Source organism: Typha latifolia, chromosome 9 (assembly GCF_019914945.1).
Source record: "Typha latifolia isolate L0001 chromosome 9, TyphaL0001v2, whole genome shotgun sequence".
Lineage (NCBI taxonomy): Eukaryota > Viridiplantae > Streptophyta > Magnoliopsida > Poales > Typhaceae > Typha > Typha latifolia.
Window position 1 is genome coordinate 8,839,624 of NC_133094.1, and position 144,179 is coordinate 8,983,802.

Below are 144,179 nucleotides of genomic sequence, written 5' to 3' on the forward strand. Positions count from 1 at the left end.
TGGATTTGTCTTAACTAGACTTGCCTCAAGGGCTGTCATGACTTATTTTTGACTTGCATTAATGGCTCATACGACTAAATTAGACTTGCCTAAAAGGCTTACATTATAAAATAATTAAAAGATAAATAGGCTCGACTCGACTTAACCCACACGGTCGGATCGTAACACAAGAATACTAAGGTCATTTCAGTTCATCTATAAGGTAACTTGCTGTTAAGAAAACTAATAGTCTAATAAAATATTCCATATGGTAAGACGTGAATGATAAATATAAACAAATTGCTAGGTATTTGTGATAAATTTACAAAAAATTGGCCACTAAAAGGAACATCTAGTTTTTGATATCATCCCAAAAATTGGTAGGTATTTATGATAAATTTACCTACCAAAAATTGCTAAGTATCTCCCCTTCAACCAAGGAGGTCGTAGGGTCGACTTGTGCCCCAAATAGTTATTTTGAAGAAAATATTTAGTGATTTGGTGAGTTGGCTCAATAGCTCAGCTTACCTCTATTGATAACTCGATAGTGCGGTAGCTTGGAGGAATAGTTCGACAGCGTAGCGGCTTATAGCGATGTCTCTACGGTGTTTAGTTTTAGGAATAGCGTGATGACTCATACAACTTGAAGCCTAAACTAGGCGATTTAGAATGTTGAGTAAAGCTTGGTGGAGCTAAGTGCCTTTGTATATAAGAAGAATTAACCCTTTGTTCAACCCATATTAGCCTTGTGGCTCTTGAATCCCAAAAGAAAAAAGAATATTGCATCTTAAACTAAAGAACAGAAGTCAAACTCTTACATGCAATCTCAAATTTTAATATGATAGAGTTGATCCAACCCGACATATCTTAATACTTATCATTATTGCTATTATTGTTGTTATTATTATTATCCCCCAACCATGAGAAACTCAAGAGGTAATGTCAAACGGCGCTGCCGTTGACGGAGGAACAAGTACACGTGGGAGCATAGGAAACGACGGCGGCGGGTGTATAGGCCCCGATGGTCTCGATGGCGGAGTACGTACCTTTGGGAGCGTAAGAAGCGGCGGCGACGGGTGTATAGGCCCCGACGGTCCCGACGGCGAAGCAGGTACCTTCGGGAGCATAGGAGGCGGCGGCGACGGATTTATAGACCCCGACGGCCCTGATGGAGGAACAGGTACTTTTGGGAGCATCGGAAACCGAAATCCTTGTTCTCCACGCATTACAAGCTCACCACTCGTTCTCTCGATCGGCCGCGCCGCCGAGCCTAAAGAGAAGCAAAGCATCAGAGTGATCACAAAAGCTAGCAGAGCTTCAGAAATCTTTCCCATACTAGAAAGTTCGTCGTCGTCTTCGTCTTCTTCTCCTTCTACTTCTACCTTCTACTACAACAAGGAGGAACGAGGGAGGACATTATTATGTTTTATAGTGGTGGTGGTGCATAGGATCTCGGTAAAAAGACTATCCTTTCCAAGTTCGTGCGATATCTAGCATGCGATTTTTAAGGTAAGACTAGATTTTGTTTTGGAAACACTAGATTTTGTTCCTCTAAAGTGGCTATTTGGGATGTACTGTAATGAAATTCTTTTGAGATATTTACATAATTGCCACTAAAAACTTTTAAACTATTATAATTACCATCCAAATTATTGCTGCTTTCAAAAATATTATTCCTTTAGTTAAATCTAACTAATCATAATTAAAACATAGTTTAGATTATAAGAAAATTATTTGTCCTTACATTATTTAAAATTACTTAAAAACTATCTAATAGTATATGCAATATCATATTACAACGAATATCATATACCAACTTTAATAACAATTTTTTAGGAATATTATGTTAAAATTAATCATAATGATAAACTAAAAGAGTAAAAATATTTTAGTGGTATTTCTGATATTTAAAGAAGGTAAATTTGCACCAGAAACCTAGTATAATTTTATTTTTGTCACTCATGCCCCTTTTTGGTTTTCTTTGCATATGAGCCATTTTTCCTTTTTTTCTTTCAAATTTGCCCTTATACTATTTAGTGCTCGTTAAATACTAATAAGATAATGTAAAAACAGAGAAAAGTGACTCATACTTTTTTTTCTCTTCTTCGTCTTCATCTTCTTCTCTTTTGGCCTAGTTATTCCACCGACGGATGGAATAGGAATTGAAGCTTTGCTAGGGAAACTTTTATTTATTTATAGACGTTCACATAACTACAATGTAGTTGGTATATTTAATTCAAATTGCATGATTTCCTCTAAAAATTTTTAATATGTGTTGCAAATAAAGTGCGATATCTAGTTATGAGCACTTTCATTTATCTAAAAAAATTTCTTAACTATATATTAGATTGTTCCCTAAATGAAAAGGCTAAAAGAATCATCTTTACTTATTTTTCTAGCTATATTTTGCAGGAGGAGGATAAAAAAGAGTAAAAGAGATATTACCCTGAAATGAACTTAATATGTGTTGCAAATAAAATGTGATAGCAAGCTATGAGTACTTTTATTTATCTAACAAAATTTCTTAACTATATATTAGATTGTTTTTCCAATTGAAAGAGCTAGAATAATTATCCTTACTTATGTTCCTCACTAGAAATAATTCTATAGAAGCCCTCATACAAGGGAAATAAGAGTGGTCGAGTAGTGAGATATAGAAGAATAAGTAAAGAAGAGTAGAGTAAAAAATTTTGTAAGTTTAACTACAAATTTTATAAATGAACTATGAACTATAATCATAAAAAGAAGGTGGATGGAAAGAAGTAAGAGTGACACTATCATATTTAAATTTTTGTTATATTAGTATCTTTCTAGTATACACTGAGCACTTTCATTTATCTAACACAATTTTTAAAGTCTACATGAGAATATTTTTTTCATTTGAAAGCTCTAAAAGAATCAAATATTATAATTAACCTTTCAAAAAAAGAGAACAATGGTACTATTAATAGCCAAAAAAGGGACAAATATTTATTTTATAGTTTATTTCATATTAGGTACATAATTAATTTATAAATTTCACAGTTAATTTATATATGTAATTATTCTATTTTCATCCCTAGAACTATCATCATTTTGTACCAATGACCCATGAACTTCTTTTTATACAAATGCCTTATAAACTTCTTTTTGGTATATAATAACCCTTAAATGGAAGGGTCAAGTGAAATATTTCTAATAGTTTAAGAGGTTATTATATACCAAAAAAAGTTTAAGGGGTTATTGTGAAAAAGAGTGATAGTTAAGGCGATAAAATGGGATTATCCCTTTATATATTTCACAGTTTTATTACAAATTTTACAGTTATATTACGAATTTTGCAGTTATATTTTCAAATATTTTTTGTCTATACAAGCCATAAAAAAATGGAGGATAAAGAGAAGCAAAAGAGATGCAACCATATATAAACTTTTGAAGACATTTAATAATCATTAATACCTGTCTAATTCTAGATAAGCCTCTCCTACAAACCTTGAATATAATTTTATTCACAATTGTCACAAGTATTTACATTTTATAAGCCAAACGAATTGTGTATGTCCCTTTGTTGGTTAACATTTAAGTTGCACATGTCAATGAATGTTAAGGAGAAAAGATGCATTTTCTTCAAGTTGTATATATATTTAGTCTTAGTAGATAATTTACTTCTATCTTCTCATCTATTCAAAGAAAGATATTTAATTACCGACATGTGGTGTAAGTATCTTCAAAATTGTTCTAGCCAAATTACAAGCATAGATTGGAGATCTTATACATCAAGGGTGTGGAAATAACCTTTCTTATCTAAATATATGCACTTTCTATATTAACTAATAATTTTTCTCTCATGTTCAAGTTCTACCAAAGCTTAGTATCTTTAACAAACTCCATGTTATTCTATATCTCATTCTTCCACCTCCTTATTTCTCTTATATGAGAGGCTTATATGAAAAAAAAGAAGGCAAAGAAGTTTAGTAAATATAACTATAAATTTGGTAAAATTAACTATGAAATTCAGAAATTAATTATAAAAATTCATAAATTAAATATGAAATTCTGACTGTAATTCACAATTTTTTATATAAATTTTCTAATTAATTTACAAAATTGGTAAATTAACTATGAAATATGTTTAGAAAAAGAAGGAGAATGAGAAGAGTGAGATAAATACTACCTTATTCAAATATTTAGAGACATTTACAAAATTGGTAGTATCTATAACCAGATATTGTAACTTATTTGCAACATAGATTATTATTTTTCAGAGGAAACTAAACAATATGAATTAACACTACAAGAAATTTAACCTATAGTGGCATTTACTATTTCGGCAATCAAACAAATGCCATTAATAATTAGTTTCACCAGCTTTTATTATTGACTACCAGCATAAGTATTATTTGAGTGACATTTTCTTAAATGCCACTAATTAGTCATAAAATGCCATAGTATCTAAGTTATACATGCATTTATAAATGCTGAACAACCCCCACCTTCTCCTTGTCTCCTTGCTAGAGAAGAAGAACATAGGAGAAAGGGTGTTGCTGCTGGTGATCCCCGTCATCGGCAGCCCCCAGCTCTAGCAACTCCTCCCCAAGTCAACTAGGTCGACTTGGTGCAAGAGTGATCAGAACCTCCGGTCAGTGCGGCCCGAGGGTGACAATTGAGGAACTCCATGGTCGGCGGCCATGGAGCTTCCCGATTCAGTGCTAAGTGGGCTCGAAGCCCTCATCTCAAGTACCTACCTCTTCCATGTGAAGAGTGGGTCAGTCGGGGCTGACGAGCGAGGCCACCACCGCCGGTGGTGGCCGCTTGTGCCAAAGAAACCCGGCGGTGGGAGGCGACATGGCATCACCTTCCTCGCGCCCCGTGGGTACCCAATTCGGGTACCCACAGCAAGGGGCTGAAGCAGGGAAACTTCCCGGATCGGTGGGTGGTCGACCTGAGGTCGCCAGCCGGCAAATTTCTCCGGTAAATAAATTCCTAATTACGCATGATTAACTAGGCTATTTTTAAATTAAACTAAAGAGGGGATGGAGGCTAACCTAAGGATCGAGGTGAGGGGTTTTGGTTGGCTGCCGGCGCTCCGGTAACTCGCTGCCCGCGATGAAAACTTCAGTGGCTCGGGAGAGAAAAGAGAGGAAGGAAGAATGAGAGAGAGAGAGGAAATTTGAAGAGAGAAACCAACCTAGAAGGTGAGGGGGAGGGGGTTTAAATAGAGATGAGGCGAAGAGGGCAGCGGAGTGGAGTTAGCTCCACTCCGGTGCACTTCTCTCCCACCTCTCATAACCAATTGCGAGAGGTGGAGGAGGAGGAAGAAAGAGTCAGCGCACGCGCTTGGCGCGTGCACTGCGGTTAGAGTGCATGCACATGGCGCGTGCGCTAAATTTTTTTTTTTTTTTAACACGGGTGTTACAAAAGTTTTTTATAAAAAAAAATCAAAATCAGAGTACTGCAACATTATCTACAAGTGAAAGCAAAATTGTAGTTTAAGTTTTGCATCATTTTTCATTAATGCCAAGGCTTCAAAGGTTACTTATGTCATCGAAAATATTATCCTTTATGTGCTGCATAAGGATGGGCGCATGATATCTTGCTGATTCACTAGCATGTAAAGATTTTAATTTCATCTAGAGTATTTTTATGAGCCACTCAATGTAAGACTTACTTTAGCAAGTGATGGATTTAATCCTTTTAGATCTATGAGTATAGCATATAGCACATGGTATGTTATTATGGTACCATACAACTTACCTCCATAGATGTATATAAAATAGTCTTATTTTATTATATCTTTACTAATTCCTGGTCTGCACCAAGAAATAATATTGGCATCTACTTGAGCTACTATTAAAAGAGTTGGAGGAGTTATGACAATATGGCTTGAAAACTTATGATACAACTTGCACCAAACTTTGTAAATACGAGTAAACTTTTATGGTTTATAAGTGATTTTCTTGGACATGCCAACTTATCAGGATGGAGTACTAAAACATGGTTATAAAGATACTTGTTTTCAACATTCAAAGTATGGTGATTTGGACCCTGGTGGCTTGTCCCTGCTTTGACAGCTAGTTCAATAGAAGAAGGGGAAAGAAAGAATCACATCACTGAATCCTTCCATATTCTTATCTTTCATGGAATTACGACTGCACTCGTTAATGAATTTCATAAAATAATGTGCCCACCAACCGAGGTGATAGGCGAGCACCATACATCCAAATGAATGTAGTCTAGCACAGTCTTGGTAGTGTGAGTCCTAGCCTTGAAGCTTCTTTTGACATGCTCCCCGTAGATGCCAATGCTCACAGAATTCCTCATCAAACTTTATCTTGGGAATCAATTCCTACTTCATAAGAATCTCCATGCCTTTTAAACTCGTGTCCGAGCCGATGATGCCATAGCTGAACTGAGATATAACTCCATCCTCTATCGCTACGCTCACATCATCCACGATAGCGTTCCGGAGCAACTTGTACAAGTTCCTGACTTGAACACCCTTCATCACCACTAGAGCACCCTTTGCCATTTTGATCACTCCACTTGCCCAGTCCACTTATAACCTTCCTCATCCAATTCTGACAAAAAAAATTACTCTTTTTTAAGTCTAAAATATGGCACACCTTGTTGAGCTCTCTAACTCCCCCATCAAGCATTCTAACTCGAATAGAGCCATATCCCACCAACTGACTAGTTATGTTATTCCCCTTTAATACTACACCGCCATTGGCCCTTCTATAGGTATAAAATCATGACTGATGCGGACATATGTGATGGGTTATTGCACTATTTAGAACCCAATTTTGATTTTAAAAAAACTAAGTTAGATCTCACTATATATGCCTCATCCTCTATGAAAATTGAGGTGGATTCTTCAGCATGATGTGCCTCCTTTCTTTCCTCTGTGTAATGCAGATCACTGGATCTTGATCCTTATTTTTGGACTAGAAACCTTCAATGTGGAACAATTTGGCCCAATGTGACCTTTCTCACCGCACTCTTAACATACACCCTTTGGTCCTCGCCTTGAATTGGATTGGCCTCTAGACTTGCGTCTGGAAGATCACTTTGATGACTTCCCGTGGTCACTCGATCTTCCCCAAGTCATGAGAACCTCATTCCTCGACCCACCTGATCCTCTAGTGGACGCATTCCTTCGGAGCTCATCAACAAGCAAAGCACCACTCACCACCTCCATGTCGAGCTTCTCCTCCGATTGTGGGCAACGCCTTTGCATCCATCTCCTCCCACGCATCCTTTTTCATATCTATCAGCTTCTCTTCCTCTCCCAAGAAAGCTCTTTGTGGTGCTCTTTTTGTGTCAGTAGATCCTCGATCTTGATCTTCCACAACTTAAAGTTCTTTCTTCCGCCAAACTTCTCCACCTTGAATCAATGACTCGACATTTGTGATTTTTGTTAGCAAAACCTTACTTTGGTACCACTTGTGGGGATATCATGTGCTACAAAACTTGTAGAAAATATAGAACGGCGAAGAACACAGATGTGAAGAATAGGGAAAAGATAAAAAATTGCAAACACAGTAAAAATAACGTGGTTCACCTAGGAGAGACTACATCCACGGGCACCAACGATGAAGGATTCTGCTATTTGGTAGAAGGATTACAAGATGGTGATGGGTTTCCAAGAAGAAAAACAAAGCACTCTCAACTCTCTCTCTCTCTATCTATCTATCTATCTATCTATCTATCTATTTACTGATACGACTTGGGTCAGATTGGATCCATTCACGACATTGGGTTCGTTGGGATGAGCTTATTTATCTAGTTTAATTTTTGCTTAAGAAAATAAAGATTTTTGGTCATGCGAATGCATGCAAGCGTTTACAAAAATAGAGAATATGATTTGCACGTTCGAACTGCCGCGAACCCGTTTGAACATGACTGTTTGAATGCTTGCACGCGTTCGCAATGATAGAGAATAGTATTTGTGATACGATCTCCCCTTTAGGCTAAGGTTCGATCTCTCCCGATTTCAGATCTTGACTAGATCTAACACAGAACTTTAAAAATAGATTCCGAAAGATGCTACCGTTGTATCATCATGAGATTTTAATATGTTGTAACTCTGGAAAAGATCTTTCCAACAAATTAAGTTTCAGGTGAATCAGATATTGGGATCTCGAGATATCGTCCGATTAGTGGACAAATATCTAGGTTCAATGTGGAACTAAAGTGTATCCATACTCGGGATGACATTAGTAAAGTCCGAATCGTATCAATTTGCATGTTCGAACGCGATCGAGAGCGTTCGAATGCACCGCGGTGAGAATTGTTGGTTTATCGAGGTTTTAATATGGTTGTTTGGGTCACAAGGGTCAGCCTCTATAAATATGTGGAGGAAACTCTAATTGGAGTTTATCTAATAATTGGATCAACATTGTTGCCCTCATCTCCCTCCTTTTTGCTTTAGCCATTAACGCCCTCTCTCACCTCCTTTCTTTCACTGCCCAAGTCTTTGGTCGGCTTCCTCTAACTTCTAATCCCCCTCTTCTATAGTAACTTCTCCCCCTTCACACCAAAAGAGCTCTCCTAGCACCTATCTAGCCATTGAAGGGTTAACAAGCTAGGGTTCATCCGATCTTCTATCACTGTTCGGTCGATATCTCAAGATCTAGCCATCCAAACCCTACGATCCTAGATTCTTTGGAAAGCTCTCTTTAAGGGTGACAACATTTCAGCAAGATCCAATAGCTAGATCCTTCGGAATTCCCTTTGAAAGGCATGTCCTCAAACTAGTCCAGAACCATTACTGATCAGATCAAGCCAGTTCGTAACTAGTATCAGAGCCAATGATCCTCGGACCATCATGGCTACCACAAGATCGAAGGTAGCTAAGAAAACAAGCAACCAAGGCATGGAGACAGACCACATGGCTCCGTCAAGATCACCATCCTCACAGAGTTCGTGAGGACGAATAGAAGACCCTCCAAATCTCTTGCAAACCCTAGCACTCATGGAACAAACGATGTTAGAGATCAAGGTAACCCTGGTGGACATGAACCAAAATCTTCTAAGATGTACACTTGAGCATATCAACCGTGGGGAAGATAATCAAGGCAGCATCTCGTCTAGAAACAAAGAGGAAGAACCAGCGAGGGCTCCGACTTTTGTGGCTCCACCACTGGTTGCTACCCAATCAAATTGTCGACCTCCACTGGTGAACATTATCGAAGACCAGAGGATCATCCCTTATCACAAGATTGGGTCCAGCAAGGACCGATCTTGGCTGCACCATGGCAGCAACGCGCCGAACTGCAAGGGGGCTGCACCGATTTGCCTACCTTGCATCAGAGGGCTCCCATGGCCCCTTACTTAGAGAAGGAACCTCGGGAGGAGTGGGAGGAGCCCCCATATCAATCAAGGGTCCAGCAACATGAGCCGCTTCACCAAGGACGCGAGAATGGACGCGATCAAATGCTACAATCCCTAACTATTCGAGTTGATTTTCCTAATTTCCTAAATTCAGCGGGGGTGACCAATTGGATTGGATCTATAGAGTGGAGTAATTCTTCACCTATCAAGGGACACCTATCAAGAGCCTCCTTCCACCTTGAAGACGTAGCGATGAGGTAGTTTCAAGCAGCACATCCCCCGCGCGCCTTCACTACTAGGAAGGAGTTCTCTGATACGCTTTGTGTGCATTTCAGACCCTCCAACTATGAAGACTTCCAAGCCACCTTGAGGAAGCTAACCGAAAAGACCTTTGTAAGAGCCTACCAAGAAGAGTTCAAAAGAATTAGCAATCGAGTCCACGGGTGGTCGGACTCTGCTCTTAAAAGCACCTTCATTTCCGGGCTTCATTGTGATATCCAAGCGGAAGTCAAAGTGACTTGTCCTACTACCTTATTGGAAGCCTTTTCAGTAGCTCAAATGATAGAAGAGAAGATACGGAAGTTAAAGGCAACACACCGTCCAACGTGGAACACTAGTGACCCACGCTCCAACCCTAGACCGCCGGTCTCAAGTGTGGCGCGTTCGGGGTGGGTTTAACTAAACCCCAATTGGCCAACCCCACCGCGGACAGCCCCTAACCCTAGGGGACAGCCACGGATGATGAGTCAATGCCTCACACTAGCGGAGATCGAAGATCGGAACTCGAAGGATCTATGCTTTTATTTTGACAAGCATTCCATACAGGGCCACAAATGTACCAAACAACCCGCTGCCATTATGCTCATGAAAGAGATGATCGAGGACGATCCCGTAGAAAATCACGAGGTGCAGCAAGAGGAGGAAGGTGGCCAAACTGAAGAGGACAGCCAGCTTGTACAAGCTCTCCCTTCATTCTTTCGTTGACGAGACGACTCCGAAAACTCTTCAGGTCGAAGGTATGATCAAGAAGAATAAAGTCCTAATTCTTATTAATTTAGGAAGTACCCACAATTTTGTGGATTCTCAGATGGTGAGGTGTTTGGGATTAGAGTCGGAGCCTTCCAACGGCTTCAATATGGCTATCAGGGATGGCACCATGTTGAGAACGGAGGATATATGCTGCAAGGTCCAACTGCAAATTCAGGGCCATGTCTTCCGAATTGATCTATATCCGTTAGCTCTACAAGGAGCTAACTTTATGCTTGAGGTGCAATGGCTACGGGATCTTAGACTGGTCACATTCGACTTTACTACCATGGCGATGGAGTTCAACCATGAAGGCCAACCGATCCAGCTACTAGCCGCGTCAAGCAAAGAAGCCAAGGGTGCACTACAGTAGTCCCTCGAAGGGTTGTCAAAACCCGGGTGCCGCGGGCACCTCATGCAACTCATCGAGGAGGCTAAAGACGTGGATGATCCAACGCATTTAATCGCTGACTTAAAGGCTATTTTGTAGAAATTTGAAAATGTATTCTAGCAGCCACATGGATTGCCTCCACCTAGAACACAAGATCATCATATCGAGATCATACTTGGGGTTGGTCCAACAAATGTTAGGATATACCGTTAATCGTTCATTCAAAAGGAGGCTATAACGTATTCTAAGCAATCTCTCTCTTATCTTCTCATGTCCCCCTTAGAGAGCTCATATACCTTAAAAATAGGCAAAAACAACTTAGTCCCAGTCGAAACCAAAAGCAAATAAAGAAAAGAACACTTCGTCAAGTTTATTTCCTTCTAGGAGTTTGAGTTATGATGCGATCTGGGTCAGATCAGATCACATTATGGGGACATTGGACTCAATGGATTGAGTCTAATTATCTTATTTGGTTATTTGGTTTAGTTAGAGCTTTAGTAAGTTAGGATTTTATTTAATTAGCTAAATTTAACTCTGTATAGTTTTGTAAAAATATTTGTAGAATATTCTACGGATATCCGAATAATACCAAATCAATTGGATAAGATCGCCAACCTCCACTTTGGTATTTATGACTTCTCTAGATTCGCAATCTATCTATGGAGAAATGAAGGGTTAATTCGAGAAGATAATGAAGACTAGTTTAGTTAAATTTGTTTTAAACCTTTTGATTTGATCTCTATAAATAGGGCCTTATGGATCTTAGATATGCTTGGAATGAAAGATTAATTGGCTTTTTTTCCCTGACATCTCTCTCAACTAGGTTGTCGGCCTCTACATCTCCCTCTTCCTCCTTTACCAACTAGCGCCACCTCTTCGGTTGGCACGGTCTCGTAGGGTAGGCCTACTTCTTCCCTTTTGTCTCTCTATCTTAACCATCTCTACCTCTCGTACAACTTTTTCCACAGTAATCGTAGGCCATTCATAGCCTTCAACCATCTATTGCATCCGCATCCGCAAACACCACCACCATCATCAATTGTTGAGCTACCTCCATCAACTACTCAGCCTCCAATCTATCACCACCTCCATCCTATACCTAGGAATCCGTGCCTCCACCAACAGATCTCAAATCTCGTGCAGATTTGAATCTCAACTACTACGAATCGGATCAAGCCGGTTCGTAACAAGTTACATCCTTACAGTCTAGTTTTTATCAGCATAGATTGGCTGTCATGAGCTCATCTTCTTTAAAAGGACATCATAGTTGAGTTATTTTTTTTACTTTTTAAGTCTATTAAACTTTTTTTAAGACGTTAATAATTCATCTTGAAAGTTAAATATAAGATTAAATGAGTCGCAATACCGTTAACTAGAACAATGACTTCCAAATAAAAGTATATACAATGATAAGCTCTAATACCGATTTGATGGGTTCTCGAACCAAAGATAGGCTACGCAACGATTCCTTCAAGATCTAGATGTATTATAAGAATCAGTTTGCGCAACCGTGGGAAAATATTTATCAAATATTCTTCGGTAGTCAGACAATTATGAAACTAAGTGGATTAGATCCATAACTTCCTGATCTACAAGTTTTGTATTCGCCCTTCACAGATTCGAACTAAAACTGGGATGAAAATACGGAATAACGTGGGTGATGGTGGTGGTGACGGGTGGAGTGGATGTTAGGGTTATGGATGGATATGGAGGTGAAGGTGGATGATGGATGTGATTAAGGGATATAGACGAAGGGAATGAAGTGGTCGAGATGCCAAATAAGAGGGATGACTCGACAGTCGAGGGAGATTAGAAGTTAAGAGAAACCTTGCCAACGGTAGAGGTGGAAGGATGGTGAAGAGGGAGGAGGGAGATTAGAGTAGATAGATGATAGAGATACAAGATATTAATATTCTAATAGCATAATGAATTTAGTTGCCATCCACATATATATATAGGCTAGCCAACAAATCCTAAAACAATATGTAACCCTAATTCTAGAAGATTCTCGTCGATCGCGTTCGAACGCACAAAAGACGTTCTCTGTATGTGCGAACGCGATGCAGACATTCGAACGCAAAAGACGTTCTCTGTATGTGCGAACGCGATGCAGACATTCGAACGCGGGCGTTCGAACTCACCCAACCGCCTTCGAATGCACAATATCCATTCTCTATATTTGCGAACTTGATACAAGCGTTCATAAGGGCGTTCGAACGCGACCCCACCTGCGTTCAAACGCAACTTATAGAAATTTTATTTTAATGAGAATAAATAACTAATGCAGTAAGAAAAAATCCTAACTAAATGTATCAACCCACCACGCTTCCCCCACCTTACCCTCAAGGTGAAAAGTCGGGAAAATGCTCCAAAATATCAGTCTCCAACTCCCATGTAGCCTCATCGAATGGCTTGCCAAGCCACTCAACTAGAATCTCCATCTCCAATCTGGTACCATGTCGTCATCAACATCTAGCAAGTACACGAACTGGCTCTACAATCTCTGTCTCCTCCAATGGCTCCGGTAGATCTGATCCAATGACCTCATTATCTCCAATCCGCTCCCTCAGTAATGAAATATGAAAGACAAAATGCACTCTCGACCCCTTCGGCAGCTCTAAACGATATGTAACTGGACCAATATGCTCTAACACCCAAAATAGACGAAAGTAACGATGAGCTAACTTTTGGTTATGCATCAGATGTAAGGTCACCTGTTAATATGGCTGTCACCGCATACAGAATTGCCAACATCTCTCATTCATAAGTCGATAATTGCTGAGATTTTGGTAATAAAGCCTTGCTAAGATAGGCAATGAGACGCCCTCCTTGCATTAGTACAGCTCCTATGCCAACACCCGACGTATCACATTCCATAATGAACTCTTTGGTGAAGTCCGGTAGAGTTAGAACGGGCACCATCGTCATTGCTATTTTTAGTTTTTCAAAGGCTGAAGTGGCTTTATCCGTCCATCTAAAAGAGTCATTCTTCAACAAAAAAGTGAGGGGAGCAGCGATCTTTCCATATCCGGCGATGAAACAACGATAGTATCCAGTCAGCCCCAAGAATCCTCTCAATCCGGTGGTAGTAATAAGAATAGGACAAGCGGTCATGCATGCAACCGTTTGAGGATTCTGTCGCTACACTATCCGCTGAAATGATGTGGCCTAAATACTCGACTTGTGGTACTCCCTATAGGCACTTGGACTTCTTAATCTTTAATTAGTTTTGCTTTAACAAATTCAGCACATCCTCTAAATACCTCCAATGCTCCAATTTAGTCCTACTATACATAAAAATGTCATCAAAAAATACCAAGACATACCTTCGCAAGAGAGGCTGAAATATATCATTCATGAGGCCTTGAAAGGTAGCTGGAGCATTGGTGCGACCAAAAAGCATCACCCGAAACTCGTAATGCCCGTCCGGAGTTCGAAACACATTTTTGTGCACATCTGTCGGGTGAACTCTAATTTGATTATACCTAGCCCTCAAGCTGCCCCTGCAAGCTCGTCTATTAGCTCCTCTATAACCGAAATAGGATACTGATCCTTGACGGTAATAGCTTTAGTGCCCGATAGTCAACACAAAAACACCATGTCCCATCCTTTTTTCGCACAAATAGCACGATGGATGAATATGAGCTATGACTTAATTGTATGAGGCCTTACTCAAACATCTCGGCGACCATCTTTGAGATAACTTCTTTTTGCACATGTGGATACCGATATGGTCTCACGTTCGCTGGTGCAACCCCAAGTACAATCTCTATGCGATGCTCCGCCGCTCTTCTTGGTGGCAACTCCTGTGGCTCCTCAAATAGTCCATAAAAGTTATCTAATAAATTAGTCAATTTAATGGTAGTACCTGAACTCATTTGAGGCTCATCTCCTACTGGTCCTAACTGAAGAAGATAGGCCAAATCATACGCATAAGGTAGCCCCACCATAGGCTGCATCGTAGAAATCGGCGAAGACCGAACATCTTTGTTTCCTTGTTTGAATTTCATTCACATGCTCTGAAAATCAAATGTGATGGGTCCCAAACTCTGTAACCACTAAGTACCAAGGACAATGTCCGCTCCTTGCAGCGCCAACGGATACAAGTCCACAATGATGTCGTGTCCTTGCACCCATATACCGACCCGACGACACAAGCTCTCAACCTTAAGCTTCGTGCTGTCTCTAATAGCAACATCAAACCTTGTGGTTGGTTTGGCATCCAAACCCAATCTTCTCACTAACCTCTCGTCTAGAAAGTTGTGTATTCTCTGAATTAATGAGGATGTGTACACAATGCTTTCTAACGAGTCCGTCCACTTGTAACATCCTCGACATAGAAGTACCCGAATATGCATACATCAAAATTTCAGCTTGGATATCTTCTTCCGCACCCACCTCAACGGTCTCCTCGTGGGCCTCCTCTGGACACTCTCCATCATCAGCAACCTCATCATCCTCCTCGAGATCATCGATGAGCATCACACTCCCAATCGGTTTGGAACACCGATGACCGAGGGTGAAACGCTCATCACATCGAAAGCAAAGGCCCTTCGCTCTTCGCTCCTCCACCTGGGCAGGTGTGAGAGTTCGAACGAGGGCTCTTGTGCCTCCTCTAACATCAGAAGAAGGTCTCAAAGGTGGTCGTGGTCTAGTACTCGCAGTCGTTGTTTTTGAACTCGCAGAATTTACTGGTGTTCTAGGTGCAAACCGCCCATATTGTTTGCCCCAATTGGTTTTCACTGCCATCTTTAGAGTCTTATGCTTTTGCTCCATCCTTACGGCCTTCTCAAAGGCCTCCTCAAGAGTAGTAGGACAAAGAGCACAAACATCTGCTTGAATCTCATCTCGAAACCCTAAAATAAATGTGCTCATTAATGTCGGTTCGGGCCAAGGTGGCTCACAACAACTACTAACTCTTTCAAATTCTTCTTGGTACTCCAATTCGGTCGTCCTATGAACCATCTTGCTTAATGTGGCAGCAAAATCTTTATATGCCGCTGTCCTAAATCTGCGTATAATCCTCCTACAAAAATTAGCCCATCCGGTAAATCCTCCACCTCGAATAACCGATCTATACCAATGCAATGCCACTCTTTGGACCTTTGCATCTTCCGCTGTACCTTAACAATCAAAATATTGTTCAACTTGAAACACCCAATCCGTTCGATCACCGCCTTAGAATTTTGAGAAATCCAAGTGTGCGGTTCTCCCCCGAATAGCATTGTCGGGTTCGCGAAAGATTCTTGGTTTAGGTCTAAACTTTTGTGCAAGTTGATTCCCTTTTCTAAATCTTTGAGCACGTCCATCACCATCTCCAAAGGGATCAACCTCATCCTCAAAGTGCCAATCCTCCTCATTGACGAAGCACACTAGTGCCGCACGCCTCTCGGGTTCCACCACCGCCAGTCTTAGGTTTTGCAATAGAGATGGAGAATGATGTGTAGGCATAGGTAAGAGGGGATCATTGACACTCACATGACGCACCTAGACCTATGGCGTATCAGTTTGATGAGGTCCCACCACTGGTCCCTCTTGAAACTTTGATCGTTGTCGAGGAGATGAATCAAATCGGTTCATGACATATTCCTTGACATCATTGTGATCTTTTTGAATTGAGTCAACTCTATGCATCAATGTATGGAACATAACCCTAAGTTCATCCATATTCGCACGCATAGACGTTGGTTAACTCGGTCCTGCCGTGGTCGCTCTAAAGGAATCCGTCTCACGGTTAGGGTCATCGTGGATTGAGTCTTCCCTTATCGGTGTGCTCTCCATAGGTTTCTTTGTTGATGTCATCTTCCTCGTTTCAACCATTAATGAAGGTATGAGGTTCGCCTGCTCTGATACCATTGATACTCTAATACCAATTTGATGAGTTCTTGAACCAAAGATAGACTACACAACGATTCCTTCAATATCTGAATGTATTATAGGAATCAGTCCGCGCAACCATGGAAAAATATTCGTCAAATATTCTCCGGTAGTCAAAAAATTATGAAACTAAGTGGATTAGAGGCTCGATAGTCGAGGGAGATTAGAAGTTAGGAGAAACCTTGCCAACGATAGAGGTGGAAGGATAGTGAAGAGGAAGGAGAGAGATTAGGGTAGATAGATGATAGAGAGGCAATTAATCAATATTCCAATAGCATAATGAATTTGGCTGCCATCCACATATATATATAGGCTAGCCAACAAGTCCTAAAATAATATATAACCCTAATTCTAGAAGATTCTCGCCGATTGCGTTCGAACGCACAAAAGACATTCTTTGTATGTGCGCACGCGATGCAAGCGTTCACAATATGTGTTCTCTGTATTTGTGAACTTAATGCAGGCATTCGCAAGGACATTCGAACACGACCCCACCTGCGTTCTAACGCGACTTATAAGAATTTTATTTTAATAAAAATAAACAACTAATGTAGTAAGAAAAGATCCTAACTAAATGTATCATACAAATTTAAAAAGTAATAAAAATGACTAAATCCTCATAGAGAAATACCCATATAAGTTGCTTTCCAAGACTGATCCGAACGGTATGACCCGGATTGAAAGCGGGCCCAAATTACAATCCAATAAAAAAGAAATATTCTAATGAGTTTCACTTTATATTTACCAAATAAAAAACTTATTGGAATTATTTGGCAAGTAACTCGTTCATTAGAAAGAGAAAAAAGAAAGAGAAGAAGAAGTTGGATGCAAGAAGGGTAGTAGGTGAGTAGCCCTAGTCCAGGCTGGTGGCCCTAAATGCTATAATAACAATAATTATTATTATGGGACCAGAATCTATCTCCCAACCGAACCTCCACAACTACCTCCTTCCAAACTCATCTCAACCGTCCAGCAAAGCATAATCCATTAACTTTTTTTTTTGTCCCCCCAATAAATATATAGCGCATAAAGCGCCAAAAACCCGAGTTAGGAGAAGGACAACTTTATTAGGGAGTTTTTTTTTTAACCAAACTACTATTTCCAATCATTTATTTATTTTAAATACGAAATTAAGTATATTTTTCCATGTCAGCAGAACTACTACTCCGTAAACAAGTTATATAAAAATATAAAAATTAGTAGGAAAATTGTTTAGTCTTAGAAAGAAATTTAACGATTTAGAAATTATTTTCCTAAGATTTAGACAATTTTTTAGAGGTTTTAAAAAATACACATAATTTTATTATGAGACAATGATTCGTGTAAAAAGGAATAGGTGGAGAGTTATAATAGTCAAAACCTCCAACTTTAGTAGGAGATCGGCCTATATCTCTCATTTTTATTCTCGTTGCAAGTCTCTCACCTCACCAAAGCCCGAGACGTTTCTCGTGTTGCACTCCAAATTTATTCTCCTCTTCTCTCTCGAGGGATCGTTTGATTCGTTTCATGGCGACCACCTCGGAGTCGGTCACAACCACATGCGGCCACTGGTGATTTCTCTTATTTGCCTCACAGGCTTCGATTTCTTCAAGAATCTATGTTTCTCGGATTACGATTAGGATTAGCTTCCGATTTTTGACTTTATGATGAAATACTGCGGCCTCCGGGATTTCTGTTGATCTTGAATTTTCTAGAAATTTCTATGATTTCGGGCTGATTAAGGGTTGCCGTCTATGGTTATTAGAAACAATGAGGTGTCGAGTTTGTTAAAGTTGATCATGAAAGAATTTCTAAAACTGGTAAGGAATTGTGATATATGATTCTGAATTGTAAATCCTAGTTAGTTTATTCTCTTGGCCCAGGTTATTATTTGGTTCAGGTCCAATTGTTTAAATTGATCATCATAACATGTAGACCTAATTCGGATGTTATCATTGTCAGCTAGATGCAGATACATAAGTAGCAATAAAATGTTTAGGAAGTTAACGGAATAATAAGAAAGTAAATGATCAATAGATAGGTGAACAAGGATTATCTCCTTTTGGTTTCATAAAGCTTGAAAGTGACTATGACCTTCTTTTAGATTTAAGAATTGAAGTTATATTTTCCCTTAGATTATGGTAAGACATTATACCATTGATTATTTCCAACGTCGTTTAGTCAGCATAGGTTTTAGAGTCCTATAATACAGGCTAGCTGTTTGTGAGGATCATCCTGTAGGATTTTTTTTCCCCAAATGCAAATACTATCTGATCATTGTAAAGTTTAATGTTCATTGACAGAACACATCTCCTTCAAGTTATCTTTGAGTTAAGTCATTGTGATCTAGCCATGGTTATGTCTGACGAGGGGTGTCATTTATCAGAGTTATTCTTTTATTTAACATGTGAGGAACTTAGGTTTCAATTCTTATGAACTTAAGGCTTATCCCATTTCTTTTCCTGTTCTGGTTTACCAGAACATTCAGATAGTGATGGGTCATACTTAAACCCCTTTTCTTCTAATCCTCTATTTAAGTATGGATGAGTCCATTCCCAACCACTACTATAAGGCATGGAAAACCAGCTTTGCATAAAAAACGACGAAGTGATGTGCTGAATAAGCATGAGATAATTCATACAGGGTAAATATAACTTGATATATGACCAAGTTGCTAGTGTCGCATTGGCATGGGTGTGCCTATCACCCTTGTTCATGCTGATTGAATGGAAATCAACTGAAAAATCAGTCATGCGGAGATGTTGCTTGCAAGCTAAATTTTTTAGATCAGTTGGAAAATCTGGATACCAACTCTTGTATGTGATCACATGTAGTTCAATCATAATGTAGATTGAGACAATAGGTGGTCGAATCTAATTTGGAGGGAAAGATACTTTTAAGCCCATTTGTGATATATTGAATGTAATTTCAATAATACACTCAGACTAAGGGATATCAAATGAAATCTGAATTGGTTTCTTTCATATGGTTGATATTTCATGATTTACTGAAATGTTTATTGACATTATTGACTTATAAACAAGTGAAATATATCTGGGACGAAAGGACCATGAGAAAGTAAGAGCAATGTGGTATCGTCTTAAATTTGGAAATATTGTCGGCTATGAAGCTTTCGTTTTAGATCCAAGAGAAACTAGTACTAATTCATCAAAATCATGTAAATAACCTCATCGGTTATTTAGAATAAGGTTTGTATATCTACCCCCATCTCCATCCCCATCCCCATCCTCACCTTATCCCAATAGCAGTGGGAATGATTTTTGATAGCTTTTAGTGTATAATGTTTACATAACGATATGAGCAATGGTGCATAATTGTACCCACCTGAGTCCTTAAAGTTTGGCGGTCACTGAAGCTAAAATCTAATGTAATCACCCTCTCAAGAGAAGTCCTGAAGAATATCATAAATGTCTCTAAATGTTTTGTATAATAAACATGGAATCTAGAATTTACCTTCATATTTTCTCTAACTGCAACTGGGCCGTATTATTTATTTTTTTATCAACCGGTTGATCTAGTTTATCAATGCCAGTAGTGAAAAGGACGAGATATATTTGTCTAGATTCTAGAGATGGGTAAGTAAGGTCTATTGTAGAACATTTTTTTGTTCTTCATATAATTGTGAACTATTTGTAATAGAATTCAACCTTCATCTAAGCTCATAATCTCTTACATTCGTTCTTCTTATTTTCCCTCTAGAGGTTCCTGTGCAATTCAATGATGATGTAATAGTATAATCTAATAAATATTTTGGTCTGAAGAAGCCATTTTTTAATATCTGATTCTTCTGATGCCATTAATGATTTTGTTATTCTCAGCGAGAGAGATATCCCTGCTTCAAACATTGATTTGCATTATGCGCATTGCTCCCGCAATCTTCAAAAATGTTCATTCTGTGGAGATATGGTTCCAAGAAAGCATATTGATGAACATTATGATGAAAGTCATACTCCGGTATAGTGCTGATCTATCCTGCATATTGTATTTTAAGTATCTACATCCTGTGCATGCTCTAGACAGTTCTCTTTTTTCAAAAATAAATCAGTTTTACAAATACTTTCATGTAATCCTATTTTAATAGTTTTATTGAAAATTCATTTATTTTTCATGTTCCATTAATAAGACTTCATTTTTTGTTCATGTGATCATGGCAAGGTTAATGCATGACTTTGGGTTATTGGGAAGTCAGATTGATTGCTTTTTTCTATCATATGTATTTCTCAGCAATAATATGTAAAATAGATGAGAGAAAGGCTTTACATAATGTGCAATTAATCTTACAGAATCATCTCAGAATGGTTTTTATGCTTGAGCAATTTATGGTCATGTAGTCTGTATTGCTGATTTAATTGCATACTCAGGTAAACATCCAAGGCTCACTGTTTTTGATAAAGGAACACTTTTAGTGAAGTTTAGTTTATGTATTAGCAAGGATGTGGAAAAGGAGTAGTTACTTGAGAATTCTGAACTGTAGTTTCCCCAACTTCATACAGAGAGGAGCTGTATTTCTAGCAATATTCTGTTGTTTATGTATATTATGAGGATGTGCGCAGAAAGCTGACATTAAAGAGAACATAGTAGCAAACTAGCAATAACCACTTTGATCTGTAACAGAGATGTTCAAATTAAGCATTTATAGATTGAATTCGCTTGTTTTTCTTTCTTACACCTTAGTAATAGAAATATATTAGACCTTTGTTATAAATGGTAGTTCTTTTAATGGATAAACTGGACGTTTATGTACATAAACTATCATATGCAACAATAATATATGATTCCTCAATTAAGAATATATAACTACACAAGTACACTTATATATATGTGTAGACTTAAATATATGAGGTATGTATTTCCATATCCAGGCTTCATAGAGCATAAGGTTGTTGCTTTAGTCAATAGACAACATGGTTTAGGGTCCTGATAATATAATTATGATTTAAGTCCTAGTCTCCTGGAGGAGGTTGTGTTGGAGATTATCCTGAACAAAGTGACTATTCACAATTATCAGTTCCTCGGCTACCTTGATCACCCTTTATTGGTGAAGCCTGGAGAATTATCTTTTAGGAATTTAGTTCCATTAAAGGGATGTACTGGACATATGCTTTTAGAATTGGAGGAAAGGCCCCCTTTTCTTCTTCCAAAATCCTTTGTGGAAAGTTAAAAAGGAGATTCTCAAAGTTGTTTCCACGTTTTTCTCACCTTCTATACTCTCTATTACAAATATAGAGATCATGCTAATATGAAATCAAGAATTTAAGAGCTAAGGAACTTCTCCAAATATGGTGCCTAACACAGTGCACTGTGCTGTAGTCAGCACAAAGAAATAGAGCCTCTCGCTACAAGAAAAATATTTCATATGGTTCCCAATTTAGTTTGCTTTGCAGAATGTTTCTTAGTTTTATTATGAAAATTTAGTGTTTCAGGTTGGATGTACAAAAGGAGGATAATGTTTACTGTTTTGGATGGATTAGCTGAAGCGTCAAGAGGTCTATGACCTAAAGTATTCCAATTATCTGAGTTCCTACATGGCAAGGAAAAGGAACAAAAAGGCCTCGTCTTGTTTGGGCAACAACATTGACCTTACTAGGAATACTCATATAGTTTTGTTACACAGTCCTGTTGGACAGTTTCTCTAAGTGATCTTTTATGACATTTCTGATGTTATGAAATACTTGGCGTGTGCTATGTCTGTAATCAAGAATCTACACTTTCTGGATCTGATTAAGCTTATTACAGGAAATTTGTGCCTTTACAATTTTAAAAATATTATTTTGCCATAACATTGGCTTATTTTGGATATTTGATTTCATGAATCATCGTCATGAAATTAATTTTCGATTCTTGTGGTCCTTGTATTTGTGAGCAAGCAGGTGAATTGTTCGCTTTGCAATGAGACGGTGGAACGTGAGAGCTGGCCTCTTCATAAAGGTGAAAAATGCCCACAGAGGATTGTTACTTGTCAATATTGCGAGTTTCCATTACCCTCAGTTGATCTCTTTAAGCATCAGGTATCATATAATTTACTCTGAACCAGATACTCTGTAGAATTACATGAAATGTGTCTGGCTGAAATCTCTGTGGTCACTAAATATTCAGGAAATATGCGGAAACCGAACAGAATATTGTCATGTATGTAACAAATATGTTAGGCTCCGCGAACAAATTGAACATGAAATCCAGTTTCATGGCAACTCAAATGATACTGCAGAGTCTTCAAGGTACTCTATTTGAGGTCCTTTATTTATTAGTTAATAAGATATCTTTATTTTGCTAAAATTTTGGTTTAGATGACATATCTAGACTCCTACTTTTTTGTTTAGACACATATATAATTGAGTTTACTTTCTTGTCGCACAAAGTTCTGATAATGCTTTAGGGGGTAATACAGCAGTATTTTCGACGCAGTGTTTTTTATCTCTCTATCAATTACAATTTTTTCTATTCCCTCATTTAAAGTTTTCTTCTCCTTTTTGAATCTCCCACCTTCTGACTAGCTTCAGATAATGAATGCATGCATATATGATTTGATTTGATTGATCATTGATTTCAACAGCTATAACTGAAGAAGATTATGGAGGTTGCAACTAATCTTAGCAATAATACTCAAACTATTCTTATTTGTAAATTATGGATCACCAATACAAGCTGTTATTTTTTTCACCAACTGATGGCACAATACCTGCTATCTCCGAAACCTTTCTGTGGACATGGATACAAGGATACCAACGAAGACTATGTGGAAGATATATATGGGTGTAATGAATCTTTATTGTCACTTTACTAGCTATGAAACATGTAACTAATTTTAGGAGGAGCATGCACTTTTCCATTATGGCAAATCTGGATTGGGAAGTTACAATGATAAATTACTTTGACTGGGCTTTCAGTGACAAATCCAAACTGACTAGCCAGAAAGAATGGCTTTGACAGGGATTGGAAAAGAGACTGGCTTTTAGAGGGTGGGGATTTCTTTTGCTAACTCTCATATTGTAGTGACAAAGTACTAACTTTTCCAGACTTTGAATCCATTTTAGACTTAAGATTGTTTGACTTAAAAAACTTCTTTGCTATTTAGTCAAACTTGGAGTTTCATCTGGACCATGATGGCATGACCCACTGTTGAAGGATGAAAACCAGCCATTTTGCCATTATTTTTTGCTGTGATTTACTGGTTTTAGACCAGTCCTGTCCCGACTCATTATACATTTTTTATTAAAACATATAAGAGAAAGGATTTGAACTTTTTAGCTATAACACTTTTGCATTAAATATGTGATCTGATTCTTCACCCTGTTAGGATTCCTTGTTATATGATTATTTCCATTCAGAATAATGGATATGCAATCCATGTATTGCAGTGTCATTTGAAACTTCTCTTGTTAAACACTATTTTTAAGAGATCCCCTTTTAAATATAATTGTTTTATGTTTTTGTCAATCCTTCTGATCGTTATCTGCGGTACTCATATATGATCGATTTGAAATAAAATAAAATAGTGATGCATTGCTGTAAAAACACCTCAAGCATTTGAACTTACCATTCACTTGCACTTATTTGAAGGGATAGGATAATATCCGAACAAGAAGAACGTGCACCAGGAAGACAAGATCGTGATCCATCACCGAAGCGGTTATTATTTACCATTGCAATAACAGGGATTGCCGTTTTAATTGGGTCATTTCTTTTCCAAAGAAGAGTTGACAATAATCAGCCGCATAGCTTCTGAATGTCTCCTCCTCTCAAGAGAGATTCTTGTAGTCTATGTTATTACATAAATCACAAGTTCACATACTTTTATTTCTATACAACAGTGAAAACATGTATAACTGGTCCTTGTAAGTCTCATAGAACACAAACCTTCAAGTTTATTTATCTTAAAACTTTTTTCTTTTCCATTTCTTCTTATCAGTTGCTGATGACTATGTTGTACTTTCTGCTAAGCAGTATATATGCCCTTGCTCATCCATTTAGCTTTGAATATTCTGTGATGGCTTTTTCATGGCATTCTCATTTATCAGTTTGAATGACATCATTAGACAATCGTCTCCTGTTTGTTGAGCTTGTCAAATTTTTGTTATACATCTATAAAAATTGAATAGCGAGACTTGTTCTGGTCAATGCATTCAAACTCTATAAAAGTTGCTGTCCTCCATTGTATCTATTGGTTTGCTTCCTTTATTATCTTAGTCAGGTTCTGGAGATCAATGAGAAGATTTTGATCAATTTGGTGAAATTGACCCACTAGCATTCTTATAGTGGTTTGTGCACAGATGAAAACTCTAGACAGAAGTCTTAAGTGTTAGGGTTTTGATTCTCCATTTGTCTGATGAAAGAGACCAACAGTTTCATCTCATCCTATCGTAATGGCTTCTAGCCTTGTATGCTTTACTGTATTTATTTAACTTTGCATAACGCTGAATAAGTCAATAATCCATCAGAGCCCAGCCTTTGGCAACTCTGGTGAAAATTTTAATTATGGTGGTGCATCAGCTTCATTCCAGAGGAGATAGTTTGTGAATTCGCAGTTACTAGCCGGTTTCTAGGGTTCTGAGTTTCAATAAAAGTTTGTCAGATTTCAGTCCTACTTAAAAATCTGCGCTACAGAAATTGTATGAAATTTATTAATGATCATCCGACTTCTGCAAACTGTTACATGTGTTATCTTTCTCTTCTATTTTCTCTTGATAGTTTTATCAAAATAGACACTGTCCTACTAATGTTAGTGCATAAAGAAAATTCTCTAGAGGAATTTTTCTAGGAAAGGGTAAAAAGAGAATAAAGACCTTAAATAAGGGAAGCCACTCTCATGCCCATTTTGGTGTTGGTAAAGTGTTGTTGTCTTAGGTCAATCTACTAGGTTTGTTGCATTTTCTTCATCATTCTATTTCACAGGGCATTATAATAGTTGGTATTTTCTTCATCATTTAATCTAACAGGGATCAGAGTAATTGTCAATGGGTCACTATAGGCTTGCACACAATGTCCATGCAAAATTTCTAGAGATAATTTTATTTTTCAACCACTGAACTTTTTGTGTGTATATAATGATCTTCTTAACTATTAGAAATCTTTTATTTGATCTCTTTCATTGGACGGTTATTATATATTAAAAAGAAAAAATTCTAAGTTATTATGTACTAAAAAAAATTTACGAGGTCATGTGTAAAATTTAGTAATAGTTCATAGGGTTAAAATAAAAATTATTCATAAATTAGCTCAGATGTTCGTGTGAGATTACTTCTATTATAGGTGTTCCCTGACTTAGACACGACAGGGAAGAAGTAGTGGACTATTAGAGCGGGTCTTTGTTATTTGGATTCGTGAGGCCTTCTGATCCTTCTTCTCGATCCCCAGACATGCAAGACCCCAACATTATCTGAAAGAGTGTGCTCCTCCTCTCTTGATGACCAGACGGACCACATTACTTGGCCCTTCGCCAATGGAACCTTTTACATTTAACTCTTGCTACAACCTTATTAAACCTTTTTAGGACGAAGAGCGAGAGAGACACAACATTATCCGAAACACTTCTGCCAAATGAAGGTCTAAGGTGTTCCTTTGGCTCGCTCATCACGACTGATAGGTTGCACACCAGAGCAAGGGTTTTGTAGGAGGGCGTTGAAATTGTGAACCCCTTAATTCATCTTTAAAACGATGGTCTCTTTCCTTCACGTCTCAGGATTGACTCTGAGCTCGCAGGTCTTTGGAGAATATGGGAACAAGATCTCGTTCTCAAAGGTGTGGGAGGGAAATCTATTATAGGTGGTAGGATCTTTAAACCGTGGTAATGATAAATGAATGTAGACGTCGTATCCATAGGATAAATTCCGTGATATGCTAGCACTCCATTATGAAAAGATTCATGTAATAATAGTACTGCATCTTTGATCATGATGACTGGAGTTCAATCAGACAAGTATTAAAACCGCTGACATTTGCACAATCATATTCATATTACTAGCATCTTCAACTATTAACCACTAACACCACCAACAAGCCATTTATGCAATTATACAACTCTTCACATCAACAAACCGTTCTTACATTCAGCAGGAGCTTGACGCCCTGAAAAAACGAAGCTATCTCTCATTAATTTAAAATCTCAGACGAAGCGAAGATTTTGGTCCAAGCAGACTTGACTGATCCAAGCACACTAAAAACTGGCTCAGACATGGTACACACCTGAGACATTCCTTATTGACTCTAAATTTATTACAAACGTATAATGAGAGCAGATGAGGGTTTCTGATCCAAGCCAATTCCAAGCAAGACCCATGATTAAAGCATTGATATGTACTGCTAATGCAAATAGGTATACAGACAAAAGGTTATCCAACCCATCACAAAGCCAACATAACCCAATTGGTACATTCGGTGTTGTAAGGTTGTATGATACAATAGAACTGTCAACTATAAAGATTTTGAAATAGCAAGATCAGAAACAGAAAAAATACCAGTCTTCCATTGTGTCATGTATAGCTGTGACCCAAGTTGTAGCACAGGATGGTGGCAAGTCTATAATCAAAGTGAAAACCCCATACTGGAAGATAATACAAAGAGGCCACCAATTAAATGTAGTGGCTCGTCTAATGAAAGGTAAAAACTGATCTTAGTAGCAGGAACTACAAAGATTAATCTTCTTTTTCAGTTAGAGGGTACAGTTTGATGCCAAAAAGTAATGATCCTATCAAAAGAGTGTCACAACTCATTACATCCAAGAACAGTTCACTATATATGTGGCCATTTTAACCAGAATACTTGACAAAAGATCACACAGTATAACGGTTCTTAGGAACTTTATCCTTCTTGGCATCCTCCTGCAAAAAATAGAAGAACATTAGGAGAACCAGTAATGAATGACCAATCTATATGTAATCCAGGATCAGTGAGCAGTGCTTACATGAACAATGAAACCAATCATGTCATTATAATCCAGAAGTTCCTTCCATTGCCTCCCAATGCTTACCTGATATAAAAAATATATAAAATAAGTTCTTGAAATATATACAGAAGATATAACAACACAAACTCCAAGTTCAATTAAATAACCATAGACTCCCAATGTTTTGTCTGGCGCTCTTATTATAACAATCACTCTCCACCCTACAGCTATACCTATCTCTGCAATCTTTCTCATCTTTTCACTCGTCCCTAAATTATAACTCTTAATAATAATTTGGCAAAAATATTTGGAATGTTTACATAATTGCCACCGAAAACTTTCAGAATATCATAATTATCATGACATTCTACAAAATAGTATTATTGCCAAATAAATTATTGAGCTCTTTCAAAAATGGCACTCCGTCATTTAATATATTTAATCAGGGTTAAAACTCGAATTAGATTAAGAAAAATGTCAAAAATTACTTTGTCCCTATATAAATTGTTTAAAATGATTCAAAAGTTATCTATTACCTAGTGTCATAATACAAGAAAAGAAAATTCTATTTTTTGCAAGAAAAAATTAGTGATAAATATTTAACACAAGGATGGTCGTTTCGATAGAGTATCGACACCCGGCACAAGTTCTACTGTGGTACAACCCCATGCCAGGAAGCGTACCGAATCAGCACAGCCTTATGCAAACCCATGTCAATCGGCACGATTTTATTTTCTTATTTCTTTTTACACTTTAAAAACTAATTTGGGGTGTACAAATGATAGATCTAGATCAATTTTGCTAGATTTATCTTTTGTAAGGATTTTTCTATATAGATCTACCATTTTGGTGCTAGATATATGAAAAAGTCTCTAAAATGTAGGAATCAAAAGAAAATTTTGATTTATGCAAAAAAATCTCCCTAAATTTTAAAAAATTCAAAATTAGTATGTCAAATTCATTCAAATTGAGTTAAAATTAATATAGAAACATATTAGATTACTCCATATGAGTTGATTTTAACCCAAATTTTATAATTTTTAGCTAAACTTTCAGCATGATTAGATTTCCCCCAAATTTTAAAAAAATATGAATTAAATACATCAAATCCATTCAAATTGGGTCAAAATTCATATAGGAACATGTTAGATTAACTACGTTCAACTAGGTATTAGTTTAATTATTGAACTATTGTTAATTAATAAATATATTTAATCATATTATGTGTTAAATAATATTTCTACTGTACTATATACATATATATATATATATATATATCTTTCATAAAATAGGTCATTTATAAAAATAATCTAAGTATAGAAGACTCTAATATTGGCTTTAATACATATATTCAAATAAAAATTTTAAAGATTGTCGTGCTGAAGACCCCAAAAACATCTGCAAATAAAAATTTATTAAAAGTGTGCCAAAAGAGTGCCAGTGGCAATCGACATGACCATCCTTGATTTTCTTTTACACTACTAAATATAAAAAAGGGTATTTTAGTCATTTACATATATGTATTAACTTTAAAAACCATCTATTAGGAATATTTCTATGAATATTCTGTCAAAAACTAACCATAATAGCAATTCTAGAAGTGTCAAAAGATTTCAATAGCAATTATGATATTTTAAAGAATAAAGTAACAAAGACTATATTTTAAAAAGCTTTTGGTGGAAAATATGTAAAAAAAATTAGTTTACATTTAAAACGGTACATATTGAGATTGTGCTTTACACAATGATCATCATGTAGCAAACCTTTGTATTGTAAAAATTAGTGGAACTCTTTGAAAGTAGATCAAAACATCATGCAATTGACAAAGTATTATTACTCAAATTAAATTTTGAGAAGGCCTGTGAGATAAGGTGAATTGGAGTAGTTGAAGGAGATTTTGGTCTGGGAGAACTCAGTTTAAAATGGGTAGCATGGGTTATGAAATATTGAGAACATGAAACTTTCCAATAAATGTGAATGGGGATTTAGGTAATTATTTTGTATGTAAAAAAAGGACTAATAAGGGAGATCCATTGATTGTCTCATTTGTTATTTGTCTTTGTTGAAGATGACTTAACTAGACTGCTAAATAATGTGAAGAAGAAAACTAGAAAAGGATGGAATATAGATATGGGAAAGGAGCAGATTAAAATTGGAGTGTTGAATTTATATGCAAATGATACTTTACTGTTGTTAAAGGTTCATGAAAAAGAGAGTCCAGTTTTGAGATGGCTTCTGCACTATTTTCAAGAAATCTCTATCTGAGATAAATTTTAGCATATAGTGTTACTGAATGTAGGGCTAAATGAAGAAGGGGGAAGAAAACTAGTAGATCCATTTAATTGTCAGAAGAGGTCCAACTAAATGCTTGAGCTTACCACTTCATGATGGTAAGTAAAGAAAGGAGTCCCTATCATTATGAAAATTGGAAAAAGGTAAGTGCGGAAAGGTAAATATTATTGGAGGGAAGAGTCTCTTTAATTAAATCCATGCTGACTGTTACACCATTGTACTATATTTCTCTCTTCATTGTTCCAAGCTGGGTAAAGAAAAAAATTTGATCAAATAAGAGGTATATTTCTGGTGGCATGTTACCAATATGGAGAACAAAAGATATGCCCTTACTAAGTCGGATCTGCTATAACAGGAAGAAATATAATTGTTTGAGGGTAGCGAATATGCAAGAAATGAATCTGGCCTTATTGGCTATGTGGTGGTGGAGTAACTGAACTTCAAACATCAGTTGTGGGCTGATATTACTGTCCAAATAAGGATAAACCGTTTAAGATAAAAATCTATGACAGTTTCTCTTTTGGAGGGAATTATGAAATCTCGAAATTTATTAAGGTTGGAATGTTTTTGAAAATTACAGCTCGATAGAATTTTCTTTGGGAAGGATATTTGGATAAAGAAATGTAGTCTAGATACTATGTTCCCTGCATTATTTATAATTTCTTGGGATTGAGAGGCTGAAGTTAAGGTGAGGTGGAGATTTAAATATAAAGGGATCTACACTCTATTCCTTCTACAAATTTCTAAAATATGGTGATAGGTTTCCTATGACCTTATCAAAGGTCTGAAAATTGGAAATTCAGCTTAGGGTGAGGGATTTCATTTGGTTGGACTGTATATAATAAAATTCTTACCATGGATAACATGATTAAAGGGAAATGATGTGGAGAATTAGGTATGTTTTATGTGGTTGTTACAAACCAGATTTGGACCAATCCAGATGTAAGAAAATTATAAAAATTTAGGAGGCGGTAGCCTCGTGAGTTAGGGCTCTTATGGTTCTAGTTTCACCTAAATCAAAGGTCTAGATAAAAATATATAAATAAAATAGTGGAGGAGGGATCGAAATAGGGCAGAACGATAAATATTCGACGTTACGATGGTAGTCGGAGAGTGGCGGACGGCCAAGGGTGGTGGTGGATGGTCATATAGTAGGGTGGTTACTGGAAGAATGTGATAAGTAGAGTTTAGGTGCTTGCAAGGGTTCTACGGTTATGATCTACTCCTATGAAAATAAAAACGATCTAACAACTATAATAAAGCCAGTAAATACGATACTAAGAAAGTAATTAAATTTAATTAACTCTCAATACTTGGATGATTAGATGAATAAACAAAGGAGCACAACCTCTTTATATATAGAAGTCGGGTACAATAAGTATTACTCGAACTTAATCCTAAAAGCTTATACGATTCGAACTGGGACTTACCTTAAAGACTTAATTGAACTTACTTTAGTGGCTTACATGACTTAATTAAAATAATCTTAGTAGCTTATATGACTTAACTAAATTTGCCTTAAGGGCTTACATAAGTATGAATCAATTAAAAAATAAATAGATTCGACTCGATTTGACTCAACTTAACTCACATGATCGGATCATAACAATGGCAAACCTGAAAGTGTTTATCATAATTTCAATCCTAGAAAGATGAAAAAAAGTCTATCCCGAAGTTCTCAAACTTGGGATCAGAATTGGCGGCCCGAAAAAACAATATGTATTAGCCGCCATATCAAATCAGACTATTTTTTAATTATGTAAAATTCTAAATATTACTTAAAAATATAAAAAATTTCTTATATTTAAAAAAATGACAGAAAAATAAGAAAATAAAAACTAATCAAATATAAAGCCTAAAAACTAAAAAAAGTACTAACTCAAAATCATAATGAATTTCGAGCTAGATCTAATAAATTATTATGCTCATAAATTACTATTGTAGAAGTAAAATGAAGAGAGAAATCTCTATCTCTCTTCACCGTTGTCTTGGCAATAGTGAAAAAATGGGAGTCAAAGTGTTACAGTAGCCTTGGTGAAGATGATTGTCTATCTGATTTGTTAATTTGGACAGACTCAGCACGGAACTCACAAAGACAATAGGGTTGGATCCAACCATTGGAACGATCTAAGAATTTAGATATGTTGTTCCTCTGAAAGTTAAAAATTCAACGCAACCGGAATCTCGTTGATTGAGTTAGTAGATCTAAAGTTATGAAGAAAACAATGACCAAAAGTCAGGAGGTGGTAGGATGGACGTAGTTTATGTGGTTAGGGTTATGAAAGATGATGATGGGTATGGTTGATGGGTTAGTGCTTGAATAAGAAGAGGTGGAAAAAGGGAACTTCCAGGTATGGCTGGTCACTAAGGGAGAAGGGAGAAGTGACGGAAGATTAGCATCAGCCGTAGACAAGAGCTCGAGTTGGATTCCGAGGGGTTGGAAGGAGGAGGGAGAAGTTGGCTCAAGCCTAGATGAAAAAAAAGTTTCAATAATCAATAATACAAAGAGGTCACTTTTTCACATATTTAGAGGCTAGTCAATCATCCAAAAATCCTAAACAAATCCTATTACGGCTCAACTTACCGATCATGCATTTGAATGCACCCCAACCGTGTTCGAACGCCTCACAACAAATCTCTGTATGTGCGAACGCAAAATCAAGCATTCAAATGGCCAAAATCTATTCTCTGTATGTACGAACATAACTCAGGCATTCGAACGCTGCGTTCAAATGCCATCCATTTGCGTTCGCATCCACCTACCAGAAACTATCTTATTTTTCTAAAACATAAACAAAAATTGATACAATTTGAAGTGGTTTAATCATGTTTGCTATACACCTAAATCAAGAACCACAACACAAAGCGAGCAAAAGAGAAATGAAAAAAAAAAATTACTTGCTTGAGTTCACTAGAGTAGCTAGAAGAGCTCGTTGGATCAACTGCTAAATGAGGTCAATAAAGTGGGATGAAAAGTGTGTGTGAGAGATATATAAATTAGCAATAGAATTCTATAATTCGTTAGATTTTCTATCTATTCGATATATTTCGAATTGAATATTATATTCAAGTGTATAATAAAAGTGTATAATAAATACATAGTGTAATATAAAGATAGTTGGGGACATCAATTATTGATGCTTCCAAGACAGATCTATTTAGATCCAATCTAAATCTTTTAAAAAAAAAATCTATTTTGACCAATTTCGGCCGAGTTTTCGTTAATACAGCTAATATAATTGAAACGAATCGGCTGATACAGCTAAATTTGGTTGATCTCAAACCAAAATTAGTCATTTGGCTAGTTTCGAGTTAGGATCCGTTTTGGCTGATCCATCTCAAGATTGACCGAAAATGGGATCCGTGGCAATTCTGATATCCTATACAAAGGAAGACTTTGGAAGGTCTATCCTATGGTATTAAGTCATTAACATTATCTTGGACAAGTTTGTAGGGTGATGATGTTGTCAAGATCGAGACACTGTGTGCATATGCATTATTTAACAACTAATCCAATGTTATGAGATGTTTGAGGCTTCTTACATATCAACGGTGAGTATCTACCTACTATTTTGCTGTATCCTCATGTGTAACTTATTGATTTAAATGCATTATTGCAAATTCATTGAGATAGCTTCTGCTATCTAGCCTCTTGATAAGTAGTTAAAAACTTAAAAGGTCAACAAAGCATGTAATTTTTTGCTTTTACATAATTCAAATATTTTAACTCAATCTATAAATAGATTCTCAACTTATTGTTTACTAAATCAGCGAACACTAGTGTTACTTGTACCTGAGCAGCTTCATTGGCAGCATTTTTCGTCCACAAACCTATTTTGTCTTGCTTCCCACGTACACTAACCACTGCTCCGCAAATTTCATCGCCATAGTCGAATTGCTCACCAATCATCGCAAGCAACTATTAGAAAATTATTTAGATAAGAAAAGAACAACAACATAAAACAAATACTCAATAGATTTCATTGGGAGCGGGAGCAATATACTTACAGTATGCAACCATAATGTATCTGCCCTTCCTCTCACACAACTAATTGTCCATTTACCTCCATTTGCACAAATTGGGTCTTCCCATTTTGGCTCGACCTTGTGCTTGAAGCAATGAAAGTCCGCGCCAACAACCAACTTGCTAGGTTGCTTAATATTATTGTAAAGACTGTAATTGTAGAACATAATATCTAATTAATGCAAGTTAACCAGATGGACAAGATGCCTGTAAGCTAGACAACACAAATGTAGGGAAACCATTAAAATATCACATACAAAGATTCTGTGAGAATGAATTAAAGCATATAAAATATAAAAATCATAAGGTGCATTCATACAGCCAAAATAATCATGAACTAACATTATCACATCCTCTGAAATCAACAAACCCAGTCTAAGACAGACAAGAAATTATAAGTGTTATGCATCTGTCTAGGAAATCCGATAAAATCACTAGTTGAAATAAACTTAAAACTTTAGTTTATTAGTTCATTTGGTTAGATTCAAATTGGGCTAGGCAACTAACTTGTCAATATTTATTTAATTACTAGGGATTTTTACTTACTTGTCATTGAAATATTTCAAATGTCACAATATCCACTACAGTCCTTAATCTATCCAATTTTCCTTTGAAATCAATGGGCATTGATCTCATCAACTAAATATAGCTAACTGCAGTTAAAATTTTATCAAGATGGTGAAAATGACCATTTGACGCTTGAATAAATCATTTGAGCAAGTTGTATACTATCTAATGCTAACAAATATCATAGTCCAAGAGGATCTGAATCAGGGTCCAAATAACAGGATATCAACTATATTCTTGAAAATGCATAAGTAAAATTATGAACTTCCATAAAGAGAGCAGAGCATTTTAGTCATAGCTATATATGTAAACTTTAGCACCCATCTATTAGGAATATTCCCTGAATATTTTAAAGAATGCAATGACAATTGTAATAATCAAAAAGGTTTTAGTTCAATTATGCAGTCTAATTCTCAATATATAATCAATTCTTTGAAAGAAAAATTCTCAAAAAGTAGAATTGCCACAATTGTTAACCTAATAGGCTAATATTAATACTAAAGGTCATATTCTAGTCTGGCAGAAAACAATTCCAGAGAGAGGATTAGAAGAGGAAAAGAAGATATTATTTTGTGGGCATGAATGAAAAGAAGCTTATACAGAATTCTTGTTGACTTTTCAGTTTTGACAGAGCCTTTACCAAAAGTCATAATTTGTGTCAAAGGACTATGAGTTAATATTGATGGATCCGAACCACCTAAAAACCAAATGACATAATGCAGTTGTTCACCGTGCATGAGATAAAATCCTTTTCATGGAGGAAACCAACTAACCATCTTACAACTCTGACCTACAAAAAGCTTACCTAGAAATGCAATCAAAGAAGTGAGAAAAACTAAGAGTTCAACAAGAGAGGAGTAAATTCATTGCCTTAAAATGTCCAAGATTTAGACCATCCTGTAGATCACTAGCAATCTTGGTACCTAATAATATGCACATGCCTCTAATTTTAGTATCACAGTCCCATGATTTAAGAACTAAACTTATGACAAACGAACTTCTGTACAAGGTACATAGATACTCCCGAACAGAATTATTGAACAAAGTAATCAAATAAAAACCAACAAATTAAAAGCTTTTTTCAAATCAATCAAGTAATCTAGTAGTACCCCATTACAGAAATAGAACAAAGGGCACCTATTTAGGGATTCATAGATACAATATTTAAAAGTAGTGCAAAATTAACATAACAATCATCACCATCTCTTCCTAGAATTCCCAAATTTCATATGTTTAAAATTAAATCATATAATCCAACAATAATCTCCTCAAGGGATTAAAAAAAACAAAATTTTCCACCACCTGCAGTTCTTACTACATCAATCTAATCCCACAACAATTGAATTAAATCAAAGGAGAGGGATAAAAGGAAATATCACCTCCAGAAATCCTCGATGGTGGAGAAGGTGTGGATGGGTCGGATCGAACTGCCCCACGCGGCCTGCCTATTTTTGGAAGTGGGATTGTCGAACCAGAACGTCCACGAGTATTCCAAGGGGTGCGGGTCCCCGCCTACCCTTCTGCTTGGCTCGTCGTCCTCGATCTCGCCCTCCTCCAATTCTTCCAAGTTCTCGGTTTCTTGTTCTCTTCCCTTTTCCTCCTCCGATGGCCTCACCGCCGTCACCGCCTCCTCCGCCATGTGAGTTCTCGATTTCTTTCTTCCTCCCGCCGCCGGATCAAGGAAGACGGAGAACCCCGGGCCGCCGAAACGTGAGAGGTAAATGAGGTATTAGAAAGCACCGCTATTTTGCACGAAGAAGAAAAGGCCGGAAATGAATAAAGGAGGGCAAATTGATATATACCTTTACAATATGTTTTCTTTTTTGCACCCCAACCATTTTATTTTACCCATTCCAATTTATATATTTTATATATAAGATGACTATAATACCCTCGTATCTTTTAAGCAAGGCATAAAACTATCCCCATCAAATTCTACTTTAATTGTTGATTTTATCTTTTGTGTCTGTCATTTACTGTGAAAAGATGGTATAAGTATAAATGGAAACTACTAAATAACATTTGGATTTCTTTATTCTTTTTACCTATAGCAATAAATAATAAATATAAGAAGAAAGAGATTCTCATAATATAAAATTATATCGCGCAACATAAGGTCTTGTAAAATACCTCCAAATAATATAAATAATCAAGTGTTTATTACACTATTAGCTCCCTAAATAATATTCTCATAATCTATGAATGTATTTATAAAATTAATAAATATTATCACAGAATCTAGAGATAATATTTTGGTAATATATATGCATAGTTTTAGAATCAATAAAATTTTATTCTAAGTAGTTTTTTCTTTGCCAAATTGCCTGAAGCTTATGCCATTTTCAATCCAATCTTAGATGTTATCTAAAAAAAAGTAGAATATTTGATGGAAGAACATAAGATCCTTTTGAACAGCCCGTTCTAATAGGAAAGTCCTATATCTTAAAATTAATTAATCAAATTGCTGATAAAATCCATAGCTGTTCTAGTGGACATTATGCACTTGTTACACAACAACCCCTTAGAGGAAGGGCTAAGCAAGAGGGACAAGGAGCTGGAGAAATAGAAGTTTGGGCTCTAGAGGGATTTGGTGTTGCTCATATTTTACAAGAGATGTTTACTTATAAATCTGATCATATTAGAGCTCGTCAAAAAGTAGACAGAGGGCGCATCTAGGTACCAGCAAATGATAGGTTGCGCACGCGACTCTTGGACCACTTCTACTCCACTCCCAAGGTCGAACATGAGGGCACACTGAGGATCTATAAATGACTTTCACAAATCTATATGAGCGGTGATAGCGCATATGAAAGCGTGCGAGGTGTGCTAGTAGGCGAAGACTGACTCACTTAGACCAATGGGATTATTATAACCCTTACCGATTCTAAAGAGGGTTTATGAGGACATCTCCATGGATTTCATCGAGGGGCTACAGTAGTGTAAGGGTACTCAATCGTATTTGTTATGGTAAATAGGCTGAGCACGTATGCCCACTTCTCAGCCCTAGCGCACCCATTCTCGACAAAGACTATAGCATAGGTGTTTGTACGCAACGTCGAGAAGCTCCATGGCATGTTGCGCTCTATAGTATCAAACAGAGATCAGGGCCCTCATTAGTGACTTTTGGACAAAGTACTTCGCATTTTAGGAGACCCGGTTAGACCTCGGTTTGGCTTACCACCCATAGATAGATGGCCAAACCGAGGTGCTAAACCGGGGCATCGAGCAGTATCTTAGCTACTTTGTAGGAGAGAGCCCTAGGAGATGGCTCGATTATCTACCTTGGGCGGAGTGGTCTTACAACACTGCTTTTCACATTAGCATTTAGATGACACCCTTTGAGGTAGTGTATGATAGGCTACTACCAACCTTGTGGACCTACGACCCCGTGGCCGCTGCAGCATGGACAGAGACAAACCTAGAGCTGACTGATAGAGATGCTATGCTGAGGAGGCTGAGGACCCACATGGCAAAGGCGCAGAACTGCATGAAGCAGGTCTATGATTGCAAGCATCGTGAGTAGGAGTTTGCGATCAGCGACCTAGTATTCGTGCGTGTTTAGCTGTATAGGCAGGTGACTCTAAGACTGGTGCGCAACCAAAAGCTAGCACACCGGTACTTTGGGTTGTTCCGAGTGCTCGAGCAACTTGGCCCGATAGCATATAGACTAGCATTGCCTGAGGGATCCCGCGTCCACCCGGTGTTCCATGTTTCACTCTTGAAGGATCGAGTTGGGACGAACCATATCGTGGATGGGAGACATACCCAACCCGATGGAGGAGACACACCCAGTGGAGTCAGTGAGGGTTCTGCCCAAGAGACAACAACGTAGAGAGGGAAGGCTATAGACGAGAGATTCTAGTGGCGTGGTTGTGTCGACACTCTGATGACGCCACGTAAGAGCTTGAGTATGAGATAGTTGAGCACTTCCTTGACTTCACACCTTAAGAACAAGGTGGTGGAAGCATGGTGAATTATTATGAACTAGCTCGGAGCTTGGGGTCAGGTTAGTCTAGTCAAGTCAGGTCGAGTCAGGGTTGGTTTAGTCATTTGAGTCTAGTCAAGGGTTGCTTGGAGAGCATGTAACCTAGTATGAAGTAGCCACTATAAATGAGGTGTGGTGTCCACCCCAATGGTCAAGAAGGATTTCCCTAGTTTTCTCCTCCCCCCCCCCTCTTTATCTCTTTCTCTACCTTAAGTTGGTGACATCCCCAAGGCCCACACCAGATCAGACCCGCGCACCCCCCTTCACCTACTCCCCACTACTCATTCTCTCAGCTCATGTGACCTACACCTCATCTCACTCCTCCACCATCTTCCCTAACCTCACTACATCCACAGCCATCATCTTCTCCAACCTGACTACCTCCCTGCCTCCATCTCTGTTGCCGACCTCTAGTAACCCATCCACCCTCACCCAAAACCAGAAGCCACTATCACCTTCCACCCACCGAGCCGACACTAGCTTCTCCACCAACCAGACAGAACATTCGTTACCTTCTCCGACCACATTAGTTTGTCAAGATAGTAATACTATGTAAAACCTATAAACACAAAAATAATATGTGGGCTAGTTTGATTGTACCACAAATGACAACAACCCTAAACCCTAAACTCTAAACAAGTTCTGGATGTAGCAGTTGCTGAGTAAAAATGTTATACAATATGAGAGGATGAACAACATTGGTAGTAGAAGTAAGATTAAAGAAAAATGAAGGCACAACAAAAACATCATGTAAAATAAGAGAGTTTGAGATGTGTATAATACTTATGTGGGTGATAGATGGCAAATTATTATTAGACAATTCTATATTGACTTAAAAAGTTTAAAGTAGTTGCTCTTAGAGAGAGCAATAAGCATTGCTCTTGACTAAGTAATATCCATGGAGTTTGTAATATTTATTAGAAATATGAGTAATAATATCGCAATGAGAGCATATGAGAATATTACTTGCTGTCTGGTCGAGTATTATGAATAATAATTTAACTTGGTAAAATAATAATTCATTGGGTTTTGGCTCTGAGTGAGAGAGCAAACTGTTCTTTTTCTTAATTGAGATTTGTGAGAGTCATTACTATTAAAGAAACAGTCTTTTAGGTCAAGCTACACATCGCGAGTATTATTAATGTAGATTAGGCTGACACTAAATTATTTAAAGATGGAATTGAGAATCCAAAAGAGGATCAATGCACCCATGACATGTAAAGAGGATAAGTCAAGTTTGGGTTGGGTAGAGAACAGGGGTAAAAACGGCCAGGTCGGATTAACTCAGACGTGACCTGCTATTCAATCCAATTTGGATCGGATTTGAATAAAATATGTTTATCCGTTTTGGATACATGTAGAATTTTTTTAAAAAAATCTCGAATACGAATATTGGATATCCGTTTACCCACATATTTTTTGAATAATTTACAATTTTTAGTTTGCTTATTTAAATAGTGAATATTAATATTGTTACTAATGATATGTTATATATTATATATATTTGATATACAAAAAATTTAATTTTTGTTGAAACTCTTAATATTTTCTGTTAATTATCTTTAAATAAAAAAGCATAATTTGATTAAAATTTGATCAGCATCCATTTAAGATTCGATCCTCTATCCAAAAATTATTTATATCCGTTTAGTTAAAATATGGTTTTAGATTTTGCAATCTGTCCAATATCCATATCCGAACTAAAAATATAGATTCGGATGTGGGTTGAGTATTATCCGGTCCGTATCTGATCTGCTTTCAGCCCTAGTAGAGAATCGTTGGTAAAGTCGGTGCTATGTTTGGCACTCAATGCTATGTACATTGATAAGCTCTAGGTAGAATAGTTATCACGATCCAAGATAGTCATACTATGATGGTGCCACGAGCTATCGCCATTATGAAGAAAATTAAAGGCTAGAGTTATAAACGACTGAGATTTAGTTGCTTGAGATCTTGATTGGTGGGATATGGTATATGAGAGATATTATATGAAGAAATAAAATATCTTATTGCGACCTTACCAGATAGATATACAAATATCTAACATATTTGATTGAGATCTTAATTAGTTGAATATAATAGTACGAGGAATATTCATATATGTAATGTATATTTTCAGTCGGATCTCCATAATTTATTCCAAAACTCTTTTGTTCTGTTATGATCTAATCACGTGGGTTAGGCTAGTTGAGTCGATTGAGTCGAATTGAGTCGACTTGAGTTAGTTAGTTAGTTTTATTTTCTTATTTTGAATTTCAAATAAATGAGATAATCACATGTGGATCTAATCTGCTAGAGATTTTTACTCCTATGAATAAGAGTGGACATGTGTTGATAATTACCAAATCTGAGCTGTAGAAACATTTCGATCTTCTAAACCCTAATCATCTTTCTCCACCAGCAGCTACTTTATCTTGTCCACCACGCTCTGACAACTACTGCAACGTCGAATAGTTACCGTTTTGCCCTATTTGACGTTGCTCCACTATTTTATTAATATCATTTCATCTAAAAATCAAATTCTCGTGAAACTAGATTCATTAGAACCCTAACTTCTGAGGCTATCTTTATACAAACTTTTATAATTGTTTTACATTCATATCGATCCAAATCTGATTCATAACATGTTCTATCTATCACTCTCCCATGCTTTCTTTTAAACGCTTTCTTTATTTCCTTTCTCTTATTTGCCCCAGCACCTGGGCCATTCCATAGACAACAACAAGAAATCCCAGTGAATTTTGCTATTGATGATACTCTTTTTCTTATCGTCGGTGATTCCATGAATTTTACTATATAAATAGTCATATTTGGAGACCTTCCAATGGAAACATAAATTCTCTTTTTATGGGAAGGAAGGAGGGAGTGAATTTGCCAGGTATTATGTTGATAACTCTCATCAATTATGTCACAGTTCGCAAAACATATTTGTTAATTTTATTCTAATTTATGTTTTTAATGAATTATATATTTTTTATAATTACATAATACACAACAACAAATGTAATAGTAAAGAATTCTTGAAAAGAGAAGGAATCCTTTTAATTTTTATATGCAGATTTTTTCAATAGAAAGATGCGTAAGGTAAATGAGGAGGAAAAGAAAGGAGAATGGAGAATGATAAAACTTACCAATAGAAAGAAGAAAGAGAAAAAAAAAGGAAGGAGAAGAATTCTTTTAATTATTATAGAATATATGCATGTCCAAAAAGAAAAGTTTAAAATATTTTTATGAGCAATTGTAATATGAGAGTTTGAGCAGTTTAGGTAAGGAAAAATGATCTCAGTGTACTTGTTTGCAACTCTCCCTCTCCTTCATATGAGTTGAGGGTTGTTTGGGAAGAAAAAAAAGTAAAAATGGTTTATTATGCAAACTAAACACTCCCCTCTAACACCGAAAATAATTGAAGTGAAGTTATCTTGCAAATCATTCATATTCGTTAAAGCAATTGAGCAATATTTAGGTTCACTTCTGATGCAAACCAGGTCAGATCGGATCATATCATGAGGACATTAGGCTCGACAAATTATGCTTGTTTATCTTTTAATTGATTCATACTTATATAAACCCTTATGACAAGTCTAGTTAAATCATATAAGCTACTAAGACAAGTTCAATTAAGTTATGTAAACCTCTAAGGCAAGTGCTAGTTCGAGCCGTATAAGTCTTTAGGACTAAATCTGAATAGAACTCATTGTATCCAACTATATATAGAGGGGTTGAGCTTCTTTGTTTATGAATCTAAGCATCTAAGCGAGTAAAAGTAAGATAATCTAAGAGTAGAAATAAGTTAATCATAGTCATTTATTTTTCTAGGAGTAGATCTAAGTTAGAAAACCTATTCTACCTCCAACCCATAGCCACCCTACCTTAGGTTGTCCACTACCACCCTTGCCCGTTCGCCACCCTCCAATGACCGTCGCAATGTCGGATATTTACCGTTCTATTCCGTTCTGACCTTGCTCTACTATTTTAATTATATCTTTTCATCTAGATATCCGATTGATGTAAAACTAGAGCCATTAGAATCCTATCTCGTGAGGCTATCACCACTTAAATTTTTATAATTTTTTTATATCTAGATCAATCCAGATCTGGTCTGTAATAACTTCATATAAAATTCCTAGTTCCATATAAATATTTTGATTAAACTCAAAATCAAGTCTAGATTAAAAAAAAAGCTGATTAAGCACAAATCATTTAAGGCCTTGTTCACATCTAGAATAGGGAGAAATAGGAATAGCAAAACCTAATTTGTTATTCCTAAAATGATGGTTGTATTCTAGGAATAGCTATTCCTATGTTTACCTGTATTATGGTGGAATAAGTGTGTAATAATTATTTTTGATGTGATATAAAGTTAATGAAATGATAAAAAAAATTACTATAATACCTTTCGATTTGATTTAAAATAGATTGATAGAATAGAGAGAGAGAAGCTTATAATATTATAAGTATGCAATGCATGCATGAAATATTGCATTATCGTGCTTTAAGCACCTACCAACGCGTATTACTATAGTGGGAGCGTACATATGCATTGTGTGCCGGTATATATGTAATGTATTATTTTTTAGCAAGCAATATTAATTATTATTATGTTTTACTTATCTACAAGCAACTATTATTATGTTAGAAGCATACCTATGCATTGTGTGCTGATACTTATATAATGTATTACTTTTTGGTAAGCAATATCAATTATTATCATGTTTTACTTATCTACCATCACCTATTACTATGGTGGGAGCATACATATACGTTGTGTGCTAGTACGTATATAATGCATAACTTTTTTATAAGCAATATCAATCATTATCATGTTTTACCTATTTACTAGCATTTATTACTATGGTGGGAGTGTATCTATGCATTGTGAGCTAGTACGGATATAATGCATTACATTTTAGCAAGCAATATCAATCCTTATCATGTTTTACCTATTTATTAGCACACATTACTTTGGTGGGAGCATATCTATGTACTATATGTTGGTATGTATGTAATGCTTTAAAATATTAGTTTATTTATATTAGTCTTTTCTAACATTTAATCCTACATATTTTCTAGTCAAAAATAATATGTTATATTTTAAATATTATTATATTTAATAGAAAAAATTTTAAAATTTTATTTTACATGGAACATATATTTTTTAATATGCAAAATGAGATTATTAATAATATTAAAATATTTGTACTTCATATGTTTTATTTTAGCTTAAAACATGAGATTATTAATAATATTATATTATTTTTTCCCAAATTTTCTATCTTATTATTTTTAAAAAAATATTTAATTAGATTAATACATAGTTTAAATAGTAAATATATTATTTTATCTATGAGTTAATATTTAATTTGATAAAATATTAGTTTATTAATATTATATTTTTGATGTTATAGTATATATAAAAATAATTTTAATAATAAGATAATTTATAAAATAATTATTATATCAATTAAATAGTACATTAGAATTTTATAATATTTATATTTACAAAAAATAATATTTAATAATAGTAATACTTTTTTTAATGTGTTTATTTTTAAAAAATATTAAATTATTGACATTTATGCTGTTTAAATTAAATTTTATTTATTTATTATAATAAAAAATATGATAAAGAGAAAAGAGAGAGTAGAACGGAGTAATAAATTATGATAGGATGTTGATAAGATGTTTAAAAGAGAAAAGATAAATGATAAATTATAATAATATTTATAAGAGAGGTTGTAGTATAAATTAGTAATTGGGTTAGTATGTGATATAAGATGTAATTTTAATAAATAATATTTATATTCCAGAATATGGCTATTATGATATTTAGCTATTATTCTGAAATAAGGGGTTGTATTATGAAATAAGAATATTTGTTATTCCTGAAGTGAAGTGAGAGGGGCTTAGGAATTTTAGTCTTGAATCGCATGAAACTACGAACTCTTAGGACAGTCTAGTTCATGTTTGACTACGTACAGAGTGGCTTGAACACACGATGGTAATAAAATATTTTACTATTTATAAATAGAGCTTCTTATTTGCAAAATAATAATAATAATAAATAAATAATGCCCTAATATTTGATAAATAGATATAATTTATCTTGACCATCAAGTTAACCTAACTATAAAACGAAGTAATAATACATATTTTGTGCTAATTCTAAAATAAGTATTCATCTTTATTATTCTCAAAATAAGGCAATTATTTCAAGAATAACTATTATTATGTTCACTTATATTCTAAAATATTACAAATCAGATTTGGACTGATCTGAAAGTAAGAAAATTGTGATATTTTATAGTGGTAGCCTAGTGAGTTAAGATTCTAATAACTCTAGTTTTACGTGAATTCGAGGTCGAGATGAAAAGTTATAAATAAAGCAATGGAAGAAAGTCAAAACGAGATAGATCGGTAAATATTCGACGTTGCGGTGGTCGTCGGAGGATGGTGGTGGTGATAAGCTCTAATACCACTTTGATAGGCTCTGATACCAATTAATAGGTTATCAACCCAAAGATAGGCTACGCATCCGTGCAACTGTGGAAAAATATTCGTCAAATATTCTCCGGTAGCAGAAAATTACGAAACCAATTGGGTTAGATTCGTACTTCTTGATCTACAACTTTTATATTTACGCCCTTCACAGATTCGAACTGTAGCAAGGATGACAATACAGAATAACGCGGGTGATGATGGTGGTGACGGGTGGAGTGGATATTAGGATTATGGATGGGTATGGAGATAAAGGTGGATGGTGGATGTAATTAAGGGAAGTACACGAAGGGAACAAAGTGGTTGAGATCCCAAAGAAGAGGGGTGGCTCGACAATCGAGAGAGATTAGAAGTTAAGAGAAACCTTGCCAACTATAGAGGTGGAAGGATAGTCAAGAGCGAGGAGGGAGATTACGGTAGATAGATGATAGAGATGCAAGAAATTAATATTCCAATAGCATAATGAATTTAGCTGTTATTCACATATATATAGAGGCTAGTCAACAAGTCCTAAAACAATGTAACTCTAATTCTAGAGGATTCTCGTCGATCACGTTCGAACACGCCCGATCGCGTTCGAACGCACCAAAAGATGTTCTCTATAAGTGCAAACGTGATATAGGCGTTCGAACTCGCTCGACCGCATTCGAACGCATAATATGCATTCTCTGTATTTGCGAACCTGATGCAAACGTTTGCAAGGGCGTTCGAACGCGACCCCACATGTGTTCGAATGCGACTTACAATAATTTTTTTTTAATGAAAATAAACAACTAATGCGAAAGAAAATAATCCTAACTAAACGTATCAGGTGGACAACCGTAAAGTAGGGTGCATCATGGCTGAGGATGATAGCTAGGGCCTGGGAGCTCGAAAGGGTTCTATAGTTAAGATTTACTTCTACGAAGATAAAGACGATCTAACGCCTACAATAAAAAATAAAGATGATAAGAATAAAATAACTTAACTCAATGATCAATTTCACGATAATAAACAATGACTACTCCTATTTACATGAGTAGAGTCATAGCGGATCGAATCTACATGTGGATTATCTACTTTATTTGAAATTCAAAGCAATAAGATAAATCTAATAAACTATACTTAATTTAACCTATTGTCAGATTATAACATAAAATAATTGTATAATAAAGAGATCCATGACATTTTTTTAAAATATCGATGTGCACATCGTTGAAAATTGCAGCGTATATTTTACATAAGTAATGCATATATATTACATAGATGATGTGTGATGTTTTTTTTTAAATTTGAGCGTACTTTTTGTATAAGCAATGCGTACAAATTAAATAAGTACTGCGTGGCTTTTTTTAAAATCTCGATACATATTTAAAAAAAAAATTAGAGCGTATATTTTAGATAGTCAATGCGTATAAATTATATAGGTGATGGGTAATAATTTTAGAATATTGCCGTCTTTTTGAGATTTGTTAGGATTAAATCAGTAAAAAAAGTCCGAAATTGTAATTTAATAATTGTTGCAAATTGCCCCAAGTTCAGTACTATACAATTGCAGCTTAATTCTACCAACAAAACCGACCTTGAATCAGACTACTGACTTCCCTGCGTTCTCCACGTGGCGATCACCGATCTCCGCGAAAAACTCACCCAAATTTAAATTAAGGATCCTAAACTAATAATAGAATCCTAAGAATCAAAAGCCGACAAATTAATCCAATCTCAGATCTGATACATCCAGCTCACCCCACGTGTAAAACAAACACCATGTGTCCTATCCGCACATCTCCTTGTTTTTTCTGTGGGTAATTCTTCCATTCCGCCCCCTTTATATATCTTTATTTTAATGTCGACCCTTGGTTTTCCCTAAACCATGGAAAGTACGGAATTAACAATTACGATTGTTCTAGTTTATCGAACATTTATAAGGATGAAACTAAAAATAGTTTAAAAAAAGTTGAAGGTGAATTCCAGAATACACCGATAAGTCGGGGTGTGGAATGAAACATTCCTTCACTATTTGTGCAACTAACGGACTCATATTATTATTCAAATAACCCCTTTGCTTGCTTTAATTCCCCTTTTACTCCCATCTCCTCCTTCTAAAAGTTTCATAGCTAATTTGCTCTCTTTTTTTATTCACATGGCGCCGTGCCGAGTAATCGATCGCTGGAGTTTCCGCTCTCTCGTCGGCGCCTACCTCGACCTCGCCATCGCCTATCTCTTCCTCTCCGCCGCCGCCCTCGCCTTCCTCGCCTCCAAGTTCCTGTCCCTCTTCGGCCTCGCCCTCCCCTGCCCCTCCTGCGACGGCCTCTTCGGCCACCCCGACCCTCACGCTAACCCCAACCCTAACCCTAACCCTACCTGCCTCCAGTCCCTCCTCGTCGATTACCCCACTGCCAAGATCTCCGGCGTCCACCATTCCGTCCGCACGCGACTGCCCTTCGATGGTTTCATCTGCCTGGAGGGCAACAACGAGGATGGCTCCACCTCCTCCTCCGGCTCCGTCTCCGCCGCTCCCAAGACGCTGGAGTCGGCGAGCTCTTCCAGGACCGCGCAGGGCAAGGGAGTCCTCTGTCGTCGCCGGCGCCGATCATCTCATCAGCTTGATAGCGGAGCCCCGACTATCCAGTTGAGTTGGGAAGGGGATCGGACTCCACCGTCGGAGCCATCGGATTCTGATAATGATACGGGATGTGATCGATTGGAAAAGTATGAGGGCGAAATGGAGGTAGATTTGGAAGTTAAGGTGAGGAATATGGAGCGGGCGCTTGAAGAGGAGCGGACGGCGCGCGTCGGCCTTTGTCGGGAATTGGAGAAAGAGCGGAGCGCTGCTGCGGGTGCTGCTGATGAGGCCATGGCGATGATCCTGCGACTCCAGGAGGAGAAGGGGGCGATAGAGATGGAAACGCGGCACTATCAGAGGCTGATCGAAGAGAAGTCTGCGTACGATCAGGAAGAGATGGCAATTCTCAAGGAGATAATTGTGAGACGGGAAAGAGAGAAGCATGTTTTGGAGAAGGAAGTCGACGCTTACCGGCAGATGTTGCATAAGACTGGTAAGGATGGGCAGCAACCAAGAAACATTGAGCGCGAAATGGAGATGACAATGGAACAGCAGCTAACCTCTTTCTTTGATTCGTCCGATGATCCTGGCGTAATCCTGAAGCAAATCAGTGACTCCATAGAAAAGAAAGGAAAGATGGTTAGCCAAATGTCATTTGTTGATGATTCTCGACAATTACCTGCAGGGAGACGAGATCGCAAAAGTTGTTATGACAGTGCATCACATCCCCTGTGCTTGGTTGACGATCCAGATTATCATGCTAAGGATGATCATAGTGTTGAAAGGCATCATCTAGAAGTGCCAGGCACTGGAGATGAACAATATATGGAATTTCAGGAGAAGGGCATGGTGACTATGGAAGTTGACCCATTTCCATCTCAGAGCCAGGAACCTAGTCCTTCTGTGGGACATCGAGTCTACGACGGAAACTCACATTTAATTGATGGAGATAATGTCACACCAGAGAAAGAAGATAGAATGAGACTTTGTTTAGATGGCTTCTTTCACAAAAATGGTCAAAATGTGGACAAAATATGTCATGATTTATCTTTGGAAACCGATTCACTTGTACATGATGTGCATGTCATTGATGACAAAATAAACCTGAGTGACAATGATAATGTGGAACATATGGGACAACATCCAATTTCTTGTGGTTCAGGCATATCAGCAAATGACCTTGTGGGACATGAAACATTTAGAGCTAACATTGTTGATTGTTCATCTAATATAACAAGGACAAGTTTGATAGCACTGGGGATCAACAACCGCAGAAGTTGTTCGGATATGGCAAATTGGATGAAGTTAGTTGGCGTATCCTGTGATAGAGCTCCACATGATTTAAGGAGGAGCTCGATGTCTGCTGTTGATGGTGAAAAACTCAGACTTCAAAATGAAGTTGAGCTCTTAAGAGAAAGGCTGAAGATCATCCAACAAGGAAGAGAGAAGTTGAGCTTCTCAGTGGATCAAAGGGAAAAGGCGACTTTCCAGCTGCAGCTCTTAGAGGAAATAGCATGTCAACTTAAAGAAATTAAGAAAGCAACAGCAGGAAAAAGTGCACGCCAGTCTTCTTTACCTCCTCTGTCTTCTAAGGTTAGCCATTATAAAATGACTGAAGTTTCTTTGGTGTTAGGGTTCTTAGAACTAATCAGGCATTAGCGTAAATTTCTTGATGAATCTTGCTCTCTTTTCTGTTGTGTTTGATTTTATAACAACAATCTAGATGCAACTTCTTTCTCTTGACTTTCTGCGAAAAGTTATATTTTCCAAGGTAATTTTCATGCTATTATATATGATATTTCCCCTTTATCCACATCGGATGTCCATGTGCATGGTGATATGCTTCCCTTTTCGTAGTTGAAGTTTAATCCTTTCTCTAACCCTTTTCTAATCCTGTCTGAAATGGAAATATAGAACAGGGTTGCGTCTTGCATAGCTACATAGGCTAAATGACTTCATTTTTGAACCATTTCGTCTTTTTATCCTATTCATTTAAATAATTCAGTTGGAAGGACTTCCCATATCAGCATCTCATTGTATTAGGTTAACTAATTCATTAGACTCTAATTGTCAATAAGGTGTTTAAATTAGATGTCCAGTTGAATTATATATATATATATATTTATTATTTTTTTTTTTCTGTTGATAAAGCAATTGAGCTTCGAGGGTCCTGTCTATCTCCTTGTCCTTGGCATCCATAGACTTCTACTTCTTCACATTTGAATTTAGATACGTAATGAAATTACTTACCTTCATAACTTATTCATGAACCCTGCAGCTCCTGAGTGTATTTGAAGATTTTGATGTCTTATTCTCATTTGATAGGTTGAAATTTTATTTCCTCAAATAACTGAAGGGACTGCAGATTTATTGAGCAACTATTCTTATAAATAAGTAAAAATAGATTGTGTCCTTGGTTTACAAATTGAGGGAGCCTTGTACTATCATTGTCCTTAGGTTTTCTTCCCCCTCACAGATACTTCTCAGATGTATCATGTGCTTGCAAACAACTAAGATGACTTGCATTATGTGATCTTTGTCCAAGTAGAAAGAGCTGAATATTTCAAAACTGTTTCCAAACTATATCTATCTTATGTTTTTTTGTTTACTGTTAGATTGGACTTGGTGGGTTTTGTTCTTCAGTGTCCAAACCAGAAACCTTTTGTTAATTCTTTGCCAACAGAACTATTTTAACTTTAATCATGACTTTTAATTATTGGGTTTGTGAGAAACCATCGCCAATAACATTGTTCAGATATTAAAAAAAAATAGAAACCATTATTCTCTAAGGGCTTTTAGAGTTTGTGGGTGAGTTAACATGGGAGTAGGAAGTCCTAAGCTCGAGTCCGTCCGAGCATATCTATCTCTTAAGAGATAAAGATCTATCCATTTGTTTTGCATTTATTTTTTGGGCCTAGCACAATGTCTTGAGCCCAAAAGTAAGGAGGGGTGATAGAACATAAAAATAAAAGATTAAAACTACTATTCTCTAACAATTTAAGCTTTTAAAAAAATTAAAAGTTTTTTCTTAGTTAGTATGGTATTAAAGCAGAAGTTCCTGAATTTGAATTTCACTAGGTCTATCTTGATAATTAAATAGGAAATACCTATGTCTATTTAAGTCAAGTCCACTTTTTAGACATCTCAAAAATGTCTCAAACCTAAAAGTTATGGAGAGTACTAGAATATAAAAGAAAGAAACAAATTCTCTAAAAGTTTTAAGTTTCTAGAATAGTTGGTGAGTATACGATTTCTCAATTTGAAGGTACTTTAAGTAAAACAAAGCTTATTAAAGCACTTTCACTCCCCTTTGTATGGAAAACTTATTCAAGCAGACTCCGGTAGAAACTAATCAAGTATCAACATTTCTTTTCTTTTTTCTGCGTAACTGATTAGAGGATTTTTCACTTTTCCAAAATTTGATAAGTCTAGGAGAGAGAACTTTGACTTGAAGGTGTTTACCTACTAGAATAAGTATGCCTGCTAGGATTATGCAATGTTGACATGCCAGAGGGTCGAGTTCAAATGTGTCAATGTAGTATGTTTGTTGACTTCACTGACTTATTTAGGCGTCAGCACCAAATCATATTTGATGTAGAAGCATAAAGGCTGACACAGAAATTGCAGATAAGAGAATTGTCAATTGGTCTTGATGTCAATATTTTATTCAAGCTTAGTATAGTTTAAAATACTTTAATTAAAGTTACTCGAGTTCTTTTTTTCTGTCATTAGTTATGGCAATTTTACGTGTTTCTTATAATTTTTCATTTGTTTATAATTAGGCTTGTTTTAATGTGTTTTTGTTACATTTTATGATACCGATATGGGTAAATTCTCTTTTGACCTATTCGAACTAGGAAACTAAATCTGCCAAGGAATTCTCACCATCCCTCATTAAAACAAAGGTCTCCTGCAACAACCATTATCATTTAGTTGCTGAGCAATTAATATAAACTAACATTATGAAAGACATGTAGCTTTGAATATGTTACAAAACATATTCACGTGTTATGATGAGAAATTATCAAGTATGCTATTGCTACGGGAGCATATGAAAGTATCAAGCTTTGGGCTGATTAGACCCTCTATCATTGATCATCTTATACCATAATTCACTAATGGCTTGCCTGAATGTTCACACTTTTATCATCTTCCCCTTGTGAAATTCATTGCTTCCATTTGAGAAAGCAATGGTAAGAGTTGATTTGCCTCATTGATTTGAACCCCTCGGATCATTCTCCTAAATTTAGTTTCCCCATATCCATTGATTGTTCCTGTTAACAAATATAAGATCTTCATCTAATTATAAGCAAGAACCTGAAAATGTACATAACAATTTCTTAACATATGGCCTTTAAAATTTGTGTACTAACAAATTTCTAAAATGAATTTCAGTAGAAGTGAAAGCAATATCCAAGTGTCCTTAGTTTCTCCAAAAATTTGAGCAATTCTTTTTATCTTTCAACTGGGATACCATGATGTGACCCCTGGAAAGTTTTTGAATAAAAGGAGGGGATTCACAGATTCTCCAGATGTAGAGCTTATATGGCTTTGGTACGAAGTATATTACATACAATGGAAGTAAACATCTTGGTAACAGAAGCTTCGACTTTTGTCTCAGTAGTCTTTTGGTGGCATGTCTCTGTCCTCTTCCCCATTACTTAGAGAAAGTGAGCCACAGGTTTAGGTACAATGTACTATAATTACCACCAGGATAATTAGACGTCCAACCCGTAGTTGCAAATGTAATGAACCAAATTGCTCCTTAAAAGAGAAGATATTTTCCTTTCTGTTCCGGAGAACATTATGAAATCCATTTAGCTAGAAGAGAATTTTTTAAATCTGTAATCGACAGATTACCCAACACTTGATTGTATTTTAGTACTTTTTATACCTTGCCTTAATTTATCAAGAGCAGATTCATTTGCTTTCTGTATTCTATATGAGAACCTGATTGTAGGTAGTATGTTTAGTATGTGTAGAGAAAAGCCTACAGGATAAGGTGAGGCCGTTAGTACAATGATATGCTTTTCAATTTTTACAAATGCTTTCTGAACTTAAGTAAGGATCAATTAATCTGCACAAACTTCAATGAGAAATAGTAGTGATTTAACAAGAAAATAATTTGATGTTGCTTATAACATGATGTTTTACTTAGAACCAGAGTTAATGTTGGGAAAGCATCTAAGATTTCTCTGGGTATGTTGTATGATTGTATCCTAGTCACCACCTAATATAACAGGTATCAATTGCTTTGCTGTAACAGTTACCTGGAAGACTTTTGCATTCTCTTTGCTATTCTCTGAAACATTGAATCCATTTCAGGTTGCAGCAATAGAAAGAGTTTTTACTTGTGAGACCTTTCGTCCTTGTTAAAAGAGGAATCTTTAAATTTACTCTTTTCATAACTGAAAGTCTCTGAATTAATTGTCTTTTGTTAGCCAATGACGTCTTTGCTATGCATCAGATAATGATACTAATATTTTTAAATTTACTCTTTTCATAATTGAAAGTCTCTGAACTAATTATCTTTTGTTAGCCAGTGACTTCTTTGCTATGCATCAGATAATGATACTAATCATTACCAATGCTGCTGCATGTTGCAGGCTAGATCAAAGAGAAGGCGCTGCCGCAGCGCCTCATTGGGATTAAATGAAAGCACGTAAATTGTAATAAGGTATTTTGCCATGCCAGTTGATGACGTGCTTCAGAAGGGTATGATTCCTTTATAGTTTATACCATGGCAAAGGTATATTTGTTAATATGGTGACAGGTAATTCTCCAAATATTACGGCTTCCCAAGTACTTTAATCCTTCTTAGTTGGGCTGGCTCTACCATGAACCATTGAGATACAGTTACCGGCATACTGATACATCTACTTACCACTGAAATAGTAATTTCCTATAGATACTTCGACGTGAAACCTAGCAGTGCACAAGGAAGCCATGAAGATAGCACCTAACTTGCAAGTAGTGCTCTCCCTGCTTTACTTTCTTGTAAATCCTCAGTATTCCATTTGTCTATCATATGACTAGCAATAAGATCTGCAAAGAAGTAATGCCTGAAGCATTGCTAATGTAATTCATTTCTGTTTCTAAAGAGTGCAATTTCTTGTGCTTTACTATGCGTGAATGATAATTGCAATAATTATGGAACATCGATCATACTATTTTGCTGGAATATGTAGAGCAAAAATTGCATTGGCCTGCCATGCAAAAAAAGTTTACAAAATTTGTGATCGCATCTCCATTAGATAATACTTGATAACACATTTTAATCAAAAAAAGTTTTGAAAAAGACTTGACATCACATCCAATGTGATTCATTGTTTGTGTAAGTGCAAAATTATATAACCACCGGTTCGTGGATTTAAAACGCTTTAAATATGATTTATAATTTAAATGTAATGTAAGGTCTAAGGCATATAACTTGTAGAAAAATGTTCACTAGTGAAATTGAGTTAAAATGCAAGTGTTCAGTTTACAGGTTAGTGCATTGCAAACAATGCAGTGCACACCTCGATACGAAATTAACATAAGCTTTCTCACCGAATAAGTTGGGTGCACACCTCTGCTAGTGAATTAGACACAGGAAGTCAAAAACTGGTTCAAACTTGGTGATTCTATTTGGGATTCCCCTGGGACGAATCAAGAATGTTCTAATATACTTATGAAAGGATGTTAGAGATTACATTAATAGAGAGTACTCAAGGGAGATTAAAGTTTAAGTGACTTAGAATTCTAGTTTTCTTAAGGAGCTTACTTTCTAACCTAAGTTGACGAGATTTAATATGTCTGTTGATTGGAGTTCGACTATAATGTTTGAAGCATCAGAAGAGTTTAAAGGACAACGAGCACATCTACCATCTACTAAGGTTGATCTACATTGCATTTAGTGCAATCAATCAATGAGGAGCAATTTATTTGACCATTCGAGCTAGAGAAGGACAATCTGTCTTTGACCTTGCAGAGTATGATGAGAGTGGTTATAAGTAAATTTTATATTTACATTTGATTGTGAAATAAATTTTTTCAGAACGTTGATTGGATATGTGGTTTTTTTTTCTCTCTATGCGAGAGATTTTTCTATGACATAAAAATCGTTAAAGTGTGTTTGTTGTGGTTTTTTTTTTCTCTCTATTCGAGAGTTTTTTCTATGACATAAAAATCGTTGAAGTGTGTTTGTTGTGCTTTTCCACTTCTTACTCTTAGTTTTTACATTTTGACTCAAATTGAAACTTCCATCTTCTACTTGATTTTAGTTTTAGAGCTTGATTCTAATTCAGTTTTCTAGACTAATTTAGATCTAGTCTTTGACCTTTTGACTTTTCTAATTTGACTTAGTTTCAATTTTCCATATCTCTCTCCTAGTAGTCTGGGTTTCTATATCCCCCTCCAAACTTCAATTTCACTATTCAGATATTATGGGCCTAAAATACGTATGTTATTGTAGACTAAAATTATGTAAAAAAAAAAAAACTTTAGAAACTTCTTAGAATCTTATATTTTGATAATTTTCGTTTGATTTCCTACCAAAAAAATGTAATTAGCTAATTAATCAACTAATTTATAATGAAAGGAGAAAATGTAGGCCTAATCCATGGATTTAAAAAAAAACTAAAGTCACAAGAGGCTAAAATATGGTTCCTTATTATCATTTATTTTAGAGCAAACTACTCTATCATATGGTTCCTCATTGCCCCTCTTACCTTATTGTAAATTATCATGTGCTATAGTAGAGTGGACACAAAGCTTCAAAATTAGATCATTACAAGCAACATATTTTGTTTGGCAGATCTAATGTACACAAACAAAATCCAATATGAGTTAAGAGACAAATCAAAGATTATTTTAGCAATGACATTATCAAGTGCATATAAGTGTAGGTCTAAATGAACGGTCATGAACTTATACACTACAAGTTAAAGCATGGGACATATCATAAGAGATCCCAAATTGGAAAAACCATGTCAAATCTTAATGAATGCTTTTCCACCTATTCCATTGCTTTAGTATACTAGTTAGGAAAAATCTAGCAAATGACGAAAGAAAGAAGTTACCGTTTTTGCATAGTGGAGCATAACTAGAGAACTTGACTAGTAAGGTGACGAGATTGGTGTTGGAAATCAACAATATAGTAGAACTCAACTAGTAGGGCTTCGAGATTGAAGGGTCAAAATCAATCGCAATATGAGATCGAAATCCAAATAGGCAGTATTCTTCCTCGACCAGTGGGTGATTTGAGAGGCTATTATGGTTTCATACAATTCAGAGTTCGTCGGTTAGGGTTTGGGCTTTCTTCCTAATGTTGCCACTACATGTGCAATGCGATAAACTTCTATGCCTAGTTTAATATTGAACTCACCTTGTAGTGTACAACTCTATGACTGCCAATTTAAACCTACATCTACATGCACTTTATAATGTTATTGCTAAAGTCATATGCTATTTTTCTCTTTATCCCTATGTTTTGTAATTAGTTTTACTTAGCCATGTGTTATAACTGGTAGGTTGTTAAGAGTTTGTTAGCTTAATTATTAGTGTATAGCCGGTAACTTGTTAGAGTTTGTTAAGATATCCTACTATTTAGCCTTTGACTTTCTCTTGTATTTGGATAAGATTAGTCAATAAAAAGCTTCACATAATTTCTCCTCTCTTGTCTCAATATGGTATTAGAGCACTAGTGTGTTTCCTTCTCACGATCAATCTCTTCGTCTTCTTGACTTCAATGTTAATGTTTATTTCACTAAATTGAAAACTATTTGGTGGGAGGAACTTAGTAATTACAGACTTATGTGTTTATGTGAAAAATGTGTTTCTGAAGGGACTAAGGCTTTTACTGATCATTATCACATGGAGACATGGAGTATATGATGTCTTTTTTGACGGGGTTTCATGACTCTTATGCTCAAGTCATTAAGAGATTTAGATCTAATAATGCTCTAGAGCTTCAATTCACAGATTTCTTCAACTCGAAAGGAGTTCTTCATCAGTTTTCTTTTGTATGGATAGACCTAAACATAATTTGGTAGTGGAAACAAAGCATCAACACCTCCTCAATGTGGCTTGTGCACTATTCTTTCAATCTCAAGTTTCTATCAAATTTTTTGGAGAGTGCATCCTCGCTGCTACTTAATCAACATAATTTTTTTCTTAAGTTTTGAGAATCAAACTTTTTTCAGTTTTTTTACAATACTTCTTTTGATTATCATTCTCTTAGGGTTTTTGACAACTTATGTTTTACTTCTACCTTACCTTCTCATAGGATAAAGTTCCATTCTAGAGTTGTTCCTTATGTGTTTGCTGGCTACCCACCAAGTATTAAAGACTATAGACTTTATGATATTCGATCTAAGTCTTTCTTTGTTTCTCGTGATGTGATTTTTCATGAGCATATCTTTCCTTTTCACAATATTTCTCATTCAGATGCTTTTATTGATCCATTTTCAAATTTGGTGTTGCCCAAACCAGTACTTGAAATCTCTAGTTCCTCTTCTTCTATTCCTGGTTTCAACACTAATGCTGTTACTTTAAATGATCATACTTCTCTTTTTAATAAATCTTATTATCAATTGTCTCAAAAACTAATCTCTGATTCGGTTCCTTTTCAAATAACTGCTAGACATATTAAACCTTTATTTTATTTGAAAGATTTTTGTTGTAACTTGTTAGTCAAAACTGTTCCACATGCTTCTTTTTCTTCTTTATACCCTATCCAATTACCTTTCTTACGATACTTTGTCTCCATCTGTAACACCCACTCCAAAAACACGTGCTCCTCACATGGTAGAACCCACATGGTTTCTACGTGACCTGATGGTCAATGTTTGTACATAATATATAGGATAAAACCTAATATTTTCACAAATAAAAATAAGTTAAATGAAGTTTAAATTACCACAAATTGCAACAAGCCCCAAAATACGTATCTATACACCTCATCAAAAAAAATGCCCGCGTAGAGGCTAGAATTCATATAACTTATTTTACAATACTAAAATAAATAAAGAAAAGTATAATTAGATATTCACCAGCTCCTCCACAGACTCGGGGTCATCTACTAATTTGAAAAAAAAAATGTTTCCACCAAAAGGTGGTAAGCATAAAGCCCAGCAAGTATACATCTTTAAAGTAAAAAAATATGATAATGAAGGATGTCACATGGAACATATTTATGCCAACATGATTATGGTAATGTGTCCATGCAATATATTCATATCAATAGCTTACATGTATTAAATAAAGAACACATGATATGTATCATTTAAACTATCAAATCCATAAATAATTTATACCAAGCTTGTTAGGTTTTTATTGTTGGCAATTGTGTACAAAATATTCTAAGTATATTTTTTCATGTATATGAGCTTTACACAAATCTAGAATATCTCTGGTTTGAAGAATTGCAAGATTATTGGAGAAAAGTCGTTGAGTTCACACCGCGTTTACAAACGCGATCGAACGCGGGTACTGCGTTCACACAGATCGAGAGCTGTGTTCACAAACACATTCAAACGCGGAATCTGCGTTCACACAGACAAAGAGCCGCGTTCACAAACGCGTTCGAATGTGGGTACTGCGTTCACACAGACAAAGAGCCGCATTCACAAACGCGTTCGAACGCGAGTATTGCGTTCACACAGACCAAGAGTTGCGTTCACAAACGCGTTCGAATGCGGGTACTGCGTTCACAACCCTACTTTGTGCTTTGGATTGATTTTTTTTTGGTTTAGTTTGCGTGTTTCTTTTTTATTATTTCTTTTCGTTTCTTTTTAGGTTTTCTTTACTATGAACTTTTCTTTTATTTTAGTTTCAGATTTGTCAAGAGTTTTTGTCATAAAAAAAATTTGATGCACTCCTAAATTCAATAATATACTCTTGATATATAAATATGATTTTTCTCTTAATTATGGGTTATGATAGTCAATTCTGTCATCTTGCAGTATATTATATCATTTCTGATTTGTTCACTCTCTCGACTTCTATGATAATTAAACTAAATTTAATGCACTCATAACGTGTGTATATTCTTGAGTGAGCATGACATCATGAAATTTTTTTTAAATAGCTCACTATTAACGTTGATTTGCACAGTTTGACATCATACTTAGTCATCACAAATGCGTTCATAAAATATCAATGAAAAAAGGCTACAATGAGTTTGTGTGAAAGCTATCTTGTTTAGAGTCCAATTTGACTCAGTACATTGCTTGCAAATTAAATAAAATTTTTGATGTTTGTGAATATCTTCTTGCACATTGTTTGATATGTACTACAAGAAAAAAGGCTACCTACTCGTGTGTGAAAGCCATAATTGCACCTATATGATTTATGTATAAAAAATATTACAGGAAAAATTCATGTTCGGTTATGGAGAATAAGTCGAAAAGTGCAATTAAATACTAAGTCGGTTTGACTACTGTGTTGTATCATTATTTAAATAGGAAAGTTTATTTAAGAAGAATGTTTCATGTTATCTATGCTCACCTTGCATATGTATATTGTTATGATCAATCAAGATTAATTTAATTTTGAGTGATGCATTATAATTGTTAATAATATGCTTTTGATGATTTGATTGATCTGTGTATGACTTATTTCATTCGATTGTCATATTCTATGTCTTGAATCTATTTTGAATGTTTAGAGGTGCATCTCCAAAAAGATTTTTTGATTTTTTTTCTTAGATTTTTTATTTAAAAAAAAGGGCGTTCGAACGCAAATTTTTGAGTTCGAACGCGGTGACCGGCGCGTTCGAACGCGCAGACTGGTGCGTTTGAACGCACTCGAGAATTCTTTATATATTGCGTCCGAACCCAAGAGTTTTCATCTTCCATCTTCCAAACCCTAGAAACCCTTCATTTCCATCAAATTTCTCACCACAAACCCTTTTAAAGGGTAGTTCTCCTCCGGATCTAGCATCTTTCAGCCGAATTTCTTAGTTTTTCTTCACTTTTGCGAGGTATGATCATCCATCAATTTTCCTATTTTTTATTAAATTAAGTCTCTTGATCTTGATTGATTTCGTGCGTTTTCGAGTTTTGATCACGTTAAAGTTACTATCTTGATGTTTCTTGTGTGATTGAACGTGATATCTTAGCATTTTCAAGTGGATGATGGATTTTATTTAGGGCCTTCATGATTTCTTGGATTTTTTTAATTTCTTGCTATCTTTTTGTTTGCTTTGGGCATGTATTGAATTTTGCATCTTGTTATTTTCTCAAGAATGCCTAAAAAAGCTGCAGTTTCCAAGAAACCTAGGCCGCCTTCCTCACCTACTTCGGCTCCCAAGTTTTCAACATCTACGACTGCGGGGCGTTACAAACATAATTTTGGCACCCGTCCTGTTATCTGTGAATGACCCATGGTCATTTCTGATTTTTCTTTTTAGGGGATAGAACATATATTTACTAAGCGAGGATGGTTATCGGTGTGTGGGATGAGCGGGACTGCTTATGTGGAAATTGTTCGGTGTGTGGGGTGTCTATATACTTGGACTCAGATGTTATTCGCGCTGAACTTCGTCTTCCTGATGGTGAGTTCCAGTATCCAACGTCTGCTCCACTTCCAGATGTCGATGAATATGCTGGCACTGTACTGATCAAAGGGGAACGTTGGAAGGGAAACATGATGCCGCATGCGAAGCTGACGTTCGTGGCTCGCATGCTTCACCTGTTTTGTCTATACAATGTCACCCCCAAGACTCGACATTCAGTATTAGTCTGGATCGTGCATTCCTTCTTCATGCAATGTTATCTGGAGTCTTGGTTGATTTGGCTGCGGTGATCTATGATTCAATACTCACAGCTACACAGAAAGAAGCACCTCGTGAGGGGTTACCGTTTGGCATCTTTATTACAAATTTGTGCACTTAGAGTGGGGTGCGTGTGGATGCTTCGGAACCTTCCCTTACTTCGCACAAACTGTTGGATCAGATTACTCTTAAGTGGAGTCAAGCTCACAACTAGTCGTCTCCTCTCAAACCGTCCTCTTCCGTCGCTGGTCGTTCATCGCACCTCGATAGTTCTGATGATAGCTCTGACGGTGACACATCTCACTCTAAGGGGGAGTTACCACAGTACTCTGATCGATTCGATCAGCTTAGTACTCAAGTGCAGGATCTCCATTCGGCAGTGAATGATTTACGAGCTGAGAAAGCTCGTCAGGGGACTGTACTTGACTCTGTGTCGACGATTCTTCAGCGTCAGTTTCCTTCGAGTTCCTAGTCTTTGGCTTTTGTGTCAAAAATGGGGAGAGTGTCTAGGTGTTTAGGTGTGTAGGGGGAGCATGGTAATAGGGGGAGTTTATTAGAGTCTTTAGAGTCTTTATAATCTTGCTTATAACTTTGCTTGGAGTAATTGTGAACTTTGTCTACTTAAGTACTTTTGAACTTATGCTCCATTGATAAATTGTGTTTGGATTGTTTATTCATTTCAAGTTATTTTTACTTGATCTTGGATTGATATATGTTTATTTGCAGGGATTGATTGGCAAAATATTCTAGATTTGTTGATTGCCCAGTTTGAAGTCTTTGTAATATCTTGTAACCTAGGTGTTTTGTCACAAATTGCCAAATGGGGAGATTGTTAGGTTTTTATTGTTGGCAATTGTGTACAAAATATTCTAAGTGTATTTTTTCTGTATATGAGCTTTACACAAGTCTAGAATATCTCTGATTTGAAGAATTGCAAGATTATTGGAGAAAAGCCGTTGAGTTCACACCGTGTTCACAAACGCGTTCGAACGCGGGTACTGCGTTCACACAGACCGAGAGCTGCGTTCACAAACGCATTCGAACGCGGAATCTGCGTTCACATAGACAGAGAGCCGCGTTCACAAACGCGTTCGAATGCGGGTACTGCGTTCACACAGACAAAGAGTCGCTTTCACAAACACGTTCGAACGCGGGTACTGCGTTCATACAAACAGAGAGCCACGTTCACAAACGCGTTCGAATGCGGGTACTGCGTTCACACAGACAGAAAGCCACGTTCACAAACGCGTCGAACGCGGGTACTGCGTTCACACAGACCGAGAGCTGCATTCATAAACGTGTTCGAACGCAACCTGAAGAATTCAAGTTGTCGCGTTCGAACGCACTCGGGCCCGTTCGAACGCACCTGAGATCAAGTCATGCCGTTCGAACGCACCCGGGCTGCGTTCGAATGCACCAACGAAGTTTGATAAAATTGGACTTTTGTGAGTACAAATAAGACTTGGATTTGGCTCTATCTTGGAGATCATATATAAGGATTGTGATGCCCTATCTCTAGGGTGGTTGAAGAAGCATTATTGAAGGAGACTTCTTGAGGCTATATCGGTTCTTCAACTAACAAGGTTCCACTCATCATTAAAAAGTTAATCTTTCGTCCTAAGGGTTATCTAGACGAAAGATCAATCTCGAGGGTTACTGAGGTTGGACTTCAATCACGAGAAGCAGTGAATCGTGGGGTTCTAGCGAGCAAGACTGAGAAGAACAAAGTCGTTTGGATCGACGGGTTGTTTTGTGAGTCAGTCTTGTAACTGCTACTATTCTAGTGATTGGTTTTGATCCGAGTTTGGATCCGTGGTTTTTTCCCATTTGGGTTTTTTCATGTTAAAATCTTGGCGTTCATCTCTGCTTTCGTTCTTAATATTTCTACGGACTTTTACTTAAGCGAACGAGTGCTATCATTGCCTAGTATTTAGATACATACTTGTGTCTAGGGGTTTTTCAAAGCTCACACTAAGTCATAGCCATAATTATCATAACATGCTCAAACAGCTATCCATCACATAATAAACATAGGCTCACATATTATCTCAAACATCGACGAGGAATAGACAACTAGCGGTAATATCACCCGTACATGTTTGGCGACGTTGCATATGATAGGTTGTCTGTGACCACCAGACTAAGGACCCCAGTCGTAGGTCCATCATTATCAACATTATCACCGCTTTAGTAAATCATCGCACAGAGCAGAATTATTACTTGTAGTTGAATCATCGCATAGAGCAAAATCATCACATACAACGGGAAAGAGCTCACAACTTAATAGACACCCTAACCCTACGTCATCGGGTACCACTAGGTCTACGACCCCTACCTTCTAATCATAATTTTAGATCACCTAGTGTCTAGTCTTAGTATTCAATAGTATTACGCTTGCTCAAACTGGCGCATGCAGTGCCAGATAGTCCCCTCATGACCTCACGACCTCAAGCATTGGCCAATATAAATATAGGTAATAAATATACACTCTGCCCCCTAACCCTAGTCTAAGTAGGTAAACGGGCACTAGCAAGACGAAACTTAACTACAGGGTGATACGTGCAAGTGGTGCAGTGATTAACATCATCAATCATAAGACATGCACATCAAATATCATAATAAAAAATGCTCCTATAATCCATGAATAGCTATAAAGTAGTAAATTAAATATAATTATGCTAAACAGTGAATAAACATCTACCTATGTATGATATGAATGCGATAAACTCATAGAGTAAAACATCACTTCAATATTACATTATTTCTAGACTATAGAGAATTCACTTGCCGGACATTGCTTCCAAGTTAACCAAACTGCACCATCGGATCCTCTTCGTATGGTAACAGATCTACCAATATGACGAATATAATTGTCGATGAGTAACAATAATCCTAATTTATACAATTAATTTAAATAATAACGATAGGTTGTCAATCGGATTTCCATGTTGGGTTACAAGCATAAGATCTTCTAGTCCCAAACTATAGTCCACAATTCCTAATGGAATATCACTAACCCATGACTTGAAAGTGATGCATGTAACAATCTAATACTTGGTATAAAAATTTATTAATATTATGATTTGAATTGCCAAACTAATATTTTATGTTTAATTAAATAATTAACCCTGAGTTAAGGCATAATATATTATTTAGTGAACTAAAGTAGTGATTAAAATGAGGTACTAATTAATCAGCTACCCTCAGTTAATGATGTTAATGATGATAAGCTAAATAATTATTTAATGCATATTTTACATTAATAACAAATATAACAATTATATAAACTTAAAGGGAGCTCATACACCTAATGTTATGATTATAATAGTGATGGTACAACAATAAAAAAAACAACATAACATCTAATAGTAATTTCCTTAATTAATAAAATTGTAAGATAATTTTTGTTATGAAAGTAGCTAGGACAATAGAAAAAAAATTGAAAAAAGAGTCTATGTGGGGCACGGCCTGCAACCCAATACCCAGGCAATTAAAGAGAAATGGGTAAAAAGGCCCACCCTCAAACATAGAAGAAATTTCTGCTTGCTCGAGCAGAGAAGGAGCAAAACATAATAATGAAGAGTGAAAACATGGGAAAAGGGAAACGAAAATTCTATCGACATTACTGTCGCCGGTGACTCCGCGACGACAAGCCCTACACCTAGATAAAAGAAGGAAGAATACTCTATCTGAGGTAGCTTGAGATCAACACTGATAAAAGTCGAAAAGAGCTCATAAGATCAATAATGAGCTCTCATAGTGAAATTTTACCAAGGAATCTAGGGAGCCAACAAGGGGTACCAATACGACGATGACAACAGGGAGAAGATATTCAGGTAGACATGCGGTTGAATGGGGGTGACAAGCCAACAAATTTCATTAGTGAAGATAAGGTACAAAAGAGAAGTTAAACACAAAATACTTAACAAAAATAAAATTATCTTATAGAGATGATAGATCACATACCAATGAGTTCGATGGTGGTCTCAAAATAGTGTAATGATGCTCCATCGACAAGTAATCATTATTGCAAATCTTGGTTGGGAAAGGAATGAGTTGGAGAAGAAGAAATGGAAAACAAGGAGAGTCCCCCTAAAAGAAATGGGAGAAGAATAATAAGAAAATAAATCTAAAGTTTTAAAGATGATAAATCTGAAATCTAATTGGGCATTTCGGATGTTTATCTCACCCACAAAAATAGAAAAACATAGAGAGTGGGGAAAGATGATACTGGCGCACACATTTTTTTTGCACGGGATGTTACACTATCTCGCAGTACTTTTATTATGACTGTTTTCTCTAATTATGAGCCACAAATTTTCCATCAAACTATTAAATTCTCACATTGAAAAGATGATATGAATTCTAAGCTTCAAACTATGGAAACAAAAAAAACTTAGCTTGCTATATCTCTTTCAAAGGGCAAACATTTCATAGGCTGCAAATGGATAGACAAGATTAAATATAAAATATATGGTAGTATAGAAAAATATAAAGCTAGTTTAATAGCTAAAGGATATAGTCAACAAGAGGGTCTTGATTTTCTTGTGATTTTTTCTCCAGTGGCTAAACTTGTCACTGTTAAAATCCTTCTTGTTATTGCCTCTCTTAACAATTAGCCCTTGGTTCAACTAGATGTTAATAATACTTTCCTCAATGGAGACTTATTTGAAAAAGTCTATATGGATCTTCCGTTGAATTTTTCTTTATTACAATAGTCTACTACTCAGGGAGACTTATCTATAAGTTACATAAATTGATATATGATTTGAAATAAGCCTCTTGACAATAGTTTTCAAAGTTCTCTCAAGTCTGAAAGTTACATCATCATGACTTTACTCAATCTAAGTCAAATTATTCTTTGTTCACTAAGGAAAGTAGTGGTTCTTTTGTTGCTCTTCTTGTCTATATTGATGACATTATCATCATATGTTCTAATCCCTTTAAAATTGATTCTCTCAAACACTTTTTTCATAGTCAGTTTAAATTAAAGGATCTTAGCTCCTTAAAATACTTTCTAGTTCATTCATCTAAATAGATTTTTTTCTTTTCTAGTGACATTATACTTTGCAATTGTTGGCAAACATACGATTTCTTAGTTGTAAACCCATTAATTACTAATGGATCCTAAAATTAAGCTGAGCTCTTTTGAAGGTAACTTGCTTTAAAATGCTACTAGCTATCGAAGGTTAGTTGTTATATTTGACTATTTTCAGACCTAATGCTACAATTGTTGTCCACAGATTAAATTAGTTTATTTTTCAACCTCACCTTGATGCTTCTCATCCCATTTACTCAAATCCTCTCCTAAACAGTGGCTTCGTTTTTCTTCCTCTTCTTCATTTTAGTTTTAAGCTTTTGTCAATGATGACTAGGGTTCTTGTCTAGATTCGAGGAATTCTGTAACTAGCTTTTACATATTTTTTTTTAGTGATTCAATAGTTTCTTGAAAAGCCAAGAAACAAACTACACTATTTTGTTCATCTGTTGAGACTAAGTATTGTACTTTGGCTTCCACAATTAGCGAGCTTGTTTGGCTTCAATAGTTGCTCGAAGATTTTTCAAGTTGATTCTAAAGAACTTGCTTTGATATTTTTTTTTTGTGATAATGAAGCAACTGTTCATATTGCCAACAATTCTATCTTCCATGAATGCACCAAATATATTGAGATAGACTATCATTTCGTGCGTAACAAGCTTATTGAAGGCACCATCAAACTTCTACTTATTCGGACTCAACATCAGTTAGCAGATGTCTTTACTAAAGCCTTACCAATTTCTCTTCTCTTTCCTTTGCTATCCAAGATGGTGATTCTTGATATTCATATCCTGGCTCCATCTTGAGAGCGAATATAAGAGTATGTTTTGTAATTAGTTTACTTAGCCACATGTTATAGTTGATAGGTTGTTAGAGTTTGCTAGCTTTATTACTGGTGTATAGTTGGTAGGTTGCTAGAGTTTGTTAAGATGTTTTACTTTTAGCCTTTGGCTTTCGAGTATTTGGACAAGATTAGTCAATAAGAAGCTTCACAATTTCTCCTCTAGTTCAATACCTATTAAATTTTTTCTGTGTACATTAAATCTGTCAAACAAAGTAACTACTTGTGATGATCTAATTTTGAAGCTAGTCCATTAATACAGTAGGGCAATAGGAAACCAACCATATGATAGAGTAAAAATGACTTAATTACACTTTGCCCTCTTGTACTATAAAATCGTACAAATACCTCTTAAGACTTATTAAAAGTTATAATTAAACTCATATGTTAGACTTATATGAGTTATTGTGTGTAAGAACGCGAATAGTAAGTCATTTCATATAGACTAAATTATCCTCACAAAAGTTAAAAAAATAATTCTTGAATAATTTTGTCCTTATCTCATTCCTTAAATTAAACTGAAAAAGGCTTTGCCCTTTCCCAAGCTCTAAAAGCTTAGCAAAACCAAACTAGCCTCACTTAAAGATGTGCTTTGCAATTATAAATTAAGAATTGCTATTAGGATATTCAATCAATACTATTTAAGGGTAGATAGGTAGTTTTAACTTATCATCTAATAAAATTTAATATTTTCTCTAACTACATAGGGATAAAAAGGTAATTTTAGGGTATCTGTTAACGACATCTAAGAAGTTATAGTTTTTTAAAAGTCTAGAAAAATATTTGTACTCTTTTATAATATAGGAGGGCAAAATAATCCTTGATCAAAGTACATAGGAACAAAGTGTAATTAAGCCCATCAAAACTCAGTTTACTCACTCCAAAGGCAAATAGTGCAGGGCCCAAGAAGCATGAGCCGCTCTAATCAATCATCCTAGATCTCTTTCCCATTGTTCGCCTTGCAGAGTGCATAGGCATCTTCATCCTTGTAGGCGAGCTGAGATAATTGGACGAAGAGATTAGGAGGAACCATGAATGAGACATGCAATATTAGGCTCCTCTAATTTGCTTCTTTTGTGGGTTTTCATATGTTTTGTTATATTAAGTACATCATTGAATGTTAGAGGATTCTGACTCCTCCTATAGCTCAATTTATAATGTCCTTTGCCTTAAGAGATTTTTTTTTCTTTCTTAAAGAAGGTCGGTAGACTGATTATTATAGAATTAAGCAAGGTTATAGATGGCGTCTAGCTGCTCACTTGACCATTGGCGAGAAGACCTTAGGTGAATGGCATGCTGGGCCAGGAAATGCACCTGCTCGTAAACTCATTTAATTTAGGGTTACTTAGCGAGCAGACATTTACAATCAAGCACTATGTGATGGACTCCGCATTTAGGATTAGCCTCTTGGTAATTTTAGCTACGTTTTCTTCAATTTCCCTGGATCCAACAACTTAAACCCTTGGGACTAGGTGGACGCAGAGGGATCCAGAGGTGGCCTGCTCATCGGATGGAACTCCATTTTTTCTCTCGTATGTCCTCCCTTCTATTGCTCGACAACATCAGCAATCTTAATTTCCTATTAACAATGTTTATTGTTAGGACCAGAAAAAAAAAATTGGGTTGAGAGTGGAGGGTGCACGTGCTCTACACGTGCAGCCTCTCCCCTCTCCCTCTCCCTCTCCGGTGCGTAGCGGGAAAGAAGGGATTTCATCTAATCCGAATCGGATTAGATTTGATCCTCATCTAAACTATAAATTAAACCCTAATCTCTCTCTCTCTTTGCTTAATGCTTATAACCCCCAGCTCTCTTCTCTCTCTCCTTCCTCCCTTCTGTCGCTTCTTCCTCACCATCGGAGTCGTCGCCGTGGAATCAGCCAGCCGGAGCGTCGCCGGAAGAAATTGAAACCACCACACTCCTCCCCGGTGAGCCCTCTCTCATCCCTCTAGTTTAATTTAAAATTAAATAAGTAAATCTGAAATACCTAATTTGGGGGTTTTTGGCCTCGTCAGCAAATCTAGCCGGCCGGCGGCTTCGAGTCGCAGCCGCTACCTCTGGAAGCGCCTTGCCATTGGCCTTGTGCCGTGGGCAGTCACTGTTGGAGCCCTCGTGGCTCTGGTCGCCGTCGGTCATGGGATCGACCGTCGTTCGCGAGTTCTCCTCCACCTCGCGAGGACGGCGACACCGTATGGGTGTTGAGATGCCGGGGGTGCGGCCGGCGAACCTTCGCCGTGGCGGTCGCCGGCGTCTTCCTCTTTCTCTTCTTCCTTCTCTCTCTTTTCCTCTCTTTTTCTCTCTCTCTCTCTCTTCGGTTTGGGGAAGACAGACTCGGGTTGCCCGAGTCTGATCTTCTCCCTTTTAGTGTTGGATTCGGGTCAGGTTGGATCCGAATCCAAGGAACCCGACTCGATTCCATTATCTATTTGGATTGGGCCTTGGCACAATCCATTTAAGAATTAATTGGGTGGGCTGCGGGCCAACTACAGCCCAGCCCAATTGATTTGGGCTTATTTTAGCCCAAACTAATTATTCTTAGGTTGAATTGTATAAACATTTTTAATAATTGTTTTAATTAAAAATGTTATTGTTATTTATTATTTAAGGTGGTGATTTTTAGTACGTGGGCTAGAGATTTGAGATTTTGGTTGCCTTGCCTAGACTAAGGTGAGTGGGTTCACTCACATATTTATTTTATTGTATTTCGTATTTTTGTTAGACCATATAAATTTTCTGTGTGCAAATTATTTATTTCACCCTTATATGTAAAAAATTAAATTGTTGCAATTTCTGTGTGCAAATATATTTATTTCATCCGTACGTGCGAAAATTTAATTGTTTTATTTTCCTATGTGCATTTAATTATTATATTCAGTGCATCACCATACTTCGTGCAAATATTAAAAAATTGTGAAAAGAAAAATAAGACTAGTATTGATACGACTTAGAGAACAGTCCCGGTATAAATCGTTTACAATTTTTCGTGGTGACTCAAGTCTATTTGGAAGTCCAGGGGAAAGTTCTAAATTAGATCACTGCGGTGACTTTCTTAGGTGACTCTGGCGGGGTTAGGGAACAGTCCTAAGAAGTATGAGAAAATTTCCTAGGTGACTCTAACTTCTCTCAACGGTTAGAGGAAAAGACAGAGTGTGTTGATCACAGGGTGATACCCTCTGATGATCCTAACCGGATCAACTATGAAGAAAAGTCCCGAGCGTCATCTCGAGATGACTTCTAGTTGATATGGATCCACAGGGTTTAGACCCATTGAGACATATGACAGTATAAATATCAAAAAGATGTTAATATGTTGAAAACGTGCAAGGTTACAAGTTGTGAAATTTCTCTATTGTTATCATTGTTATTATGTAGAGAGCATGCCTATTGCATATTATGATAGATATTGTTGCTTTTAGTTTAATTTATTCAGCATTAATATGTTTTAAAATTTATTTGGTTCGAGTGGATTCCACTCACTGAGCTATAGTTGTTGGCTCACGAGTTCTATTATTTTTTTGTATTTGTTTATTTATTTCAAGTAATAGTCAGCGGGGACTGAGCGTAATGTACCCGGATTTCACCTCCACTTAAGATTCACCTATTTACCTTTCCGCTCTTTTAGATTTTGTGCTTTAGATTAGAAGATTTTATTTTATTTTATTTTATTTTAGAGACTCAAAAACATTAACATTATTTTTATTTTAATTGCATTTAGTAATAAAATTTTAATAAAGCACATTCTCATTTTATTTATTTATCTTGTCATCGTATACGTAGAGAGTATTATTAAGGCTTCGTGCATCTCAAGCATATTGAGATGCATGGCCGGTCATGATTCCTATTTTGGGTCGTGACATTTATGGTCCTAATTTATAGAATCAGATCGAAACAACACCATGATGCAAACAAACTAATCCAATCATATCAGGTTATTGCAACGTTCATGTAAAAACTATCAAACAAGCTGCAATCACGTCGTCCTCTCTTTCATTCCAACTTCCTCTCAGAGTTTAGCAAGCAGAGAGCTCTGAATCAACTTGGGTGTTCCGTTATCCTTGTTCTCAGCATCTGTAGGGTTAGGAGGCACATCCACCGCCGGGGAGCAGTTGAAGAAGCCATGAGGCTGCATAATTATCAAACCCATTTAAGATGTGCTCAAACAATATTAATGGAAGCCAAGGGAAATATAAAGTTAGGATATCATAGTAATCTTCACAAACAGAAAATGCTACAACAAATAACTTGTATGAATCAGTAGGTTGCTATCGATCAAAGCCCAATGGAGCACAGAATGATACAGTCAAGTATTGAAAGACAGATGAACTTCCTTTAAGCAAGGTCAGAGAATGAGATGTTACATTGCTCACAAGTTAGGATTCATCAGGTGTTTAAGAAATGTAAAATCTATGAGAAATACAAGACATACCGACCCTAAGTAATTCAGACAATGGCAATAAACTTATCTAATGCCTATAGAATAAAGGTACAGGGCTGAATGGACAAAATGGATTCATCATTCACGTAGCCAACACCCAAGTAATTTAGACAAATGCACAATTCTCGTTGTTGATGTTGCTATAACATTTCATTTTTTTTATTCTTTTCTATTTATTATAACAGCAAACTCCAGTGCCACATTCAACAAGAAGCTAAAAATGTACAGATAGGTTGAGTTATCAAAAGGTTTGGCTCATTTCACTCCTACGGAAAATGAGAAGGAATTGACGCTAAACATTTGTATACAAATCACTAAAAATACAAACTTAAAACTAGAGTACACAGACTTGTTTAAATAAACTAAAGCATTGACCTTCTTAGATGAATTACATATAAGATTTGGAGATTGCTTATATACTGTATGCCCATGATCAAATTCGTTTAACCTATAATTCAAAATAACTAGTGAACACTTTAACAGGATGACTTGATATATTGCAAACCAGGGCACTGGGTTAACCTTTAGTTTTCTGTAGTTGTTAACATTACGTAGAATTAGAAACTATCTATTAGGATAAGAAAATTACTTTTAAGTAATATGAGATATAAAGTATTCCAATATCAATGGTTATAACCTTCACAAGCCGTAGTTGTGCATCTTAACTCACAGCGAGCAAAATTATCACCCAATAAAACCATGTTTAGGTATGATAAAGATGAATTCATGATGACAAAGAATGAAATGATAACAAATAAGCTGCACAAGGAACCAGTACCATGAGCATAAAACCTATGCGTTCCACTGGCATGACAGGCCAATCTTCTAAGCGTGGAATATGGGTAACCCCAAAGACGTACCTGTATTTACAACAAAAAAAAAAAATGAGATAGCCAGAAGAGAATATCGAAAACATGGAACTTAAATAGGAGCTATCTGAATTCCAAAGATTTATAAGCTAAGAGATAATAAAAAATAAAAAATAAAAAAACCTATCCAAAACTTAGAAGGTAGCAAAATGAAGGACTTCCAATGATCAAAAGTACACAAAGAAGGTAGCAAAAAAGAGGCACAATGAAGGACTTCTACAAAAACACCAAAACAGGGCAAATGCAGCATCATTGACGTTCCATGACTTGTCTCAATTCAAAATTTATTAGAAACTAACCAGAGAACAATATCAGTTTCCTCCAGTGCTCTATTCTTCTTAACCCATGTAGCTAACCCCTCATTTACACGTGGATTTTGATTTGGAAACTCTCCTCCTGGAAACATCTCATCATGTTTATATGGTGTAACCCATAGATTGTGCTTCAAAAATGCAGCTCTTCTTAAGAATTTTGCCTCTGGACCAGCTAAGGGAAGGCAATTTGAACCAGGGATGAGCTTGTAGCCTGTCGGTTGACCAGAACGATTTACGGTTCTTGTGTTCCTAACCTGAATAAAACACATATATAATTAGTAAATGCAAAGTTCATAAAAGTCCTGCATATAAGTGAATGTTGAATTTTTAACTACATTAACTAAGAAGTAACTAAATTCAAGGAGTAGGATTTTCAGTTCTTGAGGTTGACAACCAAAAATTAACCTTAGTGTCAACAAAGAAAAGTTCACATAGAAATAACGGCAAATCAAAACTTATAATAGACTGGGTTCCAGTGTTCTCTCAAATTTGGCTGGTCAAATTCCCAACAAGTAGCTAACATCCATAAGCAAATTCTGATATATGAAAACACGACAAGGAAAAAAATGATTCCTCTAGCTATTGAGATATATCTAAAGGAATAAAAAAGAGCACTTGGCTGTATTCCAATATACTTTTCGTTAAGAAAATTCCAGTGCAAATAAGCAACAATATTTCTCTTTTTACCATTTTCTTTTTCTTTTTCTTTTATAGGGATCCTTGCATCAACTAATTAACAAGAACAATCTCCCTTCCTCCATCTTGCTCGCTCTTGCACACACATTTTCTCCCGCAATCCAAAATCATACCTCTCACACATTTCTCTTCCAAAATCTTCCAAGAGAAGCATCTTCAAATAAATAATGAATAAATACATACCACAAAGCATTCCACACAACAGCCTCACTGCTTCAAGTTTTCTTCTGCTTGTCTTCTCTTACAAGGAATATGGAAGATGGACACTTCTCTTAGGGACTTTTTGGTGTATGTCTATTAATACTTGCAATTAGAAAAACTAAATATATAAGGCTCCAATAATTCATATGCAAGCCTGTGGGTTATATCTATACAGGGTGGCACAGGGACTAGAAATTCATATCAGGGCACATGGATCTCTTTCTAGAACAGTGGTTGATACTCTAAAAGTATTGCATGTTAGAACTTTGAAACACTTTAGACTCTGGGAATAAAAAATAAAAATAATTGTACTGACAGTATCATGAAATAAAAAAAGATAAAAGAATTATAGTGGCCTACAATCCAGTGGCGTGCAGATGTAAGATCACAATCACGCATAGCTGCCAACTCAGATTCGAGAAGCTTTTCTTCAGCATAAAAGGCATTATTGTGGATATTATGTTTGCCCATTTCTTCAACTTTCACATTCACCTCAACCACCTAACATCAGAGGACACCTTCGTACCAGTAATCATATTGAATCATAATAGTAGGCCTCAAAAAAAGCAGAAAATAATATGATTGTGACATTCTTATAAAACCAAAAGGACAATAAACAAACAAGGAAAATAAAACTCATGAACAAGAATATAATAGTGTTAATTAACAGTTTTGTCCTAAAAGAAAATAAAACCTACACTTGAGTTTAAAAAGAAATACTAACACATATCTTTAAGGAAAAGGAAAAGCATTATCATGTGATCTCTTCAAATGCCAAACAGTATTTTACAATCTTTGTCAACTTCATTAGGAAGTGGATGCAATGGTCATTCTCTCATATTATTAAGTGTTTCCTACTATATTCGTTTAATGATACAGTACAATTTCTTCAAACAAAAAGTTGTACTTCATTAGTTCATTTATTAATTTCTCCAGGTTATTAGAAATCAACCTTATCAAACTTATATGTTCACTTTTCAAACCTAATAAAGTTAATGGTGGACCAGGCAAATTTATCAAGTTATAACTTCTTAGGAAGACCTTCCAAAAACAAAAATTATGATTCTGATCCTCCCAACAGTGGAAGATTAATAATAGGCACCAGATTTTTGAAACTGTTAAGTCATTTCAAGCTACTATAAGAGTGAAATTAGAGTTTGAAAAAGTCAATCAAAGTAAAGCATTTCATATGTCTATTGTAGGATGTCCGACTGGGAGAACAGATAGAAGAAAACTGATAAATATGTTAGAATCATCCAAGAGTTACGGATATCATTGTTGCTGTGTGCATGAGTTATATTCGTACAACTACAAATGCAAATCATATAAGAGTGAGCAAGAAAAATTACTGACCATCACTTTGTTCAGACTCATTTGAGATTAGTAAAAATTTATGTTGCTTGCAAAAAGAAACCAAGTTACTTTCTCTATCTTTTTCTTAGAAAGAGAGAGCATTGATTTATCATTCAGCCACAAATTTTTCATGCTTTTAACAACAAGAAATAGGAAAGCTATTTTATGTTGCTATGGTGGTAAAAAAATTGATGTAGATTAACATGAAACTCTGTTTAGTACTTACTATTACAAGGGCCTTGAAAACTAATAGCATAAAGAAATTTAGACAACCTAATAACTAGCACATAAATGAAAATTACAACAAGAAGCATATGATATAACTGGAAAGGCAGACAAAAAGTTAAAAAGGAAAGAGTAGTAATGAAATGAAGTGGTAACAACTGTGTATAATGCACCTGGTTGAATGGTTCATTAGGCTTACAATCAACAGCCATGTCCATACGAGCAACAAAGAAATGTTGATGAACTGGTGCATATAGACCTGGAGCAATAGTTGTACCATATTTTCTTGATTCCCCAGGTTGTAACGCGCCTAAACTGAGAATTCCAGTTAGTTTTACTTCTGCTTCTATCTTACCATCCTACAAACAGATGACGTGGAGGAACCAAATTAAATCCAAGATCGAGAAAATGATATATTTAACAATCATGAGAAGATTGCAGAATAATCTGCAAGTAGACCAGGACCTCAACTATTAAAGACCAACAGATAAAAGGATTTTAAAAGTGCATGTCTTCATGTGAGAAATTTTTATCAAGAGCTAACAGAGACAAAGTATTTGACAGAATGAAAAAACCTCCATGAGACACCAAAAAGTAAAAAATATCTCTATTTATTGGAAGCAAAGTTTTAAAAAGCATATATGAAGCATATGCAACATGAAATGATTGGCTGGGAAGGCTTAACAACATAAATATCACAACCAAGGGGTAACAAAAAAAAAAAAAAAAAAAACCTTAATAAGGAGCGCCTCAGGTCTCGACAGACCATACGGAGAAAACACAATTCCAAGATACATGCTAGAGTTGAGAGTACATCGGGGTTGTCTAGCCTTACTACAAGCTACATGAAATAAAGGGAGAGACCTAATGCTAGACCTGAATGCTGTAATCATCACAGCAGGTAGTGAGCCTAACTCTTAGCAAGTAGAACACATCTTGTGCATATAGACAATTGCTTGGTGCACAAAATACATGTATGTGAAACATGAGCATATAATGTGTGATTATAAGTCAACAATATATAATCATATAGTTGATTTTCGAGATACATACATAGAAAGAGCATGAGTAACATAAACATAAATACATAATCAATTTATACAGTCAAGTCCCATTGCAAATATTTACAACACATTATATCACTTCGCACTCCATCTATTGGGGCATTATGCAACTCGAACTACCTTGTATTACCCCAAGGAGAGGAGTAGAGGTTAGTACTAGTATCACCTGAACTTGTTCAGGGAACAACTCACCGATTATTTGTGTCCACAGAAGAGGAAACTTGATTGTAAAGCCCACCTCATTATCTGAAAATCCTCAACATTGCATCAGTGCAGAAAAACATATCCAAGCCTCCTATCATTGCTCATTCTGTAGTCGTTGGTACTGCAAAGTCTAGGTATTCCCTACCTTATATGTATCACTTATTGGCAAGGTTTTCAATTTCGGCCGATCCCGATCCCAGCCGAAACCAGTCGGTTTGCTGGTTTCGGTTGGGGTTTCGGCCGAAACCCGATCCGTTTCGGCCGATCCTGACCGAAACAGGTGGGAATGGGTCAGATCCGACCGACCCAGGGGACATCAATAATTGATGTCCCCACCCCCCACCTGCCTCTCTCCCTTTTCTCTCTCTCTTCTTTTTTTCTCTCTTTCTCTCTTTTTTTTCTTTTGCTCTTTCTCACGGATCTCTTACTCTCTTTCTCACCGGCAACTGAGTAGTGAGTAGATCTCTGGTGACCTCGACCTCCGGCGATGTTCTCCGACGAAGATTCGACGACCTCGATCTCCGGTGACCTTGGGTAAGTTTTTTTTCATTGTGCGGCAAAGAGTGCCGCACTGCAAGAAGACAACCTCGCAACAAGTGTCTTCTTTGCGCACCCGCTGCAAAGATTGCTCTCTTTGCGGCAAAGACTTCTCTCTGCTGCTGCTTGCTTCTCAACAGCCAGGCAGCAGAAGCGAGCGGCAAAGCGAAGAAGCAACTTCTCTGTTGCAGCAACACTTGGTGCTGCTTATGCAGTTATGCCTCATAAATTTTAAATTATTTTATATTTTATTTTGATTTTTATTTATGTTTTTTAGTTGCAGAGTTAAAATATCAATCAGTAGCACCTGATGTTGCTTATGCAGTTATGCCTCATAAATTTTAAATTATTTTATATTTTATTTTAATTTTTGTTTATATTTTTTAATTGCAGAGTTAAAATATCAATAGCTCTAAAAGAGAAGTCATATGATACCGACATTAGGTGGCAACATTGCAGCACTATTGGGCAAGATAAAAAACGCGTTAAATGCAACTGGTGTGGAAAGAAAATGAGTGGTAGTGTCAGCCGTTTGAAAGAACATTTAGCTGGAAGATAAGAAAATGTAGCAGCTTGCACTCAAGTATCCTTGGAAGTTAGAAAACAGATGTTGGCTCATTTAATTGACAAAAAGGAGGATAAACAATTTGCACAACAAAGAGAGTCAATGATTCGTGAAGAATTGATGCATAATCTTGTACACATTGATGATAATAGCAGTAAGCAAAATGAGGAGGATGAGGAGAGACAGATGAGGAGGGCAATGAAAGAGAGCAGAAATATGCATAGAAAAGAGGAAGAGATGAGAAGAAGTACTAGTGGTAACTTTTAAAAATCTAGATCAGTTAATATACGAGGGGAGAGAGAATATGAGGGCAGCAGTTCTACCCGTAGAACTCCTGGTATTACAGCAGAGTCTGAAAATATTGGACCAATATATACATATCTTCAGAAAAAAGGGGTCGTACATAGACTTTCATCAAGACAGCTCTCAAAGGAATTTAAAATGCAAAGAAACACATTGGTAGGGCTATCTCTAAATCTTTCTTCTGTAACCATATTCTTTTCAATGTAGCTGATAGTCCTTACTATCACACTATGGTGGATGTTATACAATCAATAGGGCCTAGTGTTCTCCCTCCTAGTTCAAATAATATTGCTACTAAATATATCTTGACTCAGAGGTAGATAAACTTCATACTTATATTGAGACATTTAAACGGTATTAGGATGAATTTGGTTGTACACTGATGTGTGATGGATGGAGTACACAAAACAGAAGAAATATAATTAATTTCTTAGTGTACTCTAGCATGAGAATAATATTTTTGAAGTCTGTGGATGCTACTGCTCATTTCAAAAATACAGATTATATTTGTCAGTTGATAGATGAAGTGGTACAAGAAATTGGTGAAAAAAGAGTAGTCCAAGTGGTTACTGATAATGGAGCAAATTATAAAGTTGCTGGAAATTTACTAATGATTAAAAGACCTCATTTATATTGGACGCCATGTGCTGCACATTGTATTGATCTGATATTAGAGAATATTGCAAAAGAGCCTGAAATTGACATGGTCATACGTGAAGGTCAGAGGTTAACAAATTTTATATATAATCATAGTTGGGTTCTTAATTTACTCAACCAGATGACTGGTGGTCGGGAGATCATCAGACCCGGGGTCACTAAATTTGCCACTCAATTTTTAGCCTTGGAGAGCATCATGCGCTACAAGGATGATATTATGCGGATGTTTACATCACAGGAGTAGTCTATAAAAATTAAGAATATGAAACCTAAAAATAAATCTTTAGGTGAAACTTTAAAAAATATGGCTCTTGAAAATACATTTTGGAATAATATTATAATTGCCACCGCAGTATTTGAGCCTCTTGTCAAAGTATTAAGACTTGTAGACAGTGATGACAAGTCTGAGATGGGTTTCTTATATGAGGCAATGGACATAGCTAAAGAATTAATAAAAAAATATGGGCCAAAAGTATAAGAAGTGGTGAAAGATGATTGATTCTAGATGAAACAAACAACTACATAGAGATATACACGCTGCTAGTAGGCATGCTTTTAAGTTTTAAGTTTTAATTTACTAATTTACTTTTATTTATGAATATTTAAAAATTTGAATGCTTACAAATTTTAAATTTCTATAGGATATTTTCTTAATCCAAGATTTCAATTTTCTAAAAATGTCAATAATGATAGTGAAGTTTTGTTGGGGGTTAGAAAGGTAATCAGCAAGCTTGAGCCCAATATTCATAAACAAATCCTGTGCGATAAAGAAGTGAGTTATGATTCAATTAAATAATTTTATTATTATTTGTTTTAAGTTTCAACTTTCAATATAATCAATAAGCTAATAATATATTTCTGATTTCAGATGAAGAGATATAGATTGAGAGTTGGGCAATTCAGTACTACTAAAGTTGCTGCAGCTATATCTCATAACACTTCGGCTAAATGGTGGTCTATCTATGGATGGGAGGAGGCACCAAATTTGACACCAATAGCAAAGAAGATTTTAAGTCAAACTGTCTTCATCACAGTGTGAAATAAATTGGACTACTTTCTCCTTAATCCACACAAAAACACGCAACCGATTAACAATGGAAAAATTAGAGAAGTTAGTTTTTTGTCATTATAATATGAGATTGAGGGAGAAAAATTTAAGAAGGCAGAAAATGAATAACTGATTGATTTAAATCATGTTTTTGATGAAGAAGACCCCTTGAGTCTATGGATCAGAGAAATAGATGACAGGTTATTAGATGACAGAGATAACCCATGGTTAGATGAAATATTGGGAGAGACCACGACGAGGGAAGAGGCTGGTACGAGTCATTCAGCAGTGAGAGATAGTATACCTAGTAGTACCAGTCATAGTCCTGATGATACATGTGGTGGTGAGATCGTTCCATCTACATTTGTTGAGGAAAGTCAAGGAGGCATAAGGAGTGAAGACAGAGAAACTGAGGATATATATACATATCAGCGACATCGTCATGAGATGCATTTTGGTTCCTATGATTATGGTACATCGAGTATTTATTGTTTGGAGCCATCATAAGATCCATATGCTAGTTATTATCCTCAGTATTCTCAGGCACAAGATCCAAATGCTGGTTATTATCCTCTTCAAACGCAAGTCACACAACAAGATTTATAAAATATGACTAGTATGATGGAATCACTTTTTAAAGCATCAAGTCCCAGACATCAATATTTACAAACTTATGGTGATTATAATAATGAAGACTATAGAAATTTATGAAAACCAGCTCGGTATTCATCAAAATTTTAAATTTTGAGTAAGTTAATACATTTTTTAAGTTTTTAGACTTCATATGTGAGTAATTTTTGTTTTCTTATTTTTTGTCATTTTTCTAAATTTTTCTGCATTTTTAAATAATATTTAGAATTTTTTATAATTAAAAAATAGTCTGATTCGATACAAACGGCCGATACGTATCATTTTTCTGGACGGCCGATACCGATCTCAATCCCGATACTGAGAACCTTGCTTATTGGTGGAAGGACAGAGGACAAGGACTCTTCAAACACTAGTAATCAACCACTGCATATGTCGAAGGATAGTATATGTCTATATGATTGTCTAAATCTACAAATTAGGGCCTCAGACATGTGCTCTAACATTATATTGTAGTAATATTTCCCTGTTCTTTACCTATTTGACACTAACAAGATATAGAGGGGCCTCTTACAGTCCATGCACATGGTGCAAGTGTGATCATCATATATACAAAATATACAGCAGAAATGTATTTAACATGTTTAGTATAGAACTAATGCTATCAAAGTCATAAGGTTCTGAATATTATTTTCAAGGATTGTTATGCATGTGGCATGCCCCGTCCCAACTTGGCAAGCTCTAGTGTGACACTAGCACACTAGCATGCCTCTAAATACTTTTTAGGATATTTATACATATTTTAAGTTCTAATATATATATTAAAGCTGGCATTAGATTCTTTCATCGCTAGATAATTTTGTAAAGGCCTAATATAGCAAGAGTCAAGTGAAAAATATGATTCAACACACAATATAAAATGATTTCCCTTACCCTTTGATTTCTATGTTTTGAAGAGTATTTTACATAGATCTAGCACAAAATCTAGATCTATGTAAATGACTGTTACAAATGATAGATCTAGCTTCATTTTGCTACATCTAGGATGATTAATCTCGGATTTGCTTGCTAACCTAAAGAAAATAAGAACAGAAAATAAGACAAGCAGATCATGTGAATGGTATTTGAAGTTCCCATTCTTGGATCAATCTCCTTTTGTAGATATCTCTTTCTCCTTATTTTCTTATTTTTAGTCTAGGAAGTAAGCCTACTAGCAAAGAATACTGATCTTTGAGTAAGCTAAATAAGTATCAGGCATCACTTTGGACATGTTGCTCAATGCCTTACCTATATCGAGCAATACAGGTGATACAGGGAATGACACATGTCAACACCAAGTGGCATTCCCTATATCACGTGCTAGGACACCACTGCTACGACATATGCCTGTCGACAAGGCCCAAGTCACCAACACGAAATCTTTGGTTGTTTTAAAGTTGTATGTATGTGTTCACATGTTCTACTGGCATATGAGGGAAAGCTTTGTACAACAAATACATACCCAATTATAAAATATGTAAAGCATGTGTTCGTTGTTATGATACATGTGATTAATGACTGATTATATCATTTGGCTGATGCCTACACAATCATAGGATTATATACTTAAGATGACTACACACGAGGGTAAGGGTGGCAAAAGTTGATCTAACCTGATAACCTGATAGGCCTAAGAATTAGACTTAACTTAAATGGGTAGAGTTTTATATTTTTTAAACAAAAATGGGCATAATAAGATTTGAACTCAGGACTTTTAATCTGATATAACTTCTTGGAAGATAAAGAAGGCCTAGTCCAAGTAAAACAGGGTTTGACACAAACCTTAGAATAAAACTCAACCTAGCAACTTAAGCTCTCGTTCACTTATAGAATAGGAATAGCCTTATTCTAAAATAAAATCTTTTTATTCTGGTGTAATAACTAAACAACTTAGCTTATTCTAGTATAAATTCTCTCATAATAACTCATAATTACTATATTGCCCCTAGATTAGATATAACTTAATTACACATGAGAAATTATTCTGATGTATTAGGTGAAGATTCAAGAATCTATATAAACCCTTTCACTTTTTTCTCTCTTTCTAATATGAGATTAAACTTTCACGTATGATAACCAACAATTTTCCTCTTCACATGTGAGCCCGACATCAATTGTCTCAAATAGTCCAGCTATTCAATGCCATCAACTGCTCTTCATGAGTCACTGTGAATTTAGTCATCCGAACTCATACATCAATTTCACGCATCCTTATCCTAGACTAAGACCCTTGCTCCATCAAGTGTAACCAAGCTTGCACACTAATTCTATGTGCCGGAGCCCAACCTAAGGCCTTTAGGTTCACCAATCACACCACACTGCAACTACCGCATTACCACGACTCTTCTAGAAGAACCCGCATATACAATAGAGCTACCAAATTGATCACAATAACTGCTTCAAAGTAGTCCAGGATTGCCGACTCATTGGATAGAAAAAGAAGCTTAAAAGATTCAAAATTTCGGCCATCCCATTATGCATTTCGAATGATTATGATGTAGAGGATCATAAGGAACCTCCAACAATCAAAAAATGCATATTTAGATTGAAATGATTAATGATGGTTATCTTTTACTACGACTTGTACTAGAAGCAAGAAAACAAGTAACCAAGAAATGCACCTTCATTTACCATGCAAAGAAAATTGAGCGAAAATGTGGTATGGAAAACATACTCTATGCCAATTCAGAAGAAAGTAGCAAAAATATTATGACCCAATTCAGCATAATTTGGAACATACCTTGCTCAAAACATTCTACAAATAGATGCCAGAAAAAACTATAAACAAGTACTGAACAATAGGATACCTTATTACCTGATAGAAATGCCAGAAAAAGCCATATTCATAGTTGGCCACTGTACATATAAATGACACAGTAAGCCTTCTTGATCGCCTAACTTCTGCTAGCCCAGTTCTCCAATCTTGATGTTTCCATAAGATTCCATGATCCTCTTCATGGAGACAAACACAATTCTCAATAGTCTCTACCCCACCAGCATAATTTGTAAAATGGGCATCAAAGTACTTTATGTAGCCCAAGCAGTCACAACCCTGCATTATCAGCAATATTCATGATGATCAATGCAAATCAAATAGTATGAAGTAAACAATAATGAATTAAAAGCAGAGCAGTAGAACTAGATATCTAACCTTCTTAAGAGAGTGTGCATTCTTTCCAAGCCCATCTTCTCCAGCATCAAATGCATTCTTACGATAATGTGGTTCATTTGGATCTCCATATGGGACAACCATCTCAACAAAACTTAACCTATTGGCCACAGGTCTTCGTCCACGACTACCATCAATGTATGCAATAGAATGGATAACCAAGCCCTCCCTTGGGGTGAAACCAATTCGAAAGTTCCACTGCTCAGTGTTAGGAAAATTAATTTGTAAATCATTACAACCTAACAGAAAACAAGAGTCAGATGAAGAAAGGAATACTGAAAACAAAAGTACCTTCTGCCATTGTACAAAGTGGCCACTAACTCGAAAACTTGGACCTTCGGGTTGAATAATATGCAGAGGTTTCACATCACTTCTGTCAGCACTTCCTCGTGTTTCTCCACGAGTGTAATTTCTCAAAGGATCTGCTGGAGGGAGAGGAACAAACTTTTTATCTTCAAATTCAATTATTACATTATTTTGAATGTCAACCAGAACATAGATCCCTTCAACAGGACGTGCATAACCATTCTCCATGGGGCAGTCACTCTCAGTTCTACAAAAGATTAGTGGTTTGGCAAGTCTGCGGCTAGGAGCATCTGAATCACCATAATAGCCTACACACCTGGAGATTAAATTGCAGTACATAGTTCAAATATTATGAGAAATAGAAAGATAGGTATGTGAAGACAATTAATTAGGGAAACTGGCCAGAATCATGGTTCGCCGGATCAGTTGATCCCGATCCGAACTCTCCCTCTTTCTCTCTCACTCTTTCTTCTCACTCTCTCTCTTACTCTCTTTCTTTCTTTCACTCTTTCTTTCTTTTTTTCTCTTCTTATTGATTATTTCTCTTATGGAGAGATTTAGCTCTGGCGAACTCCAGTATATAATATATTAATTTATTTATTTTTATTTCTCTCTTAATTTTTTTCATTTCTTCCACTCTCTCCCTTTCTTCTCTTTTCTTTTTCTTCTTCTTCTTCTTCTTCTTCTTCTTCTTCATTACACTACGGTTTTTCTTTTTTTTGTTTGATTTTCTTCCATTCATTCTCTTTCTAATCTCTTCTTTTCAATTTTTATTGCGCCATACTTTTTCTTTTTTTTATTTGCTTATTTTTGGTAAACTATTTTCTAAATTTTTAGAAGTTTTCCTGTATTTTTAAATAATATTTAGAATTTTATGTAATTAAAAAGTCCAATCCAATCTAGGTGACCAATACTGCCGATCTAGTCAATACGTATTATTTTTTCGAAGGACCGATCTCGATCCCAATCCTGATTTTTCGAACGTTGGCTAGAATAATGCAAGTAATATATGCTAGCTTACCAAGGATCTACCATCACAAGATCCATATCTTCTATGCCTCTTCTTTTCATTGCCTCAATGAATGGAGGGTAACTTTTCACAACAGCTTCACATTCTGCATACTCTACTGCATCCTGCACTTGAGAAATAATATAAACATTTTGAATTCATTAATTAAAAGAGAAGACTCCTTTTGACACAACTGACAAGCATTCCCTAGGCAACAAATATGAAGATACAAAATGATTAATTGGTGTATTGTAATCGGTATATTTCTCATCTAGATGATGAATGCATCTTAATCTTGTCAAAATAGTCAAAAGATATGAGTCCTTTCAAAGATATTATCATACACATGAAGTAAATATAAATTGATATATGCCTCTAAAGAGCATCCGAGAAACTCAAACAATAGACTTGACCTTTTTGAGAGAAAACACAAGTGAATCGAGTGAAGGAATCAAAGTGGACCTCAAATAGATTGAACTAATATCTTAATTTTTGTTGTTGTTCTTGTTGACATTGTTTTTGATGATGTTGTTGTTGTAGCTGTTGTTGCTGTAGTAGTTTATACTGATTTGCTTTTGAAAAGTTTGAAAAGAGATAAAAGCCTAGACCTCCTTACCTCATTGACTCCCTGGATATAACCCAAAGGCCAAAAGTAGTAATATAGAAAAATTATGCTCCTCATACTAATAATATCTAGATAAACTAAAGAATTTATTAGATATGTCTCTAGAATTTAAGCTCCTTCCTAGTCGATGAATATCTCAAATTTATTAGACAAACCTAGTTCAGTAGCAAACATAAGAACAAGTGTTAAGCTTTACTACATTTCTTGTCCTTCAAAATTTCCTTTATTATGAAATTTGACATTTAATTCAATACTATGAAGTTTCATATTTAATCTGTTTTAGATAAAAGAAGTACATAAAAAGAGTTGTCCAACCAAATATAAGAGAAAACAGCAATAACTTTATATGGCATTTATAATATGGTGGACAGAATGACAAAATAGATCTTAAGAATGCAGTAGTAAAACTCCTCCACGATAACTTATGGTTTAAAAATGGTAATCAAAGACCCCTTTAAATTTGCAGGATATTTCTTATTCATACACAAACCTAGTGCAGATATCCTCCAACAGAACTTTGTTTAAAGCTTCCCCACAGTGCAAATTTATGACTTTATTGTGCAGGATATTTCTTCCTTATTCATTCACAAACCCAGTGCATACATCCTCCTGCATAGCTCTGTTTAAATGCTTCCCAGAGTGCAAGTATATTTACAAGAAGCACCAGAGTTCTCTACATCTGTACTCTTATATATTCAGTCCCCTTAATCGCAGATAAAATATCTATTCTATCAGGGTGTTCGATAAATCTTACTAAAAAAATCTTTAAATTTATCCTTGAAATCAAGATTGTAGTCCTGAAATGATCTTAAAAGTTGATTTTGTGACAAATTTATAACATATCAATGAGTGATAAGCAAATCAAAGAAGCGTAAGCAAAACATGATAAACAGCACCAAATTAAATGCAAGAAAATATACGCTATTGAATGTCCTTGCTACCAATATACCATTGGTGGTTGGACACCAGGGACAACTTCTGATGAGATGACTTTTCCTCTGTGGTGCCCGCCCCTAGTTGCTGCATGCACTTCTGACAGTTCAACAATCCAGATGCTAGTCTCGTTTGATTGTTTGTTATAAACGATGAGCCTTGCCCTCCTTGGAGGGAGCTTGCTTGGAATGACAGGACCACCTTTAGTTCTAGGGAGTAGTGATGGTTGGAATGGGGGAAAAAAGTAGGCATCAGCTAATGCCACAACATACTTTTCTGGTTCCAAGAGAACAACTTCGACGAAGCGCATGCTGTCTCGCATCTAGATTTTAGTCATTAATTGTATTACCTGTCTAATTTATATGAAGAACAAGAATATTTGATCAAACAAGTAACCCTATGCATTAACATGACAACCAACCTCAGGAGTTGTCCCAGCAGCTCTGACAGTTGCTACTGCCACAGAGATTTCAGCAGCAGACAATGGGTCTAAAGGGTGGTTTGTCTGTGTCCCTGCTACAATTGAGATTCCTGAATTTTCCATGTTAAATGGAGAAAATCATATCAATGATATCTATGTTAATAAATCATATTCAAGAATATCCAACAAGGTCGCAAAAACAATAGCTAGCAAACCACCATTATGTCTTTGATAGAATGTTAGCAGAAGCAGAAAACATATTTCCAGTTCCAAAATGAGAGCTTCAAAGCTTCCTCCATTAGTTTCTCAAAAATTAGAAGCCATGCCGAGATCCACAGGAATGTTATATTAAGCAAATATGTTGCCTTGATGGCTTGTATAAGGACCTAATTTAACACTCAGCAGGAGGAACAAGCCATTTTCCTTCCAAAGGCACAAAGGAATTGAAACAAAAGTCACAGGGAAAGAAAGAAAGAAATCAAACCAAACTTTCCATTATGCAATATGCATTACCATAGCCCAGTACTGTTATAATAAATAAACATGATTATTCAAGCCTTTCCTCATAAAAATTCAGGGTGGCATCAAAATGCAACTTCGATCTAAGGTACCTCAATGGAAGCATTTAGAAAATCATAATGTCACCTCTAGATACATACATGTGTAATTCCTGATCAAGAAAATTTTATCTAAGGAAGGGAGAGAGAATGGGGTGCTTTTTCTTAATAGTTTTAGTTTGCATGTTTTCTCTTTCTCCTTGATGGGGGAGTAGTTTAGTGTGCATGTTGACTGTCTGTAAGGCCAAAAAGTTACTCCAAGGATCTATTTTAGTCAATACTCATAATAGTTGTCAATTTACTAGGAAAATGAAGAAAAAGTCAACTTTGGAAGAATAAATGTGTGGTCATCTCTACTGCACATATAAGCTATAGAGCCAAATGAAGAATAGTCTCCCGGAATATGCATTTGAACAAATTATTGATCAATCAAGAAAGGTTTAGATTTCTTAGGAACTCATCTTAAACGTGCTTGATTTCGGATTATAGGTCTTACAAAACAATGTTAGTAGGATCTAGACTTTCTAGCCTATGGGGTGTATAGGGTATCAACCTTGAGTGCAGCTGGATCAAAATACACGGACCAAGTTATGGATACTAATTTTCAGCTATTGTTCAGGGAAAAAGTAGCCAGATAACATATTAGTAAATAAAATTTCACATCAACCGATCACCCCAGACAGCTCAAGAATATAAAAAAATTGGCTCTGAATTGTCAAAGATATAAAGTTCTTTTGAATTTGCTATAATTGATCGCTAAAAGCTGTTGTTCTTTTCAAACAAGTGTCTGGTTCTACTGAAAGAGAGAGAAACTTGGAGACCATTAAATTAGTTTCCATAAATCCATATACTTGAAAGTCAAGGTCTAAAGTTTAATTGAGCACAAATTAGACAGAGATCAGGATTGAATTATTAGACCTTCAGCGAGGATCAAATATTTAGAATTACAAGACTACAGCTAAACAAGATAGAAATTGGCCAAGAACAGGGCGTCATGTATATTATTTGGACTACCCAATGCACTCCAGCAAATTGAAACTTGCAATAACTGATAAACAAACTGGTTAGAGTAGTCTTAAACTTCGACAAAGCCACGAATTTATTGTGATAAGTTCGCCTTTTTGAGCTTTTTCCGAATGAGCATGAAAAGAATCCATAAAGAGAAATTAACAGAAATGACAAAATCCTTTTATAACGCTCCAAAGAATCAATCTTTGTCATGCAACTTAGTTTGTATTAGAAACCAAGAAATACCAACATGGACTATCTCATAATCTCGTCTCATTTCAACCGAGAAAAGACCCCAAAAAGGCGAAAGAAAGAAAGAAACGCATCAAAACCATTCCAAGAGCATCAACAATGAAGAAACGGAATAAAAAAGGGAAGCCCAACCCATGGACGTAGTAGCCGGAGTCTTCTCCTCCTCCTCCTCGATTCCAACAAGCTTAGCATCGTTACTGGAAGCGGCGGGAGAGCAGCATGGCGTCGCCTTTTCCTGAGCTGCGGCCATTGCAATGGATTTGCGACCTCGCCTTCGAATCCACCACCGTAGTATCCCTCCTGATCACTACGATCTGACATACAGCAAAGCCTCCTCTTTGCCTTCCTCTCTCTTATTCTCTCCTACTCTCTCTCTCTCTCTCTCTTTCCCTCCTCTTCTCCTCCTCTCTCACTCGCACTTATTAGGAAGGAAGGATTTGTTTCCTTTCTCAATTTCTTACGACTAATTTCGCTTCTTCCTTTTTTTTTCCTTTTTTTGGGAGTTTCGCTTCGGGAGGAGGAGGAAGAGGGGTCGCTCGAGAGACGGCGTGATTTCACGTGCATTTTTAAAGTTGGAGGGGTTCGTTTCTGGTTACATTTATTATTGACAACGATCGACGGAAACAGGGATATGATTTAATTACAACTAGTGGTCACTGGATATGCCATCTTTGGCCATTTCGGGGGCTAAATTGATTATAAGTAATTTACGGTTTTGCCCCTTCTCGTGGTACTCTCACTTTTGTTTTTTTTTCATTCTTTAAAATATAATAATTATTACTAAAATATTTTTTTCTTAGGTAAAAGAAGATTTTCTGGTTTAAGTAATTTATACAAGGATTCTAAATTTAGTTTTAATTATGATTATTTTGTAGCATTTTTTAAAGAGCTCAATAATTTAATAGCAATTATGATATTTTGAAGAATGTAATAATAATCTAATATTTTAAAATTTTAGGGGCATCTTAATCAGTGGAATACCAATCGAGAGACTAATATTAATTTTTCCTTACCTCATTTACCTCTCTTTGATAGTATTAAGTTTTTTTATTATTTTAAAAATAATAAAATATTCTCTATTATATATAGTAGGGTATATAATAGATTTTCTCAAATCATGTTAAGTTAAATTTAAAGTAGGAGCCATTTGTGACCTTGGGTTAATCTATTTAGAAAAACTATATCTACGCGTATAAAGTGCAATATAAAACTTAATTTTAATTTTATCATATCATGAAATATCCTTTCCAAGGGCTAATTTAGGATTTTAATTTTAATGAAAATTTTTATTTATATTATTTTTTATTTAGGGATAATTACAGTTAGTCTTCCTAAAGTATTATTATTTTCCACGTAACACCTTGACTTTTTAGTATCCACGTAAACCTCTTAATTCAAAAGTTTATGTGGTTTAAAAAAAAATAAAGGCTTAAGTGTATTTACCCTTTTTAATTAATATTATAAAATATTTATTTTAAAATGTATAAAATTAAATAGATTTTTAGAGTGTTTTAGATTAGCATGGGAGATGCTGATAAGCTAATCCAAATGGCGACAAAGAGTGGGTGGGTACGTGTGATAAGAGCACCAACGCATTACTGACTGTACGGTGATATATAACAAATCCCATAGGAGGATAAAGAGGACTCTGCCACGTCACGCTCTTTTGTTGTTACAACTAAATTATTATTCCTCGAGACATACGAATTTTCCAGGTTGTTAATCTAAAGTAACTAATTAATTAATTAATGAGATTTTTACAAATCACTCTTTATATTCACACCACGTCTTTTGAGAATTTTATAACCTAACTCCTTATTTTTTCTTATAATTCTCATTTAACACTCTAACATTATTTTGACTAATTAATATTAATTAAATTATTAAAATATTCACACATGTCCCTTTTATTTCTATATATCTCCACCATCTTTCCCACCTACCTTCTCTATCATGGTTGTCGTGGTCGTCGTCATTATCGCCGCCACTGCCACCACCACCACTTTTTCTCATCTTCTTCCTCCTCCATCTCTCTCTCCTTCTTTTTTGAAGAGAGAAAAAAATAAAAAAGATATAAGTAATTTAGTTATTTATAAATTATTTTATATATTATAATGAAATATTCTAGTTTTTAGTACCATCTACGTTAACTCAAAGAGTTGAATAAAAATTATAAGAAAAAAGAAAGAAAAAGATTATAAAATCTTCAAAGACGAGTGTGAATTACAAAATCGATAAAATATACCGTATAATTTATAAAAATCACTTAATTAATTAATTAGTGCTTAGAATAAGATTATTAATTCCCCCAACCCCACAGCGGGACCCATTTCCTTTGTTCTATCGCTTAGCCTCACGTGGCAGGAGTGCAAGATTCCATGATGCGTGGAATATAAGTTTGAGTTACTATTATTAATATCCTAGCTTTTGGCATTTAGATACCATTGTATATTCTATTTTTGTCTTAATCAAGGTATAATAATTGAGATCCTATTCACTTCCATTGGTTTAAGGTTAAAATGTCTTAATCTCTAATGTTTGAAATTAACAGCGATATAAAGGAGATCTCTGTGTGTGTGATAAGGTCTCTTGAAACGCATCCAATTGGAAAAGAAAGGTATGTGTGATAGGAGCTCCAACGGCTCAGTGGTATTTAAACTTTTATAAGCCAATGGGACAACAAAGAGGTGAGTTCCCACTTCTCCAGGTTCCACTAATTGCCCACTGGCCCACTTTGTTTGTTTATTGAGAAATGTACAAATTACCCCATGCACTTTGACTATATTACAGATAAAGCATTATGAATAGAGGAGTTTTTTTAACCAAACTAACCCTCATTTATATTTTATTTATCTAAATAGACCTCACCTCAGACTTAATGTCGGTCTGTGGCACTGTGGTCTTTGGTAAAATACTGATAAATTAGGGTTTTAATTTTAGATGGAAGTGTCAAAAAATTTATTTTATAAGACGCACAACTATTCAGCATTTTATGTTTAAAAAACGTCGAAGAGTTAAAGTGTTTTATCAGAAAAATTGATATTTACGATTAAGCACAGTTAGCTTCGGAGAATTACTATATAATTTTAATTTATAAAACTATTTTATATCTTCACAATGACATATTTTATAACTAAAATGGATAATCGAATACAAAGTTATGATATTATAATTTTTATTTTTTTGTATTTTTACCTATATTATTCTTGGGTAGTATTTTAAAAATAAAATCCTTTAATTTTACAGTGTTTTATATGTATCATCTTTTTATAGTAAATAGCTAAGATGTTTATCGTGTTTTGTTTAAAAAAATGCTAATCATGGCCGATCTTAACAGTTAAGCATTTTACTTAGGGTTGTAGTGAAATAACCCGTTTTATTATTAATTTTGGGTGTAAGCAGTTTCGGTAAAAAAAAAAAACAAACTAAAAATATGTCCTACATTTTGTAAGAAAAATAAATAAATAATACTAAGCTAACACTTTTCCATAGAATCAAATCAAACTCCAAAACGGCTTGAAAACAAATTAACACCAAATTTAAATAGAATATAATCAAATTAACTCTTTTAAAAATACAAAAATCACATCCAAATACTAATCTCATGAGATTAACAAATTCAAAATTACCGTTATTCAATCTTAAAGGTCATATATATTAGAGGAGTAAGGTAAAGAAAAATTTAGAAATTATTAAAATTATTATTTAAATTGGACGGAATATTCTATCTTTGAGTACGTTCTGTGATGTGCTTATTAAATTAAATTGAATTGAACTCAACTCAGGTGTTGGTCGATATGTTTTAGCAAATAGGATATTTTATTTATAAAAATATAAGGAGAAAGCTTTATATATTTATATATACATTATAATATAGTCAAAATAGCTGGTGCTATTTTGTAAATTTCTCAAGATTAATTCGTGTATCCCACCATGCATGCATATCGTTTAGTTCTAAAAGCATCTCTTGTGCTTGGACAAAGACAACTGAAAATTGACAAAGGTATTAAAATGGGTGGCCTTCACTGCTTTTGTTTGTGTTATATAGTGTTACACACTCAGCTCTCCCTGCAGTCCCACCAACTCATAAAGCAATCCCATCTGTGTGGATATACCTTGGTTGGTAGCCTCATCCAATTGAGATGTATGGTCGTGGCTCAGATTGGAAGAATAGATAGCGACTATTAGAGTACCAGCGCACCTCTCCATTGTCAAGTTGCACCACTTGAGGTTTTCTTTTACTTCTTTTTGTCGTTTTGTTTTTGTTTTTGTTTTTTTGTTTTGTTTTTATTTATTTGTATTTTTATTTTTATTTTATTTTTTTTAGAGAGAAGTGGGCTCAGCCCAATTAAATTTATTAAAAATCAAAGAAAAAGAACAAGGAGAGGGTAAGGAAGAAGGAAAACAAAACAAAACAAAACAAAGATTGGACGTGCCTCCAATGCACTAGGACACACGCAAGTCCAAACCGGACTCCGGCCATCCCGCTAAGCATGCCCATGCGGTATAGCTAAGGGCTTTTACATGTATGTGTTGTGTCTTATCCGGGTCAATAATCCCAAAAAAATTCTTAGTCATTCTCTTGCTAAGGCCATAACCCACCTTTGGACCAAATCTTATATTCAGACTTCTCCCACATGGTCATAGGAGCCAAAAGCCCTAACCAATCCAGCCAGATCGCACTAGACAATAGATAGGTTTAGAATTTTCTTACTTTTGACCATTTTTTATACAATTCTCAACCCCTCTCAATTTCTCACTCTTCCTAATGTCCAACCTATCTAACAAACCTAACTCAAGCCCAAACTCACTCTCTACCGCCCAAGACACCCAAAAGTTCTAGCTGGCTAAACCAAATCCTTTTAATTAGCCTAGGCACATAAGGCTGAGCTAATCCTTTTTGCTAGTTTCGGCTAACCCCTAATCTAAGTAATATAATCTTAACCCTAGATTTGTACCAATTGGTATTAGAGCCACATTTCCTTATCACGCCCACCACTAGAGCCATGTCTATAAGGAGAGTATCGGTGAATTGAAGTTAGTCGATGTTGGCGCTACCCAATCACTAGATGAAGGTTGAAGACAAGAAATTTCAAGAGAGATGTTGTCAATCTTATCAGCACCTAAACTCTTCCCTCTCGTGGCGATGATGTACATGAATTTTACTGAGCTAAGATCAACTATCGCTGAAAACTTGAGGATCCTCCTCAAGATGAGAAGCAACGATGAATTCAGACATACTATCAGATTGTAGAAGATGGCTATCGTAACCTCACATCCTCATACCGCCACCTCCACTACTGTCCAAGCATGGTGACAGGCCTTCTCCATCCCTTGGATAGTGATCACAAGTGTCGTTGCTACCTACACCGGGGATGAGAGCAAATGGCACATCCACGGATGAAGATTTGGTACCTGTGGCATGAAGTTGCACAACTATGCACAAAATCTAAGGGCTGAGCATGTCGACCATGGAGGCCACAAGAGGGAGTGGAGGAGCCCTAACCATGGCTAAGAGGATGATAGAGACAAGGCTGCACGTTGGCCAACGATCCAAGGTTGGATAGAACGAATAGTACCTTCGAAATTCAACAGTGGTGATTTGCTCTATTAGGTCAATCAAGTGGAATAATTCTTCTCCTACTAGATCACACTAGAAGAGTTGACTGTTTTGTTGGCCTCTTTCCACCTAGAGGATGTTGCATATAATGGTTCAATCAACCCAAAGGAATTGATAGTTTTGAACATGAGACGAGTTTGCCAATGCCATTTGTCGCCGATTTAGACGATCCAAATATGAGGACTTTGAGGCGACTCTCTCGAAACTTATCCAAACCACCTTTGGACAAGCCTATCAGGAGGAGTTTGAAAGGGTTTCAAATATAATACGAGGATGGCTAGACTCCACCCTCCGAAGTGCATTCATTAGCGAACTCTAACGCAACATTCAAGTCGAGGTAAAGGCAACTCGACCGACCTAACTTTTAGATGCCTTCCATATGGCGCAGGTGATAGAAGAGAAGTTTCAAGCACTAAAGACATGATGGGCGGATACACGAGGTAGATATTGACCACCCACAACAATGATGGTGTGGCGATGGATTGGCTAGGGCTTTTGGCTCATGTGACCATGTGGAGCAGGTCTGAGGATGAAATTTGGTCCAAATTTGGTTTATGGCCTTAGCAAGAGAATAGCTATGATTTTGTTGGCTTTATTGACCAGGACAAAGCTCAGACATGTGGAAGCCTCGAACTAGCGTGTGGGCACATCTTGGGTCAGTAGGGGCACATTCAATGATGGGTGTTTGCTGACTTAGATATAGGAAATCCTAGCTAAGGTTTCCATGATGTTTGGAACAAGAGTAAGAGTAGTTGGGGGTATAGGCATAGTCGAATATTTGGGATAGGCTGTGTAATGCCTCTACCCAGCATGGGTACGTGCTGGCCCACACACCCACACAGTACGCGCGACGCATGAGACAGGACGGGCGAGGCCATAACGCAAAGATACACATGTACTCACATAATCCATTTCAAGATAAATTATACTATTATCCAAATAAATATATTAGTATATGAATAACACAATCTATGATAACCATATTAGACTACTATATAATCCGGTAAAACCCATATAGTGATACAACTGGAATTGGACCTAGTTGTCTCGAGCGGAATTTTTTTTTCTAAGAATAAAGGTTTTGGCTATCGCGTTCGAACACGGGAAGTTGCATTTCAGACACCTGCATATGTTCGTAAGTACAGAGAACACGATTTGTTCGTCTGAACGTGGGAAAGTCACGTTCGAACGCCTGATCGAATCCCTACATGCGTTCGCAAATACAAAGAACGTGTTTAGCCTGTTTGAATGTGCTCCGACCCCGTTCGAACGCACTCGGTGAGAATGCATTATTTCTAATATTATTTCTGGTTTATTTTATTTGTTATGTTAACCTCTAAATATGTGAAAGGCAACCTTATTGTGGTTATCAAATAAAATAAAGTTTCTTCCACTATTATTCTCCTCTCCTTCTCGTTCCTTTCTTCCTCAGATACGCCACCTCTAAACCTCTCAACCGGCCTACCACCCTTAGGGGAGGCCCTCTTCTCCCTCTTTTTCTACTCTCCCTACCGTTGCATTAGCATTAGCCTTATCCATTATCCCTAACCTTCCATCTCCATCAACCCTAATGGTGCCACCCTAATACTATCGTTTTACCACCACCATATTTCACCTAGGAGTCCATGCCTCCACCCACATATCTCAATTCCTCAGATCTTTCTATCTTTATATACTATTTCAATGATATCTCTAGATCTAGTCATCCAATTCGAGTGAAATTAGATTCTCGGAAAGCTCTTTCATAGAGATACAACATACAATTTCATGTCGATCCAACGATTAGATCCATCGAAAAATATCTTGAAAACTCCATACAAATTTCTACTCATAACTAATTGCGAGTCGGATCAACCCTTTTTAAGGAGAGATCGTATTACACAGGCTACGATAAACCATTAAGATACAACTAAAATGACTAATACACAAGTAAAATATATAAATCATCGTCTAATATAATGAAGTACAAATATATTCAATAATAGTATAACTCAATTTCTATATAAACTAACTTCTACACTACCTCACAATTAGCTCACCTCATCTTCGCTCTAGAATATCTCTTCGGGATATCTCAAGTCGTTATTGAGTTTCTCATATTTGTGGGGTTAGAAAAGAAAATAAAGAGAGTCACAAATTAAAGGCTCAGTGCATAGACTTTATCATGAATCAGTGATGTTAAATAGGGAGTAAATCATATACTGGATAATATAAATAAATAGAGCGTCATATTATGAATGAGTATATAAATATATTTTCAATAATATATAAAAGTATGGTAGATATCATGTCATAATTGATCAAGTATATAATTCTTGATATTGTATAAATAAATCTCAAGTTATACCATCATCATAACTTTCAAATATAACACATACAATGCATGCCGATCATGACCATGCTATGATATTAAATGCAATAACAATGATGCATGATGATTACTCGATCATCATGTGTATTAGATGATAATAGAATCATATACATTTTTCAATATCTCAATCATTAATATTATCTCTAAATAATATCATCATACTATATCATCGTGCACAGTCAACACCCAATACATAATCTCATCATCATGCCCAAAAGCTAAAAGCATACACTGTCATCTGTTAAATGTATCTAAGTCATAATCATACCTTGCCATCCGTAAATAGTATATCAACATCCATCCAAATCGGGCACCCTATCAAGTTGATAGAAATTACGTGAGGATAATTTGCCACATATGCCTTACTGAATGACATATGTCTGAATGTCTGTTGTGCACACAGATTATTGACCTCAAACGTAAGGCCACAAAATTTTGAATATATTAAGCAATCAATCAACTCTAAGCATGCCCTAACCTCGGTGCCCACTCAGATATTCTCATGCTTTCGATTAACTATTCTATCCATGAGAACTTGTATATATATATATATAACACCACCTACTTGGCTGAGCCATCTGATCTCCACCTGACCATCCTCCATGTCTAGTCACCACCCTATCCGTGCTACATGACAGGTTTGTAGCTTTCTTACTTTTGACCCTCTTTTGCACACATTATCAAGCTCTCTTAATTTTCCATTTTTTTTATAAGGTCCAAGATCCTATCTAGCAAAACTAATCCCAAGCCCAGACTTGCTAAGCCCAGACTTGCTCTTTATTACTCAGAACACTCATAATCCCTAATGTCCAAACCTTGTCCTATTGGTTAATTTAGGGTGCATAAGATCGAGCTCACCCTTTTTGTTGGTTTCAATCAACCCTTGATTTAAGTGATATAATTCTAATTCGAGGGTTTTATTAAGATTAAGGTGGTCGAAAGCATAGTGGATTGATACGAATTGAGCTTAGTCATAGTCCAATCCTAAGTTAGCCTGAGCCAGCGAGTTGATTAACTCGGTTGAGTTGAGCCATTTTCTAATTTTGTTTGGTTTCTTTTTTTTTTTTAATTCTTTGTATGGTTCAGTCTGAACTAATTTATAGTCTACTTTAGTTGGATTCTAGTCAAGTCGGCTAGTCAGTTTGGTTTAGTCAGGTTATCCTCTATATATGTGGATTGCAACCCTAGTCGTGTCACACGTATGATGATTTGGGTCTAGTCTTCCTCCTCTTTCATCTTTGAATTCTCCCCTCCCGACTCTCCCTGCCACCATCGACCAATCATAGCCACTAAGATTCTTCCACATCCACAAGCGACCACCACCATCCTTTGTTGAGCCTCTGCTGCCGAGTATGGAGATTAGACACTTGTTGATCTTAAAAATAATAATTGTAATATAGAATTTATAGCTCTAGCGGTACCCAATGACGTAGAGTTAAGGCGTCTTTTCGAGATAGGGGCTTGTGATTTCCTACACGGGGTGCAGTGATAAGTGTGAGGATGGGCTTACGACTAGAGTCCTTAGTTTGATGCCACATATAACTGATCATATACAGCATCGCTAGATATCAGCGACATTACCGTTAGATATCTATCCCTCCTCATTGATTGAGGCTCTAGAAGAGCTTATGATGTTATTATTTGTTATTATGATATGGAGGCTCTAGGAGAGCATGTGATATTGTTAGTTGCCATGAACTTGAGACTCTAGGAGAGTATATTGCTATGAGTTATGATCTTGCTTTATCGATGAACCCTCGTTAGTAAGTTTATGAGTTCAATATTACATTATCATTTAAGCATGATTTATATTATTGCATTTTGTATTATACTATTCTTATATTATAGAGTCTTATACTTACTTGGATTTATGCTCACCACCTTGGTGGAATATTTTTCAGATTAATAGATACAATCAAGGTCGTGGAGAAGCAAGCGATTTATGGATATGTATTTCAGAGACTTGTTGTGGCCTATGATAAATTTGGATTCTTTATTAGATTTGTTTTGGTAAACTCTGGTTTATTATTTTGGATATCTTATTGAAATGTTTGACCAGCGGAACACGTGAACACCACATGGTATTTATTCACGTGAAGAGCACGTGTATTTGGTGGTGGGTATTTCAGATTAAAAATTATAAACAAACAAATACACAATAAATTAAATCAAGAAGATAATTTTTTCCACACGATGATCACACCCTTTCTCATCACAAGTTGATATGAGTAATCCGAGGGTAACCTGCTCTATTACCAATTAAAATTTTGGGGAGAGATAGATTCCAAGTTTGATTAGGTTTAAAAGATATAGAAAATTAAAGTGTCAAATCCTATTTGAACTAAGAAAGTCTGATCCTACTTGAGCTAGAAAAATTGATTACAAATCATATTTTGAAAATCAAAACTAGGTAAAAAGGAGAAAGCCAAGAAAAAGAAGAAAAAGTTAAAACACGGTAAACGCACGACCATGATTTTTTAATATGAAAAACCCCTCAGTCTATCAAGAGGAAAAATCCACGAACAAGCTGAATTAATCTATTCCATATCATTCACAAACACAAGTATTTACAATCCCTTGCAGAATTCGTCGTCCAAGTGTTTAAGCTTCGTCTCTTGCACGTGGTATATTGCCATGAATTGCTCCTCAAACTTTTTTGTGTTGAGGTTAGTTGTCAATGATAATGACACATTTCAATTCCTCTAATTCTCTTGATCAATCTCTGATGTAGAAACAATAATGAAACATATGTATGTGGCTCTCCTCACACTTGATGTTAAGTATGCTCTGTGAAGGAACCCAAAACTCTCTAAGTTTAGAACTTGATCTTCTTTGAATTCTCTTTAGATGGATGGCTTCTTATATCCTCTAGGGTCTGAGAAATACATTTAATTCATAGTAGGAATGTAATAACACTAGCTATAAAAAAAGAGCAAAATAATGGAATAGCTTGGCACGATGAGACTGGCCACGCTTTGGCTGGCCTCGTGCCCAGCATGCACTACATGCAAGGGCTGCGATGGAAGTGCCATGCACCTCCATCGAGCCCTCACCAATCAGCGTCGCGGTGATGCGTGGAGGTGGAATCGAGCCCACCGGCCACTCTACTGCCGCCACGCCACCACCCCGGTATCTCTCTCTCTTTCTCATTTCTCTCATTCTCTCAACCTTTCCCTCTCTCTAGCTCTCTCTCTCCCTCTCCCTCTAGTTCCATAGCCACCTCCAACTACCAAGAAGACCCATTGTTGGCCCTCCTATCTCGTCGGTGAGCCTCTCTCCCTGTTTATTTCATTCTCTCTTTCTCTCTTTTTAGCTCTCTTCCTCTTTTATTATTCCCACTCGGGGCCATCGAAGGATTGAGTCGCCGACGGGAGGCCGGTCGCTGAGTGGCCACCAGCAACCATTCCCCTCCCATTTTCTTCTTCTTCTTCTTCTCCCCTCAATCTAATCTCTCTTGGCTACAACAGTGGTGTTGGGCAGCATAGTGGTGCTAATCTAAAATACCATGTTATTAGTTATTTAATTATTGTAGTGAATTTAAAGTACTAATTTCTATGAATTAATCTAATTATATGTTACGAACCAGATCTGGACCAATTTGGACGTAAGAAAATTATGATATTTTATGTGGTGGGTAGCCTTGTGAGTCAGGGTTTTAATGGTTTTGGTTTCACAAGAATCCAACGTCTAATGAAAAGATATTAATAAAATAGTGGAGCAAGGTCAATAACCGATGTTGTGGCGATCGTCGGAGGGTGGCAGATGACCAATGGTGGTGGTGAACAGTCATAAGGTAGGGTGGCTGCTGGTGAAATAAGATAGCTAGCGTTTGAAAGATCGGAATATTTCTATGGTTATGATCTACTCCTAGAAAGATAAAGACGATCTAACGACTACGATAAAAGATAAAGATAAAATAATGATTTGGCTAAACTCAAATTCATTCATGGATCGATTCAATGATCATTAACAACACATGTTCACTCCTATTTATAGAAGTAAAAATCCTAGCGAATTAAATCTACATGCGGATTATCTGATTTATGTGAAATTCAAAACAAGAAGATAAAGCTAACTAACTAACTCAAGTTGACTCAACTCGACTCAACCGACTTGCCTAACCTAACCCATATGATTAGATCATAACATTATACCATGATTAGTAAATAAATTTAATTATACCATGATTAGCAAAATATATGCAATATAATTACTATATTAATCATAGCTAGGTATAATAATTATTAGAATTATGTACATATACCTATATGCAGGTACTTGCATTAATTTATTTTTGTTTTTCTTAATTATCAAAGAGAATAATAGGCAGATGGTTATATCTTAAATAATGAAATTATTATATAATATAATTATGGTTAATAATAACAAAACAAATAAATAAATTAATAGTAATAGGAGAATGAAATATCGATTATAAACCAAATAGAATATTTAGGATGAATTAATAATATCCTATTATAAAGAGAAGTTATCTTCTAGTTAGATTAATTTTAATTAGTGGAAAGACTAATATTATATATTATAGATAATTTTATATTTTGACCCCCTTATTCAAGACCTTGTGAATCTTTCTAACGAGGATTAATCATTGTTGTAGCAAACGTGAAAGAGTGGTTGCTTGGTAATTATAGTTATTATAACTAGTTTTATCCCCTAGACATCTTTTCAAATTAAGATATATTATATAATTATGTATATGTATGTTTTGGCCTCTAGCATAATTATATAATCTTATCTAAAGATGATTACAATTGAGCATCTTTTATCATTCATTTGATTAGACTGATCTTAGATATGAATATACTGATGATATATGGATAGGTTCAAAGATGAATAGATTATCTGTACTTTATGTTGAGTTGATCTATAACATGAGTATGTATGTGATAGATATATAATTGAAGACTGCATTGTATCCTAAGTTGCATGATCAATTATGGTACTAGATAAATGCGTATGATCTATCATTTAGAAGGAAAGCTTAAAATCTGATTGATAAGATATTGATAGAAAGCGTGAGGATATCTTAGTGGGCGCTCGGGCCAGGTGTTACGGTCGCCCTCGAGGAAGATGATTGTCTATCTTATTTGCTAATTTGAACAAAACTCAACACGGAACTTGTGAAGGCAATAGAGATCTATCCAACCATTGGAACAATCTGAGATTTGATATGTTTTTCCTTTGGAAGTTAGGAGTCTAACGCAACCAGAATCTCATCGATTAGGCTAGTAAATTAAAAGTTATGAAGTGAATAATGACCAAAGGTCAGAAAGTGACAAGATGGATATGGATGATATGGTTAGGTTTGGGAGATGATGATGGCTATGGTTGAACAAGATGAAGTGAGAGAAGGGAGCTTCCAGGTATAGCTAGTCATTAGAATGAGGAGGGAGAAGCAATGGGGGATTAACCTCGACCGTAAATAAAAGCTCAAGCTGGTTACCAAGAGGGAGGAAGGAGGAGGGAGAAGTTGGCTTAAACCTAGATGCAAAAGCCACCTTTCCACATATTTAGAGGCTAGATAATAATCCAAAAACCCTAAACAAATTTTAAGATGAAACAACTTATCCGACTTGCATTCAAACGCCTCTCGATTGCATTCAAATATCTAAAACTAGGGCTCTAGATATGCGAACGCGAATCAGGCATTCGAATGCGGCCTTCAAACGCACCTCGATTGCGTTCGAACGACCAAAAACTGTACTTTATATATGCGAACGCAAATCAAGTGTTTGAACGCCCTATTCGAATGCCCTCCTCTTGCGTTCGAATGTACCTACTAGAAGTCACCTTATTTTCCTAAAACAAAGATAGAAAATGATACAATTTGAAACAGTTTGATCGTATCCAATTTGTATTTAAATAAAGAACCACAACATTAAGACACACTTAGTGGATGATTGATCGCTTGATATATTTGTGATCATGTGATCTTATGTCTGAGGTCGTTAGTCTATGTGCATAGCAAGACATTCGATATATGCCGGCTATGGCATATATGGCGAGTTATCCTCACGTAGTTTCTATCAACTAGAAGGGTGCCCAATCTAGATGGATATTGATACTCTTAGCGGATGACATGGTAGGGTATGCTTTGGACCTTGGGGCATGATAATGAGACTAGATATCAAGTGTTGATTGTGCACGGTAGTCTAGTATGATGATATAATATTGGGATGACGATAATAATTTTGATACTAAGAATTGCATATGATTCTATTATCATTTGATATATATATTATCATGCTTTAGATATGGTTGCATTTGATATCATAGTATAGTTATAGTCGGCATGCGTTATATTTGAGAGTATTACGATGATAATATGGCATGAAAATTTATTTATATATTGTCGAGGATTATATTCTTTATCAGTCATGATATGATACTATAAATCTAATATTATTGAGGACATGCTTATATGCTTATTCATAGCATGATACTTTTTTCTGATTCATATTATTTAGTACATGATTTACTCTCTATTTGACATTACTAATTCGGAATAAAATCTATTTACTAAGCTTTTAGCTCATGACTCTTTGTTTCTTCATTCCAAAAATTCAAGTGAACAATAGAGCAGGATACTCCATTAGAGGTCTTGCTAGCGATTGAGGAATATAGTGTTGTTAGTGTTCTATGCTAATGAGTTATGTTATATGATGTATAAGTTGACTTTCAGATTGATGTCTTTATTCTATTGTTACTATAAACATGTGACTTTGTACTTGATATATTGTATATATACAACTATTGTGTATATATAATAGTAAGATACTCTTGATAATATGTTGTGACCTTTATGAGGCCCTATTAGGGTTACCAGTATTTAAACATGAGTTATTTTTAGTTTAGATATTATGGATAAATTATGTTGTTGATATAGGTTTGTTTGATTATCGGCAACTAACCAAGTTGCTAGGTGCCTTGCACGTGTTTAGAGTTTGTGTGTAACTGTTAGTTTGTAGGAGAGTGTTAAGTTCCTAATCCCTCTAGTATTCTACCATGTGGACGTGTGTGAAATGAAATGTGTTTAATTTTATCCAACAGTGAGATCTTTTGTGGGCCCTATACCGTAGGACATAAACTCAGCGACCTCCAGCCTTTCCTATGTCCTTTCTATGGTATTCTTCCCTGTCATCAGTAACCTCGACCTCGACTTACTTTTCCACTTCCCTTCTCTATTATTCTTCTCTGCCATTAGTAACCTCGACATCGGTTACCTACTTCCATTAATAACCTCGACATTGACCTAATTCCCTGCTTCCATTAGTAACCCCAACCTCCTTCCTACTTCCATTAGTAACCTTGATCTCAACCTCCTTCCCTTCTTTGCCATTAGTAACTTCGATCTCGACCTCCTTCCCCACTTCCTTTCTCTGTCGTTAGTAACCTCGACCTCTTTCCCTACTTCTCTTCTCCACAATTAGGGGTGGCAATTGGGTTGAATTAAGTGGGTTTGGGTCGGGTCAACTTTACCCTAATACGAACATGACCTGATTAATAAATGAGTTGCATTTGATAGATAAGAACACGACCCAATTATTAAACGGGTAACATGACACGATTCGTTTAACCCGTTTAATAGATATGACGAGTTAACCTGACATGTTAACACGACCCGTCTAACCCGTTTAATAAATCCTATATAAAATTAAGTATTTATTAATTTATCATACAAATAAAAATAATATATTTCCAACTCAAAACTCATACAACATCAAAATTACAGTCCTAATAATTCACCATAATAAAAGTTCATACAACAAAGTTTAGATTTTAGAACAAAATTCCAACTCTTAAGCCCAAATCCATACAACAAATTGTATGCAACAAAATTTAGAACAAAGTTTACAATAAATATATACAACAAGTTTAGTTCTAACTTTCAAATCTAACAATCCCATGACAATTAGAACCAAGTTTAAATACAATTCATTACAAACTACAAATAGTTTAAAATAAATAAACAATAATATTACGCCATCCATTTTATTATCCAAATATCATGACCCTATCAAAAAGAACAAAAGAAGTAACTAATATATAAGATAGAGAGAGACAATATCATCCATAACTAAAATGAGAGCAAAAGAAACAATATCATGAAATAGGAACAAAGGCATGATCAATGCATAAAAATTATAGTAAATTTTTCAGTAATTAAACATATCAAACATGTAAATAGTAAATTCTTCTAGTCATTATATTGACAATGGCGACCTTCTTCCAGCACGCCAGCCTTGCAAGATTGGCAATCATGTAGAGTTTAGATTGATCATTGTTCCATGTGTTACAAATTTCTGTCAAATGGATCTAAGATACTCTTGCACTGCAACAATTACATAAATATTAGCGTCTGTACTCTAATACCTCTGGTTTCCTATCTTCAGGATAAGGAATGTAGTCCTTATCATCCCAATCTTTAGACTATAAGTAAGAGATACAGTATCAATGAAATTAGTAAATTACATAATCAAACAACGAATTGCTAGGATATTTGCAAGAAACAAAGATATGCATTTCCTACTTTTTTCGCCTCTGGGTCCTTTATTTTCTTTCGAGGAAGATTATCCTAGTCATCATAGACACCCCGTGATTTCTTCTCACTGTTATCAATCAGGATGATGTATGTAGCACCATGGCGAAGTATGAATGTGTAAACGTGAGTTAGCTAGTCAGTCTCGCAGGACACTTCCTTTTTAATCAAATGGTTCTTGCCATCATCACGAGTAAGAATAGCATGAACCTTCTTGGTGCTGTACCCACAAATATGTGGCCCAAACATGATAACTGCAGTCTGATTATGGTATAATTTAGTAGGTCTTGAGAAAAAGAAAGCTACAACAAGATGCCTTGTAGAAAGAAGTAAAAAATAAGAGTATCAAATGCAACTTATAGGGTGTGTCACCACTGAACTTCTTTTGATCAACATCACCACTGAGCACATAGCCACCTCCCTAGTCTAGCTTCTGTTTAGGTTTAACAGAAAACTGCAGAACTAATGTCTTATCCTTGTTGGTGAACTCAGGAATTCCGCAAAAATGGTGTAGAACCTATAGTCTTTAGAGGTTTGGATACCTGCTGACCAAAATTAAAAGAGAATAGAATTAACAAACAAGTAAAACTCAATGGAAGTTGCTTTACGCATAATTGTAAATTACGACAGAGAGTCCTCAGTTTTCTCTTTAAATTTTGGCATCAATGTATATTATTGCTTTCCTATTAGAGTTTCTATCCAAAATAGAGCCAGTTTTTAAACTTTTTTACCAAAATAGACTACCCTTAAACTTATTTACTAAATATGCTGAACTGATTAGCATTAAAAATTAAAAATTAAAAATTCATGATGAAAATTAAGCTTATACTGCATCAACCAATACTTATAGATATAACCGAAACATTAAAAATTAAGCTTATACTGCATCAACCAATAATTACTATTTTCTAAATTATAATTCCAGATTAATTTTTTTACATATGTACCCTTCTAAATATCTTATTTGCGTATATATATTTTTATATTTGTATGTATATCTTTCTGAAAAAAAATCTCTTATTTGCATTACCCTTCTAAAATATATTAGAGGGGTATAGAAGCAAATAAGAGATTTTGAGGGTATTAGATGAAAATAAATTGTTTTTTTATATATTCTTTTGATGTACACTTCTGAAGAAAAAAGATTCTTTACTTACATGTATATCTTTTGTTCATATATGTATATCTTGACATTATCTTTTGACAAACTATATTAGTAATTTACCAGGTAGAGTTAACTAAGAATAATTTGAATAAATCATGAATAAAGGTACTTATAACTAGATAAAAATTTATTAAATTCTATTTACTAAATTATTTTTAATTACTTACATATATCTCTTAAACTAAAATTTAATAATATATAGAGACTAGATTAACACTAGCCGCAGTGGAGTAGGATTTTGGCTAATTGTTTTTTCGATAAATCTAATTTCGATCTGAATATGATCAAGATCAATCAGAATTCTTCTAGAACAACAAAACTGTTAAAATCGTTAATTTTAATTTTCGGGATATAATCCGATTTAGAGTATCAGAAATTAAAATATTTAATTTTAATTTTCGGTATATAATCCGATTTAGAGTATCAGAAATTAAAATAGTTAATTTTAATTTTCGGGATATAATCCGATTTAGAGTATCAGAAATTAGATACGATTGAATACGTTGGGATATGTTAGGGATACGGTTTAAATACGTTTCGGCTTATTGGCTAATTGGACGGGTTTAACTTTATAAACCCGTTAAGCTAACATGTTAACCCATTATCCACCTGACCACCTGACCACCTCCCCACCCCCGCGACCCTTTCGATCTCTCCCTTCTCTCTCTATCGGTTCGTGCCCTAGGCAGCCTTCGTCTCCCCCTCTCTGTCGACGATCGCGTGACGCTGTTCTCCCTCTCTTTCTCGACGAACGAGCTGACGACGACGCCGTTCTCCCGCTTTGTCGACGAACGAGCGGACGACGACGCCGTTCTCCCTCTCTCTCTCTCTCGACGAGCGAGCTGACGACGACGCTGTCCTCCCCCTCTCTCTCGACACTCGATAGAAACGAGCCGACGACGACGCTGGTCTTCCTCTCACTCTCTCACGCCGGTATTTCTTCTCCCTCTAATTGTTTCTCTTTTTTTTTTCCCCTCAATTTCTTCTCTCAGTTTTTCCTCAATTTCTTCTCTTTTTCTTCTCTGAATTTTCTTCATCTGATTTCCTCCACTTCTCAATTTCTGTTTTCACTTTCGTTTCTCACTTTTTTTTTTCCCTCAAGTTTTTCTCCGTTGTTCTCTGAATTCTTTTCTCTGAAATTGCGCAGATTTTCTTCTCTGGTTTTTTCTTCTTCTGTATGTTAAATTGTTGTGGAATGGTTAATAGAACTTCTCTGTTTTATTTCAGAGAAGAAAAACCAATTGTATGTTATATTAGAATGTTAGAATGCTTATCTTATTAGTAACAGTTAGATTATTATAGTGTTAGAACTTAGACCTTCTCTGTTTTACTTTTACCACAGATTAATGGCTATTAAAAGTATGAGTTCTAGTACTAGTAGTGTGGCGGCAGATGACAGTGCCAAACTTTGGAAATATGTAACCAAATTGGAAAATATGGGAGGAGGAGCGAAAACTAGGTTTCAGTTCAATTATTGTCAGCATATATGCAAAGGGTCTTATTATAGAGTGGAGACTCATGTGATGATTATTAGTGGATGACGAATCGAACCATGCCCTAAAACAAATACACACCATATTGTGGAGATGAATATTATGGAGATGAAAAGAATTGTGGAGAGACTGAGTTAAAAATAAGGAACTCTATTCCAAAGTTAGTTTGCCAAAGTTACCTCAACATGGAACTTCTAGTATGCTCTTTGGAACTTCTTCTAATATGGCCTATGGACCAAAGAAGAGAAGGATAACTGGGGAAACAACTCTTGAGAAGTCACATAATATGGTTTCTCATAATTAATTACACTGTGAAATTGCTAGAATGTTCTACTATGCCGAGTTATTTTTTCATCTTGTTAGCAACCTATATTATGTTAAGTTTTATTAGTTTTGCAGCTAAATGTTAAATAACAAGTTATTTGCCTTTTGGTTATAATATATTGAGAACTATGCTTCTCCAACAAGAAATGTTAACCATTGAAAGGTTATTGGAATTCATTAAGGGCACATGAAGGGAAACTTAAAGCATGTATACATATATAACTTATCATTTGATTAGATGAGAAATTTCTAATATAGAGGTTTAGATTCTGTTGTACTCTTAACAGTTTGGGGCTTTTCGTACTGTATATATATATATATTATGAAATGAAGTTTCCATAAGTTTAAAGAGTGAGCAGGCACTTCACCCTATATTCTTCTTTTCCTATAATCATGACATGGCTATCCATTGATGTTGGTCTAGACTCATATAATTTAAACAGTTATTTTCCACTACCAGACTACGAAATTTTACTAAAACTTTTTGATTGAGAAAGGAAACATACAAATTTTCACAAGATAACAGTTTCATATTGCACCTGGAATGATTTTTTATTCTTTTTATTGCTATTATTTGCTGAACCTCTTTTACCTCGACTTTTGGGCATTGGAATGTGATTATAGGTGATGGCAACTTTTGAGCTCTATCGGAGGTCCACAATTGGCATGTGTTTGACTGAAACTTTGGATGAGATGGTATCAAATGGTACTTTAAGCCCAGAGCTAGCTATCCAAGTCCTGGTGCAGTTCGATAAGGTTTAATGTTGATTCTCATGATTAGAAAAGTCTTCCATAAAAAAAGAAAGAATCTAAGTGGGTATTTTGTTGCTTTGGTTCATTTTTCCGCCGCCAGTCTATGACAGAGGCTTTGGAAAACCAAGTAAAGAGCAAGGTTTCTTTCAAGGTATGTGGAAGAGCTTCTTACATATTCTTTATGTTGCATTATATGTTGGATCATCTTTATTTCTGACTTAGTGCACCCACCCTCTTGATACTTGCTGATCTATTTATTATGTAGCAGTGTAACTTTTAGAAGATAACTTATAATATGGAGAACATTAAGGCTTGTAATTTATGGTGAGATCAGAATGCAGTAATGGTTGTAGTGGAGGGTGGTGACATCATTTATGAGAACCTTTTCCTTTGGAGAATAGTTTGATAATCTTGATGTGTAAGGTTTATTTAGCCTTGTATGCATTATTATTCAGATCTGCTTGTTCTGTTTTATCTTTCACAAAAGAATGCAGCATAATAGCATATTAATATATTATGACTGATGACAGTGAGTGAACTTTTGTTTGAATCGGGTTTTCCCCTTAAAGTAGAAACAATGGAAACAAGTCAAGTAGCGAAAATAGTGAATGAGAAGGATAAATTTCCTGTATGCATTTAGTGCGTCGGAAAAGCTCTCTTTAGGTTGATTAAATTACTAGATGTGAACAGATAGGCACGATCCTTTGCCATTTCATTATCATACTAGTAGTATAATCATTTTTGAGAGTCATCCAACAACAAATTAAACCGTGTGCTCTTAAGATACGTGTTTTCTTGATATTTATATTTAGATGACATTGTTCTATAATTAACTTAAATTGAAGCATAGGATCATGCTCCAAAAGGCAAAAACCAAGATAACAGATACCCTGAATTTTTCATGCATCCTTTTACCATCACAAAACCTCAATAATCTTCATTTCTGTCCCTATGACAACTGTTTTCTCACGCCTTTTTATTTATTTGTGAACATACAATAAATGTGCTTTCATTTTTGTTGTTCACAAAACTATCACTTCACTATAGCAATTCTAGTGGATTTCATTTGGAAGAAGGTAAGGTCTCATCTAATTATATGATATGAACTTATTGGTTCTTTTGAAGAAGATAAGTTTAAACTTACTTAAATAATTTTTATCTTATATTGGTCAGCATTATAGACAATAGAATAAATGTAGAAATGGAACAACTTTGGGAAACTTAAACCATATAATTTTATTATATTTGTTTGTCAAGTAATAACTAGGTCACTTTTTATGTTTTACATATTTCAAGTTTACTTAAGATATACTAAGAAATATGACAAGGGATCTCAAAGTGGGTCTTTAGTCTTGCCATGGCTAGTGTTTTGAAAGGTGGTCAATGTATACCTAGGCTGGTGGCGGCCCATTGGCTGCCTACCCTATGGGATTGTTTGGTTGTTGGATATGAAAAACCAAAGATAAGAGAAAAAGGTTCTTACCATGAACAATAATAATTATGTCGGATAAGAATAAGGTCTTTGGTTGTGATAGTTAGGATAAAGCATAAGAAAGATCAAATTTACTTTATTGCCTTTCCTTGGTTTGATGTATAAAAAAAAGAACTCTGATAAAATAATTTTACTGTATTCACTCTAATTTACGTATTGTTACATATACCATCATGAATATATGTAATGGAGATCCCATGTCAAAAAGCATTTTCACCACATATGTATCATAAATTATTAGCAAGTACATAATAATCTTAGAGCATTACAATATTCAACATGTTTTTAACTTTTGAGCCTTGAAAATATGGCACAATATATCACCACAAATAGTACATTGTTTTTACTAACAGGTAACATTAAAATATATGTCAAAATGTGGTTAGGGTTTGATTTGTTGGGGGAAGATGTTTTGAAGGCAAAAGGGTCATTTGTCTACTTGAAACTGGAATAGAAAAACATGACAAACCCCTATTTATCACTGTTTTTCTTTATCCAAGTGAGTTATCACCCATTTGGTTCTCATTTTCTATGATAAAGGGCAGTTTATACCTTATCCCACTCCTTTGTTTCAGCAACCAAACAACCCCCAAACTGCTTTTTCATTGTTAGGTGCCACCCGCATAGGGGGCTGTACGGCCTAGTCAGTATTTGGCGGCAGCATAGGCGGGTCAGGTACCTTAATGGGTTCACGGGTGACTTTTTATGCTAATGGTCTCCACTGCAACATTGCTTTATAGAGGATTATTGTGAGAGCTCCTTTTTTTTGGTGGACAGTGGCATCCCAAGTTTGACTCCTTTCTTGGTTTTTCCTATTTCCCCCATTACATTTCAGGCTTTAATATCTGCAGCCTTTAGTTTGGACAACAGTTAGGTTGCTCTTGCAGTCTTGCTTCCAAGGAAAAGAAAACATTGAAGAAGTTAAATCCATGGGAAATTTTCCTTTAGTATGGACAGCAGTTAGGTTGCTCTTGCTTCCAAGGAAAAGAAAACATTGAAGAAGTTAAATCCATGGGAAATTTTCCTTTAGTATGGACAGCAGTTAGGTTGCTCTTGCTTCCGAGGAAAAGAAAACATTGAAGAAGTTAAATCCGTGAGAAATTTTCCTAGTATGGACAACAGTTTGGTTGCTCTTGCTTCCAAGGAAAAGAAAACATTGAAGAATTTAAATCCATGGGAAATTTTCCTCAGCTGGAAGGAACAAAGTTCAACATGATAATTTTTTCATTATTTGATGCAGATAGCAGAAATGTTCTTTTTCTAGGACAGAGAGAGAAAGAGAGATTAATCTGCATGGATGTGGAAAAATTAGAACCCCAAATCCTACATCACATATTTTTTATATCCAAATAAACAAGGGTAAAGGGAGATGATTAGAATGGAAAAGGAGCTGGCGACATTGCTTTTCATTTTCCATCTACTTTCTTTTACAGAAGTGAGGGAGCTTTTGTCGGAATGTGGAGAACTTTCTGTTAAGACTTGCTTTCACAAAACCAAAGGCCTGAACTCTATTAGAGGAACCTGCTTGGAAATATTCATCTCCCTTTTCTGCTCAAACATGTTTGATTAGTATGAAGTTTAACTAGATTATATTCTCTTCAAGGGCAGCCACTTGGTTGATACAATTTCTTTTGGTTAAAAATTGTGTCGGATATTTCAATCATGGTGAGTTTATCATAATTGTATTCCATTTGGCTCTTTTGGAAAAACTTATATTACAAGCTATTGCTTTTCTCTCTTATCTATACTTGGTATACCTCTAGATGAACCTTTGAGAATTACTTCTTGGTTGATGAGCCAAAATACTGCCACTGTTGTGGGTAAGCCTACCTATTAGGGCTGGAAACAGATCGAATATGGACCGGATAGCGGTCAACCATATTTGTATCCATATTTGCACATCGGACAATATATATTTAGATTTTAGATGGATACTAAAATTTAAAAACATATCTGCTCTATATGGATCCGGATATGTATTGGATTTGGATCGAATATTCAAAAGTACATAGATTTGAATTGGATAGGGTTTAGATCTTAAATAGATTTGAGTACAAATGGAGTGGAATGTGGATAGTGGAAGGAGCTAAACAGATTGCAACTAAATGGGTTGGGAGAGTTAGGAAGTTTGATGATCTATTCAATACTAATAGATTCGTTAGTTATATATTTGCAGATAAACAAATATCTGAATCTATATCTAATAGTGGAATGTGGATTACGGAAGATAAAAGAGCTAAAAGAATTGCAAGTTGCAATTAAATGTGTTAGGAGAGTTCGGAAGTTTGAGGATCTATTCAATATTAATAGGTTTATTAGTTATATATTGTGGATAAATGGGTATCCGGATCTGTATACCAGTAAAATTTATGTATCCATATTTGGAACCAGATTTGAAATTGTTTCAAAATTTCTATCCATATCTGGATTTAGGTTGGATAGGAAATTTGTAAGCTGTATTTTGTCTTTTATGGGTATTGAATTGGGTTGGTTCAGATAATACCTGACCTGTTTTCACCCATACTATCTGCCCAACTATTTTTCTTATGTTTCCCAGCAATCCCTTATCTTGTCCATCATTACTATGTTCAGTATTTTGTAATTATTTCTAGATAGTTCATATTGGATTTTCAGTTGTCATAAAATTTTTAAATTATTGTGTTGCTGTTTTAATTTTTAGTTGTGCTCTAAAACTTTAGCCTTCAAAATATTAGTGACCCTGCAAGGATAGTATGTGATGAAAGCCCCTCCAATGACACTAAGTCAGAGAGATATGGTATGGAAAGTCAGACTTGATGTTCTAAAATCCCATTAAGGTGAGATTTCTGTTCAAAGTGGTATAATATGTCTCGATGATATATCTTGTTTTTACAGCACATCCCTTTATGTGGCCTATTATACTACTTTAATTGAACTTGAGTACAGCAGAGTTGGTTACAATGGAATTGCTAACATCTCTCCTTGAAAGGTAAGATACAACAAAATACATTAGTTTTTCAGGTGATTAAGAATCTGGCCCTTTACCTATAATAAGCATCTATCAGTGGCATCCGATTTTGGTGAATTAGGCGAGAGGAGGGAGTCTACTATCCTTGTACATGGTTCCTGACCTCTAACTATGCACACATTTGTGCATCGATATCATATCTAACATGTTGCTACATAAGTCCTCATTTCGTGAATCAATATTATATCTACCATGTTGCTATATAAGTCCTCATTTTGTGCATCACTATCCTAATATGGTTAAGAATTTGTATTAAAGGTAGGTTCTTAGTTTTCTGCTGAATATGGATTTACAGAATCATTTCATTTGTTTTCTCGTATCTCCATGGACTGTCTCTCCTCTATGGGAAGAAAAGAAAGATCAACAAAAAAACTTTTCCTACTATCACTATGTGAGGCAGTACCCTAAAGTGTGGCCTAGAAACATATCTGGAGGACATTTTAGCCTGCTATTGTTGATGCATTCTCAAACACCTCTTCTGGAATTGTTGTTGCTACATGGAAGTGATGGGGAAGGCATATGACATGATCAAGTGGAGTAGTAGTTATATGGAATCCTTTGGTTGCATGGAATCTTTAGAAGATCTTATAGAACTCTATAGTGGATCTTTATAATTTTAGGACATAATCCTTTTGGTTACTCAGTCCTATGTTGAAGTGACCAGTGAAATGGGGAAAGGGAATCAATATATTGACTCTTTTAGTAATTCATTTTTATGTGTAACTGTATTTCTCTGGTTGCTTCTTTCCTTAATTCTTGTCTTTTCATTGACCTTGATACAGTAACTAATTATATAGTTTCTGTATAGTTTATTAGACAATTTAGGAAAAACAAATCAGGGAGCTTGCTTGAGACCCACTTTGGGTTTATGGTGCCTGACGATGGTGAGACCATGAAACCTCTTGGCTGCCATGTACCTTGGGAAGCACTTTTTTGAACATTGCTTGCATGTAAACCACATGACTAGATATCCAAAGTATTGATCCACAAAGGGTAGTGCATGAAGCTCTAGGTGATATGATCTAGGGAATGCAAGATGTAGCAGGTTTACCCCCATCAGTGATTGGAAAGGTGGTCTCTGTAATTGAACCATATGACTGTTGTGCACTGTGCCAAGTTTTACTGTCACACACTGAAGATTTCAACTTTTAATGTTCTTTTGTTATTAATATCTGCAATATGCTAGTTTGTCTATATCATTAATTCAGAAAAAGTATCTCCAAAAGCTTCTCAATTTCTAAGGCAACAACTTCAAAAGAATTCTATGCATAATGCTGAAGCAACACTACCAATATAGAAAGACAGAAAATTTATTACAAATCATTCAAACATAGTCCACTTATTTTTTTGACCTTTATTGTTGTCCTTGTTGTACTTTTGCTTTAACAAATGAGATGCCTTTATCAATGTTAGGCCATATTCTGTAACTGGGTGATAGCTACTATCGTGTGTAATTGGAGGAGAGATAACTCAGAGAAGTGAAAATTGGTATTGTACAAAAATTACTATTGTTTGTAGATTTTTGAAATTTTTATGAAGAAAACTGAAATATTCTGGATAAGGTTTATGGTATACTCTATTTGCTGTTATTCGAAGAATCTAAAATAGGATTATAAAACTTGGGAAGGAAAACAGAAGAAATCTAAAATTAATTAGTTTTAGGTAAGTAGGTCTAAGAGGATATAGATCTAATGCAATTCCCATAAATCAATGCATCAAAGAGGTAAAAGAAATAAATAATCACCCTTGATGGCCAAGAAGAATAAAGATTTAATTTAATACTTTGAATTATTCAAAGGGAAGTTTCCTTGAGAGGGGAATACCGAAACAGATGTATTAATTGGTTAAACGGACACAATAATACTTGATGTGATAGAACTTCCTAGTAAATAGAATTGAATGGAGGGAAGGATCCATACAATTGACCCAAGATATTTGGAACAAAATGTTTGACTGTTTAGTTTTTGTCATTTCTATACTACCATGCCTTGTGATTTCACTTGGGAGGAAAAACTAGATATAGTTGCAAGGAGGAGAAGATAGTGTCTCAAGAGATTTAGCAGGCCACTATTGTAGCTCAATGGTGGAGTCTTATCAGCCTACGACAGAGGTCATGGTTCAATCTCCTATAGATGTTGGAGTTGATAGTTTATGAATTTTTTACTACAATATTATATCGCAAGTTTGAGCCCGTTGTGATATGTTCCTTGAGATGATTGGCGTAGTTGTCCTACATATATATTTGGGAGAACTAATTTCTTTGTCTTAGACTACGAGCTCCTAATCTATTATAAAAAAATAAGCCATGTTCACTTTAGGATAATTTTTTTCATATTCTAGAATGATAGTAAAGATCAAATTATTCTTATTCTAGATTAGAACAATATTCAAATTATTCCACATATAAGTCAATTATAATTTTTTCATCTATTTCTTCCCTCCTGCCACTCATATATGTCATTGCATACCTTCAATAAATGAGAACATTATAATTTGAATTTATATGTCAAATCAATGGCAGTTTAGTCAATTTTCACTTCTTATTTGTACTTTACCTCAATTTTATGTCACATTAAAGGTAATTATTACATCACTATTTTAGATTAGAAGTAAACAGTAGAATATCCTATAGATCAGAGATACAATTTTAAGAATAAGAATCCAGAATAGATATTTTATATTTTCCCTTAAACCTATGAGATTTAGCAATGTCTCCATTACTTCCGCACTCAGCAGATGTTTCATAATGGCTAATTGAATATTTTGAAATATGCCCCATCATTTGGTAGTGTGTCTTTTGAGGTGTTCCAAACATTAGTTGATATAAAAAATTAATGGAATCCTTTGAAAAGCTTATAGAATTAAATTGTCAAAAAAGTTAGGCCCCTCTTATTTCTCTGATGGCATGGCAGAATCTAGTGGCAAGACTCTTTAGGACTTCTCTTAATAAGTTTTTATTTTATTTTGTTATTTATTATTTTTTATCTATTCAAATATTGATATGCAAAAGTTTGTAGGTATATAGAAGAATTTGGAGATACATGGGATGCGGCTAGGGTAGGGGAGAGAGGAGAGAAAAGTTTTATCATTGAAGTGGATCCACAAACTTATCAAGCAAATTAACCTTGGATCTTAAATTAGAAATTCCATTCCTTTTCAATCCTAAATTATATTCTCTATTGTTAGCAGTAACTAACCACAATTCTGGAGTTCTCATATTTAATATGCCAAGTCAATTGAATAAAAATGGCAACTAATCCAATTTGTGTTCTAGCATCACCTAGAATAGGCAATTTCCAATATTGACTAGTAACATTGGAACTGCACTGAAAAAATATATTATAATTAGGGGCAATGGCTCGAGTGTGGATGAGCCAGGCCGACCTGATTATCAGTGAGCAGATTTGGGGTTGACATATTTAGCTTGACTAATATCATAGTTGAATCAGTCTAGTAAATATTACATTACCAACTTAATGTATGTCCAAGTAATGCAACAAGCAAGATAATTGTCAACCCAGTTATGAAGGGAGGAATGTGGATGAATTTTCCCATTCAGGGCCTTACTGTTATTTGACCCAACTTGAAGATAACATGTCAGACTAGTTCCACCCAGAAGCACTCACCTAGTAATTTTGTCTTTTTGTAAAGCTTAATCAAATTATGCGGTATGTTGTTGTAGTCCTGTCAAGTTGGTGCATGCCAAAGAGTCATTTAAGATGTAATATTTGTCTCTCTCTCTCTGTCTCTATCTCTCATGCTGTAGTTCTACTATTTGATCTTTCATTTGGAAATATGTTCCGACGTGTCCACTTCAAACTGTAGAATTTTCCCATTAACTGTATTGGTGAACTGATTCCCACTGAGTTACTCCCAGTTTGGTTTCTCTGTCCATTATTTTTAATCTTATTGTGCAAATTACTTGACGAATCACTATTAACTTAATTAAGTTATTCATGTTTTGTCTAATATTTCTATTGGGATGTCGGTTTATCCTTCATCTTTCGATCTTCATATAAAAAATTAAAAATGTCATTTTACTTAGCATTAAGTTGCAACATCTGAGTTTATTGATGTTAGATAATTCAGGAAGACTACCAGTCCATCATGTCGTTGTTACTTCTGAATTTTTGAACTCTTCAAAGTTATTTTGGCAAAATAAAATACCCTGTGGTTGCTATTCTAAAGAAATTTTAGAAGTTTTTTTTTTCTGTTCATACCTTAACATTGTTCGAGTACTTGGACATTCTTTGAGAAGTTCTTTGTACCTTCAGTGATTGTCACTGCGTTCTGATATTTGATTCTCTTTTGATTCGTTTCTTCTTTGTCTTCTACAGGGACATTTGCACACTTACAGGTTCTGCGATAATGTGTGGACCTTCATCTTACAGGATGCAACATTCAAGAACGAGGAATGCCAGGAACAAGTTGGGAGAGTGAAGATTGTAGCTTGCGACTCCAAATTGCTTACTCAATAATGCACCTGCTGCTCCTCTGCGATTTAATGGGAGTTCATGAGGCAATGGAACTTATCTTGCTTTAAAATTGAAAGTTGAAACTGTTCTCCAGTCATCTTGCTATGGCTGAGGCAATTTGATGTATTTCACATGGTTATTTTCACACCAGAAGTAAATCCATCTTCCTCTTGTTTGAGACTTTGCATCACCACTATGCACCAGTTTAGACTGCTACATTCTTTTGGAGCATCTGGGCTAAATTTTAGAGGTAGCAGACTTTTTCAATCGTGCTCATCTATATAGCCCAGTAACATATAAAATAAAGCTAACTATTTGGTTACGCAAACTAAATTCATTCTAATAATTTAAATTACTAGGATTTTCTTTTCGAGAGAATTTATCATGAGTTTTAGCTTTCTAACTTTTTCAGTGTAGTGCCTAACTTGCCAACAGGCCTTTATGTATGGCCTACGATGTTGGCCATTTTTGCCAATTCTAATTTCCCCTCTTTTATCTTAGGATGGTACTTCCCCCCTTTGAGGCCAGGGCCGTATCTCTGGTTTGTAAAGATGTGTCTGGATTGTAGTACGGGCAATTCGTAGCTGAAATATTTTTCTTAGTTTAGGAGTGTATATGAAATTATCGTTTTTTTCTTCTAATTACCAAGATTAGATTTTTCAAAATTAGGTATATATTTATAATAGTCAATACATTTTTTTTATATTTATAATGGAATGTACATAATTTATACATCCAAGGCACATTAGAACTTATTATTGCTAAAAGACTCAAAGTGAACACTTTATGAAGAGATAAGGTACGGAGAGACGAGATTAGTTCTCTATTCTTTTTCTGCAGTAATATAACAGTACTTCATTCGTGTTCTTTTTAGTAGGATCCAATTTGTTATATTATCTAAAAATCTGTTATTGACTACTATATCAAATTGAAATTTAATGAAGTATGTCATGTTATCTCTAACATAATACATCTGGAATTATTATCTGTGGAATCTCTAGTTAATATCTTAAGAATCCATAATTAGTAACCAAAGAATTCATTTTATGGAATCCTTAATTAATAACTAAAGAATTCACTTTATGGAATTCATAATTATTAACTATAGAATCTATAGTTAGTATCTATGAAAATTATTATTAATCACTATATATAGAATTAAATTCAATGAATATGTCATATTATTAGTCTATAGATTGTGCTTATAGTTATTATCTCAGAAATCCCTAGTTAATAGCTTAGAAATTCATAGTTATTAATTATAGAATTCAGAGTTAGCATATATATAGAATTTGAAAGGACAAACATAAAATTATATAGGTCGTGTCAAAATGCTTTGTTGCTGCACAAAAATATTTCTAAAAATAACATCTATGGATCATTTATTGTTACTTTTATGGAATATTCACTATTTGCCACGATCCGACTAGGGTGGCAAAATTTGACCTAACTCGATAACCTGATATGATAACTCGGCTCTTAATCAAATTTAGTTTGGTACAATTGAGTTTGGGTCGTAAACATGTCAACCTACCTAGCCCATTTAATAAATGGGTCATGTTCGAGTTTATATAATTGACACATTTGATCCGTTTAAGTATATGGGTCGGGTCAACCTGCCAACAGATATATATATATATAACTACAAACCCTAAGTTACTAATTGGCTAACTTCATCTCTTATCTCTCCACTCTCCACTCTCCAGTCACCTCAACCTTTCGAAAAGAGAATTTTTTGCCCCGTCTTCGCTCCCTGCCTCTACTTGCCACAGTGTTGTCATCTTCGTCTGTCGCCGTGCTGCCGTCTTCGCTTGCCCTCTCTCTCAATCTCTCCACTCTCTAGCCATCGCGACCATCTACTACCTGTTGGTGCTTCTCCGCTCCTCATCTCTGCCTACTATGGTGCTGCTGTCTTCGCTCCCTATCTCCGCCTATTGCGGTCCTGCCGTCTCCGCTTGCCCTCTCTCTCAATCACTCCACTGCCCAATTGTCACAACCGTCTACCACCTATCGCCTATTGCCTATTGCAGCGTCTCTGCTCTCCATCTCTGCTTGCCTGGTGCTATTGTCTTCGCTCCCCATCTCTGGCTTTGCAGTTGCTGCCGTTTCCGCTTGCCCTCTCTCTCAATCTCTGCACTCTCTAGCAGCGATCATTTGCCACTTGCCACTGCGTCTCCGCTCCCTAACTCCAGCTGCCACGGTATTTTTTTCCTACAAGTTAACTTTTGAAAATTTTCTCTTAGAAATTTTGATCTATGTATACTACTTGTGTATATAGATTTTATACTCGTAATGCCTTTTTTTTTTCTCAGAAAAGAACAAGTTGTTAACTGATCTGGGAGCCAATTAGCCGCTAAGGGTTGTTCTGAACAACATAGTAAAGATGAAGCTAATATAGTAATACTCCTTTTGTTGTATTTAGATAATAATACCTTTGCTTTCATCCCTCCACGCTAATTATGTCAAACAACTAGCTCTGTTAGTAGCCTAAGTTGTGCTTTTTTTATTTATAGGTATTGCCATTTGATGCTCTGTTAAACAGCCTACTCTATTAGTAGCCTATTTCATTTTATTTGCCTTTTCATTAACTTGGCTGCTAGATGTGCTAGTAGTATATTTTTAATGCAATGTTTTAGATCTGTTCAATTGGTTTGAAGTGTCTGATCTATTTAATTACTGTTTAGTGTTTAATTACTTGTTTACTGTATTGATTTGTTTAATTACTGTTTAATTTGTTGGGCTTAAAGTTGAAATTTTGTTCTAAACTCCAAACTTTGTTTTATATAGACTTTTGTTATGATAAATTATTAGAATTGTATTTTTGATGTTGTATGAGTTTTGAGTTAGAAATATATTATTTTGTTTGTATGACGCACCATTTAAGAATTGGGCTTAAGAGTTGGAACTTTGTAGTAAATTCTAAACTTTGTTTTATGGACATTTGATTATGGTGAATTATTAGGATTGTAATTTTAATTCTGTATGAGTTTTGAGTTAGAAATATATTATTTTATTTCTATTATACACCATTTATATAGAATAAATCAGTAAATATTGAATTTTATATATGATTTATTTTAACGGGTTAGATGAGTCTTATTAATGTGTCAGGTTAACGCAACTCATTTATGTATACATGTTAGATGGGTTGTGTTAACCTATCCCGTTTATAAACATGTTAGGTAGGTCGGGTCTTGTTATAATAATCAGGTCGTGTTCATATCAAGATAAAGTTGAGCCGACCTGAACCCACTTAATTTGATCGGAATGCTACCCTTAGATCCAACCACGTAAATTAAGTTAGTCGAGTCAAGTTAGTTAGATTTTCTTATTATTTTAATTTTAAATAAAGTAGATAATCCGTATGTGGATTTGATCCTTTAGGACTTTACTCCTATAAATAAGAGTTGTCATGAGTAAATTTATCATTGAAGAATTGATCATTGAGTTTAGTTATTTTATTATCTTATTCTTATTTTTCATCTTAGCTATTAAATCGTCTTTATCTTTATAGGTGTAGATCATAACTATAACACCTTTCCAAATACCTAAACCTTACCTCTTCAATCACGGCCCACCCTACTATACAACCATCCACCACTATCTTTGGCCGTCAGCCACCTTCCAATGACCACCATAATGTCAGATCTTTACCGATTTGTCTCGTTTTGACTTTCTTTCATTGTTTTATTTTTAATTTTTTTTCATCCCAACGTCTAATTTATGTGAAACTAAAGCTACTAGATTAGTAAATTGTGAGGCTATCAATACAAAATTCTCATAATTTTCTTACATTCAGATCGGTCCAGATCTGATTTGTAACACTGTTGTACACAAATATTTTAGATAATAATGTCTATGAACTTAGTTTTAGAAAATAACATTTCATAATCATTGTTCCACAAACTCTAAATTGTTTCAAATATAATTTCATTGCTTCACCAAATCAGCTTTCATGACAATAAATTAGTATGTGCGCTTGATTTTCTTAGTACTCTTTTTTCGTGGAAGAGCTATCAAGTGAGACATTAGATATCTTGACACGATAACTGTAGTTAGGTTAATTATAACTTCATTTAAACTCTTCCCCTTTATTGGCCTCTTACAATACTTATTTCTTTTTTTCGACTCTATCAATAATAATTTTCATTATAATTTTTGCATAAAATCTAGCAATATCTCATTGGTGTGCTACTTTGCAACTAATTTCGTACTCCATAAAAAATGTCTTAATCCACTACGTAGAGAATGATCCTATCAATAACAAGCTATATTGATAAGCAAATTAACATTTTCACTAGTTTTATTCTTGACAATAAACTCTTGTACGATAAGATGGAGAAAAACCATAACATAGATTCTGTACAGAAAGAATCCTCAACTTAATAAACTAACTGATAGAATTACATTAGGAAATTTAATTGAAAAAGAAGCTAAAGAATAAATTTAGAACAATATAAAAAATAGGGTTAATTACGTCAACACTCTCTAAATTATATCAGATTTTTAAGGATACTTCTAAACTTTTTTAGATTACAATATTCCCCTAAATTTTTGACAAATTTCAATATTACCCTTCGGTTAGTGTAATATGAGAAAATTAGGCAACTTAGTTATATCATACATAATTAATTTGAAAGGACCTAAATGCCTTTGCAACTCTTATTTGACTATTTAATTAAATTAAGATAAAAAGATATATATTGATATAATTTAATTTTCCAACTCTTACATCATATTCAATTGTTTTTCTACCCCATTCACCATCACCAACTTCTTACCTCCCTCCTCCGTAGCCGCCGAGTGCAGTAGCCTCGATGATGACGGCGCTCCGATCCCTCGCGGCAGAGGCGGCAACACCGATGATTGTGGGCTCGACCCTTTCGGAGCTGGAGGAGGTGGCGTGCCGCGAGGTGGCTGTGGTGCTGTCGGACTTGGCCGACCAGGCAGAGGAGGTGGTGGCAAGCCCTGAGGAGGAGGAGACAGGGCCGACGGCTCGATCCCTCGGGCAATGATGGTGCAGCTAGCCTGACCACCACCTTGGTCACGTTAGCTCTCTTGGACGACAATGGAGATGAAAGGAAATGGAGAGGAGTAATGATGGTGGAGGGGAGGAGGGAGGTTAAATTAGTTGTGGGCAATTATGCAATTTATTTTAAAATTTTTTTTATTTAAAAATTAATAATGTGATATATTTATTAGGGGTAAACAGTAGTTGTATTCCTTCATCGCCTTTTGCTATTTTACTTAGATCCAAAGTTTATGTGGAATATTATGATCTAAAAAAATTTAGAGGTCTATGTGAAAACCTGAGTATAATTTTAACATAATTAACCCTAAAGATTTATACTCATGGTAGCTTTGATTATTTTCATAAAAAGGACATGCCAAACTTATCTATGATAGATAGTTTTTATTGCAAAGTGTACACAAGTGTTACAAACTACATATGGAATAATTCATTCGTAGGATGATCTTGAGATTGAGGGGTAGTAATATTAGAAGTTAGGGTTCTAATAGCTTTAGAATGAAGTCAATCAGAGATCTGGATTGAAAGTTATGACTAAAATAGTGGAGCAAGGTCAAATAGGGCAGAACGGTAATTAATTAACGTTACGGCGGTCGTCGGAGGGTGGTGGACGGCCAAGGGTGGTGGTGGACGGCTGTAAGATAGGATTGCTGGTGGTGGTGGATGGCTAGGGTTTGGAAAGACGGGATGCTTCTACGGCTATGATCTACTTCTAGAAAAATAAAGTGATCTAACGGCTATGATAAAAGATAAAGACGATAAGAAATATTTGGCTAAACTCAAATTCATTCCATGATTATTATCAACACATGTCCATTTCTATTTATAGGAGTAAAAATCCCTAGCAGATTGGATCCACATGCGGATTATTCGATTTATTTAAAATTCAAAATAATAAGATAAAACTAAGTAACTAATTTGACTCGACTTGACTCGACTTAATCCATATGGTCAGATCGTAACAATAAGTACATTGACAGCTGCCCCAACTTTAATTGAGAGGAGGATACTAAAATGATTGACCTAGTATCATAAACTTACACTAATCTAAATCAAATTAGATATGTCAAACTTAGATTAAAGAAGATTGTATTGTGAAAAGATGGATAGATAGAATAACTTAGACCTAGTTTTCTTATCGATGATGAATGAGAGAAAGACAGAGGACGATGATGGGGGAGATCAATCCTTGTGAGGCCTAAGTGGGATGTGTTTGCGCTTCTTGCTACCGAAGAAGGGATTCGGATGTGGAGAAGAAATTTGGAGCAATTTGAGCTTCTAGTCGCCAAATTAAGTGTTTTGGTGGTTTACAATTTGAGGAAAGATGGAGAAGATGACTTAAGAAGAAAACTCAAGATATTTTAACATTTCCCACTAGAGAGGGAGAGAATTAAAAAATAAATAACATTGTAATGGTTATGACCTGCATTTAATATAAGAAAATATTCTAAATGGTGCAAGGGTAATTTTGATATTTAAAAAAAATTGAGTGAAATTGTAAAGATAAACTAAAATGGTAGTAGTGCAAAAACATAATTATATTAGTTTATGGTGCAAATCTGTTATTGTTAGTAAGAATTTACTAACCGTAACAGATCCACAACTCACAAATGCATTCAAAAGTAAGGAGGAGTAAAGGAGACACCAATTCTACTGAATTTGTTGTCTTCTCCACTAAGCGAGAAAGCTATTTCATTACTTGGTCCCCAAGGTCAATTCAAGACAGAGTAGTATTCATACTCTCACCTCAGCTCTCTCTCTCTCTCTCTCTCTCTCTCTCTCTCTCTCTCTCTCTCTCTCTCTCTCTCTCTCTCTCTCTCCTTTAACCAACTGCCATGAGCGGATAGCGACATCTAACAATTCCTCACGTTCTAACCACATGGAAACTAAGGACTCAAGTGGAAATAAAAATAGGACTCAAGTGAAAATAATCTATCTTCGCCAAAATCATCTTCAAATTCTGTTAGGTCATGACATATTGCCCTCCTCTTCAGAGATCCTTGACCTCAAGGATCAAGCGCCAAAAATTAGCGAAGCAAGGTGTGGTAGTCCTCCCAAGTTGCTTCCTCCTTCGACGAATTTCTCCACTTAACTAGAATTTCGGTGATTGCTTGATCTCCTCGTCGTATCATGCATCGGTTGGAGAATCTTTTAGGATGTAAAAGAGATTCACCATCAGAGTCAACTAGTGGAAGAGATGGCTGTGGGTGTATTGCTGGGCCCAAGTGTTTCTTTAGTTTAGAAACATGGAGGACATTATGAATTTTTAAAGTTGGAGGGAGTTGTAGATTGTAAGCAACCTTGCCAATACAATCAATAATTTGAAAAGGCCCATAGAATTTTGTTGCTAATTTTAACTAGCTCCTGATTTCGACAAAGGATTTCCTATATAGTTGTAATCTTAGGTAAACCTTGTCTCCCACAACAAATTTCCTTTCCTATCTGTGGAGGAGGATAACCAGATAGTGCCTGAAAAGGGGAGATTTGCAGACTAGTGTGGTAGTTAGTGTTGAACCACAACTCGGCAAGGGATACCCACTGATTCCATTTTTTTGGCTTTGAATTTGTCACACATCTCAAGTATGATTCAAGGCAGACATTTACCCTTTCTGTTTACCCATTCGCTTGTCGGTGGATGTAGAAAACTGCAAAGTAGTAACCAATTTGTTGAAAATTGCTTTCCAAAAAGAGCTGATGAAGACAAAACCTCTATCACTAACAATGCTCTCGAGTAAGCCGTGCAATTTATAAATATTATCTAGGAAGAGTGTAGCCATCTGAGGAGCTGTGAAAGGGTGAGTAATAAAGAAGAAATGTGAGTATTTGCTCAATCGGTCAATAACAACCAAAATCACATCTTTCCCCTCTTTCCCCTCTAATTTAGGCAAACCCTCTATAAAGTCCATGGAATATTAGTCCAAAATTTGGTCGGTATGGGAAGAGGTTGTGTAGGGTGGGTTTGCTCATGCTTGTGTTTTTGACACACATCACAAACTTTGATAAGTCAATAACCATTCTTTTGAGGCCTGGCCAAAAGAAAAGTTGTTTCAGGCAGTGATATGTAGCTTGTTGACCTGAATGTCAGTGGTAGCTCCAAGATAAATTATATTTGTGTACTTGATAATACTTTGTGATAATGAGAAGTCATTATATGGAGAAGTGATAGCAAGCTTAGGGAGAAGGGATGCCAAACTATCATCTTCATAAGATGTCATTAAAGTAGTAAGGAAGGAAAGGAAACTTGTATTTACCGTAGATAAGGAAGGAAAAGAAGAATCCATTGGATATATAAAATTTTGCAAATGATCTTATAGGGATATCGATCCCTAGTCACATAGTAGTTCTTTTGCTTTTATAATAGTGTTTGTTTATCATAATTTGATCTTCCTTTGAGATAGAGATGGAATTATACTTTCTTCATGCTGGTGAAAATTGTTGTCTCGTTGGCTTACCATCTCAATTACTCTGAAATATAAATTCCAAGTATTCAAACATGCACTTTCCCAAGCTTGCACTACTCATCCTTTCTGTTGCACTTCTACCCTCTCATTGTGTGTGTATGAATATAGTCTTACCAACAAATACTTTATAAATATTCTATGAAAATGATAATGTGTTGTCATCCTATCCACTGCTTTTTTTTAAAGGGTAACCAAGCAACAGTCTCTCACAAAACCCCAAGAGAAGTGGCTATCATACATTGGAAGAATAAATAGGAAACAGTCTTGGCTTCAAGGGAATATACAGAAAAATTTACATCAGCCATGAGCCCGATTTCATTAAGGTAAGACTTATTAGCAGCCTAGCACAAGCAAGCTTCTAAATAGAACTTATGATTTTGAGAGGGAATGTAAAGCGACCAAATATTTTTTCCAACCAGCCTAGGTATCCTCAAGACCATTGGGGTTGCAAATAAAATGATAAGTACTTTTTAAAGGTCGCAACACTAATCGGATGGAGCTTTCAAATCCAAAAATCCTTTTGATCATGAAGATAACATGGTAATATTTAGGATAAGACCCGTGAGTCAAAATTGAAGTAGCGAAAATGAGCTCAAAGCCCTACTAACCACCTTTGATCAAGTTCAAAACTTTCCTCACGGTGGCAAAATAATTCATATTGACAAGGGTAAGCCATTTGTCTAAGGGAATCGTAATGATACAAAGGTCTCTACAAATGTTAGTACACTTACTATTATGAATAATTTCAATCATGGCACCTCTAATTTCCTACATCGTGGCCAGAGTAAGGCACCAGGACCAAGAACAACATTCATACTTTTTGTTAAACTAGGGATGTGGATTCCTATAGCAGGTCGGGATGGACCTAACCTAGGTATCTCCAATTCTATTAAGAACCTTGACCACATTCTTAGCCATTAATGCATAGCAAACTATTTCAAGTTTCTAATAGCCATGCGAGCTTCCATCTTAGGGCTAGTGATCTTATCTCAACCAACCAACCAAATGAAGCCCACAGCTGGAGGAACACTTTTCACAAAGAAATTTGCAAGAAAATTTTGAAATGTGATTAACAACAGCAAAAGACTCCAAGTTGAGGACATTAAGTGTACTAGCACTAATCTCAAGATAGTATTAACAAGTGTAACACACTGCTTGTTAAGAGTATCCCTTTTCCAGCCCACGAGTTTTGACTCAATTGGTGGGAAGAACTCCATGACCTTTTTTTACCAGTCTAGAGGGAGAGACTCTAGAGCCAAGGTATTTAAATAAAAAAATCCCTAGTTTCATATTAAGAATTCTTAGGAAAGTAGTGCGGCTAGAAATAGGAATCTTATTAGAAAAATAAACTTTAGATTTAGTCTTATTAATTCTCAGATTAGTGATTTTTCATATTTTTCAAGAATAAAAAATTGTATACAAGAAAGATCACACGCTTTGACCATCAACAGTAGATTATCAACATATATCATATGGTTGATATGCATCTTAGCTGAGAGCTAGAGAGGAGAAAGGCTCCCAGTAGAAACAACCTCTTGCATATAATTGGAAAAAAATTTTCATGAGCCATTTCATGAGCTATTTCATGAGCCAGAGTCATATTGTCATGAATATGCCTACCTACAATACAAGCAATTGCTTAGAACTTATCATCTCAGACATAAGCTGTTTGATCCTATCATCTATAGAAGTCTATAATCTTGATTGGATCCTAGCTCTAGCTCATGAAGTTAAGTGTGAACCCAAAAATTAGTAAGAGTAGTAGTAGATTGAAAATAAATAAGAGAACTGACAAGATTAAGATCAATAGTGTCCTAATAATGTCTATAGAAGTCAGTTTAAAACCCATTGAGTCTAAGGGAAATGGACCATAAGGCATTTTTCACCTTATCAATGGTGAACTGCCTAAGCAAATTATCATTATAGCAGGTAGGAATAGAAGGGAACTCCGACTGTCATCTAGAGTATGTAGAATTCTGACATCCTTACACTAGAGCTCCCAATAAAATTCACAAAAGCATCATGAATAACCTAACCCTAGACACTACCAAAATCATCATGCAAAGTAATATACATGATAAAATTTATGTATCTCCTAATCTTAGTGGACAAATGGAAAAATCTTGCATTTAAATCACCATCATCCAACTAATTTATCTAAGATTTACTATGCCATTCTTGATTAATCTAACGAAGAAGAGCCACATGTTTATGATTTAGAATAGTAAGCTTAAGACTATCATTATCTGAAAGGGGTGGGCTACACTCTTTTCCTTCGAAGTTTACAATTCCAACCTTTACATTATCCAACCAAACTCTAGATGGCCCAATTAGGTTTTATTCCATCTAGAGACTACTTTTTGGACATGATAAAGCTTATCCATGAAACTATGCAGGGAAGAGGTAGCCAAAAACCTAAGGTGATTCCATAAGTCCTCTCTTAATGATGAACTTTTAAATAATCAAACCAAAACCATTCAAAACAAAAAATGGACAACTGCAAGATCGCCAGTCAAATTAAAGATGCAATTAAATTTATTGAGTGAAATCCAAGGTAGATCGGTAGACATATGGCTTAGCTCATACCATAACTAGCTCATAAGCAAGACAGTAGTATATGCATAAAACACTAAGAGAAGACATAGTTTGATACCTGACAATGTAACAACCGCATGCATAACTTGGGTAGAGGAAGAGAGAATAGAGACCTACACCGAGTTGGACTGCCAACAAAATATTATATCACATGCTTCTTTGGTACCTAGAACATATGATCTACTCCACTCTAGCCTAATCCCATGCAAAATCCATTGGAGTGAGAACTACCCACATGAGTTTCCATAAGTGAGAAAATATTAGGAGAATAAGATATAAGAAGCTTAAAAGAAAAGTCTGGCTCTCCCTTTAGTAGGACCTCTAATGTCCTAGGACATAACACACATTAATCAACCATTGGAGAGTTGGCAGCATGCTCACTAGAAGATGAGGCTTCTTCGTTTGGGATCTTCTCTTCTTGCTTGTTGGTCGCAAGCTTCTTTCATTTTCCTTGGTGTGGCTTCAACTTGGTAGTCATCTTGACCAAAGACGTGGGATTGAGCATCTTCCTTTATCGGGCGGACTTTACCCTAGGAGATGGTCACAGATCCAAGTCAGGAGGTTTCTCTAAAATGTCAACACCTTCCATTGCAACTAGAACTAAGGCACGAGGGATATCCATAAATGCTACAGCCACCATCTCCTCATAGTTCGGACCTCCATTAGGGTTAGGAGGTAAATGACGAAGAATAGAGAGGTGAGGGAGGAAGTGAAAACCCAGTCCAAGCCCAAAAGAGGTCTTAGGCACAACCAGGGGAGGATGGTTCAAGTGAGAGGAAAGAAAAGCAGAAGAAGAAAGGGGAAGATGGTTGCTTGGGAGGGGCAAGGAAGATTAGATGAAGGGATAGGAGTTAGAAGTAATGGAAGGTGATATGGAAGAGACATTTAGTCAAAAAGTACCATTATTCTTTCGACCAACCATGTGGATGGGATGGAGGGGTAGACTTGAGGTGACAATTAGGAGGGGATTTCCAATGGGAGCAAAGGCATGAGTGATACCATAGTTAGGGAACCATGTTGATGTGTTGGATTCTCCTCCATTAGATATAGGTGAGTATCCAACAAGATTTGCCTAGGAGAAGGTTCAACGGTTAGATTAATGTGACTATGAGCCAAATGATTCTACATGGTGGGTGAGGCTATAGGTAAGGCACTAAGAGTGAGTGGCATGACAGGCGAGGCTTTAGAGGGATTGATAACTGCTTTAATGGCAGTAGGCAAAAGAAAGGAATAAGTAACCATTGAATCAAGGTGCACATTCAAATAGCAAGATACATCCCCCCTCCCGCCACATTTGAACTTACTGTGGGGAGGGATGTGTGGAAGGCGAGTCCGCGAGGTTAGATTGTAAGGTATCTTGCTCACTTGCCAAGGTCACCTCACTAGTGAGAGATTAATAATGGTACCGATAGGAGTAGTAAACTTATCGTCATCAAGGTCCTATCTGGGCGGAGTCGGAGAACACACATCGTTGACTGCGACTATAAATAATACCACCCCTGACGACGATGACGCTGGCCTTTTTCTTGAACACAGATCGAGACACCAAAGTGCTCACTTTTTTGCGGCGGAGGAAGTAGCGACAAAGATGAGAACATCTTTGCCTATATCTCCTTAGGCTGAGGAAATAGCGGTAGAGACCGCACTTAACCACAATGAGAGAAATATTCACAAGCGATGGCCTGCCATATTTGTTCTCCTAGAGGACTGACTAAGATGGCTTGCTTTAGTGGCTTGGTTAAGTCTATTTCCACATAGACATTGGCAAAATGGCCACGACTTCTAGGTAAGGTGTCATTGTCAATCTTGATCGAGTACCCTAGATTCAATGTTAAGATCATGTAGCCAATATTTTACTAGCAGCCCAATCAATTGAACTCAGATTAAGGCCGAAAAGATTTCCTTAGATAAGAGTTAGAAATTGGGGTGCCATATAATCACATTAAGAACCAAGCACTAAAAGGTCCATGGCCCCCTAGCAAGGACATTTATTGTATCTCCTTCAAGTAAAAGTTTAAAAGTAAAGAAACTAGAGGCCATGTCTATTGCCAGAAGAGTGACCGTCGATTTCCATCTTCTGGCAGTCTCCTAAATAAGATATAAGAGATGATGTCTTCCAAGGAACATACCTATCAAGCTAAATCTCCATTTAGATACACTTTCCATCAGCCGTTCAAGGTTCATGGTGGTCTCAGAGGAGGAAGCAACTTGGATTTGTTGTAGAACATAACCATATGATGTGGTTGAGTCCTGAACAGTAGCTATGGATCTAGAAGCTTCGAAGAGTTGAGCCCAGGAGGAGGGAGGACCCATGTTTCTAGAATTTGACACCTTTATCGAAGTGTCTCTAAAGACTTCAGCAACCATGGTCAGTGCTAGAGTATCACCATTAACTATAGGAATCTGGTTTGGTGGGTCAGGAGGATCACGGGGAATATTAATGGCACGTGAAGAGGAAAGAGTTGACACTGACAATAGTTGGTCTCTCGTAACTCCTCCCTTTTCCATCTTCTCCAACATAGTTAGTCCTCTTAATTACGAGACAAATGGGCCATAATCCCCCATCTCTACAATTTTCACATAATTTCTCACCATACTCTAGTACTAATAGAGTTGAACCTCAGTCTAGGGCTTCAAAATTTTCACCTTTTACTACTAGTCAAATAATAGTTGAAAATATTTGGGATTGATAAAAATAATAAAAAATATTGAAAAGTTACTCGTTACCTAAATCCTCCTTTCCTAATTAAACTAATGCAAGCTTTTAATAGAAATGCTAAAAATCCTCTCATTTGGTCGAAGAATTAGGAATCCTTATTAATGGTTTATAGCCAAAACATCACCTAAATCTAGTGTAACTAATATCATGGAAATAATTCCTATATTATTACTAATACCATAGATACCAGAACCCTAATCCTTACTTTCCTATTCCAACTTTAAGTTGGAATATGGAAGAAGATATTTAACCATATTTAAGATTAACATAGATATTTACCAACATACCCTGAAAAATAAGGAGCAACACTCTTTTAAAAGCATCAAGAGTATTTTTGCTATTTGACCTTAATCCTACTTCTTATTTTCTATTTTCAATAACCTTTCTATTCAAGGATAACGCTCCTCTAAACCATAAATAAGAAATAAGTATAATATTTTTAATGATTTAACTTATTCTTCAACAAAACGAGTATGAGTCCATTGCCCACCTTCATCTAGCTCAGGCTCGATTTTGGCCAGGATCATATATGCTCAGACTACAAATCGCTACTTAAAGTGAGCATGGAATTCCACGTCAAAGAGATGATTTCGTCCTTTATCCCCAGCTGCGTCTTCAAACTTAATTATCATCTGTAGACAACTTGGGTTGCAAAACTTGCAACTACTTTTACTTCTAGCGATATATATTGAGCTTAACATTACTTAATTAATGCAATATCACACACATTTTATTTATATTAATACGTAATACATTACTAGAGAGAGAGAGAGACAGAGAGAGAGAGAGTAGCCCCAACTGCTTCAAACTTAATTATCGTCAGTAGACAACTTGGGTTGCAAAAACATGCGACGAATTTCACTTGTATCGATAGATATTGAGCTTAACGTTACTTAATACACTCTTTCTATATTCAATACGTAATACATTAATGGAGAGAGAGATAGAGATAGAGAGAGAGTAGCATGATATTTATTTATATTAAGTCTCAAATATTGGCTAGCTAACTTTAAAGTGATCATGCATGCATGTCTCCAGCTTTTAGGCTGCAGCTGCAGCCTTCATTAACAGGAGCTTCTGAAAGTCCAACATCTTGTGCCTGCGCTGGATGAACTCACTAACTTCCATGTCCACGTCTGCGTTCTTCGCGTCTACAATCTGTTCGACGTCGCCGGCGGTGTCGAAATCTTCGTTTTTCGAATTGCTACTCCGCTGATTCCGGAAGCTATCATCGTCGTCGAACTTGACGTCCTTTCGCCGAGCTCTGGATCTGTGAGACATTGTTTCTCTAAGTTGTAGTCTTCTCTTAGAGCAAATGTTTATGTCTTATACTCCTTTTGTCGAAGAAGGCATCTTATGCTCCTTTTGTCGATGCTACCAATCTTTTCTTTTTCTCGCTTTCAAGTTCAAAAGATCTCGCATGGAATATTTTTGTGCTAACTAGCTCATCATTCAGCGAAGGAGGATTCTTCTGGATATCAGATTAATTTGCATATGCTTTGATAAATATCTTGAAATATACCATAAAATCCAGATCTTCTGCAGCTCTGGGTGCAGGAAATTTTCTGCGTTCGATTTCTTGGCATCCCTTTATTGGGTGCTTCATTGCCAAAGTTCCATGCTGCAGCAAATTCCTACAGCACAATCTCCTTTTTAATGTTAGATCAACTGCACTGTTAACTTCTAGGAGATGCTCGCATGCATACCTAAAGGACTTTTTGAGGACTAATTAATAACTATTAATTGGAGAATTTTACCAGACTTGTGGTTCTGAAGTGTAGAAGGAATATATTCAAGTTGAAATTGGTCATTTTCACTGTCAGCCTCTCTAAAGTTCTACATGCTTTTGGGGAGTTAGGTCCACAATTCTGATGCATTCTGGAAATTAAAATGGTGTTTCTGAAAGATTCTTAATCATGACCATGATTTTATACAGTTTAATATCAATTTTTGTGACAGATATTATGCATTATTAGTAGTATATGTTTGTTTTAAAGGTTGATTTAGAGGAGGCTTAGATTATTTTCATTAATTTTGAAATTCCACGTAAGTAAAACTAGAATTCGAAAATAAAATATAAACGCCACCCTTAGGAGATAAGATCTACCACACATTATTACTAAAATAATATAAAGAATTAAGTGTAAAGAGGTAATTGCAATCACATGAATTTTTACATAGAAAAATTCCTAAAACTAGGATAAAAAATCACGAATTATATCTATGATCGTTCTAATAATTAATATTAAATGTAATAGTTATAATATAGACTTATAGAATGTTTATCAATCATCATGGCTATATCTGCAAAGACTTGTACTATTTCACGTGATCAATTCCCAGTAACTTTAGCTTAGAGATTGACACTACCACCTCAATAACTCTGGAGATAAAATTTCACCAAGATTAGAAGGAGATAGGATGCATAGAAATTGGTTCAACACCTTCTGCCATGTACTCTCAAAAATATAATCTTGATCTCTTTAAAACTTCAAAGTGAAGGCTCTAATGATCTAAAATAGAGGATTATGTCTCAAATCCTTATATCCTTCAAAATAAGAACCAACTATTCTATGAAAATTTGTAAAGTGAACTCAGAAAATTTGGGTTCCATACTTGTAAATCAATCACACAAGAGAAGTTCGAACTCAGTGTTCACCATTGAAATGCAGCAATGTTCATCACTGTTCATCAACACTATTCATCCATTACTGGCTTTGGCTAATAAATCGAATGCTTATTTTTTCAACTTTTTAGGAGTTGGGGCTTTCAATTTATTCCCGTCTCCATCTCCACTAAGAGTAAAAGTTCTTATTGGAGGTAGGATTCGATCATTTCAAGCGGCTGGGCATAAAAGAGAAATAATGAAAACTCCATTTCTTACTTTGTTTTTCTATTCATCACTATTTATTGGCATTATTCATTCATCTTTCACTTTAATAATTTTTATCAAATATCTCATAATTTGTACTAAAGCTCTTGTTTGAATAATAATTTACCAATTACATAAGTACAAATAAAATCTTACAATCTTCCCTTTTATCAATTTATGGTAAAATATAATTTTCTAGAATAAAAATTGTCTACCCATAACAATTATATATTCCAATAGAGCAGATAACAAGCTTTTATTTGCTATAAATATAACCTGCACTACTTCAACACTCATACTAGGTGAAATTCATGCGAGTATAAAAATAATAAAAACAATAAAAACAATATGATATATTCATAGCAAACCACTAAGTGATGTTATACATATATATTTTGTTAGTGCGATATTATTGAAATGACAAATTTGAAGCAAAAACTTATTAAATATGATCTACAATCTAGGGTTTTACGTATGATCAAATCATAATACTTATGGGATACTTGTACATCTGAAGAAATTGAAGATTGAAATTAAAAACAAGTCAAATTTAGCATTTTGCAGAAAACAATGAAACCAATCCCCTAACTCATTTGAACCATGTAATTTTTCATATCCAGAACATTTAAGAAACATAAGTATGGTGCAAACCAATTTCAGCTCAATTTGACTAGATCATATAGAATAGCAAAAGAAACTTTAGAAATCTATTCAAACTTAGTAATTTCTTTGGTGAATCTTCTATTTGAATAGAGTTCGTGTGCTTAGATTTCTACTTACTTCATTGAGTGATTCATGTTGAGTTAAAGACAATCAACGGTAAGTAAAAGCCAAAAGGGAGACATTGAGTGTACCTAGTTTACAAAGTAGTTGTCAAAATAGAAAGTTCGAGCAAGAGACAATCAGCAGTTGTTTGGAGTACGATAAAAGTGATTATAAAGAATCTTGTATCTATGTTTGATGGTGAACTAGATTGATCCCAGAGGTTGTAAAAAATCTTGTATCTATGTTTGATGGTTTAATTTTTTTCCTCTCAATTCTTTGTCATGATTCTTTTTTTTTTTGGAGTTCTTTTTTTTACGTTCTCTACTTTGTTTCAATTTTCTAAGTTTGATTTGGATTTTATTTTCTAGACCTAGTAGGATTCAATTTCTCTACTCTGACTCAGATTGTTACGAATCAGATTTGGAATGGTTCAGATGTAAGAAAATTATAAAAATTTAGATGGTCGTAGCATCGTGATATAGGGTTCTAATGATTTTTATTTCATGTCATTGGATATCTAAATGACAATATATTATTAAAGCAGTGGAGTAAGATCAGAACGGTAAATATCCGATGTTGTAGTGGTCATCAGAGGGTGGCGGATGGCTAAGGGTGGTGGTGGACGGTCGTATAGTAGGGTGACTGCTAAATGAAGGTGGTGGCTAGAATTTGGATGCTTGAAAGGATTTTATGTTATAATCTACTCCTATACAGATAAAGTCGATCTTACGGTAAATGCGATAATAAGAAAATAACTAGACTCAACTTAATGCTTGGATACTTAAACAAAAAAGCTAGCCCATCTATATATGGAAGTTAGGTATAATGAGTGTTTTATTTGGATTTAGTCGTAGAGGTTTATACGACTCAAACTAGGACGTACCTTAGAGGCTTACATGACTTAATTAAACTTATCTTAGAGGCTCATATGACTTAATTAAATTTGCTTTAGTGGCTTACATGACTTAACTAGACTTGCCTTAAGGGCTTAATAAGAGATATATATAAATCAATTAAAGTATAAATATACTCAATCCATTAAGCCCAATGTCCTCATGATTCGATCCAATTAGACCTGGAGCGTATCAATCCACCACGCTTCCGACACCTTGTTCTCAAGGGACTAATCTCTGACGTTCTTGTACTTATAGAGCTGTTCATGCAAATCAATGGACTTAGGTTCATCCTCTTCTTAATTGCCTAAGAACATGACATGGGTTGGTTGGCACTTGCATTTATAGTCGGTGGTAAATCAATCATCATAGTAAAAGCAGAACCTTTGGCCCTCCTCCAAGTCATTGGGTACAAAGCGGTGCAAGATCATTTGTTAGTTAAGCTGAGCCATCGGCGTAAGCTGAGTCAGGGTAGATGCAGTCTCTAGTGGGCCGTGGGCTTGGGCTGTCTTTCTTCTTTCCTCCTTGCATATCTGGTTCAACTGATCCAACTTGGACTCCATCAAAACAATTAAGAAGAAGGCCTTGTTAGAAGTAGTGGGCTTCAAAGCCTTGATCTTAGCTTGAATGTCAAGCTTGAGCCAACTAATGAAGGTACTCTTTAGGGCTGAGTCAGACCACTTAGTGACATGGTTACAGATTTGCCTGAACTCATCTCGGTAAGCTCAAACTATTGTTGACTAAGTCAACTTAGTCTATATGGCCTGAAAGTTCTCGTACTGCGTCGAACCCAATCGAGCAAAAATTGCATCCGCGAAGTCCTGCCAAGACTCAATGGTCGAGTTCGCTCACTTGACTGGTACACCTAATCATTGCCTCCTCCAAGTGGAATGAAGCTAACTAGACCTTCTAGTGGTTGAGCGTGTCATGGTATATGAAAAATTGCTATATTAGATAGGTCCAATCTAGCGAGTCTTCTCTAGAGAATTTTGAGAAATCAAGCTTGACAATCCGAGCTTGAATCCCAAAATATGTGATACGATTCGGACTTCACCGACGTCGTCTCGAGTTTGGATTTACCTTAGGATAAGATTGAGTTTTAGGATAAGATTGAGTTTTAGGATAAGATTGTGTTTTAGGATAAGATTGAGTTTTAGGATAAGATTGTGTTTTAGGATAAGATTGAGTTGTTGGTTAGCCTATAAAAGTATGTGTAGGGCAACCAAAATTAGAATTGAATATTGAGAATTGAGTTTGCCTTGCCTCCTTCATCTTCTTCGCTCCCGTTCCCTCAATCTCCCCGGCGACGCCGCTTCTAATCTCCCTCGACAGGCCAATCACCCTAGTCCCTTAGGAGTGGCCCTCTTCTCCCCCTTCTTCCAATTTATCCATCGCTATCTCTAACCTTTCCATCATCCATAACCCTTCCACCATCACTTTTACACCGGTGCCACCCCATCAACACCGGCCCTCCACAATCCACCATTACCCCAGGATTTCGTGCCTTCATCCACGGAATCCAAAAATAGAGTATCCTGACGTTCGTCCACTAAACGAACGATATCTCGAGATCCCCAACTCCGATTCGCCTCAAACTAGATCCGTTGGAAAGCTCTTTTCCGGGCCTACATCATATTAAAATTTCACAGCGATCCAACGGTAGGATATTTCGGGATCTGATCTCAAAGTTCCGTGCAAGATCGTAACAATCTGGTATCAGGGCCATAGCACCAAAAGAGGGTTCGTATCAAGCTGGTATCAAAGCCTATAGCCGAGGAAGGATCGTAACAATATGACCCATCATTGTGGGCCACATGACTCATGGTTGAGGCTAGTCACATGGGACATTGGCCTATGGGTCCGGCTCATGTCGCACACGCAGGTTTGGCTTAGTCTGATAGCACAGGTCCACTGGGTTGTTCCACCATTTATCCTCGGGCTCGGGGTCACATTCATAGGTTCCAAACTAGTTCGCACAAGGTGGTCGTATTGGTTCGTGAAAATCTAGCTTGCCTCAGAAATCATGTACATCATCTTCATGAATTTGCCCTTGTCCTAGCCCTAACCCTAGGGCTAAAATTGAATTTTGGCCTAGGGGCACTGCCACAGACCACCTCGATGGCAGCTAGGCAAGGTAGGTGGCTGTCAGCAGTCCCCATTCAGTAGGTTCACGCGGTGGCAGAACAGCGACAAGTAATGATAGAAGGCCGAACTCGAGTTCGGGCTCGAGTTGGTACAGTGGTGGCCATGGCACGTCTCCGACGGGTCTCCCGGTCCTCGACAGCTATAGAAAGGACCTATGGCCCCACTACAAGGGAGCGACGACGACGGGAAGACATGAGCCACCCCGATGTAGGGGTAGCCACCCAACGGTCATCAACAACTGCGGTGGCCACCACTGGCCAGCTGCAGCCATCGGTGGTTGTGGAAGCAGCAGACCTGCGACTTACTAGCTGTGGGTTTGCTACAACATAAACTATAGTCGCTAGCGGTCTTTCGGTTAGTGCTGGCCTGAACGGTAGCCTAGACTCGGGTGTAGGTGGTCTGAGGAAGGTGTTGGATGTGGAGTTCGGGACCAGTGGGGGCTAGATCATCGATAGTGGGAAGCTAGGGTTTTCGACCACAAGTTGGGAACGTGACTCAGGGGCCATCTTTGTTGGCTGCTTCGGCGTTGCTATGGTGGCTGCTTGTGTCTGTAGTGGTGAGGTGATCACCTCCATGGTCAGAGGAGTCGTGGTTGCCATGATTGGGCCTCCCCTCTACCTTCTTTAATTAATTTTCAATGCTTGGATGCTTGGATGCTTAAATGCCTAAATAAAGAAGCTAGCCCCTCGATATATAGAGGTTGGGTACAATGAGTCCTACTTAGACTTAGCCCTAAAGCCTTATACAACTTGAAATAGAATTTGCCTTAGAGGCTTACATGACTTAATTAAATTTACCTTAGAGGCTTATATAACTTAATTGAACTTGTCTTAGTGGCTTACATAACTAAACTAGACTTGCCTTACGGGCTTACATAAGAGATAAACATGAATCAATTAAAAGATAAATAGACTCGATCCATCGAGCCCAATATCCTCATGATTCGATCCGATTAGACCCAGATTGTATCACATATTTAACTTTCTATATCTTCTATCCCTAGTCAGTTTAGAATTCTTATCTCCCCTGGGAAAATCTTAATGGTATCAAAGTGGGTTTCTCTTGATTTAGAGAAGATCAATTTGTATGAAATTTTGGAGTTTCCTCTCGTTTCTCCTTCAATATGTGTTTTCCTTAGTTATTAGTTTATTTGTGATACTCAAAGGGACAACCTATTTTAATGGTATCGAAGTAAGTTTCTTTCATTTTATAGAAGATCATTATGTATGAAAATTTGGAGTTTCCTCTCGTTTCTCCTCCACTATGTGTTTTCCTTAGCTTAGTTTTATAGTGATACTTAAAGGGACAACTTGAACCTAGATCTTAAGATCTCTAGTTAACTAGGTTGGGTTGTCATTATGTCATTACTCTAGGTAATAGGTTTTAAACTCATTTTCCCGACGAACAATACACTTGATCTCTTGTTAAACCCTTTGTTAATGGATTCGCTATGTTATTCTTTAGTTTTATATGATCAATGAATATTATACCATTTGAGATCAACTATCGCATAATATTATTTATGACGTATATGTCATGACTTGCCATTATATATTTCACTCTATGCCTTTCCTATAGCCAATATACTATCACAATATATGCAAATTTTTGACACATATTTTAGCCACATAGGAATATCTTCTAAGAAATTTTGAAGCCACTCAGCTTCTTCTCCAGCCTTATCTAATGGTTTTGAATTTATATTTCATAGTAGATCAGATTATTCATGTTTGCTAAAAAGATTTGCATAATTCAGATGCACTATTAAGTATAACGATGTATGCACTCGTGGTTCTTCATATCATATATCTAATTTGTATCACTGTACCCTTCAAGTATTGTTGGATATCTTGAGTAGTGCAATCTATAGTTAGTAATATATCTCAAATATCTAAGCATCCTAGCTATTGCCTTTTAGTGGACATTAACTAAATTACTTATATATCTACTCACTTTACTCGTAAAGTATGCAATATCTGGATGAGTGCAATTCATTGCATATATCAAATTGCTTATTATATGAGAATATTCTAAGTAAGAGATCAGTTGTATTCTTTATGAGATGAAAATTCACATCTATAAGTGTTTTGGCTGGATTGTTATTATCTTTATCAAATTTAATAATCAATTTCTCAATATAATGTTATTGAGATATAATATATCATTTAGTTATCATAGTGATCTTTATACCAAATATCACATCTGCAACTCCCAGATCTTTCATGTCAAACTTGTTAGCCAACATATTCCTTGGTAGCTTTAATGACATTAATATTGCTACAAGTTATCATCATATCATCTATATAAAAGCATACAATAACATAATTATTTTAAGTCTCTTTCATATAAACATACTTCTCACTTTCATAAATGTGAAAACTATTTGACATCATAACTTGATCAAAATTTTTATGTCATCGTTTATGTGCTTGTTTAAACTCATAAAGAGACTAAACTAGTTTGCACACCTTTTCCTCTTGTTTTGGAGCCATAAATCCTTCAGGTTGTTCAATATAGATTTCTTCATTTAATTCACCATTCAAAATAATACTATTTTCACATTCATCTGAAGTATTTCGAGATTATGTAATGTTGCAAAATCAATTATTAATCGGATAGATATTATTTTTGTAACTAGCAAATACATATCAAAGTAATATTTTTTCTTTGTCTGGCTATATCCTTTGATGACAAGTCTCGCGCTGTATTTGACAATTGAACCATCTGCTTTCATCTTCTTTTGAAGATTCATTTGTAACTCAAAGGTTTACACCCTGATGGAAGATCCACTAGTTCCTACATATGATTTTGCAAAATGAATTCAACTTCACTATTACTAGCTTCTTTCCATAAAAGGAGCTTCAAGAGTAGATATTGCTTGCTTAAATCTCCGAGATCCTTTTTTAAACAAATATGTTAAAAAGTTTGGACAAAAAGATGTAGAAGTCCTTGCCCTCTTACTTTGTCTAGGTTCATTGTCATTTCCTTCCTATATGGATTTTAGGTCTTGCTCACTTCTTTCTACATTTTATAAGTTTTTGAAGGAATTTACTTTTGATGTAGACTTATATGGAAATATATTCTCAAAGAACGATGTATTCCTAGATTCAATAATTGTATTCTCATGTACTTTAAAATTATCGAATTTGTAAACTAAGAATCGATATGCACTACTGTTATGAGCATAACTAATGAATAAAAAATCACTAGTTTTAAGTCCAAATTTTGTCTTTTTAGAAATTGAAATTACAACTTTTGGTAGGAACCCCCACACTCCTAAGAATTTATACCTAGATTCTTGACCTTTCTATAACCATAAAGTGTTTATTCCAATTTTATTTAGGGTAATTGGTTGAGAATATAATTTGTAGAAAGCAAAGCATCCCTCCACAAATTCTGGGTAAATCAAAACTTATTAACATAATATTTATTATCTTTTTTAGAATTCTATTCTTACGTTCAACAATACCATTTTGCTGTTGAGCATAATGAGTCATTGTTTGATGAATAATTCTATTTTTTGCACATATTTGTGCAAATGGTGACTCATATTCACCACTTCTATCACGTTTTAGTATTTTAATTTTTCTGCTAAGTTAGTCCTTAATCTCAGTTTTAAAATTTATAAATATTTCAAATGCTTCATATTTGATTCTTTGCAAATACACATAACAATATCTTGTACAATCCTCAATAAAAGTAATAAAATATTTTTTCCCATCTTTAGTTCGAATAAATTTTAAATCACATATATCAATATGTATAAGTTCTAAAAGTTCTATACTTCGTTTATTGGAAAGAAATGAAGCCTTAGCCAAAACACATGTTTCACATTTATTGTTTAAATCAATATAGAAACTAGACAACATGTTAAGATTAATTAATCTACACAATATACCAAAATTAACTTATCCTAATCTACCATACCAAATTTCACAAGACTCAGCAAGTAAGCAGGATAAGATTTATCTTTATTAATTATTCGGGTCATAGTCGTTACATTTATCTTAAAGAGGCCTTTAGATAAGTAACCCTTTGCTGCATACATGCTATTTTTGATAATTACAAACTTATCAAACTCAAACACTAGTTTAAAACCTTTCTTAATTGATAATGATCCTGAAACTAGAATATTGCAAATGTCAGGCATATGCATCGCATCATTGAGAGTAAATTCTTTTCTTATAGTCAATTTCAACAAGACATTCTCTATTCCTTACACCTTGGAAGTTGCTAAATTGCCCATATAAAGTTTTTTTCATCTACATAGTTTGATAAGGTGAAAACATCCACGTGTTGGCACAGATATATTTAGTAGCTCTAGTGTCTACCCACTACTCTTAAGGATTTTCTCCAATTAGTTCACTTTAGAGATAATATGGAAATGTGCATATCATCAACATCAAAACGAAAGTTCTCCACTTTAGTTACGTTGGCTTGTGACTTCTTCTTCTCAAAGTTTTCTTTCTTTTTAGCAAACGACAATCCTGAGCATAATGCCCTTGCTTGTCATAGATGTAGCATTTGCCTTTGAACTTCTTTGCCTTGCCACCTTTAGAGCCTTCTCAAGTGTACTTCCTCTTTTTGTCCTTTATAGACTCCACCACATTTGCCTTAAATATGTACTAATTTCCAATTTTCTTTTTAGCAGTACGATCCTCTTCTATCCTTAACATGTCAATAAAATTTTCAAGTGTCATCTCTCGTTGTGCTCGTGTTTTGGGTAATTTTGAAGTCTCTCTAGGACGATGACAATTTTTTTAATAATAACCAACACTTGGAATGATTCGTTGATCACTGTTACTTCAGCATGGATCTTATTAATTATCACTTGTAGATTTTGCACCTAGTTAATAACTAGTCTAGTGTCAACTATCTTGTACTCAAGAAATTTACCAACTACAAATTATTTTGCACCGACATCTTTTGCCTTTTACTTCTTTCCTAAAGATTCCCATAATTCCTTAGATGTTTTCACTGAACTATACACATTGTATAACGAGTTGTCTAGTCCGATGAGGATATAATTTTGGTAAAGGAAGTCAGCATGCATCCATGCATCAACTAAAACAACTACTTGCCCATTTGTTTCCTATTTTCAAAGTTAAGGTATATTTCTCATGTAAAAATTTAGCCAAGTTCAAAGTGGTCAAATAAATAGTATTTTCTACTGTTATCTCTTGAAATATGCACCACAAAACTTTTTACATTTTTCTCTATGAACTGTAGTCACTAGAGGAATAGAGATAGGGGATAACAATAGTCTTTACTATTTCAGTTATCTATGAGAATGAAAGAAAAAATAAAAATCCAATAACAAAAAAGTAATAGTGACAAAAAGTAGATTAAAAGTCAGATGAACTGGTCTTAAGATTGTTGGTGATAACAATCTGATTCCAAAAGTCATAAAAATCTGATCCAAAATAAGTAAATAAATTAAATAAACTTACATATTATAGAATGTAAAATTCTGTATAGTTAAGTCTAGTGTAGAACACTATTTTCTCAAGACTAATTCTGATACATTTAGTTATGATCTTTTCTTACTGCATCAGTTATTTGTTTTCATTAAAATAAATTTTCTATAGGTCGCGTTCGAATACGCCCTCAGGTTCACAAATACAGAGAACGTGAAATGCGCGTTCGAACACAGTCGGGCACGTTCGAACACAGCGTTTGAACGCCTACATCGACAGAGAACGCGTTTTGTGCATTCTAATACGATCGGCAGAAATCTTTTAGAATTAGAATTAATAATTATTATTTTGGCTTGTTGGCTAGTCTTTATAAAGGTGTGGATGACGGCCAAAATTATTATGCTATTGGATTATTGGTTTTTTTGTCTCCTATCTTCTCTCTATATTCTCTACCTTAATCTCCTCCCTCTTTTTTCACCAACCTACCACCTCTACCATTGGCAAGGTCTCTCCTAACTTCTAATTTTCCTCATCTATCGAGTCCTCCTTCTTTCTTGGGATCTTGACCACTTCTTCCCCTTCGTCTTTATCCCTTAAACCACATCGACAATCCACCCTCATCTCCATTAACAACCATGTCCCTAATATCCACTCCACCCATCACCACCACCATCATCCACACTATATCATGTTTTTGTCCCAGTTGTAGTTTGAAAAATGTAGATCAAGGAGTTACGGATTGATTCCATTTAGTTTCATAATTTTCTGACTATAGGAGAATATTTGGTGAATATTTTCCCTCGGTTGCGTGGAGCGTCCTACAATAATTTTAAATCTTGAAGGAATCATTCTATAGCCTATCATTGGTAATCAAAGCCTATCAATTTGATACCGTAGAACCCATCAATTTGATATCAGAGCTAGGTGAACCTCAAACCTCTATTAATAGTTGAAACAAGGAAGATAACGTCGACAAGGAGACCAAAAGAGAGCACACTGACAAGGGAAGACTCAACCCACGATAATCCTAACCGTGACGTCGATTCTTTTTGGAGTCACCATGGCAGGACCGAGTTAACCGACATCCATGGGTATGAATATGGGCTTGGTGAATGAACTTAGGGGAATGTTCCAAACATTGCTGCATAAAGTTGACGCAATGTAGAATGATCATAATGCTTTAAGAAAAAGGAATATGTCATGAATCGATCAGCTTTGTCATCCTCTCAATGAAAATCAGTGCGTCAAGAAGGACCAGCGGTTGGGCTGACTTTTGTAATAGGATTACACGCATATTTGGGACATCGGCATATAAAGATTTTGCTGCCACTTTAAGTAAGATGGTTCAGAAGACGACCGTTTTAGAGTATCAAGCTGAATTTGAAAAAGTTAGTAGTCGTTGTGAGACACCTTGGCCCGAACCGATATTGATGAGTATATTCATTTCAGGGCTGCGGGATGAGATAGAAGCGGATGTTCGTTATCTTTGTTCTACCACTCTTGAGGAGGCCTTTGAGAAGGTCGTGAGGATGGAGCAAAAGCATAATGCTCTCAAGAAACCGCGAAAACAAGTTGGGTTATCCGAGATGGGTGATTTGCACCTAGAACGCCAGCTAGAAATTATGCAGGTTCAAAGATA

General features: G+C 35.7%; 5 protein-coding genes and 2 long non-coding RNA genes across 11 annotated transcripts; 3 read left to right on the forward strand and 4 right to left on the reverse strand.

Annotated features, from left to right (window-relative positions):
- Positions 1–6,091: 6,091 nt before the first annotated feature.
- LOC140795373 (uncharacterized) lies at positions 6,092–7,608 on the reverse strand. Its single transcript, XR_012110292.1, has 2 exons — positions 7,520–7,608; positions 6,092–7,427 (listed from the first exon to the last, which is right to left on the reverse strand). It is a non-coding gene; the product is annotated as an uncharacterized lncRNA (long non-coding RNA).
- A 10,357-nt stretch (positions 7,609–17,965) lies between these two features.
- LOC140794566 (uncharacterized) lies at positions 17,966–24,480 on the forward strand. Its single transcript, XM_073146643.1, has 5 exons — positions 17,966–18,135; positions 20,404–20,539; positions 22,456–22,593; positions 22,682–22,803; positions 24,146–24,480. Exons 1-5 carry the CDS (start codon positions 18,092–18,094, stop codon positions 24,309–24,311), a joined length of 606 nt encoding a protein of 201 aa, XP_073002744.1. The 5' UTR covers positions 17,966–18,091; the 3' UTR covers positions 24,312–24,480.
- Positions 24,481–27,023: 2,543 nt separating this feature from the next.
- Positions 27,024–36,182, reverse strand: LOC140795189 (eukaryotic translation initiation factor 4E-1-like). Its single transcript, XM_073147621.1, has 5 exons — positions 35,730–36,182; positions 33,768–33,933; positions 33,553–33,678; positions 27,486–27,551; positions 27,024–27,402 (listed from the first exon to the last, which is right to left on the reverse strand). The coding sequence occupies exons 1-5, from the start codon at positions 35,987–35,989 to the stop codon at positions 27,355–27,357; spliced, it is 666 nt and encodes a 221-aa protein (XP_073003722.1). The 5' UTR covers positions 35,990–36,182; the 3' UTR covers positions 27,024–27,354.
- A 10,718-nt stretch (positions 36,183–46,900) lies between these two features.
- Positions 46,901–53,542, forward strand: LOC140795625 (uncharacterized). The gene is made up of 2 exons (XM_073148310.1): positions 46,901–48,968; positions 52,982–53,542. The coding sequence occupies exons 1-2, from the start codon at positions 46,953–46,955 to the stop codon at positions 53,039–53,041; spliced, it is 2,076 nt and encodes a 691-aa protein (XP_073004411.1). The 5' UTR covers positions 46,901–46,952; the 3' UTR covers positions 53,042–53,542.
- On the reverse strand, positions 51,088–64,461 carry LOC140795626 (uncharacterized). Its single transcript, XR_012110326.1, has 3 exons — positions 64,319–64,461; positions 64,096–64,221; positions 51,088–51,649 (listed from the first exon to the last, which is right to left on the reverse strand). It is a non-coding gene; the product is annotated as an uncharacterized lncRNA (long non-coding RNA).
- A 5,430-nt stretch (positions 64,462–69,891) lies between these two features.
- Positions 69,892–87,958, reverse strand: LOC140795119 (amine oxidase [copper-containing] zeta, peroxisomal-like). 5 transcript variants are annotated; one of them, XM_073147512.1, is made up of 12 exons: positions 87,517–87,958; positions 85,568–85,677; positions 85,163–85,468; positions 83,601–83,713; positions 82,565–82,895; positions 82,256–82,471; positions 81,920–82,156; positions 74,273–74,458; positions 72,882–73,022; positions 71,610–71,878; positions 71,220–71,301; positions 69,892–70,129 (listed from the first exon to the last, which is right to left on the reverse strand). In XM_073147512.1, exons 1-12 carry the CDS (start codon positions 87,632–87,634, stop codon positions 70,010–70,012), a joined length of 2,229 nt encoding a protein of 742 aa, XP_073003613.1. In that variant the 5' UTR covers positions 87,635–87,958; the 3' UTR covers positions 69,892–70,009. The 5 variants fall into 5 exon arrangements, with proteins under 5 accessions (XP_073003613.1, XP_073003614.1, XP_073003615.1 ...); XM_073147513.1 differs by having other exon boundaries at positions 85,568–85,659; positions 87,517–87,952; XM_073147514.1 differs by lacking the exon at positions 72,882–73,022.
- Positions 87,959–105,731: 17,773 nt separating this feature from the next.
- Positions 105,732–116,834, forward strand: LOC140795551 (transcription initiation factor IIA subunit 2). Its single transcript, XM_073148196.1, has 4 exons — positions 105,732–106,033; positions 107,542–107,673; positions 107,771–107,821; positions 116,507–116,834. The coding sequence occupies exons 2-4, from the start codon at positions 107,545–107,547 to the stop codon at positions 116,645–116,647; spliced, it is 321 nt and encodes a 106-aa protein (XP_073004297.1). The 5' UTR covers positions 105,732–106,033; positions 107,542–107,544; the 3' UTR covers positions 116,648–116,834.
- The last annotated feature ends 27,345 nt before the right edge of the window (positions 116,835–144,179 follow it).

Coding starts and splice junctions, on each gene's coding strand:
- LOC140794566 (XM_073146643.1), top strand. CDS start 18,092: ATGGCGACCACCTCGGAGTCGGTCACAACCACATGCGGCCACTG. Junction 18,136..20,403: donor ACAACCACATGCGGCCACTG/GTGATTTCTCTT, acceptor TGTTATTCTCAG/CGAGAGAGATATCCCTGCTT. Junction 22,804..24,145: donor GATACTGCAGAGTCTTCAAG/GTACTCTATTTG, acceptor ACTTATTTGAAG/GGATAGGATAATATCCGAAC.
- LOC140795189 (XM_073147621.1), bottom strand. CDS start 35,989: ATGGCGGAGGAGGCGGTGACGGCGGTGAGGCCATCGGAGGAGGAAAAG. Junction 33,934..35,729: donor ACCATCGAGGATTTCTGGAG/GTGATATTTCCT, acceptor CTACAATTACAG/TCTTTACAATAATATTAAGC. Junction 27,552..33,552: donor CTGCCAATGAAGCTGCTCAG/GTACAAGTAACA, acceptor TTTTTATATCAG/GTAAGCATTGGGAGGCAATG.
- LOC140795625 (XM_073148310.1), top strand. CDS start 46,953: ATGGCGCCGTGCCGAGTAATCGATCGCTGGAGTTTCCGCTCTCTCGTC. Junction 48,969..52,981: donor TACCTCCTCTGTCTTCTAAG/GTTAGCCATTAT, acceptor TGCATGTTGCAG/GCTAGATCAAAGAGAAGGCG.
- LOC140795119 (XM_073147512.1), bottom strand. CDS start 87,634: ATGGCCGCAGCTCAGGAAAAGGCGACGCCATGCTGCTCTCCCGCCGCT. Junction 82,157..82,255: donor ATGCACACTCTCTTAAGAAG/GTTAGATATCTA, acceptor CTGATAATGCAG/GGTTGTGACTGCTTGGGCTA. Junction 73,023..74,272: donor CTAATGAACCATTCAACCAG/GTGCATTATACA, acceptor CTCTGATGTTAG/GTGGTTGAGGTGAATGTGAA.
- LOC140795551 (XM_073148196.1), top strand. CDS start 107,545: ATGGCAACTTTTGAGCTCTATCGGAGGTCCACAATTGGCATGTGTTTG. Junction 107,674..107,770: donor TCCTGGTGCAGTTCGATAAG/GTTTAATGTTGA, acceptor TTCCGCCGCCAG/TCTATGACAGAGGCTTTGGA. Junction 107,822..116,506: donor AGAGCAAGGTTTCTTTCAAG/GTATGTGGAAGA, acceptor TGTCTTCTACAG/GGACATTTGCACACTTACAG.